Source organism: Vigna umbellata, chromosome 1 (assembly GCF_029865625.1).
Source record: "Vigna umbellata cultivar VRB3 chromosome 1, Vumbellata_1.0, whole genome shotgun sequence".
Classification (NCBI taxonomy): Eukaryota; Viridiplantae; Streptophyta; class Magnoliopsida; order Fabales; family Fabaceae; genus Vigna; species Vigna umbellata.
This window is the reverse complement of record NC_142165.1, coordinates 87,663,917-87,785,812: the sequence shown is the minus strand read 5'-3', so window position 1 is coordinate 87,785,812 and position 121,896 is coordinate 87,663,917. Positions and strand designations below refer to the sequence as shown.

The 121,896-nt window shown below is 30.5% G+C and overlaps 5 protein-coding genes and 6 pseudogenes across 8 annotated transcripts; 4 read left to right on the top strand and 7 right to left on the bottom strand.

Annotated features, from left to right (window-relative positions):
- Positions 1 to 1,720: 1,720 nt before the first annotated feature.
- LOC124826500 (ethylene-responsive transcription factor ERF024 pseudogene) lies at positions 1,721 to 2,134 on the bottom strand (annotated as a pseudogene).
- Positions 2,135 to 8,361: 6,227 nt separating this feature from the next.
- LOC124826505 (uncharacterized) lies at positions 8,362 to 12,040 on the top strand. The gene is made up of 4 exons (XM_047299335.2): positions 8,362 to 9,397; positions 11,361 to 11,453; positions 11,534 to 11,601; positions 11,762 to 12,040. The coding sequence occupies exons 1-4, from the start codon at positions 8,744 to 8,746 to the stop codon at positions 11,889 to 11,891; spliced, it is 945 nt and encodes a 314-aa protein (XP_047155291.1). The 5' UTR covers positions 8,362 to 8,743; the 3' UTR covers positions 11,892 to 12,040.
- Positions 12,041 to 14,619: 2,579 nt separating this feature from the next.
- On the bottom strand, positions 14,620 to 24,022 carry LOC148206696 (sugar transporter ERD6-like 6). Its single transcript, XM_088104613.1, has 18 exons — positions 23,777 to 24,022; positions 23,628 to 23,690; positions 23,438 to 23,527; positions 21,007 to 21,066; positions 20,856 to 20,921; positions 17,496 to 17,561; positions 17,159 to 17,234; positions 16,662 to 16,726; positions 16,466 to 16,558; positions 16,295 to 16,375; positions 16,098 to 16,182; positions 15,947 to 15,993; positions 15,774 to 15,836; positions 15,639 to 15,698; positions 15,469 to 15,534; positions 15,320 to 15,379; positions 15,099 to 15,213; positions 14,620 to 15,021 (listed from the first exon to the last, which is right to left on the bottom strand). The coding sequence occupies exons 1-18, from the start codon at positions 23,909 to 23,911 to the stop codon at positions 14,906 to 14,908; spliced, it is 1,407 nt and encodes a 468-aa protein (XP_087960739.1). The 5' UTR covers positions 23,912 to 24,022; the 3' UTR covers positions 14,620 to 14,905.
- A 5,629-nt stretch (positions 24,023 to 29,651) lies between these two features.
- Positions 29,652 to 35,215, bottom strand: LOC124834183 (sugar transporter ERD6-like 6). Its single transcript, XM_047308825.2, has 18 exons — positions 34,725 to 35,215; positions 34,216 to 34,278; positions 34,031 to 34,120; positions 33,860 to 33,919; positions 33,710 to 33,775; positions 33,543 to 33,608; positions 33,367 to 33,442; positions 32,302 to 32,366; positions 32,041 to 32,133; positions 31,856 to 31,936; positions 31,666 to 31,750; positions 31,172 to 31,218; positions 31,019 to 31,081; positions 30,852 to 30,911; positions 30,704 to 30,769; positions 30,556 to 30,615; positions 30,215 to 30,329; positions 29,652 to 30,139 (listed from the first exon to the last, which is right to left on the bottom strand). Exons 1-18 carry the CDS (start codon positions 34,917 to 34,919, stop codon positions 30,027 to 30,029), a joined length of 1,464 nt encoding a protein of 487 aa, XP_047164781.1. The 5' UTR covers positions 34,920 to 35,215; the 3' UTR covers positions 29,652 to 30,026.
- A 1,965-nt stretch (positions 35,216 to 37,180) lies between these two features.
- Positions 37,181 to 43,611, top strand: LOC148206695 (peroxidase 5-like). The gene is made up of 3 exons (XM_088108631.1): positions 37,181 to 37,217; positions 43,207 to 43,332; positions 43,427 to 43,611. Exons 1-3 carry the CDS (start codon positions 37,181 to 37,183, stop codon positions 43,609 to 43,611), a joined length of 348 nt encoding a protein of 115 aa, XP_087964757.1.
- Positions 43,612 to 49,475: 5,864 nt separating this feature from the next.
- On the bottom strand, positions 49,476 to 56,808 carry LOC148206694 (tripeptidyl-peptidase 2-like; annotated as a pseudogene). The gene is made up of 17 exons (XR_015784755.1): positions 56,797 to 56,808; positions 55,665 to 55,807; positions 54,719 to 54,869; positions 54,518 to 54,640; positions 54,264 to 54,347; positions 53,975 to 54,162; positions 53,686 to 53,860; positions 53,467 to 53,588; positions 53,290 to 53,371; positions 52,782 to 52,840; positions 51,981 to 52,065; positions 51,204 to 51,276; positions 50,657 to 50,742; positions 50,534 to 50,585; positions 50,323 to 50,457; positions 50,106 to 50,177; positions 49,476 to 49,840 (listed from the first exon to the last, which is right to left on the bottom strand). The product of XR_015784755.1 is annotated as a tripeptidyl-peptidase 2-like (transcript).
- A 13,455-nt stretch (positions 56,809 to 70,263) lies between these two features.
- LOC124819505 (zinc-finger homeodomain protein 2 pseudogene) lies at positions 70,264 to 72,209 on the top strand (annotated as a pseudogene).
- Positions 72,210 to 78,475: 6,266 nt separating this feature from the next.
- Positions 78,476 to 79,387, bottom strand: LOC124819503 (uncharacterized). Its single transcript, XM_047291036.2, has 2 exons — positions 78,857 to 79,387; positions 78,476 to 78,780 (listed from the first exon to the last, which is right to left on the bottom strand). The coding sequence occupies exons 1-2, from the start codon at positions 79,135 to 79,137 to the stop codon at positions 78,714 to 78,716; spliced, it is 348 nt and encodes a 115-aa protein (XP_047146992.1). The 5' UTR covers positions 79,138 to 79,387; the 3' UTR covers positions 78,476 to 78,713.
- A 3,656-nt stretch (positions 79,388 to 83,043) lies between these two features.
- On the bottom strand, positions 83,044 to 84,387 carry LOC148206693 (protein RADIALIS-like 1 pseudogene; annotated as a pseudogene). The gene is made up of 2 exons (XR_015783712.1): positions 84,052 to 84,387; positions 83,044 to 83,275 (listed from the first exon to the last, which is right to left on the bottom strand). The product of XR_015783712.1 is annotated as a protein RADIALIS-like 1 pseudogene (transcript).
- A 25,679-nt stretch (positions 84,388 to 110,066) lies between these two features.
- On the bottom strand, positions 110,067 to 110,976 carry LOC148206692 (protein RADIALIS-like 1 pseudogene; annotated as a pseudogene). The gene is made up of 2 exons (XR_015783711.1): positions 110,621 to 110,976; positions 110,067 to 110,318 (listed from the first exon to the last, which is right to left on the bottom strand). The product of XR_015783711.1 is annotated as a protein RADIALIS-like 1 pseudogene (transcript).
- A 1,314-nt stretch (positions 110,977 to 112,290) lies between these two features.
- LOC124845781 (zinc finger protein CONSTANS-LIKE 5-like) lies at positions 112,291 to 114,762 on the top strand (annotated as a pseudogene).
- Positions 114,763 to 121,896: the final 7,134 nt, after the last annotated feature.

The following is a 121,896-nucleotide window of genomic DNA, read 5'->3' as shown; positions in this document are numbered from 1 at the left end:
GTGTTCATAAACTTTAAGAAAAACATATTTCAGTAAAAAAAAAAAAAAAAACTCAATCTATTAAGTTTCAACACTCAAATATATATGATTGATGGCCATGACAGAAGAAATAACTTTAAAATGATATATTTCATTTCGTAAAACACTGTAATTATCTAATTTATAAAAACGAATTTAGTTAATAATACTAATCCATGAAATAAAAATATATTTATCATCTCCTAATATATCTTTTTTTATGAGTTAAAAATATATATTATGTTATTATCGGATCGAATAACACCTCAATCTCAAGCTTTTTAGATTCTTAGACCAAGTTTTTCTTCTTGTTGTTGACTTATAATTTATCATTTTCTAAACCGTCTCTTCTCCAATTGATTGGTTCGTTTTGTAAAAGGTACTCCAACATTTAAGTAGATGATTAGTTTCGATTGACTTAAATAAATGACTTATGTGTGACAACAATAAACTGATTATATTCTAAACAACCGTAAAATGAACACTCCTATCTCATGTTGCCCAAACCAATGTTTAGATGGAGATAACATATTTTTGGATTCATCATTTTTTTTCCTCTTCTATAAAATGAAGTCTTTACACATAACTTTCAAAATTTTAAAAAATAATAATTGGGAAACACTACTTCTTCATTGAGAAGTTGTAGTCTAGTATATAACTCTCTCGTTATAATACACATAGTCTTACAATGTATTATCATTTTGTACTGTCTTTAAAAGTTCTAGTAAGTGATTTTTTTTACTTAATTCATATTTTGACTTCAAATTCACAAAAATATAAAACTAAGGTTTTGACTTCAAATTCACAAAAATATAAAACTAATGGCCACCATATGAATCTCTTGTACTTGAGACATTAAGACATTTTTTAATGACTCTCCAATCTATCATAAACAAAAACATGAACTTCATGAAATTCATAAATCATGTCTTTAAATTCAAGTTTTAAGAATATTAATTAGTTTACCGTGTCATGTTTGTGGTTTAATTAGTTATCACTCATAAATAAGATGTTTTATATGATGTTTATTAGCCCGTGTTCACTTGAATGTGATTTCCTATTTACGAGAAATAGCAAGCATAGATTTGCGAGAGTTTTATCGTTCGCTTGCATTGATTTACGAGGACAGAAAAGCGTCGATTTGCGAGATTTCATTGTTTTAAGCATCTTGCTATCTTGGTAAGATTTGCGCTGATTTAAACTTAAAAGTTATATATGTCCCTGTACTATTTGTAAAATTCCACGACAATTATCTCGCTATCTTGGTAATTTTTTTTTGTGGTTTTTATGTGGTTCTTGCATGTTGGAGCCATGTAGTTGAGATGAAGACAAAGAAAAGGGTTCTTGGATGATGAAGAAGGCGCTTGATGTTAAGGAGGTTGATGGATGAAGATAAAGAAAGCTTGAAGCAGAGGGGTTGAAGAAGAGTTCAATTGCTCTTCATGGCCGTGTATTCGATTCCAGAAATGGGCGTATCTGGTTGCAGTGGTTAGAAGAAATTCCAACGTTGTATTGGTTCCACAAATCGCGTATCCGATTCCAGAAATCGCGTATCGCATTCCCGTTTTTAGAAGGAATTCCACCCAACGTTGAGAAGCCGAAACTCTTGTGCCACTGAAACCGAAACATTCCCTCCTTGACTTCCTTCACTCAATGAATCATTAGCTGCTCCGACGACGGCTGCAGCAATGGCCACAACCATCTAAATGTCACAAGCAACGAATGAAGCAGGAACGGGAAAAGAAGAGGCGGAGTCAGGGAAGTTGAGTTCGACATCCTTCCCCTTAAGAGCAAGCGCTGCCACGTCATAGGCAATAACCACCATTTCAGGGGTGGCAAATGTCCCTAACCAAATCATGTTAGGTTTTCTGGGCTCACGGATTTCAGAAACCCATTTTCCACTGCTCCTACACCTCACTCCGTAGTACACACGGTGGCGCCTTCCGTTACCGTTAGAGGCTCGGGTGCTTGATGCAACACATATGGTACCGTTGCTGGAACGCATAGTGGTGATGTGAAGGAAAATGGTTGGAGAAATTGGTGTGTTGTAAGGGATATTTGAGGTGAGAAGGTGGAAGAACTTGGATGGTGGCAGTTGACAGTTGAGGTGAGCCATTTATTGGGGTTAGAATTGCGATGGCTGGAGAATGATATAATATTACAATTAAAAATAACTGTTACAATATTACAATTAAAAATATTACAAAATTCATTTTACTATAATAAAAATTTTGCACAATTAATTTTAATAATTAATGTTAATTTTTTAATCTTTATAAATATTTTTATAATTAAATATAACATTAACAATTATCATTTTATATTATTTTAATAACTAAGAACATTTTTGTAATCTTCATTTTTTACCCATTAAACAAATTTTGTTTATCTGTCATATCAATCAAATCCTACACAAATTCTCATAAACTTTACTTCGAAATTCATTCTCATTTACCTCCAAATCCATTGAAATAAACAACAATTAATTCACCCTCAAATCCATTTACTCACTCTCCCACAAATCTTCTCCCCCAAATAAACAAAACATTACTTCTACTTGCTCATTTATATAATTAATGTAGGGACAGTAATATCTTTTATTATTATCAGATGAGTCTTTTTTTTTTTTTTTTCTAAAAGAGAGTCCTGTAATCCCATTAAGAAACATCATTTCTGTGTTTAATTCATTTAGATTCCAAAAATCTCATTCATCATTTTCAGAAAATTTTGAGAACAAGCACACGATATAAAAATGATAAGGATAAATTCATAACAAGTGTGTTCCCATAAACAAACAAAATTTGCTTATACTGAAGTTTCATAAAAATTGATTAAGAGACTTTGACTATACATATTAGTACGATGAGTTTTTTTTTTTTTAAATTGTCCTACAAAACAGCTTAAGATTTAACAAAATAATTAATAATACAATAATTGTTTTATTGTACGTAAAATAGAAAGCTAAGATTCACTTATGAAATCACTACAAAGCAACAACAATGCTTAGTAAAGCATAATGAATATCTTAACCGATCGATTAAACAACACAAACTTTTAAAGGAAATTTGACATAATCTCCTTTATTTTTTGGTTTAAGCCAAACGTGACAATAGACTGAGACCCATAAAATAATTACAATTTTTCAGTAACTAAAGTGGTTATAAAAAAGTCTGAGATTACCTAAACTTGCACTTATTACTATAGTTGTAGGTTTTGTTAGAACAAAAACAATATTACCCATTGCTAGTTTTGACATGTTTCATTCTCAATAGCAGTAAATTAGTGATGTACTTGTTCTTCTGTTTTGTCCATAGAGGGAAGTCATGTTTAGAACAACATTGTTCAGCCTGGATTCTCACCTGGATGCAAGTAAAATGGGTTTGATGGAATTCATGATCTATCCATATTGCTCAATTCCATGAAAGAAAAACAGAGATAAAAGGAGGAATTCCAAAAGGAAAGAGAATCAAGCTACAAAAGAGAAGAAAAAGAAAGAAAAAAAAATCAAGAATAATTGGAGCTAAGTGGCAGAGCGGAATTAACCCGCTTTAGTATCATATCATATCTATGGTATGAATTGACATAAGGAAGAAGAAGGTACCACTGGGGGGAAAGTTATACATATATATATTTCCTATTTTTATGGAAGTGTTTTTACAAGTGATATAAAAGGTAAGAATGGATTTATATAGAAACCCAGGACTCTGAAAGAGAAAGAGGCCCAACAGCAAACAGCCAGCCCAAAAATATAACCTTAGAGAAAAGGAGCGGAGGGTTACTCTCTACACCACCCCACATTGTTCCCTATACCACCACGTTTTTTTAAATTTTAAAACTATCTTTTATATTTAAAATATCTTACACCCCCACCTCTTTTCTTCAACGGACGTCAACATCTACTGAAGAAAAAATTCTTCAACGGATGTACCACATCTGTTGAGTTTTTTTTCTTTTCTTTTTATTAATTTATTATATTTTTAAATTAATATATAAATATTATTTAATTTTTCTAAAAATTTATTATATAATTATATATAAATTAGTTTTATTCTATTTAATAAAATAATTAGGCTTAATAGCTTCTTTTGTCCCCAGTTATGGTGAGTTGTGTCAATTAAGTTCCTTCTTTTAAAAAACTATCAATTATATCCCCATTTGGTAAAATTTGCGTCAATCAAGTCCCTTCTGTTAAATACTTACAAACGGTGTTAAAAAAAATTTCTCTCTCTTCTACTTTTCTGTGCAAAGCTGTTTGTCAGTACTTTTTTCTCTGCACATCTGAATAAAGTGATACAAAATATTATATAATATAGGTTGGTGAATTATTTCATTACTTTGGAAAGTATGAATTCATTTACGTAAAAAAGTTACTTTTTCTTCATCATTTAGCATATGAATAAACAAGTAAAACATTCTATAATAAACATACGCCCCTGCATCCCTCTCCTATTCTCCTTCTTTCTTCTTAAATTTCTTTTTCGTTAACCCGCGGGTTCCACTGAAAGCTACTAACCATTCTAAAATTTTTCTTCCCATATATATATATATATATATACACACACACACACACACACGAAACCCTCTGCAAGTAAAATTCATAATTCCCTTCTTTATAAAAAAAAAATGAAGCATAAACATATATTCACGTACATACACTCCCTCACGTCCCTATCCCTCCATAAACTCCCTTTCACCTTTACCATTTACGTAAACTAAAAAAATACACTCCCTCACTCTCTCTTTTCTCACCCAACCGTCCCTGCACCCCAAATCTATATATATATATATATATATATATATAGACCACACACCCCATGGTTAACCCTCTGAATCTCACTCCACTTACAACCCGAAAGCCAACCCCTAAAACACTCTTCCTTCTTTCTTTCATTCTCACTAACTACACTCCTTCTTTCTCTCCCTTCCTTTTCTTACGCACAACATACACAAGAGCACACAATGTAGGTGCAACTATATATATAACATTTCCAAACTGTAAAAAAAACATAACACGTAGAGTACCACAAAAGAAACATTGGTACGTCCCAGTTATAGTGTGAAGAATCACTCCCCAACCACAAAACTCATGCATGCCGCTATTATCTTTCTACGTAATATGAAACGCATTCAATCAAACACATAATAGATTTTCTGCTTGCTCCCCTTACCTTGGTAATTCCAGAAAGTTTCAAGTGTTCCTAAGATTCCTACAAAACTCCGAAAAATGATTATGAAGTTGCTCATGGGGTTTGTCCTGATTCAGTTTATGAAGGGCATGAGGGGGTGGGTTTAGTAAACAATTCAATGTTGGTTTATGGGCATAGAAATCAAACCTGACAAATTAATTTTGTAGTGCATGCACATGTTGGAAATGTTGGAAATTCAATCGTGACGAAATTTAAATTTAGTTTTGGAGAATAAATTGGAAAAAAGGGTTGCAAGGGTAGTTCCTAATCCCATGGTAGAGTGTCTTTTTTACCTGAAAAGAAGCTTAAGGTTGGAAGAGTCAGAGACATGTCTTTGCTTCTTAAAAAGCTATAAATACCTTTGGCTTTGACATATTTAAGAAAACTAAGGGTTACTTTTGTCCTTTCACTCCACTCAACCTCAAGATATGCATCCACTGCTTCTAGTGAGAGAGGAAGAAAGATAAAACAAGATGAAAATGAGAAGGCTCAAGAGAGAGAATATCATAGTATAGTGTGTTGGTGTGGCTACTTTGGAGACAGGAAAACCAGACGAACTTATTTGGCTTTATGTTTGTGTTCTATAAATTCCTCTTCAGTCTTATTCTCTTTCACATAATTTCCAGAAAGCCAAAGAAAAAAAGACAAGAAAAAGTTTGATTTTTTCTGAGATTGTGATAGAAGAAAGAAACCCTTAGGTTTAGGCTTGGCCCAATCTGCGTTCCACTGTCCAGAAATCGTTCATTCCTTGTGTTCTTTTCATCTGCATGTGGGTTTTCTTCTCCATCCATTTCTTCTATGTACGAACACCGTCAAGGCAAGCTTCCTCTTGCCACCACCCCTCTATAACCGGCGATGTCGTTGACGTCGTGGCTCTTGCAGACCCTAGCACTACCATTCAACCATCTTTCTCCCAATCAATTTCTTGTTCCCATTTTTTTCTCTTTGATTTGTGTGTATTGTGTTAATTGATGGCAACGATGTTGAGAATAAAAGATATTGATGGATGAATTGATTGCTGAAAATGGAGGTGGAGAATGAGTGGGAGAGAATAGAAGAGTCTTTGGGATTGGATAATCAACGAATGGGATATAATGGAGGTGGAAAAATAGAGATTGTGCATTTTGCTTTGCATTGGAATTGGAAGTATTTTTGGATTGGAATTGGAAGTATCACTGCATAAAAGGACGAAAAGATAACAGTGACAGAAAGGTTTGCTGCGTTGCAGAGAAACAGAAGAGAGAGAATAAAAAGTTAACGCCGTTGGGAGTATTAACAGAAGGGACTTGATTGAGGCAAAATTTACCAAGTGAGGATGCAATTGACATTTTTTTAAAAGGAGGAACCTAATTGACACAACTCACCAAAACTAGGGACAAAATAAACTATTAAACCAAATAATTATTATTGATTTAAGGGTTAAATATGTTTTTAGTCCCTAAACTATTGGCCGTTTCTGGTTTTCGTCCCTCTTCCAAAGTAAGGTACAATTTGGTCCTCATTCTTTAGAAAAACGTTCGTTTTAGTCCTCAAAATTTTGTTTTTAGTCCTCGTTTTAGTCCTCAAAACGTTCGCTTTTTCGACTAAAACAAACGTTTTTTAAAGATTGAGGACTAAATTGTACCTTACTTTGGAAGAGGGACGAAAACCAGAAATGGTCAATAGTTTAGGGACTAAAAACATATTTAACCCTTGATTTAATTTATATATTATTATTTAATTAATTTTTATAATATCTTTTATATTATTAAGTAAATATGGTCACATCCGTAAGGTTTTTATTTTTTTATACTTTATTAATTTATTATATTTTAAATTAATATATAATTATTATTTAATTTTTTTAAAATTTATTATATTATTATATATAATCTAGTTTTATTTTATTTAGTAAACTAATTATTATTAATTTAATTCATATATTATTATTTAATTATTTATTATAAAAAAATTTACGTTATTATTAAGTAAACGGACGTGTCACATTCGTAAGTTTTTTTTTATTAATTTATTATATTTTAAATTAATATATAAATATTATTTAATTTTTTTAAAAAATTATTATATAATTATATATAAATTAGTTTTATTTTATTTAGTAAAATAATTATTATTAATTGAATTTATATATTATTATTTAATTAATTATTATAAAAAAATTTATGTTATTAAGTAAACAGATGTGTCACATCCGTTAATCCGTAAGTTTTTTTTAATTTATTTAATTTATTATATTTTAAATAATATATAGATATTATTTATTTTTTTTTAAATTTATTACATAATTATAAATAAATTATTTTTATTTAATAAAATAATTATTATTAATTTAATTTATATATTATTATTTAATTAATTATTATAATACTTTTATATTATTATTAGTTAAACGGATGTGTCACATTCATTAATGGATGTGGCCACATCCGTTATGTCTTTTTTTTTTTTTAGTTTTTAAGTTATGATGTGGTCATATTAGTTGACGGATATCAACATTCGTTGAAGGTGAAACAAATGTTGATATTCGTTGAAGGCGAAATTGGAAGGGCAAATTAAGTATGAAGTGATGCATAGAAGATTTGGTGGTGGTGGAGGGAAATAAGCGTGTTATAAGGTAGAGTCGAGAAAACAACTTCTTGCCAAAAGGTAGGTTGAATTGAAACATAAAATATGACATGGTAGTTGGGTGGATATAAGGATTATCTTATAATAATCATATTCAACAGTACCCATCACCATCCTTTCAAGTGTGAAAGTCAAATTCCAAGATGATGCTTTAAAGTCCCCAAATAATTTCTCACCAAAACGGATGGGCAAAACTATATTGGGCGATGGGGTGGTTCAGCAAAATTAAACAAAGTAGTTGTATTTTCTACAAGCACATCTTTGTTAAGCCAACATATTTATTCCAAAACGCAACCCCTCTATTAGAATAATCTATACACGATCAAGATTGCGTGTAAGAAAGCTGCACAAATCCTTCGCTTAGATTTTATTCATGTGAACGATCCTGTGTGGGATCATACTCATTTTTATCAAAAACCCCTTAGATAAAGCTAATCGATTGAACCAACAATTGCTTGCTTGAGATGTTATGTCAATTAAACACAACAGACTTATTTATACCTCTACTTACGGACAGACTTAATTCTTATCTTTACATGTATAAAAGAGGTATTATAAATTTTTGTCAGAGGTCATGTTAAAATGAATTTAGGTTTAATTCATCATAATCAACAAGACCTTTAACAATATTAGTGTACACACTCAATCAGAATTGAGTGTGGAACCACAGTGTATGGTTACATTTACAACTTTTGTACTTACAAAAACCTAAAAAAGCAGTTAGCGAGCGACAGTTAACTGCCAGCAATGTGTTGAAATTTGTCCTTCGTAAGAACCTCTCCTCTCTGTATGGCAAGTGATAACAACCCAGCACCAAACCTCACTAATCCAAGTTAACATTTCTCTTATATAAACCCTTCACCATTCTCGACAATTTCACAGCTTAACGAAGAGTGATCACACAGACAGAGAAAATGGTGAACCTGGTTGCAGCACAGAGGCCGTTGCTTCGTGGGCTAATGAAGATGGCGGGGATCAGGCCGTACACGGTGGAGATTGAGCCCGGGACCGTGATGAGTTTCTGGGTCCCTTCAGAGACCATAACGAAGCCCAAGAAAAAAGAGGAAAAGCCCAGAATCATAGCGAAGCCCAGCAAGCCCACGGTGGTTCTGGTGCACGGTTTCGCCGGCGAAGGAATCGTGACGTGGCAGTTCCAAGTGGGGGCGTTGACGAAGAAGTACGCTGTTTATGTTCCCGATCTTCTGTTCTTCGGAGGTTCCTCCACCGATAAAGCGGACAGGTCGCCAAGGTTTCAAGCGGAGTGTCTGGTGAGGGCCTTAAGGAAACTTGGGGTGGAGAAATGCATAGTGGTTGGGTTCAGTTACGGGGGAATGGTTTCGTTTAAGATGGCTGAGATGTACCCTGAAATGGTTGAAGGAATGGTTATTTCTGGGTCCATTGTCGCCATGTCGAACTCGCTAAGAGCCGCCTCGCTGCAACAGCTTGGTTTCTCTTCTTCTTCGGATCTCTTGATGCCTACCTCTGTTAAGGGTCTTAAGGCCCTCTTGTCCGTCGCTGCTCACAAAAAACTCTGGTTTCCTGATCGTTTGCACAAAGATTTTCTTGAGGTATGTCTCTCTGTTCTACAGGTTATTTTCCTCCCCTCTCTATCCCTAATGTGCTAATATCTTATTTTTAACCGAATATTTTTTAATTAGATGCCTTTCTGCTAAAAGTAAAAAATAATTTATATTATAAATATCATAAAACTGATACCACTTTTCAAAGCTCAATTTCATAAAAATTTATTAATTATTTTAAACATGGTAGTTCAATTGAGACAAAAGGCAAAGTATCATAAACACTATAGATTCATCACTTACTTAACCTCTCTTTTAGTAGCATTTGATTTATAATTTGCTCTTTCTAAACAAACTTTTTTGTTGTTGCTAATTTTAGTAGCAAATTGTGTGACAATATTAGTCTTGCTAATTTTCTTTTATTAAAGTGCTTTATTAAGAACTTATGTGTATCTGTACATATACAAGTAGTGATTTTCTTTTCAATGCCAATGGTATTGTAAAAATAACAATAGTTCTCTTGTATCCTCAATAACTATATCAAGTGAGTTACACAAGAAATCAAATCAATTTGGTTTTCATTAAGATTCTTTCAACTACCATAAGGTTAGAAGTCTAATTTGTAACTACATGGATAACTTATATTTTTCCATCTTTTATTACATGACTAGTATCATTAGATTTAAAAGAAAAAAAAAACCTCTCACTTTGGTATTGAACAAAGAAAATTAGTTTAATAATTTGAACTGTATTTCTGTTTCTTTCCTCTGTTTGTTTTAATTTTATGTTAGAACAAATATTTTATCTCTGAAATGTTTAAACTTTAGTTTATTAAAATGGAAGAAACAAAAAAAAAAGTTTTACGTAACCAAGATGGAACTTAATTTTTTTTAAAAGACTAAACATGTATGTTTTACTATATATTTTTAATATTTTGTTTTGTCCATGTTCATTTATAAAGTTGCTTTCCTTTAATATTGAAATATTTTATAATAATCATGTTAGTGATTAAATACATTATAAATTTTGTAAATATGATTAATTTTATTTTTCTTTTCTTTATTTTTATAAAATTTAAAAACGATCACTATCACTATTTAAGCTTATTTTTGTTGAAAGAGATATCATATACAACATTACGCTTAAGACTTTATTATAACTTTTATTTCAATAGAAAGTTTTATACGTAAAAGAAAATTTTATGAAAATCATACTCTAGATAATATTTTTATTTTGTTGCTAATATTCTACAAAGGTATCTTGTTTTATTTTTATAATTTAATATTTTAAATTCTTTTATATCATATAATTGCATTTTATAGTAGAAAAAAAAATCTTTGATAAGAAAGTGAACCTAAATTTTAAATTTATTATAATGATATTAGATGGTGTGACTTGATATCAAGGTGCATTCATTTATGTTCGTGATTATTTTAAGCTAATTAAATATGAGGCCACGTACTCTCCAATATGATATATCATCAATAAGTGATGAAAATGTACACCTCACCAAATCCGTAACAGACCGACATCGAGGACATAAGAACGTATCGCCATTAAAGAAGAGCTTCCTTGATTATAGAAATCCACAACATAAGTGAGTGGGGTCTGCCTCTTTATTAGTTCTTTTGATACAGAAAATAACAAAAGATACAATCGACAAATATGAAAAGAAGAACGTCTATTAGTTCAACCACCTTCACCTAATAGGCAATTAAATATACCAAAGTTTGAAAATAAGGATTTTGATGTTCTCCTTAACTCAATTTATTAGTTTGACCTCGACAATACTTTTAGAAGCTTCATACACAGAACATTCTAATCAACCATATTTGATATTTCAGATTGGTATTTCTCAATGATTTCTTTTGCATATGTGACCAAAATCTCAAACGGGACTTTGGTTTTCTTCCTTTTTCAACAATTTTGTTTATAACTAATATTTATTAGGCTATAGGTTAATTTTAAAGGCTTAAGATGGTTTAACTGTTTGTTGAGGGAATATTTGCAGGTGATGTTTACGAATAGAAAGGAACGGGCTGAACTATTGGAGGGCTTAGTAATTAGCAACAGAGATATGGTGGCCACCCCCAAATTTCCACAGGTAAAAATTATCAGTAATTTGCAGAGCTAGGTCTAGGTTTTAAATGTATACCATGCATGACCTTCATGCTTCCTTTGCAGAGAATACATCTTTTGTGGGGCCAGAACGATCAAATTTTCAAACTGGAGCTTGCACAAAATATGAAAGAGTAAGACTCTTGATAGATAAGAAAACAAAATCTATACCATATTGCACTTGCACGATGAATAAATAATATTATACAGAATGAAAGAACCCTAGTTATTGTTGTTTATTAGAGAGCAGTTGTAGTCATTTATTATTAACACGAGCGATGTTTAAAATGACAGAGAACTAGGGGATGGCACAACGTTTGAAAGCATAGAGAAAGCTGGTCACCTTGTTCAGCTGGAGCGACCCTGTGTCTACAATAGATGCCTCAAGAACTTTCTCTCTTCCTTCTTGACCAAAAATCATTAAGGTTTTCAAAATCTATTCTCTTCTCAATTCTTACATCTGTCCTTTAACCTAATGGAGATATATCTCATGCCTACGCTCTCTCTTATATATCCATTGTATTCTCAACAGCCAGAGACTACTTTTCGTATTTATGTTCCTTCCTTCCCTTCCTTTTCCAATTGTTTTACTTTAAACTTTGAGAAAAACAAAAAAGAAAAGAGTATTGCTTTCTTATATTTTTAAAATAATAAAAGACTCTGTTAAGCAATTAACCGGAGCAAAACTATTGCAACCTCTTATTTGAGAAATTCATATAATGGCATTTTTCTATTGTTGAAATATAATTGAAAACAACAAAATTCTTATATTTTCCTTCTTACTAATTCCTGTCATTTTAGTAGAATATATATATTAAAATGACAGATTATTTTGATAAAAAAATTCATTCATACTTTGAACCTATCCACATAAAAACTTATCAGCATTTTAAATATAAAATCATAAAAAATGAGTTCATAAGTCTTGACTTTTATATAATATTTATTATTTTCATTGAGATTTAAAGTCATATACTATTCAATTCTAATAGAAAAATATAGTGTGTTGGTAAAACTATTAACAATCATTACAAGAAAATCAATTGTTATCCACACAAATATACCAACGAATTTATATTGGTCCGAAATTTGTTTTGAATACTAGTTTTCTTCTTCTTTAATATTTAACAACTCAATTTATTTAGTTTTGATAAAGTGTATGGATTCCATAAATACTACTCTAAATTTATCTATATTAAGTCGAAACACGAATAAACATGATCTAAAATGTTTAATAATAATAATAATAACAACACCATTAATATTAGGATGACAAAAAAATCGCATCAGCAAATATCCGTGGATATCCACGACGGATTATCCGTGGAAATTTATAACTCGCAAGTTGCGGGTAGGAGGTATTTTAATATCCACTTATAAATAGGTCGGATGCATGTATTATATTATCTGTTTCTGCGAATATCCGTTACCCGCAAAAAATAAAAATTTAATTTATATTATATAAGGTTAAATTTAGGTTTAATCATTTTGAATGTCCCTATTTGTGCAGAATCGTCTCAACTAGGTCCTCGTATTCTTTTTGATCTCACTCAGGTCCCTATTTATGTAAAATTGAATCAATTGGAACCTTGCCGTTAATTTTAATGAACGACGTTAAAATTGTAGTAAAATAGGATGCTGACTTTGCAAGTGAGAGACATGTGGCAGAGTTACGTGGAATTTAATTATTTTAAATTTTAAAAAACTATCATCTTCCTCTTATGAGAAGAACCAAGAATCAGATTGCAAGCCAGAAACCCTCAGTTTGAGAGGCGAATATCAAACTGCAATCATCAACCTGCAATGGAACAACCAAATCTCAATAACATCCAAAACCGCAATAATCAAAACCCTCAAAATCTTCAACCGAACCCTTGCTGCAAAACGCAGAAGCCCTCACCGCCGATCTACAAGGAAGAAGAATCCCAACCAAATTTCGAATACAGAGGGAACCTAGGATTTCCCAAATCGATTTGAAGTGAAAACCCTAATCTCAGTTCGCAAAATTCAGGTATCGGCACAAAAACCTCTACGGAACCCAATCAAAAACAGAAGAAGAGGAGGAGAAGGAAGCTTCCTCTTGCCGCGAATCAGAACGGAGGGAAGAAGAATAACAACTGCCAACGTGCCTCCGACGCCTTTCCGTCGCGCCTCCGACGCCTTTCCGTCGCTCCTCCGTCGCGTCTTCGCGAGATCACCCCCTAAGCACGAGCCAAGGATGGTTTTTCCTAAGGTTGGGTGGTTCGCGAGATTAGAGAGAAGAAGAAGCTTGAAGCTTCTAGTGGCACTCATAAAAGAAAAAGAGGACGAACTGGAAAAAAAAAACAGGTTTATAAAGCTAGCCAAGGGTGGGTTTTCCAGATTCTAAAAATACAAAGTCTGGAAAATTAGAATCAGAAATCCAATTTTAATCTGATGAAGAAATTAATTAGGAATAGAAATTAATTTGGTTTTTGCTGCCATCCAGAACATGGCATTCATTATGCAGCATTTTTCGTTATTGGATTCCGCTTATACTGAATGGAGATGCGTGTGCTTACAGAAATTAATTTAGTTTTTTCTGGTTTTTAGGAATACATATACTAGCTATTGAAGAAGTTTTAGTCATTCATAAGAAGAAGAGGATAGTTTTTAAAAATTTAAAATAATTAAATTCCACGTAACTCTGCCACCTGTCTCACACATGCAAAGTCAGCATCCTATTTCACTACAATTTTAACGCCGTTCATTAAAATCAACGGCAAGGTTCCAATTGATTCAATTTTACATAAATAGGGACCTAAGTGAGATAAAAAAAATACGAGGACCTAGTTGAGACGATTCTACACAAATAAGGACATTCGAAATGATTAAACCTTAAATTTAATTAAAATTAAATTTTAATTTATATTATATTTTATATAATTTTTTAGTTTTATTTTAATAATTTATAAAAATATATTTTTTAAAATATTTGCAAGTATTCGTAAATATTCACAAATCTAAAAATACTCAAATATTTTTTAAACAAGTTCAGGAAGTAAGTTTTTTTTTTTTTTCAGGTCGGTTTTAAGGAGATATCATTGAAAATTTGAGAGGAAACCAAATCTCAAACTTAAGAAAATCGACATAATAATAGAGATGAATATAATCTCAAATTTTAATCGCTTTTTTATCTTATTTTTTCAATTTAATCTCATTATTTTAAAATGGCGTTTTGATTTAAAAAGCAGTGAATATAATAATTTGAGTTAGTTGAGTGTTACAAGGTGGCACTAAAACTTAATAATTACGTGTTACTTGACAATAAATAAATTTTGATGTAGATAGAAATCAAAAAGTGGTTGTTTTATATCCTCCCTCTCACCATCATCGTGAATGGCGGTTCCGGTTGCATGAGGTCTGCCCCCTCTTCAACTGCAATTCATGGTCGCTTAATGATCATGGATCAAGATAAATCTATCTAATAAACGATGCCTGAATTTCTTCCAATGTTCTGTCCTTGGTCTCCGGAACCAAAAGTATCGAAAAAACAACGGTGATGGCAGAAAAAATGGCGTAAATTGTGAATGTTCCTGTTCACAACCAGACACTACTCAGTCTTATCATAACTGCAATAGCATGCATGCAAAAAATAACGAAAGAAAGAGACCTGAAGTGCTCCAATTCAAGAGCAAATTTGCAGTCATGGTGATTACTGACGCAGTGAACCAGTTCAAAAACGTAGCTGTGCTTCCAGCAAGGCCTTTAATATTTGGTGGAAGTATCTGAAACCAACATCAGCATCATTGTAGCAGTTGCGGCTCAGTTTTAAGCAGAAAGATTCAACACCATTCTAACATTCTATAAGCGGAAAGAGGTGTTTCTGCATACCTCAGACATTATAATCCAAGGAATTGGTCCAACGCCGAGAGAAAATCCAATGACCAAAGCCTGAACAGAACACACTTGATCAAGTTCACAAAGTATAAAAGATACGAAGCATAAAATGAATGAACCGTGCTAAATCAATAAAATCATACCACAAGCCCCATAACAGAGAGCATTGCCAGTAATTGATGAAGGTCAGAATCATTTGACACCACTCTCTGGATTCAATAAAGGAAAGGTATTATTTAACAAAAATATTACCAATTAAGCTTTAATGTTGAATAGATCAGCTTCAAATTAGTGATTAATTAGTATTAATAACCTCCAAATAGAATGCGGTAGCTACAACGAGGAGGCTAAGTGTCATTATAGACGAGGATAACTGCAAAAGAATTAATTAATGTAAATTAAACTTTTAATTTTTCAGAGATAAATTGTTGGTTGTCTTGATACTCACTATTAGGAGCATCCTTCTCCCACTTCTGTCAACCAACGATGTCGCAATCCCAGTCATTGCGACCTATGAGTTGAAAGATTAAGAAAGTTAATTAACAATGAGAATTCATCAGCTTCACAATTTGACACTCACATGAACTCAATATCTATTATAGAGTATGTGCAGATTTTGACCTGCATAGCTCCAAGTCCAAATGTAGCAACATCACTCGATGATATTCCTGTTATACCACCACAATATATCTATTATATTGCTACTTATACAAAGCGTACATAACACCAAAAGTGATAAATAATCGATGAAAAAAAGTATTTAATTAATTACCTGCACTTGCAAATATGTTACTAGAATAGAAAAAAACACCGTTGATACCAGAAAGTTGCTGGAGCACAAGTAGTCCAATACCAATCTGCAAGGTGCATGCACATGCACCCAGATAGCAGAACAATGATATAGCAATAAAAAATATAGCAAAACAATGATAAATTCGAACAAGAACACCAAAGTGGAGTCATATAAACCATTAAAGGAAACCGATATCTTTTCCTCTTGAGATCTCCAAACTGTAAAGTATCTGTTCTGTTGTTCGACACCAGAGAACCCTAGCATGATAATTAAATATGTCTTATTAAAAGTGTGGTCCGAGTGAAGATGGAGTGGCTTTTGAGTTATGTATGCGTGTGATGAAGGACCTGGATTTCTTGTGCTTCCATAGTAATGTCAACGTTGGGTCCTCGTAAAGCTTTTAAGGAGGCTTCAAACTTTTCTACCATGCCCATTTCGGCCTACACATTAAGAAACAAAACTGAAATTCCAAAAGATTGCAAATAAGAATATAAATGATCCATTTGCTATATAATATATATATTAATTTTGTATGATCCATACCAACCATCTAGGAGATTCTGGAATGAAATATAGCCCGGGTATTAGGATTCCACAGGGAATAACTCCTGCAAAAAAGGAACAAAGAATGCCTCGTTATATAACAAATATTTGTCTTTATTTTTCTTCAGCTTTTAGTTGTAAAAATTGCATTTCTTTTAACTTCTGTACAAGAGATTTATATTGTATGGATAACTTTAAATAAACCAATCCCTATTTGAAGTAAATATGTAAAATATGGATCTGTAAATATAGTGGTTAGTATTGTTTACGTGGAGACTTGTTCTTTTCAGGCTTTGTTTTTGCCCTAATTCACCTTAATTGATCCATATAAGTGAAAAACAAATCATATTTTTTTAGAGATTACTGGTGCATGGTGTACTTTAATTTTGTATGAAAATTATTATTTATATAATATCTAATTCAACTCTTCTTGTCTCCATCATTTAACATTATTCATTAATTTGACAGTAGATATATATACAGAGTTAAATTTTCACCTAATATTGCTAGAATTCTCCAATTGACAAAAAGGCCCAACAAATAAGCCAGCATTATCCCAATAGTAACTGAAAGCTACAGAAAAAACAACATAAGTATATATATATATATATGTATGTATGTATATATATATATATGTATGTATGTATATATATATGTATGTATGTATATATATATGTATGTATGTATATATATATGTATGTATATATCTTTGTATGTATATATATATGTATGTATGTATATATATATATGTATGTATGTATATGTATGAATAATTAGTTGGATATGAAGTAATAACTAATTAATAGCAGATGGCTAATCATAACCATAGCTAACCTGGTTCACAGATCCAAGAGTACCTCTCATGGTTCTAGGTGCTATCTCTGCTATATAAATAGGTACCTAAACATACATATACCAGTTAGTTTCATGAGAAAGTCACAACCTGCACCAATTTGTAACACATTTTTACTCCTCATCTTGTTTACATGATTTAACTTTATTTTTAAATTATAATTAATATTAATGAAACATTTTACTTCTTAAAAATACTTTTTAAACTTTAATTCTTTCTCATAATTAATATATTTGATGTTTTGATGTAATTGTATTGTTTATGCACGTGAACTGTTTAAGTTAAGTTTCCGTGTTTTATACAAGTTATATTTTGTTCATATTTATTTCACTTAAATAAAGATTCGTAATCAAAGAATTTTTTTTTAAGAAAATTGGGGTAAGAATAATTTTTTTATAGAAAAACGTTAAGAATTTAATTTGGATATTATTGACAAAAGACTAGAAGGATATTATTATAAAAATTCTTACCTTTTCAAACTGTATATAAAAGTAAAAACGGTTTTCTGATATATGTTTTCACATCACATGACAAAGAAAGATAGGAACTTGAAGAAACGAAAGAAAGAGAAAGATAGGTGTATGTGAGTTGATGAATAAAAGAACATATAAATAAAACGAAAAAAACGTGTATATGTTAATTGTGTGGAAAAATTAAAATCTTGATTTTATCATTCAATAAATAGTTATATAATGATTCAACAAGACTAAACACTTTTATTTTATATAAATTGTACAAAAGATACTGAAAATGGGACGAAAGTCATATTTAAATTAAACTCAAACATATATTCAATTTATAAATGTGCATGATAGAAAATGAAACAGAAATGAGTCATATTTTCGCGATTTTTGTATTCTTCCTGGTTTTTAACAAGCATGTTTTACACTGGTGAAGTTCTCATATTGTTCAAACAATTTAGATGACTTTGGACTCAGATTGCTCATGTATTAGTTTATTTGTTCTTAATCTCCACCAAATTTTTTATGTATTGTTTGGACTTGGTCTTCACCTTGGGCTTGTACAATTATTTTTGGGCCGTTTCTTCTCGTACCGTCATAAATTTCTTTTTGCACCCATGAAAGAAACATTTTTGTCCTCTTTGGTTTGTATGATCCGAAAATAAAAAATGACTTTCGGATTCTGCAATTCGAAAGCTTTAAGCATTATACAATTCGAAAAAGTAAAAATATTTTTGAATTGCATATCCTAGAAGTTTATTGGAAGTTATTTTTAATTTATACAATGCATAATTTGAAAGTCAAAAAAATGGTTTTTAAACATGTAATCTAAAAACGACAAAATAGGAAACTTATTTATATGGGATGTAAGAAGAAAGTTTTGGATGTGCAAGAAAGATACTGCCTCTCAAATTTGTTGGTGACAAATTTATTATTCCTTATAGGTAAAGTGGTCATGGATTCGATTTTTCAAAATCAAATTAAGATCTAATCTAAATTCAACAAGATAGATTGGATCTATAACTACATCAGTTATATTTTTTTTTCAATTCAATTTAAATTAAATTAAATTTAGATTGAATTTACTTTGACGATTAGATTAAATCTATCAAAATTAATCTAATATATCTAATAATTAGATCCATTATATATAAGACTGGATGACTCGACTTGATTTTGACCCAAGTTGAATCATGTTAACTTAGATCTAGCCCACTTGGTTTTACTTGGGTTTGGATAGCCTGACCTCAATATTGACCAAAACTAAATTGAATCTACTTGGGTCCAGACTAACTTAACTTGATTTAAACTCGTGCCGACTCAACTTTACTTGGGTCTAGGCCAACCTAGCTTCATTTAAGTCTAAGTCGACTCAACTCAATTCAGGTCCAAGTCAATTCGGCTCGATCTAGACCCATACTGACTCGACTTCACTCTAGATTTAGGATGACTTATCTCGACCTTGGGCACAAGATGACTAGGTTCAACCCTAGTTTTGAGATGACTCAGTTTGACTCTTCAATTTGGACTAACTTGCCTCGACCTTTGACTTTGACTAACATATTTCAAACTTTAGCTTGGTCGAATTTGCTCGACCTCCACCTAAGACAACTCGACCTAACCTCTAACCCGAGACGTTTCAACTAAACCTCTAGCTTAGGATGACTCATCTCGACCTTTATTCTAGGCTAACTCAGCTTGATTTTTTGAACTGGGTTGACTCTACTCGACTTTAAATCTGAGTGAACTCGACATGAATTTCAACCTAGCCTAACTCGTCTTGATTCTTTGGCCAAGGCAAACTCTTCTTGACCTTCATACCAAGAAAAATCAACTCAACATTTTAGTGTGGGTGAACTTAACTAAATTTTTAGCCCATACCAACTCATCTCGATCTTCATATCGAGCCAACTTAGTTTGATTTTTCAGTTTAGATTGACTCGACTTGAATCTAGGCCTAAGCCGACTCATCTTAATTTTTTGCCCAGATGATTCATCTTGATCTTTATACTAGCCCAACTCAACTCAATCTCAGGTCCATAATGACTCCACTCTACCTTTTGGTCAAGATTGAGTTGCCTCAAACGTTGACCCGGGCCAACTTTTCTTGACCTTTAACCCATATTTACTCGCCTTGACTTTCGGTGACTCAACTCGACATTTGGTCTAAGCTTGACCTTCAAACCATATCGACTTGTTTTGACCTTTGGCTTAGGGCAACTTGGTTTATTCTTTGTCTTGGCCTTCGACCTGAACAAACTTGCATATACTTAGGTCAATTTTGTTCAACCTTCATCTTGGACGGACTCGACTTTTAATCTGAACTAATTTTGTTTGACCTTGAATTCATGTCAACTTAACTTAATCCAATATTTAGTCATCTTTCTCTACTTAGATGCATATTGATTTTGGATTTTTAAAATAAAAAAAAGTTGAATTTAAGTGTAACTCAAATCTAATTAAGTAGATTGTATTTAAAATTAAAAAATATAGATTTAAATTTAGAATAAATTCATATAGAATTAAGAGTAATATAAAGTTCATTTTTTTTATCCACCCTAATCTTAAAATCTAATTGATGCTACTTGGTACTCTCCATACGTTTATTTAACAACTTTTCATATCTAATGTTTAAAAGTTTAAAAAAACAATTTTATATGGTAAAATTCATAAATCCAGTCTGAACAAAATCGCAAAATATTAATTTTGTTCGATTTAAATTTGATTTAAAATTAAAATTTGAATTTGATTTTTATATATTTGATTGAAATAATGTTTAATAAAAATGTAAACCTAAATTCTAAATATCTCAAGCATGTGTAGCTACTCTATGATATTTATTAGTCAAGGAACCAATAAAGAGCTGTAAATCAGGATTACCACATAAGAGATTATTCCCACGCCAAAACCTTCCATTAATCTTCCCAAAAATAGAAGCGACGAATCCTAAAAGAATAGTAATAAATATGATTAGCAAGTCATTTAGGAAGTCATTTAATTATGGCAACAATTTTCAAATGTTAATACTTACCTTCGCTATAGAAATGACGAGCCATCCAAATATATTTGGAACTGCTGCGAATATTAGTGACTGCAATTCAACGTGCCAAAATAATAAATTTCAAAATTAGAAATTAATCTTTTTTATTAATTTTAAACATAATTAAGTTTTAAATCTCTCACAATTTTGGATATTTTTAATTGAATTTCTATTAATTTCTTTGCTATTGAGTAATACAATTTTTTATACTTTTCTATTGAGCATATGATAGTTAATTTTAGTTGTTATCTTACTTTGTTTGTTTAATTGTCTATCACATATTATTTTTGTTTTAATATTAAACCACGTAGTTTTGTGTTTATAAATGACTTTTATTGTTGGATGAAAGGTAAGTGAAATCGAAGAGGAAAACAAAATAAAAACCTAAATACAGTACTGGAAGACTGCAGTTGGTGTTGATTTTTCAGTGTATGATAATCCACAGTGGTGCAAACTCAGAACTCATTCAAGGGCTCCTTTAGGGCTGCAGATTGCAAAGAATAAAGCCACTGCATGGATTTCATAATAAAATAACATCCGGTGTTGGAAGTGAAGGGTCTTTTGATGATGGGATGTAGCCTAGAGGCCGAGCACAAACAAATGGAGAATTCGACAAGAAAATCGATTATCACAAGTTAGTCAAGTAGCATGGATAGCTCAATAAGACATATATATAATCCGGTTAGCTTGATGGGATGTTTGGATAATTTATAAAGCTTAGCAGAAAGTGTGGAGATCTCGAATAGTTTGAAAAGGGACATGGAGAGCTCAGTGGAACATGGGGTTAGGTCAGTTAATTCGGTGAAGTATCTACATAGCTTGATTAAGTCACTGAAACAAGTAAAGTGTTTAGATTTTTTGATGGAGCAAGTGAACATCTAGGAAAACTTAAAAGGAAGCTTAGCTAGCTTGGTAGATTATGTAAATAACTCAAATAAATAAGTGGAGTATGTGAGAAGCTCACATAACTCGGTGGTACATACGTACAACTTAGATAACTCTCGAACATGTACGAAGATAAACTTATTATTCAAAGGTTAGAGCTTGCAAGAGGCGATTTGCAATAGAGAATTGAAAAGGAAGTTAAAGGAAATTGAAAGTCATAAGCAAGCTTAGAGAGAAGAAAGTAGGTTTTTGCATAAGCGACGCCTGAAACTTGAACAATAAGTGAAACTTGAACAATAAGTGTTAAGTTTGTAAGAGTAATTGCAAGCCGAGAAGGATCTTAAAGTTGTACTGGAGGTGCAAGATGAGAAGTGATGACTTGAAATGGATAATGAGTTTGGAACATGAGAATTGTTTAATCTCTTTAAAAGAGCTCAACCTATTGAGATAAACTTGGTTAATGACAAGTCGACCACAAAAAGAATAAAGAATCCACTTAAGGATAAGTCGACCAAGGTTAAGAAGAAGTCAATCAAAACAAAGAACAAGTCAGTCACAATGAAAGATAAGTCATCGATGTAGAAAGTGAAGAACCTGACTATTAATGAATGGAATAAATTCGGTATGGAATGCACATGACAAAGTCGGTATGTAAGGAAGAAAGATGAAAGACAAAATAAAAATTTTAAGTTTATCAGATAATTTTGTTAAATAAACTTAAATTTGGATGGTTGCAAATTATTATATTAATTATCTTAAAATATTGAAAGGTTAAAAATATTTATAGTAAAGAATAAGACATCCAATAAAATTTATTAATTGTAGTAGTAATAATCATGTAGTCAAAAGACCATCTTAAAAGGTTTATAAATAATATATGTATTACTCAATATAAAATACAAATAAATCATAATACATAAAGTGTTTATCAAGAAAGACTTGTTGTCAAGAAAATCAACTTACACGTGTTCCTAGGATACTTCCCCGAGATGCCTCTACTTAGGTTTTTGGAAGAAAGCTTTAGCCCTTTTATAATATGATTTGAACAATTAAAACTGCTTTTAAACTGCGGAGGGTTACACAAATTGAAACACCTTTGACACCAGCTCCTGGTCTTCATTTTTGCATGAATATTTAGATTTCACGACCAGAAAAAGGAGAACGAAGAAAGTGCAAGAAAACTTCATTCTCTTAGCTTTACCATCTCACGAGAACAACCAGTAAAAGTGTCCCTATTATAATCTGATGATTCGTATGAAAGACAAAAAATGTAGAGAATATGCAGAGAGGACAGGATCACAGTTTGTTAACAAAATCACGTCAGGTCAAAACATATCATAGTAAAAACTACATTTCCATTAATATTTAAAAGAAATGTATAACTAAATCTAGATTTTTAAAAATGATAACACAAAATTAAAAAAAAAAACACTCAAAATAATAGGAGAACATAAGGTATTAAGTCTTAATTCTTTACAAATGGTTGAAATTGTAATATATCCAAAATGATCAAAACATATTGGTAATAGTAGAATACCTCTTTACGTCCGAAGTATTCCGCTATTTGGCCGCTGACTGTTGCTCCCACCATTGCTCCAACGTTAGATAAAGATCCGAACATTGAAAACTGTCTCAACAAGATATTCCAAAAATCAGTATAATCTGATTGCAAATATCTTTAAGATTGAAAGCCACACACCAAATCTAATAATTAACTAAATTAATACCCTTGATATTGAGAGATTAAGATCTCGAATCATATCAACTTGTGTTGGAGAAGAATAACCACACTGTATGAATAATATAAGAAAAATAAACAATAAAAAAAAAAGGAGCAAAGAGCGAAAGGGGGCATAGTGATGTATAATGTAAAGACCGTGAAACCGAATTGGATAGGACCCAATGCAACGACGAGAACGCATAGCACAACAAAGAGATTGCCACTTGCAGCGTTGGTGTTGACGAACGGTGTCCTAAGGTTCCTAGCATCCTCATGGTCCCCAAATGGCATTGCTACTGTTCTAATCAAATTTCTTAGATTATTAGTTCCAATTCCTAATGTGGGAGATTGTAACTGAAGAGGAACGAGATCTGAGAAGTGTAAAGTGGAGCTAGGTTTTATGTAAAATGACCGAGTCATTTGGATGTGAGAGAAATATGTGGCCAACAAAACATTAAATATCATCACTATATTTTAACAATTTTTTTAACAAAAACCATGCAGAAAAGGAAAATGCAAAATCTATTACTCATTTCATTACAAGCTCGGTTATGAATTAAATGTTTGAGTTATCCGGGACTGGATAAAATCTATAAATGTTCACCTGTAAATTTTGCTTCCAATATTAATAAAAGAGAGTTATGTATTAGTATCTTACATAAATACTTAAGGTGATTTCTTTTAAAAGAAGTTGAAAGAAGGAAAAATAATTTTTATTTTTTTAAAATAAATATTTATATTAGTGTTAATTTAATAAAAACTAATTAAAATAAAATAAATATTAAAAATAAATAATATTAGTATCAATACGAATTTATATAAATATTAAAAATAAATAAAGATAATGTCAGTTATTAAATTAATTTCTTTAAAGTTGAGAAAATATATTTTTTTAAATTTATTTATTAAATACATATTTGTGATAATCTAGATTTAATGAATATTAACTAAAACAAATATAAAAAATAAATATAATTAATGTCAATTTAGTTAACACTAACTGAAACAAATATTAAAAATAATACCGTTAGTGTTGGCTTAATAATTGATAACTAAAATAAACATTAAAACTAAATAAGTTAGTGTTTGATTAATGTACCTTAACCTATTTATCTTTAATATTTGTATTTCTTTAAGTTTATGTGGACTGAGTCGGGGTTATGTTATATATAATGAATTAGTACGCATTTTTGACTAACAATATGATACATTATTTTTAATTTAAATGTTCAAATTTAAAGATGACAAATATTTTCACTCACAATTTTCTTCTCTCACTTTATGTATAAATATTAACACATTAATTTTCTTCATTCACATTTAAAAATATTTTTACATTCATCTTTTCATCCATATTTATCTCCTTACACACTATAAGAAAAATTGATATTATTGACAATCAAAATCTATTAGTAATGCTTAAAACTACCGGTAATGCTTAAAATTTGTTGCTAAATCGAAATTACTGACAATTTATCAACACAAAGAATTCATCGATAAACTTTCCCGACAGACTTTTTGTTTCATCGGTAATTACTAACAAAAAATTCATTGGCAAAATCTATTAATAATTACCAACGAAAAAATTTATCGATAAACATCACGACTTGATTCATCTTCCTTGCTCTTTTTCCTTATTTCTATTTTTTTTTTCAAAATTTGCCACCAACAAAACACTGTCACCCCCAAACAACAACCACTACAACCAATTTATTTTTAAAAATGAAAATCACAGCAAACCATCAAACACGGGAGGAAGAAACCTCATCTTAATGATGTTCAGAGCTTTGTTCTCAATAGTGTGAGACTTTTCCGCGATTCTCATATTTAAGAGAGAAAGAGGAAAGGAATAAAGATGTTGTTGGTGTTGGTGATGTTCCTAGTTGCATTATTGCGTCAACATTGTAGAGGCTCGTCGGAAAAACTGAAATGCGAACATTATAGAAGAAAAAGAAGAAGATTTTGCCAGTGGTGTTGGTGACCAATCTGATCTTTGACGTGGTTAGTTCAGTCAACAGCAAGAAGCAGCGGCGACAGGACTCTATGTTGTAGTAGTGGCGGGTTGCATGGTGGCAAGGAGATTCTAAGAAGATGAAGAAAGCTTTGAATGTGAGTATTTGAGAATATGAAAAAGCTTTAAAGTAAATATATGTTGATATTAAACACAAGATTTGAGCAAGAAATTTGTCGCTCTTTTTACCAATGAATTACCGACAAATTATTTCATCAATAATACATATTTCATTTATCAATACACTTTACCGATAAATAAATCTGTCAATAAATAAATAATGCATTACCGACTAATTATTTCGTAGGTAATACATATTTTATTTATTGACAAAAAAATGTGGGTAAATAAAATATGTATTACTGATGGATTTATCGACGATTTTTTTGTAGGTAATGAATTTTTCGGTAAAATTTGTCAGTATTTAAAATTTCAAAATTTTTTAATAAAATCTTTTGATGACGAATTTATTTTTGTCAATAAAATTTTGTCAGTGATTCCATGAATTTTGGTAGTGACATATTGCTGATCTTTCTACAACACACATCTCTTTCATCTATATTTTTTCTCTCATCTCCTTCATCAATATTATTCTTCTCATCTTTTTCATTCATGTTCGTTTCCTTCCTCCATATTTATCTTCTTCATGCACATTCATTTATCCTTTATCCATTATAATTATTTTTTTATTTTTTCATTTATATTTATTGAACATGAAAATAATCTACAAGATTTTTATTAGAGATAGATTTTACTTAACATCTAAAAAATTTTTAAAATGAAGACATCTTGGCTAACTACTTTATTTTGAGAAATCAACTTAAAAATTAGGCTTTGATAGTCAACGTTAGTGTTAGCTTTTATGCGTTAGCCTTAGCTTTTATGCGTCTTGTTCGACCATTTTTAAAAAATTTGAATAACTATCTAAGCAAGTTCTGATATTAATCGTTAGAATCGCACAACCGAATAGTTATATTTGGAACAAAATCAAGAGGAGTCAATTGATTTCTTTAATAAAATTGTGTCTTTTAAAAAATTTCCTTTTTTATAAATTGACTTTTTGAATAAAATTAATTCCTTTTGAAATAATAACAAAAATAGTAAAGAGTATAGAAAAAGACAGATTTGCACAAACAAATTTATAGTTATTTAAATTAAAAGACATTATCTCCCATTGTTAATATCTCTGAAGAGTGATTAGCTAAAACCTTAAAAACAAACTAGAACTTACAATCACAGAAAAAATTAGAGTTGTCACAACAGGTAACCTGGCCCAACCCACCACGGGTTGGTTACTTAGTGAGTCAATCCAACCTGACTCACTTATTAGCGAACTAAAAAAATTTGAATCCCGGCCCAACCCCCCACGGGTTGGTGGGTTAAACGGATTGACTCACTAGCTCACTTAATTATAAGTTTTTCTTAAATAAAAAAATATAATTTTTTTAATTCAAATCTAAATAAATTTCACTCTAACTCCAAAGGCAATTCAAAAAAAAATCATACAATCCAAGCGTAATCCAAAACGAAGCACAAAAGGCGAACAAATAAGTTTTTAATATTGATAATTTTTGTATCACTTGTCCATGTATAATATTAGAGTTTTGAATAGATAAATCTATAATATTTTTCTCTCTTGAAACATCTTTTTTTATCTCATCTACAATATAATAAAAATGCTAACTAATAATATTGAAACACAAAATAATAAATAATTAAATTAAATTAGGTAGGTTGGTGAGTCAACCTGGCTCACCACGGGTTCAAACCAGATGACTCGGGTTCTAAGTGAGCTGAGATGAAAACTAAACCCGAAAAAAAATTACATTTTTTCAAACCCAACCTGACTCAAACACGTGATGAGCTGTGTTGGCTTGCGGATTATAACCCTTTTTGACAGCACTAAAAAAATAGTTCAAGTTTAGAAAATGCCTCTCTTGAATTACACAAGAGATGAAGAAATACATCATTTAAATCACATAAAGGATGAACCGTTTCTCCTAACAAAAACAACACACAATCACCTAAGAACCATTTGGTGAAAGTTATCACTCTACCCACATTAGGGTTTTTAAAACCCTTTTTCACAAACACTTCTCAAGTCGTCACAGCGTAAACCTATGAGTGAAAAGTTATTTTAGAAACTAGATTTAGTCAAAATATATAAGCTCTTACTTTTGAAAATTACGAAGCGATTGAAGAATCAGTTTTGCCGTTGTGATCATTGATTATCACAAAAGAAAAATTCAAAAATTATTTTTTCGCTATGATAATCGATTACTCGAATGTGATAATTAATTATCATAAAGACTTTTCTAAAATATTGCTTTCTATATGTAATAATAGATTGCCAAAAATAATAATAAATTATCAGAGAGATTTTTCTAAAAAAAACTAAACTCATTTAGATAATTAATTAGCATTATGATTAATCGATTATCAGATAATATATTTTTAAAACCTTTTAAAATAATATTGTGTATGGCTGCTTTGTAATTCTCTAAAAAAATTGCTTTCTATATGTAATAATAGATTACCAAAAATAATAATAAATTATTAGAGAGATTTTTCTAAAAAAGCTAAACTCATTTAGATAATTAATTACCATTATGATTAATCGATTATCAGATAATATATTTTTAAAACATTTTAAAATAATATTGTGTACGGCTGCTTTGTAATTCTCTAAACGCATAATTTGTTCAATAATAAGACTTATTACAAAAGTTTACCATATTAAACTACAAATCTTTCAATACATTTTGTATAATTGGGTTCTTAAACTTGTTTTTATCAACATGAAAATATCCTAATTTTTATCATTTTCTCTTTTGCCAGGAGAGTGATGGAAAAGTTGTTAAACTAGTTTTGGAAGAAGAGTATGATAAATTTTTATGGTTGAATGAAAAATTGAAAAATTATTTTTTAAACGTTTTAGATAAATTTTTTAAACTTGTTAGATTGGATTAAGTTCGGTTCTTTATTTGGTATAAATGTTCTAAATTAACTCAAAGAACAGATTTAGCTGAAAATTTTGAAATATTCAACCGGTTACTCAATTATGCAGAGCTCTGGAATAACTTTTCTAGTATTTTTCTTGTAACGGATTGTATCTCCTATGGGATTTTCTAAAAAAATAGAGGAAAAAATCACCTATAAATAAGTTACACAGCTAAAGGGAAAAGGGTGAACAAGACGAGAGTATAAACACCTACCCAAACATCCGTTCTAGGTTTATTCTTGAAGACTTTTTTAATTATAATATTATAAAAGTTAATAAAAATATTGATTTTCATAATTTTTTTCATAAATTAGTATAATTTTTAATATCTTCTATTTTAATAAATATTATAGTATCTTCCTTTTAGTTTTTTTTTTTATTATTATTATTATTATTATTATTATTATTATCAAGACGAATATGGGAATATGTTTCCACTAATATATATATATATATATATATATATATATATATATATATATATATATATATATATATATATATATATATATATATTAATATCATTGACTAAAAAATTGGCTTAGTATAATTTTTTTAATTCTATAATTTAATTATATATAATATTAAAACTAATATATTATGTGAATGAATTAGAGTGGCCAAAATTTTATTCCTACTATTATTGGGTACGGATTGAAATGGGTTCAAATTCAGTCCGTCATATTATAAAATTAAATAAATACACTCCGTAGAATCCAGGATAAAGCAGTCCCACGAAAGAGATATGAGAAATGATGATTGTTTTCGTAAGAAGGATGATTGTTAAATGTGATAGTGGCATATAGATAAATATGAAATAAACTCAGGAATTAAGGATTAACCTGTTTGAATTCTACCGTCTGCACCAGTATTTCCACATCATTGCTCCACAATAAATAAAAAATAGCCCAAAATTATCATACATACTTCTGGGGGCTGTTGCTGTTATTCTTGAATACAACCACAATCATTGTATTTTTTTAATTTGATTAGCCGCACATAGGAGAATCAGCCAAAACTAGGCAATAAGAATACTACTATTATTATTTGGCAGTAATTCAAGTCATCGAGGTGAATAACAAACAAAGTCACTGCTTTAATTTATGACCCCATGCCTTACAGTAGGACCCTATTCCCTGGCAAAAATACAATTCGTGATAGAAATACACTTTTACTGTACAAGGTTTCTTTCCCTCTTTCTTTTGCTACAATATTGTTTAAAAAAAATAATATCAGTAGCTTGTACAGTAAAAAGAACACTTGCATTGATTTTTCACCCACCTTCATTTGTTACAGAAAATTTGATACATGATAAATACAAAAGACCTAAAAAACACATGATATTGGACCCCTTTAAACAAGAAAGACTACCTGCGTGCTCTCCCAAAACATATCTACCTGAAGGAAAACTGAATTTCTTCCAATGTTCTTCCCTTGGTCTCAGGGACAAATTTCGCTATAAAAGCAATTGTTATGGCAGCTACTACTGCGTAGATTGTGAATGTCCCTGTAGACATTCAAGTCAGCATTGTATTGATATTGATATAAGCATACAAGACACGCACTGTAAACACACACTCACCTCCACTGCTCCAATTTAAAAGTAAGTTAGCTGTCATCGTGATCACCCACGCAATCAGCCAGTTTCCCATTGTCGCTATACTGCCAGCAAGTCCCTTTATATTCACAGGAAGTATCTGAGAAGCATAATTAAACAAGCCAGAAATTACCCCACATATTCAATTAACACAATTAACTCAAGACCTGCAATCATGATTCAATATCCAAAAGTGGCACGGTGCCTCCAGAACCAAAAAAAAAACAAAACCTATCAGAATTAACTAAATAGTAAATAATGTAACAATTACTAAATCCTTCCTCCTTATGATTATTTTTGTTTTGAATGCTGAAAGTGTTTCATACCTCAGACATTATCAGCCAAGGGATGGGTCCAAGGCCTAGAGAGAACCCAATCACCATAACCTACAACATTAGTGATCGATCAGACGAATGCTAAAAACTTAAATTGCAAATTGTACAAGGAAACTCCAACCAAATCCAAGAAACATACCACAAGTCCAACAACAGAAAGTATTCCCAAAATGCTGAATAGATGTGAATCCTCTGATACAACCCCCTGGTATCAATCAAATAAGATAGTTAAAAGCATAGCTAGTCTTATTAAATTGAATTAAGATAGTACCAGTACTATTACCAACCTCTAGATAGAATGCTGCTGAAACAATGACAAGGCTAATTGTCATTAGACATGAAGATATCTGCAGAAGTGATAAGAGATCAAATTTCATTTAACTTAATAACCATATTCTAGTATAGAACATAATAGAAAACGATGATAACAGAATGAATTTTGCTTCATACTCACCATTAAAAGCAGCCTCCGACCACTTTTGTCCACCAGCCACGTTGAAATTCCAGTTGCTATGACCTGAAAAGAGAAAGCTAATAATAAGAACAGAATTCAGAATCATTATACTCGCATTAAACATGATATGCAGTCTAGGCTTTACTACGCAACCTGAATGGCTCCAAGTCCAACTGTAGCAGTATCGCTTGATGAAATTCCTGTTACAACACATAAATCAGACACCATATCAAGAGCAACTCAAATCCGGGAGGCATTACAACTGTCATCTAAATCCAAAAACCAGTTTTTGTTACAAGTATGAAAACTCAACCAAAAAAAGATAACTGAAGTAAATCGGAATTGGCCATTTTTGCTTTCCTTTCAGTCAAACAAATCATTGAAATTAAAATCAGCTGAGCAGCGAAATGAACTAATGAAGTGGATTTTATGCTATTCAGTTACAATTTCCAACATATATCTAACATCTCAAACCATGTTATACATGTAAAGGAATTTTGAGTATTTGAAGGTTTAAAACTCCCTTCACCCTACAGATTATTGAACACCAATCACCCTCCTTTCAACTTCGACCACATCCTAACCCCCAACCAATAAAATTGTCAACGAAAATTAAATATAATTTAACAGTTGATAGGAGTCTAAACCTGCGTTTGCAAAGATGGTGGTTGCATAGAACAAAACTCCATTGATGCCAGATAATTGCTGAAGAACAAGTAATCCAATACCAACCTGCATGAGCTCAGTTAGCAAAGAATGCTTGACTTTTTGGATAAATGACAATAAATGCTGGGAAGAAAGGATTTAGAAAAGAACTTATACAACATCATATTATACCATTAAGGGGAACCAATATCTTTTCCTCTTTAGGTCTGCAAATCGGATTGCAGCTCTTTTTCCTGTTGAAGCCACAGATCTCTAGAAAAGCAAAATGATGAGCAGTGCATGTTTCAGAACACATTCCAAAATCTTAGTTGCACCTAGCAAAATTTAGCCACACAACAATGACCCAAAAAAAATACCTTAATTTCATAAACTTCAACAGATATGTCAGTGTCAAATCCTCTTAACACTTGCAAAGAAGTCTCAAACTCATCCGTCATCCCCATCTTGGCCTATACTTCCCCACCAATCGGTTAGAATCAATAACATGAAAGAAAAGCAGAAAGATAATCAGTGAGAGTATAAAATGCCATGCCGTCCTTTTTCTGAAAGGAACAAGTATTTTAGAAAAGATTAAAAGTACAGAAATTCGATCAGCACAATGCATGACTTATCCATACCAACCATCTGGGGGATTCCGGTATGAAAAATAACCCTGGTATTAATACTGTACAAGGCAAAATTCCTGCAGCAGAACATAAAATATCTTTGGTTAATATTTAGGTTGCAGAAACCACGTAAATATATCACAAATTAACGTTTAGAAAGAGAAAACCAGAATCTAATGAACCTTTCGTAACTTCATAAGAACATCATGTAGCAGACACTTCAAAACTGTAGTCATGTGTCATAAACATGTTGGACATGTTATGAGACACAGTTTGAATACTTACAACTTCATGTTATGCTTTGTTTACATTTACTTGTAGATGTATTCCACTGATATAAAATATTAATTAGAAAAATTATAGCATTTATGTCAATAATAACTCATGATCACTCTTAAAATAAAATTCCCTCTTTCGATTTAAAATTTGTATTTTATGCTAATTTTATGTTTAAAATTATTATGTCATATCTCTGCTCTGTATCCCCAATCCAATTTTACTCCCCTATCCCATGGTCAACCACATTTTATTTTTGGATTAAATATATTGAATATAGTAAAACTAGGTATAAAATTAATCTCCCTTGTGTCTAAAATACACCTAAGGTAATATATTTATAATGTAGAATGATACAAGTATATATGACAACCAAACATAAATATGGTAAATAGAAGATATTGTTAAAAAAACAATATCTACCAATATCAAAAGTCTATGTTTTCCTAATTAACATAAAACACAATATATCTAACAAAATATATTTTTAATCCTCAAACTGACACATAAATTAGAATTTGTCCTTATCCCAAACATTGATACAGTTTGGTCCCTAAACTTTAAAAATAAATAAATATAGTCCTCCTAATCCAACTACCTTGAATTTTTTTGACATAAGTTTAGGGACTACAAACATATTTAACCTTTTATTTTATAAATGTTGCTCATCTCCTACACACACAAATTCCTTATATTCATTTCTGTAAACACGTGATGAAACTATTTGGCAACCAAGGTATCTAAGAGTTTCATTCATCCATATCTTCAAACTCCGAGCCAAGTAAATAAGTAGAACTTTACCTAAAATAGCAAGCACTCTCCAGTTGACAAAAAGGCCCAACACATAAGCCAGTAGAATGCCAATTGTAACAGAGAGCTGAGCCAGAAAAATTACAAAAACCATGACTATTAAACTCCAAATACAACAAGAAAATAAATAAAACTATGACAATTGTTATGCTACAACAGATATCAACCTGGTTCACTGATCCAAGGCTACCTCTCATGTTTTCAGGGGAAATCTCAGCTATATATACAGGAACCTATCATAAACAAAAGAACCAGAAGACAGAACACTTTCACTCAGTATTCTAACCAATAAGCCAAACCAATAGAAATGAATAAGACAGTTGATCCAATTTACCACATAAGAGATTATCCCAACGCCAAAACCTTCCAGCAACCTCCCCATAAACAAAAACGAGGAATCCTACAAAAGCAACAAAACATAATTGGTTTACACAGCCATACACAGCCATAGCCACAGCATCAAAACCAAACCACTCGTACTTACTTTGGCAAAAGAAATAGCAAGCCACCCTATTATATTGGGAATTGCAGCAATCATCAACGACTGCAATGTTAAAAATTATGCCAAAAACCATCAATCACTCTTCATATTGATAGATTTTCCTTTAAAATGTTGACCTCAAAAACACAACAAATAAGTAAACCAATAAAATACCCCTTTGCGGCCTATGTATTCAGCTATCTGACCACTTGCTATAGCTCCCACCATCGCTCCCACATTCGACAAAGATCCAAACAGAGAGAACTACAAAAACACTCAACATATTAAGCACCAAAACTTTAAAGCTAAACCATGGGAAATATAATCCCTAGAAAACATATATACATATATAGTAGCACCTCCGAAACCGAGAGCTTTAGATCGCGTACTATAGCCCCTTGCGTTGGAGAAGAATAACCACACTGTACCAAAAAAAAAATGTCAAAATAATTAAAAAATAGACGTTTTTTCTGTCCAACTCCTTTACCAAGAATAACAAAACATTAACAATAATCATATCCAACAATAGATGAGGTGGACTGCATGAAACACGCGATTCGTGCTCAATTAAATCTAAATTCTTTATCCTACTTCTTTTACTGATAGATACACTAGAGGCAATCACAACGGCTGCGGGCTAAGTTCTACTTGCAAATAGTTTCCATAGTTGTATATCATGTTGAAACTCAAGAACTCTTGATAATTTCTCTAAGCTAAAAATTATCTAACACCTTTAAACTAAAGAGGAATGTCTTTTCCAAGAATAAGTACAGCAATAAATCTGACGATTGTGATAAAATCAAGCATGTGCACAATAAACTGTAAAAGTGAGAATCAAGCATATGCACAAGTCTCGGTCTTTTCTTACTGTGAAGCCGAATTGGATAGGACCCAAGGCAACGATGAGGACGCAGAAGAGGACGGAGACAGCGCCGTCACGGATGACCTGAGTAGAGGATCCCATGATACTGGACTGCCGCGAACCCATCTTGTACCAACTCCCCGTGTGGAGAAACGGTTTCTGAAGATCCCTCGCATCTCCAGTCTCTTCCCTGAAACTCATCCTCAGCCTCCAACCAACCAGTTCCAACCAGTGGCACTCGAAAACTGAAACAAATTATTCTCGGAGGCAGAAGATGTTCGCGAAAATGTCTCACAGGGGATTAGGATGTGGAACACTGCTTTGCCTGCTGTGCTGAGCTGTGACGAATGTTGTCGCTTGTGGCGTGAGTGAGAGACTCGAAGCGTCACGTTTCGGTGCTTGATTAAATTTGTCAATTCGGTCCACCAAACAGGGAATTATGTTGCTTTGGTTGCGTTAGTTTTGGCGTGGTGGTTTTAAAATATCTGGTGGATCTCACTCGCTGCTGTTTTGGATTTTTACACCCACTTACGGAACTCAATTATTCACTAATCTGTGCTGGAATGGAAATGGTAACAAATCTAAAAGCCTAAGCCTCGTGCCAACTCACTCACGCTCAAATCATTTAAACATGACTGGCAGCTGAAACGTTTAGTCCATTTTGCACGAGGGGAATGCCTAATTTTGTTTCAATAATTTGCTTTTTTAAAATACAGTTTTAGCCTTTTAAATTTCAAAATTAATTTTTTAAATTATATTTTTACCTTTTTATAATTTGAAAAATATTTTTTCAATCCATCAACTCAATTGAATATTTTAGTTGTGTTTTTAACAATTCTAAATTGTTTATACGATAACTTGTTTATTTTTCTTTCAATTTATTTGTTTTGAAGTATAAAGACGTTTAGAGAGAGATTAAAACAAACTTTCTTTTAAAATTACATGACTAAAATTATTTAATTTTAAATTTAAAGAACTATAAATAAAAGTAACTAAAAGTTAAGGAATTAAAAGCGTACTCAAATCCTGTTGTATAAAACAATTTCGATAAATTATTTTTTATATTAAGTATTTTTATAATATCTATTAAAATTTCTTTTACTTTTAAATAAAATTTAGGTGTTTCTTTTTCATCTCTACATTTTGAGCGCCATGAAACCTTCTTCTTAATAAACCATTGTTTAATATTTCGTATAGGTTATGTTTGACACATCATTTCATTTATTTTATATACTTTTTATTAGATGAAAACTTGTATTACTTTATCATCAATATTAAATAAACAAGTTTTGTATAGTAACTCTTTTTTGAAACCTACTGTAAGCTGCAATTTTCAAAATGTTGACATTTCATATTTATTTTTATCTTTTCTTTAAAATATTTATCAAGTTTACTTTTTCTCTATTTTTTTTAAATTCTCTTAGTATGAGACTGACTTTAATAAATTTTAAACTCTAATACTTACCACTTTGATACAAATATAACTCTGATGAGTAACATCCGATGCAAATTGATATTCAGAAGAAATACATTAACTATACTTATAATTAACTATTCGCATGCATTTAACGTTCTTAAAATGATTCATAAGATATACTTATAATAATTATTATTATTATTATTATTATTTGTGAAATAAGGACATTTCATACAAATAATGTGGTCCAAATAATAGATGGAGACTAATATTTTTAATATAAATTAAAATTTAGTTAGAGTCAAATGATATTTATTCTAACATGACCATCTTAAATCTGGCAATAAATATAATTAGAAAAATTATTTGTAAATAAAATATTATAAGAGTTTAATTGATAATTATCAATAAAAATATAAACTATCAATAAATATTATCAATAAAAATAGAAATTATACAGACGTAACTAATTCTGTCATTTATATTTGTCACTTACTTAACCGATAATTTCATTAAATATCAATTTAATAAGTTACTTTAACATCTTGAATTATTTATTATTGGCTTGGTTATCATATCCTTTATGAGTTTGAGGTGGAAGCCTTATCTAGTATGTATTGCTTAATCAAATGCTATAATTTATAATATAGACTATTTCCATTGTAGGAATTCTATACTTTAATGCTTAAGTTTTATAATAAATTATCCACATTATATAAAACTTAGAATTTTGAGTCTTAATCAAGACTCATATTATAAGAATAAAATAATATTTTTTATACTTTAAAATATATCTTTTTAAAATAATCAAATAAAAATTTAGTTAGAGGTTAAATTTTATAAAACCTAAGTTTATCTATATTTGCAATAAATCCAAATAAGCTAAATAAACATATTATTCACTTTGATTAAAGAAGCTTAGTTAAACATATGATTAACATTTGTTAATTTAATATGCGAAAGAATTAAAATTTCCAAGTCGGACGCTTTTTCGGACGCGTTAGTACTGCTATGCCAATTAATGAGATGTACTCCTCTTACTGACATGGGAAAGCATTGTGACAAGCAGTACCAAACCTCAGGTATGCAGATGCATTCACAGCAATTCAAGTACAAATATAACATCACATTATCATATGCTCATTTAAATTATCATATGCAATTTAATTATTATTTTAAATAATCAATTTACACCTTCTTTAATTTAATAGTATTTTTATCCTTATATATGTAAAATAATTTAATGTTTTTCATCTATTTATATTTTATGCCACGTGAGTCTGTATTTTTTAAAACGTACGGTAGCTAATATTATTATAATATGAAGTAAAAGAAGAAGAGAGAGGGAGTTAAACATTTAACTTTCATTTCCACATTTTATTTTTGAGTTCTTCCTCATGCATCTTACCGGTCCCATATACACATTTTAATTTTTCTATTATTCCAATTGTAGTCTCGTCAAAACTACATGACCATATAAAATCTTTTGACTACTGTTTGTATGTGTTGTTTGTATACGGTGGGATGTATTTCTGGATTGGATACATTTTTGGGTTAGACGGAACGAAGGTCGAGACCATAACTGTAGTGGTTGAGAGGACGATGGTGTTGGATTGGATGCATTTATAGGTTAGATGGGGCGAATGTCTGGATTAGATGCATTTCTAGGTTAGATAGGACGAAGGTCGAGTCGAGGCATAGTGGTTGAGAGCATGCCGGCGGAAGAACGATTGCAAAGGTTGCCACACTTGGAAGTACGATTGAGTGTCCACCGTAACCACAGTTAAAAGTGCGGTTCACATCGCGCTGCAATTGGAAGCACGGTTCATACCGCGGAGCAATTGAAATTGTGGTAACTACATGCGGCTCATTTAGCCCGCAATTCGAATTGCGGTCAAGGAATTTTCTAGTATCTTTCTTTTTGTTTTGATTTACTATTTTTAATTTGATTTGTTTTATATTTTTTATCTGTTTATTTAAATATTTAATATTTTGCGGATAATATTTTTTAATTTGTATTTTTTTATATTTGATATCTATTTAAATATTATTTTTAATGTAATTAATTTTTTTTAATTTCCAAATTTAAGTTTATTTGTTAATATTTTGAATCTATAATTATTTATTAATATTTTATTTTTCAATATGAATTATTATTTAATTATTTGTTGTATTTTTTTTAGTTTTTTAATAGTTTATTAATTTAAATTTAAATTTAATTTATTGTTGTGGTTTTTAATTAAACCATCATTTTTTAGATTTTATTAAATGAAAGACATAACTGTCAATTGAGAGATATAAGATGAAACAGGTGAGGTGTGGGAGCATCATTCTTTATTTTTTTCACAAAATTAATTATATTTCCTCCTTTCATCTCAAATTTACCTCCACAAATCAATTACGCAGTTGAGAAATTGAGGAATTAAACAGTGTTTTAAATATATCAAATTTCAAAACAAAGTAAATTTTTATTTATTTTATAAAATCATTGTTTTTTCTAATTTTCGTGTTGTTTTAATCATTAATGAGGATAGATGAGAAAATTGATCCTCTTGCACTAGATTTCTAGTTAGGAATAGCTCAAATTATTGAGTTACGGAGCTTTAGTTTTTGAGAAAGTAATATTAAGATAGTTTTGGGGAAAGTAGTATTAAGAAAAGGGAAGCTAATAAAATTTAAAAATACCACTATTTAATTAAATAGTGATAAAATTGTAATATTGAACTTTATTGTGTATTAAATTAATTATGTTATTGTTATATTGATCTTCTTTTTCTATTGTATATATTGCTTCAAATTTTGGAGTGATGAGAAAGAAAATGTTAGAATGGGTGAGATATTGAATTGAGTTTGTGAAAATGATTTGCTTATGTTGGTTTTTATTAAGTTGAAATGCATAATTTAAGTAAATTAATATATGTTATACATTTATTGATATTTGAATTGTCTAGGATGGTTTTACATTGAGTTAAATTTGTTTGGTTACATGAAAGGAGTAAAAGTACTCTAATAATCTAATTGAATAATCTATTATACATAAATCTATTGGGAAAAAAATAAGGATTTCGTTCCATTAAGCTCTTAGCATTTTTTATTTAGGTAAGCCATATAAAAATTTTGAAGTGTTGGTTGTCATTTATAAACCATTCGATGTCATCTCAAAAATAAATTTCAATGAGTTCTCGACTTTATTTTTATTGGGTAAACTCTGTTCTTGCTCAACAAAACTATTTTTATAAAAAAATTTAATGGTCATTTGTTAAGTGAGCAAAATTTTCACTAGACAAACTAAAATTCGCTTATTATGGTGAGGCCTATAGTTTAGTGAGCATAATTCTAGAACGAATTTTGATATGTGCTTAAATCAATGAGTGAGTCAAATTCTAACTAAGTAAGAGTATATTATGAACTCCAAAAATTTATGTTTTTAAATGTTAAAATGAATATATCTTTCACTATTTTGATATATTTGATTTAAATTTTGTAGTTGAATATCATATTAATGCAATGGAAAGTAAATGATGAATTGTTTGTCTTTAAATTGAAATGAAGAATATTTGGTTACTTTTAAATTGAAATGAATAATATTTGATTGATGATATATGTGATCTTGTGCTTGGCATGGATTTCGATGAATGTAGTGACTCCTAGGATTAGAGTACTACATTGATGTGATTCTTAGGTAGTGTATTGAGAGAAATTTCATATAGAGATTATCCTGACTCTACCAGTATCATACTCATGTAGGGGAAGATATCTAATTGTAAGTATCGTAGGAGATTCCTATTTGAAGCTTCGATATAAGATCGAATCTCACAAATAAGGAGTTTCAAATGTGAAATTTATAACTATAACTCTTGAGAGACATGAGTCGGTTATGAAAGGTCCAAAATATTTAGGTTTGCTTAATACATTAGTTTTTCGAAAGTATAGTCAAATGTCTTTGTTATGTTTAAGTCATGAGGAATTATCCTTGAGGACTGTGTTGTAATGATTGAGTCATGAGGGTTGTTTTATAGTATACATTTGACTTTTGTTGTTAGCTGTTGATTTTGAAGTTGATGAACCTTGTTTGGAAAGTAAATTTTTATTTTTGAATTAAATTTATGATAGAGACAAAGAGAGTATGATAAATGGGTGGGCTATTGAACTTTTGTTTGCACAATAGTTATGCTTATTTGAGTAAAATGTTAGTTTATATAAGATTGCTCGATTTTTACTATTTTATCTTTTTTTATATGATGTTGTAATATTCATTATTATTATTATTATTATATGTTATATGTGAGCCGATGATATTGTAGATAACGAAATTGAATAGTTTTAAGACTCCAAAACTTTTATTTAAAAGTATAAGAATATATATAATTCCTCCACGTATTGTAATATTTATATTATTTTTTAATTTTTGTTTGAAATATTTATTGGAGGACTGTAATTATTAATGTTTATGTATATTTCTGTTTTTTACTATTATTAATAATCATGTGACAAATAAATTGATGGAATGATATCTGTTAATATGAATTGTTATTTAAAAAGACTTTCTTAAGTTATATTAGTATAAACATTTGTTCTTGAGATTGAATAATAAATACGTAAAAAAAAGTGGATGATAATTGTATTAATAAATGACAATTTTTCATCCAAAAAAACACAATTAACGCTAATGTAACGTTAGGATCATATTAAAAATTTTAAATAATATAAAGACTACATTAAGTTAAAAATAAATAGACTTAAAAATAAAAAACTATAAAAATAGAAAATAGATTTAAGCCTTTTGTTTTCTATTTATTCTTTTGTATTATTCTCCCTCGTTTCTCGATGGTGAGAAAACAAACGTCAATTTTTTGAAAACGAGAAACTGATTTCATATTCATTTTTCTTTATTTAGTAGAAGTAGACAGCTGAGGAAATAAAATAGAAAAATGAATTGAAAATAGATCAAATTAATGTTAGTGCCGATAATAATGGAATTGCTTATTCTATATACAAAACAAATTGACAATAAATAGGGTGGGACCATGGCCATTTTGTTCGATCTCTGCATCTAATACCATTTTTCTCTTTACATTTTAATTATTATAAATAGAAAAATGCATACAAGTATGTCAAATGGGTACAATAATATCATTATCCTTTTCAATACTTAATATTTTAAATTTTAAAAATTTTGGATAATGAATTCGTTTAGATTCCCACTTTTATTCAGTGTTTGATTGTCTGTGAAAACATTGAATTCAAAACTTTTTTTTAGGGTTTAAGGGTTTATGATTAAAGTTTTATTTAGAAAAGATGAATATTATCTCCTTTTTCTTTTTTGAATATTCAGTGACGGTTAACATTTTCCATACAAAAAATTAATGAAAAAAGATTAACGGATACCTCTCTTAGAACAACACCTATTATAATGCTGAATGACTATGTTTCAAGGACAATTATACAACCAAATTGTACTTAGAAAAATTAGCTGAATATTATTTACAAGATGAGAGGTTTAAAATCAATTATAAGTGGTTAACGCTGAATTAGAATTGGCATCAGATACTAAAATGTCAATATTTATACAAATTGTTTTGCAAATAGGGTTGAAGAGAATGTTTGATCAACATTAAAAATAACAAGTAATTTTGATAAGGGAGATGGAGAGAAAAAGAAATAAAAAAATTGAGAGAAAATTAAATAAAAGAGGAGATGAGAGAAAACAAAAAACAGAAAGAGTTAAGAGAAAATAAAATAAAAGAAGCTGTGGAGACAGGAAATTCAAGAAAAAAAGATAGAAGAAAAGAGAAAATAAAAAATAAAATAAAACTAAGTGACAAACAAAAAGGAAGAAAAAAAAGTAATAAAGAAGATATTTTTTAATTATGCAAATATTATTGTTTTTTTCATCATACATGTCCAACAAGCCATTTGATATCAATTAATCGATAGTACTTGAAGGGATCTTGGAAGAGAATTTAATAAAAAGATTATATTTTATCTTGATACTGGCTTAATTGTTTCTATTGGAATAATTGTGCTAATGAAAATTGAGAACACATGCTCTTATGAAATAATGATAAAATATAGACATAATTAATATAATTTTGGGTTTTCTTTATAATTTTTATTATGTCTTTTAATTAGGTGGTCGAATTATTGCCTTTTAGCTTAAAATTATATTAATAGATTGTAATACACAAAGGCTTAAAGTTTAAATTTTATATTAAAGTTTAAAGTTTAAAGTTTAAAGTGCATCACATAATAGAAGCATAAGGTGAAGTTGGGAGAGATTGTAAAACACAAAGGCCTAAAGTTTACGCATAAAAAAAACTTATAAAGTTCCTTATTTAAAATAAAGTATTTTATCCATTTAAATGCATGGACCTTCTGCTATCTAGGCACACAGCACTTATAAATATAATTAAAATTTCAAAATCAGAATTATTGAAATAGAATATTTAAATTAAGATAAATAATTTTGACAAGCAGACAGATTAGCATTTAAATATTAAAGAGTAAGTTTAAAATTATATTTATAATAATTGAATTTTTTTATCTTATCCAAAAATGAAAATATATTTCAATAACAATTGAATCTTTTAATTAAATTAAAATAGAATAAAATCATTTCAGAGAAAAAATTAACATAATATTCTATTTTTTTTCTTTACTTGGAACCATATATTTTATAATAGCCGTACAACACATATGTTTCAAAATATATCCACTATATGATGAGGGATTTTTTTTTGCCTTCTTTTATTAGTCCCATGTTTTGGATCCACTGAATTTTCTTTTAGGAATTTTGGAAAGAGTTGCTCCCGCCACCACTCTTAAGTGTTTTTTACCCTTTTTTACTATTTTTTATTTCAAAAATATCCTACACTTCTTCATTATCTTTAACATAGCTATCACTCAAAATTGAAATATGAACAAAACCATATGTCAAAGCACCAAAATCAACAAAGACACCAAATGGCTCGACAAAATTCATTTTCCCATTAAAACTTGTCCCAGGAACCAAATATTCATTCTTTATCGGAGGTATCTCACTTTGATGTGCTAACATTTTGGCTTTTGCAGCACGAGACAATGATTCCAAAGTTGGTGGCATAAACTATGATGTCTTTATTGGTGATGAAATGCCACAGAATCTTCTTAGACCAGGTTTCAGTGCTGATCAACTCATCAAAAACTTTGGACAAAAGGGTATGTCTGTAGATGAAATGGTCACACTTTTAGGAGCGCATTCAATCGGTGTGGCTAATTGTGGTGCCTTATCGAATTGCTTATACACTTTCAGTGGCACAAAATCCCTCACTCGACCCTTTATATGTTAAAATGTTGAAAAACCAGTGTCCTCCACCACCCACTGTGATAGGCACCACAATTTCTCTGGAACCTTCCACTCCTATTCGTTTGGACAACAAATATTACGAGGGTTTGATCAAGTACCGTGACTTGCTGACATCAGATCAACACTCATGATTTTTAAACGGATGCCAACATCCATGGACGGATATCGACATCCATTTGTCCTTCAACGGAATGGATGTCGATATCTATTTAAGAATTCAATGCACATTCACATCAATTTAAATATTAATAAAGGACAAAAAAGGAATGGAGAGATGCACGGATACGGTGGTGGAGGAAGTAACTATCTTTTTTAAATTACAAGCGTTTTCACGAGAAATCCTGGGCTGGTTCTTAACTTGAACTAGATGGGCCTATGGTAATACTCATCACTGTTTGTTGTTGGACTTTTTCTTTTCGCCTCCATAAAATTCGTGGGTATCTTTCATCATTTTAGAATAGGTTTTCCAAAAGGTATTTTCACATTTCATACAGATTATCCCAAAATGAATGAGAGATGACATAGAATTTAATGGAATATAGAAAACAAACTTGTTGTAATAGAGTGAGTTTTTTTCGTAGGATAATAATACAAGTGTGAATTTGATTATTTTAATGACATGTTCAAGAATAAATATAAATTATTTTGTTTAATTTTAATATTTATTAGATAACAGGTATATCATATCGGCATCTACACCTCTCCTTTTCTATTTTAAAAATTAATTAAATATCTTTTTATAAAAAATAAAAACCATAACAAAGAACATATAATATTATTAAATATTTAATAAAAAATAACAATTTTAGTAAAATAAACTTTAAATGGTCTAATATCATCTTAAAAATTAAGATTTGCAGAATTTTAATTAAAATTTAAGTCAAACTCAAATTTAAAATTTACTTATATATATATATTCTAAATCTATATTATCTTCGAAACTATAGAATTAATATAAGAATTTCCTATTACAATCGGACAATGAGTTCATTTATTATCCTTGGGTTATGTTACGTGTGCTTGTCTACTGGGAAAAAGTTATTTTATATTGGTAGGGAGAAAAAAAAGTTAGGAATATTCCATCTTCATGTTGCTCATGAGCTCAAAACTTTCCTCCAATGGTTATTGTACTTTATGGCCGGACGCTAAAAATTCACCATGTGATTAATCTAGTCGGACGATTGACAATAAACACTCGATGAAAATTCATAATCAAGTATTCCTATAAAGATAATAATGATTAAAAGCATTATATTGAGATTGAGATATAATTAAGATTTCGTTAATTCCAAACCCACGTTAAAAATTATAAATACAGATAAAAGATAAGAGGTAAACAAGAATATTTTATTATAAATTTTAACTTTAACATCGAAAAACCTTTGACAGGTACACTTCCAAACGACTTATCAAAAAAGAAGTCGAGTGAAATAACATTAGTCTTATAACAAAAATTGTGCAAATATTAAAATTGTGCAAGTGTTAAAAGTAAATCGACCTTCCATCCGAAACAGTTATGCTACGTAGAACCAATAAACAAGGGGGTTAAAGGGTGATTATCATGTTCAGATTTTCTACAGGAAAAAAAAGTTTATTCCATTCTATCAAGGATCACATCACAACTCCGAAAGGAAAAATAAAAAAGAAAAAGAAAAGAACATCTATAGTACTTATTTGCTTTAGTTTACTTTTTCAGAAAGCTACAAAGAGGTTTTTTATTCTTTCAAGTACATAAATTCAAACATGTGTAAGTGTAAAGCATTTATAGCTTAATTTCTTCAAGTTGGTAAGAAAGTTTCAAGTGGATATGTATTTAATTCTTTTGTTTCAGTTGTATTATGATTTTTGAAAAAGTGTCTTTATTAATTTTTTTAAAAGAAATTACTAAAAGTGTTAAAAGCATACATATATGTTTTTTATTTAATTATTTTTGTAAAATTTTTTGTTGTTCATATTAGAGATTAGTGGTGTGAAATGTCAGTCTCTTTATTTTAATTTAATTTTTATATATATTTTATTGATTCAATTTAATCCTAAAATAAAAAAAGTAATATTAAAATCAAATTTATTATTTATATAAATATTATACTAATATTTTTTTATTAAAAATTATCTTTTAACATATTATATTACTATATATTACTAACTCGTTTTGTTAATATTTTTCTTAATAAACTTTAATATATTATTAACTCATATTTTTTTAATCATTTTTATTAATAAATTTTAATATAAATATTAATATAACATTTAAAAAATAATAAATTTGATTAAGATTAAATTTATTATTTGTATAAATATTATTAATTAATTAATTCTCATAAAAAATGAATTAATAACATATTAGTTTTAAATACTTATATTTTTTTTAAATTATACTTAATTAGTTTCAAATCTTATAAAAACATAAATTAACATAATATATATTAATAATATATAATAATATAATATGTTAAAAAATAATTTTTAATTAAAATATCAATATAACATTTGTAAAAATAATTAATTTGGTTACGAAGAAAAATAATATTATTTTATTTTAAGAAAATTAAAACTAAATTTAGTAAAAAAAATATATATGTAAAGAGCAAATTAAAATCAAAACACTTACACTTAAAAACTAATATGTGACACTATCTTATTATATGTTAGTGTCAGGTGACACAACAACAACATTCGATAATAAAACTTTTTGCAAATAAATTAATTAATTAATCAATTAATATATATATATATATATATATATATATATATATATTAACACATTTTATTAAAGTTTTTAATATTTAAAAAAATTGAGAACTTTTTTTTCAAAAATTGAAATACAATTAAAATAAAATTAAACTAATACCAACTTAAAACTTTTCTATCAAAATGAAAACAATCATACTAATTAAGCTTTATTTTTATTTTAATGTTTGTAGGATATAAACATGGTGCTTAACACGATGAATAGATTGATGGGAAAGTATTATGTGAAAGTATGACAACAATCTGATTTTGGTCTCTCGGCCATTCTCCTGCATCAATGAGAGTTGAAGCTTGCATAACAAGATGCTTGAATTGACTAGGAATCAAGTGCAATCTATAAATGTGTGATTGGAATCCGAAATTTTAAGTTAATGACATTTCAAATTAAATCTTTGTTTTGAAAAAAGTGAGATTATTAACTTCAAGGAAATATTCAAAATGCAAATAGATTAAAAAAAGACAAAATTGGGTAACTCATAATTATTATTTGCACGATTAAAATTAAAATACCACTTCAAATTTAAAACCTTAATGCTTTGTTATTTTGAGTGGATTTGAGAGGTTTTGAAGATAATTTTTTTTGTCATTTTCTTTAGCGAATTTGGAGGTAAATGAGAGTGAATTTGAAAATAAAATTTATGAGAATTAGTATAGAATTGTATTGACGTGACAAATTAAAAAAAATTATTTTCAAATTCACTTTCATTTACCTTCAAATTCGCTCAAAAAAACGACAAAAAAAATTATCTTTAAATCCTCTCTAATATCCTCAAATCCACTCCCTCAAATCCACTCAAAAGAACAAGTCCTAAGATATATTATATTTAGTTCATATTTACTATATTATTTGTTGGATTTTTATGAAAATGTTAGAAATACTTGTCACCAATAAACTATGGACATTATATATAAAATATTAACACCTCTAACCTAAAATCTAGATAATCAATTTATAAGTTTTTTTTATACATATTATTAATCTTATTCAATTTTACTAAATATGAAGTCAAACTACTCCCGTTAAAATCATATCAAATTTATTTAAATTTTTCTACTAATTAATTAACTTTATTAAGTTACATTGTTACGCAGGTGAAGTTTTACCTGCTCAGTAAAAATACATAAAAAAAAATCAAAATGACACTCTTCTACCCTTTATTCTTGTTAGGTTATGAGGGGTTAAAATGTAACTTACCATATTATTTATTATCTACTCACACAAAGTCATTGAAAATGCCTACAACTAACACATATATCTCCATTATTAAATACTTTTAACCATTTTAAATCAATCACAATCAATTATAATATTTACATTTTCCAATAAATCTTTAATTTAAATAATTTTATTTTCAATTTATTTTCACTATTGACTATATAATCAAAAATATTTCCTTTCACTATAGGCTCCCTATTGAAAAAAAACATAAGAGTTAGTAACTTATTTCTCACATTACTTTTATTGTGTATTTTATATAAAGTGGTATATGGATAAAAATGAAAAATAAAGTAATGAATTTTATGTACGAATGAAAAAAAAATGTAAAAAATATTTAAATATGAAACGATTATTATTGGAGGATATAATAGTCTCTTTCGTCTAGACTAGATAATTTATTTGTTCGTAGTTTTTCTTACATTATTTTTTTAAGAATATAGAAAAAAGATTGAAGAATAGTAAATATATAGTTGTTAAAATATAATAATCGATTATTTTATCATTAAAATGTTGAACTATAGATAATTTTTTAATAATTAACTTTCATTTTATAAAAATATTTTTTTTATAATTTCCTTTACCTTTTCTCTAAGTTTCTGATTAAAGTGTTCATCTTATTGATGATAAAAAACTACTAATGGAGTCACGATAAAAAACTCTCTATATCTATCCAATCACTGAATGAATGTAAGTTCGTTTTTGCTTTGTTTTTATATGAACATTAGTGTTTTGAGGTTCAACTGAATATGAGAACTATACATGTATCTCAAATCATATTAAAGTGAATCCATGTTGAATTATGATCTTTGCAATATGCTTAGTTATTTGATATGATTGTGTATATAGTTAAAATATCATGTGTGATACAAAGCTCTAAAAGCATCTCCAAAAGAAGGACAGCAGGTAAGGGAAACTACATTTAAATTGAAATATACCATGGTGTGATGAGATTAAATTTGTATGATGATGTGTTGTGATGAATTGTTGTGTTGAATTTGATTTGAAATTATGTCTCTGTATGAAGTGAGTTTTTTTTATTGATGTTTGATATGTGGTATGCATTGTTTGCAGTGAAAGTAACTCTGATTTTGGTTGTGTTGGGTATCCAAGTATAAGTTTAAGTCCCACATTATTGGATAAAAATAAGAAAGTAGAATAATATATAAAGATGAAAGACTCGTTAACCTATTGTCTTAAGGTTTTGGGTAAAAAGTGGTGTTAATCCCTTATACAGTTGGCTCAGATATTATTGGTGTTTGTGTAACCCACAAGGAAACCTCCTCTTCGAAAGACCCAACAGTGATATCATAGCCGATGGTTTATCAGACGAGTATAATGATCTCTATACCGAAAGTCTTCCTAATAAAGGATATTCAGGTAAGCGAGTTCCATTAATATACGACAATTAGAAAGGACTACTTGTGATTGTGGTTAGTTGGAAATACTTCTGATGAAAGGGAAATGTACCTATCTGAAAGAGACTCACACTTCTTTCTCGATAGACCCGTGAACTTGTCTAAGGTTGTGACAAGGATATTTTGATACGTTTTCAATTAAAAATGATTGAGAAAGCCTAATAATCACACCGTCTAACTATTAGAATATTCACTACAAGAAAAATCACAGTTACATACGGTCAAAATCCGTATATAACCTCCAAAATCCGTATATAAAATGATATTACATACGGATTATATACGGACAAAAATCCGTATATAAAAGAAGCGTAGCTAAGTTATATACGGATATATCCGTATATAATTTACATACGGAAAAATCCGTATATAATTTATATACGGAAAATCCGTATATAAAATCCGTATATAATTATATACGGAAAATCCGTATATAAAATCCGTAATATAATTATATAGGGAAAATCCGTATATAAAAGCTGTATATAATTATATACGGAAAAATCCGTATATAAAATCCGTATATAATTATATACGGAAAAATCCGTATATAATTTATGATTTTATAAAAAAAAAAATAGTTGATTCTGCATCTGCATTTAATAGTTATGAGTTTCTGATAAAAGTCAACATAACTAACAAATTGCCAAAAATCATCTAATATAGATAAACATTTACAACTATTTAATAAAAGATATAATTCACTGAAAACTTTCAACATTTATCAAAAATAAGACATAGGTTTCGAAAACTTATCTTAGCTTATATAACGTAATAAATGTAATATATATAACAATATATCAATCAAGACTAACATCACATACAATAAATATATATGCCCTGCATCCACACTATACAAATATATATTAAACAAGATTTTAACCAACTAATACAATAAAATATTTATGTAGCATTTGAATCAACACAACAAACAATTTTCTGCAGCATTTTTATATCCAAACATCAAATAATTTCCTGCAACATTTTTATCAAAACAGCAAAGAATTTTCAGCAGATTTTTTCTTATTTTCTTTTCTTAAGAGTTTTTATCTAAAATATTATGAAAAAGAAGTCAACTAATATTTCAAATGCTGAATTTTTATAAGGTGCAAATATCGAATAGAACACAATTTCCTTAAGAAAAGTTATGCAAAAATGAGCATGAATTGAACCTTAAGTAAAAACAGAAAATAAATAACCAAAGGAAGTTCTTCTGCTAATGTATGACTTTTCATAGTACCTCTTCATTTAAGCGTTCTGTAACATTCTTCTTGGAAGATAAGGAAGAACCTTTTCCCTTGTCCTCGTCAATCTTTCAAAAGAAAACATGTAATTAGACAATAGCCTTAGTTACATATGATATGATAGTTGATGCAACAACAGCACAGTTCAATGCTTGCTCAAATAGTAGTTATGAGTATGGGATGTGAAAGTAATTTTATAAGGCGGAGAGTGACCTTATTTGGGGGAACTTTATAAGAAATTGTATATGAAGCAGGGTGCTTTTCAGGATTTGTTTTTTCTCCCTGACCAGCAAATGATAGATTCCCATATGAAATTGTCCCTAGCAATACAGATCCGGGTGGAGAATTCTGCAGAAATTTTACAAACACCGTTATATACTGTCAGTAGCAATATCTGAAATGTTGACAGGGGATAACAATGTACCTTGGGAAGTTTTTCTTTTTGTGGTGGACCAATATACAGCCCTTCTTTTATACTGCCAATAAGCAAAAGTCAACACAATTACACGAAGAAATTTAAACCAAGGCTACAAACCTACTCACATACCCTGGAACTAGTGATGAGGACTTAAAGGAACCATTCCCCATCAGTGGGCCATCAGGTTGAGAGAAAAAGCTTAACCGAATTACATCCTAAAACAATCAAAACATAAAAAGAAAATCAGTCAACAGATAGAAAGAATACTTAATCTAAAGTCTAGTGGTCCACATGGAATTATTTACGGCTAGACAGCAGAAGCACTCTTTGATAAAGGCATCTACAAACAAATTATTTTCAAACACAAGTGTCAAACATTTGGAGAATTATAAAACTTCGAGAATCCAGGCAAAAGCTTCTTTAATTTGGGCACGTCTAACCCAACACATCATCTGATTTGTGAAAGACAGCTGCCACGTGATTTGATAAAATACCATTTAGTAATATTTTCAAAACTCTACCCTCGATAAGATTTATGGTGCCTCGACCCCAATTTTACCATGAGTTACATTCTCAAAGCTACTTCAAAATCCTTCAATCATAGTTGAAAAGCTCTTCTAGACTTCAGTAACAATTGTTCATTTGTGAAATACTTAAAATTGATATGATAAACTACCTTCTCTTCCAAATTTCGCTCAATGAATAACACCAAGTGCCTCATCTTTTCCAAAATCTGCACATTGTCATGCCTGAAACAAATAATTATGCACTATTATGAAGGCAAGTGACGGGAACCAATGAGAACAATCGTGAGAACTAATATTTTATTAGATACAAGTGTAATGATAACTCTCATTTTGGCAGTTAATGGTAGAAAATAGGAGTTAATTTATTATTAGATTAGGTTTAATCATAAGTATCATAGCAGCTATATATTGTTAGAATATGTTCAATATAACCGTTATGTTGACAATTTACGACAAAGTAAGGAGAAGTCCAATGCTATTAAAAGTATGTATAAGGGGGAATATAGATAAAAGTGGCTGTTTTGTCTCCTCATACTTCGCATAGTAAATACAGCTGTATTGTATGTATTTTGTGTGATTTAAGAATTCTGCTCAACTGGTATTCTATCAGTAAGGGACTAAGTTGAATGATCTTTTATGCATAAATATTTTATGAATCAAGAAACATTCAAATTGTGCTATGCTAGCTTTCTTATTAGAAGTATAATAAATAAATCAACCTTTCAAGTTATCTTAACAGTATTAGTTCATTACTAGAATTCATCTGCTACCAATGAATTGAAATATATTTCAGGACATTACTTGACTTTGTAAATTTTGAAATATATTTCAATTCATTAGTAGCGGATGAATGCTAGTAGTGAACTAATACTATTAAGAAGTATGTGCACTCTCATCCCAGGTTTATGGTAAGAAAAGGCATGTACCTCAAATATAACTATAAAGTATACTCTCCTTTGGGAAGATTAGAAGAACTTGGATAGACATCTCCACTCCACTTGAATATATACGCTACAAATCATAAACAGATAAAGCACGAGATATAAAATATATCATAAACAGACATGGTATATGTGATTTTAGAGAAATGGACATTTTATTTTTTTTTCCAGCTTTCTCTGGGAGCTAAAAGAAATATGCGATAATTTCCTTGGAGAAAAGTATTTCCAAACATGTGAAAGTGCTACCCAAATAGAAAAGATGTTGGAATACACCAAAAATATCAAATATCATCTGGCAAATCCCATTACAGGCTTACACTGGCATTCTCACCCAATAGATTATAAGTCCCACTACTTTACAACCTGACTATTAGTAAATTGTATTTAGTCCCAAAAAAATTGCAAAAATTAAAACTCATAATTTCTATGTAAGAACCCAAGCTAAATGCATCTTATTTTTCATAATAATGAGCAAAAGAATATCTAACCTAAACAATTTATACAATTCATCATCAACTTTTTACCAACAGACAAGCCACTGACCCTAATTTGTTATTTCATTTTCATCTTATCAAGGACGTTAACTAGTACAGTAGCATTGTTAACTCTTCAATTTCTCATCATTGGTACAATTCCTGTATCAGTTAACCAATATTGGATCGAAGTACAAATCATCGGTAATTGGTTTTCCCGTCTTTAATTTCACTTTACAACTTTCAAAAGATCTGACTCAATCATTGTAATCAACAATACAGTGATGCACTACAAATTTATCAATGATCTCACCTCGGTAGATTGCATGCAAGCACTAGCCTCCCTTAGGTAGATGCCCCTTGATGAAGGATCTGCCAACAGTAATCATACGAAAGTATCAGATATTTGTCTACCATCTAGCTTTTCCTCCAAAGCCAAGTTTCATGTAAACTTCTTAATTTCATTTCAATTTTTTATAATCCTAATAGTGCATCAATTTGTCTAAGTAATTAGATTATTTATCCATGGGCATGTTTAACACACCCCTCACATGAGAACCCTTAGTCACACATGGTAGGCTAGGCCCCATACTCTTATTAAAAGAATGACAATTGAACTCAGATTTGATATCATTTAATGTGCCACCCATTGGCCACATCACCTGCCTCAAGTCTTGGAACGAAGCTTATATATATCTTGTTAGGCTACTTCACTTAATGACATACTACACTTTCTACAGTCACAAATATAAGGGAAAGATAATATATTTCCCTTATCTGGTCAAATAAGGAGAAGGTAAAATGTAATGACAAAGACTCACTAGTTTTTCCAGATTGCTGGATTTGTATTTGATACCAAACACATGGAACATTTTGACACTTCTGTATATATATTCAAAAGCCCTGTCAAGGTGTATATGATTGAAGTCAATAAATGTCAAATAACTACCATTTTACTAAAATGGTCATTGAAGTAAAAACTGGGCAAATTACTTAACTTGTCAACTTGCATAAGCCCTTGTCCAGTGGATAATTTATCCTTAGGTGAATCACCTATGGGGACTGTAGTATTTTCAAGTGCTATCCTCACACTGTATGGACTCACAGGAATTCCCTCAGCCTGCGTGCAGATCGATTCACATTAGAAAAACTAGAGATACATGTGCAAATAAAGACAACTACATAAGAAAAGCTACAAAAGAACCACATGCAAGAACCTTCATTGCACTTATGACCAATGCAATTCCTCCACAGGCTGAAGGTGATGCCATTGATGTCCCATTCATGAGCATACGCTGTTGCAGAGTCCAAGTGGGAACAGAAGCAACAGCACCACCCGGAGCACTCACACAAACACCAAGGTCTCCATCAGCTGTTGGTCCTCTACTAGACCTGTATCCATCAAAAATATGCAATGATAATGACAGTAAATAATAAGTAACAGCAGTAAAGATGAAGGATATAAGAAGTCATCTAATTAGGAAGATTTCAGGGAAGCAAATATACCAAGTGTATTCAAGCCCATCAGAAGGAGGCTAAACAACACAATGAGCACCAGCAGCCATAGCAGGAGATACATACGCGCCAACACCTATGATACTTGAGGAAGTACCACCAGGTGCACCAACAGTGCTCAATCCTGGTCCACTGTTACCAGCACTGCTCACAAATATCAAACGATGCTTGTTCACAACCTACAAGTAAATCAACAAGAATATCAAATACTTAAGAAAATACGAAAGTGACATGCAAATGATATAAGTGCCCAACTAAAATCACAAGTCTAAGAAAATACTTCATTCATAAGGTCAACAAAGCGCCCATAGTCTGGTAGTAATGTTCCTTCACCATAACTCATGTTGATAAGGTCACACTTATGCTGAAAAGGAAATGTAGAACGCCCATCATTAAAACTCCTCTTTGTGCAAGATGTTATAACATCCAAAAAACAAACTCAGTTCATCAAACACACAAAAATCAAAGGCAAATCATATTTCTCTTGTCAGAATATCCAGGATAATCAGATAAAGAAGGAAACTTTTGAAGCACCTCCACAGCAGCTATCAGTGCGCGAGTTAAACCAGTTCCTGTTTCCATTGAACCTAAGCGAGAATCCCCAATTTTACAAGATATTATTTGTGCGCCCGGTGCAACTCCATTCAACAAGGGCTCCTGAAAGCAATATTGTATATCAAAAGGCTATTTTTCATAAGAATATTGCTCTATGTGGATATAATTATATATTTGTACCTTTGGGTGGAAGGCAGTAGCTATACCAGCAACATGGGTGGCATGTGGAGAACTGTCTGTTACGATACTCAAAACATTCCCATCATTATAGACATTAACAACAAAAGTACAAGCATCTAATTTGCTGAAGACACCATACTTCCTCTCTATCCTGAAAGAATGGGCGGTCACAATTAGCATTGGAACATATATGAATTCAATGTGTACCCTACTTAATAGAAACAAAAATGCAAATAATTGCTTCAATAGATAAACAACAAAAGTTTATTTTCTTTCATGACAGAGAAAATTAATTCAAGAACATCTTAATTATAGTCAAGGTGGAAACCAAGCTCTTCCAATTCACTTGTTAAGTTGCTCCTTTTTTAGTTTCTAGGAAAAATGTCTATTTGACATTTTTTTCTATAGGACGTAAACCAGTAAAACATCTATAAACCCCAAAAGAAGAACCAAATAGATTTAGAAGAACTGTTTGCAGAATGGAATCTAAACTGTTTCAATGTAAAAAAAAAAAAGTTTTAATATGATCACATAAAAGTCAAAAGGTCAAACTGTTTCAAAATAAATTTCCAAAAACACAACAGAACATGGAAACTTCAATCCCATTCATCAACTCATTTCACATTTTACTATATACTTAAAGGATGACATCATTTTTTCATATATACAACATTTGTAGTAGCACTTTGTTGTAGTAGAAATATATCAGGAAATCAAGGTTGGAATCAATAGAACAAGGTTCCCAAACCAAGGGCCGCATGTAGTGACAATCAAACTGAAGGTCCTTTATGGTAGGAAATTTGTTGCCAAAAAAAGTGTCTTCCAATTTCATGAGACATCTCCAGACAAAAGCTATCAACTAAGATTAAGATTTATATTATAATAAATATTAACACAACTAAGGTTAAGATTTATAATAAATATTAACACTGGGAACTATATGTACCTATAATTAGTTAAAGGCACAAAATCAACAAGCTTTCCACTATTTGGATCATCCTCCAGACTCTGTGTGTCAAGGGCAACCCTCCAAACCTCTCCATCATGCCAGACAACCGCATCTATGACAGGCCCTCTATCATCATAGCTCTAAAACATGAAACAGCATCACCTTTTCAAATCCAGGAATTTCAATTGACAAAAATCGTGATGGGAGCACAAATACAATACAAGTATAAACGTTTCTCTTAATTTTAGTAGACAAGCGAGATAGAGAACAACAAGAGTTTCATTATGTGTGAGCAGGGTGAAAAAGATTTATCCAAATGAAGATACTCCTTTAGCATCCAACTACGACACCCGACGAACAAGGAGATTGCTTGGTGAACGCCGGAACACGACGGACACTTCGACAGAGAGAGAGGAGACAGAAGCAGAGCACGACGGACAGGGACTGTGAAGAGGGCTGGAGAGAGGGTTAGGGAGAGCGAAGACGGCTCGAGAGAGGGACGGCGACAGCTTCAGGGTTCGAGAGAGAAAGGAATCGAGGGTTCGAGGAGAGAGATAGCTCGAGGTTTTCAGAGAGAGTAGCTCGACGGTTCGAGAGGGATAACAGTGAATGATACGTTTCAGCTTCTAATTAATAAAAATACATTTTTTTTAAAATTTTTTTTGAAATCCGTATATAATATACATCATTCTACTTAGATACGGTTAATGGAATTCCAGGGGATATATCCTTATGAAATTTTCCCGCCGCTACGCGCCAACTTTATGTATAGAATTTATATACGGAAAATCCGTATATAATATCTGTATATAATTTTTTTTAAAATCCGTATATAATATCCGTATAAAATATTTAAATTATATACGGATTTAAATCCGTATATAATAGTCCGTATATAATTTCAATATTTCTTGTAGTGATTTAATGCATGTTCGATGTTTATATATTTGTTTCTTGATTTTTGTATGTAAATTAATAAAGCAGAAAGATACTATGAGAATCACTATATCAAACAAACGGACGTTATGAAGGAAAAACAACATTCTATAAATGTTTCCCAAGTCTCGAGTTTTATCATATTGTAGAAACTTAATTTCGTTATGAAAAAAAGATTTAAGAAAAATGATACTTGAACAACCATTTTTGACAACATTTAGACACGCGCACACGTGTCAAAATCTGAGTGGTCCAGTTGGAAAAATTAAATGAAAATGGACCACTCAGATTTTGACACGTGTGCACGTGTCTAAATGTTGTCAGAAATGGTTGTTCAAGTGTCATTTTCCAAGATTTAAACCTTAGGCAGTAGAATAAAGTCTAACCATCTAAAACCTACATGCTCTTGAAGTCAAGAATAAGTTGTAAGAAGATGAAAAATAAAGAATAGGAAATAAGAAGGCATTGGTGGCATTTGAGAGTGTGATTGATGGATGGATGGATGGATGGGATAGGAATGGCAGAAGAGCAGGAAGAAATCGTGAGAATCCACGCCACAGTGCGTGAAGATTGAACAGTGCAAAGGTAAAATTCCACCACCATTCTTTTCTACTATTCCACTTTGCATTGCATTACGTAACCCGCGTGCGATACCTGATGTGACCCACCAACCCCTCACCCCTGCATCTTAGATTTTCCTGTCTTTCCTTTCCAACCTTCTTTTAATTAACCTAAATCTAATCTTACTTCATCAAACTTACCACTTCTTCAATACTATTAATTACTCTTAACTCCATTAATTATTATTTTATATCACATCCTTCATGGTTACAATTCCTTGTTGGATTTGGTGACCGAATAAATTCTGAGTCTCTCAGCAGGATTCTGATTTCTGCCTCTGTGGGGCAACCAATTGCAGCACCCAAAACAAGTCTCACTAGAGGACAAGAATAGGTGTACATATTTAAAATTGTCATTATCCCATGTTATTGAAGAGAAAACGAAACTATAAAATGAATATAAAAAAGAAGGGTAAGAGAAATTATTTCGCGGAGAAAGGGAAGAGGAGAAATAAATATGATTATTTATTATTATAATAAAAAAAATACTCATAATTAGTTATGAGTGATAACAGGTTGGATCGGATACAGATAGTCTATCCGCTGACCTACAAAATAAAAATTTGACCTGCAACTCGTACTCGTGCGCTATCTACGTAGGCATCCATTTAAAAAATACTCAAAATATTTTAAAATCCATAAGTAAAAAAAAAAAATACCCGAGATATCTTAAAATCCGTGAGTACCAAAATTTTTTATACAATTTAAAAATAAAATTACAAAAATATATATATATATATATATATATATATATAATATAAATTATATATAAATCAAAATTTAATTTTAAATAAATTTAACCTAATAAAATATAATTTTATTTTATTTTTAATTAAATTTAATTAAAATATATATAATTTTTTTTTGAAGATATCCAATAGTATATTTTCAGTATTCCACCCATTTAGAAATCGATATTAAAATACCCGCTATTAACAAATAGTAAATATTTGTAGATAATAACTACTTACAACATATTTTTCCTGCAGATACCGTTTCGTAATTATTTACAGTGAACAAAAAAAAGTGTAGGATCTCCTTTCATTTTAGCAACAAAATAAATAATGAGAAAAAAAATTGAAAAATGGCACGGAAAAATTGAGAAATGGTTACAAATAATAGAGATAACGTTCTTTTTTTCCTAAATCAAAAGTATATATTAAAATAAAATATGATTGCTAAAAATAATAGGAATGAGTTAGGCTTGATTTTCAAAATTTAAATCTTAAAATGTATAAGACGGGGAAGTCGGGGTTTGGAAGAAGAGTGACACCAAAGCTTGGTGAGAGCTGCCTCCTTCTCATCGTTGATGTGGGCGGCTGCGATGAACTTCCACTGTGACGAAGTCTAGTAATGGTGAAGAGGTTTGGAGAAGAAGAGGAGGAGGGAGAAGAAAATAAAAAAATGAAGCAAGATTAATAAAACTCAAAAAAAGAAAAAAATTAATATAATGGCACGTGATAATCTTTTAATATTATTAATGGAAGAGATCATATTTATTCTATTTAAAAATATAGAAAAAATATATATAAAGATAAAAACGAATTATAAGTTTCAGAGACCAAATAAATTATAAATAAGGGTTAAATCTTTTAATATTTTTATCCACACTTTCTCGTTTATGAAATTTGTGAGAAACTTTATGAAATAAGGTGGGTAGAATGAGACTGGAGCGAGCCTTAATAGATTCTTCGATGCTATGAGAATATTTTAAAAATAAATATAATAAAATAGTAAATAATGACATTTTATCATGTAAACTATTATTATTAGATCATCATGAACTTATGTAAATATTCGATATTGTTAGCCTAAACTTTATAAAATATGTTTTGTGGTGATATAAACTTTTGTAGGACTTATATTGTATCCGGTCAATTATGAATAGAGAGTGATTGATCATTCAGTAACAAAATGATGGGTAAATCGATCGGTCGAATCACAAATAAGATTGACTATTGAAAGTAATTAGGTTAATCCTAAGTTAGATTATTAGTAGATATGAATGTAATTGAATGAGTCCTAAGTCTATCACAAATACAAGTTTGATATTCAGGTAGTTAATATTTTTTATTTATTGTCAAATTGTTCAGACAAACACTGACTTGAACGTCATGATGCTTAATGTAGGTGACACCGGATCGAACCAAATTGATGCAAGGAGAGTTATCGACCAAACTGTAACCTAAGCTTGGAAGTCAAAAGGAAAATATTTAACTTCAATCCCACGAACCAAAACATGACTAAATTATGTTTTATATTTTGTGAAATAATTATAATTTATGTTTTATATTTTGTGAAATAATTATAATTTTAGGGTTTAACATTTATCATTAAGATAAATGTGAGAATTATTTGGATTAAAATAAATTCACAATAAATAATAACAATAATAATAATATTAATAATTTTAATAATAATAATAATAATAATAATAATAATAATAATAATAATTTTAACTTAAGATCTTTTTGTGTTCTGGGAGATGTAAGAAATAGTAACCTAACATTCCAGTTAAGGTTGATTATTTAAAAAGTTCAAGTAATGATGTGAAAATTAAGTACAAGAAAATCTTAATAATGTGAAAATTTAAATTATGTTTGATTATATGAAATATACAATGAGTAACATATTTATGTACATATTTCATTTATTTATTCACACTCACTCAAATAAGTGGATATAGAATATAAATTTTGATTGAGTAACATATTTATGTACATATTTCGTCTATTCATTCACACTCATTCAAATAGGTGGATATAGAATATAAGTTTTTGGTTGCTTCGATACATAATTTTATATTATATTAGTGAAGAATTTACAAATAAAATATGTCTTTAATTTGTTTAGAAGAGGAGCCATAGTTAAAAACTTAGAAGTTTAAATAATGAGAGCTCTTACATCCATCAATTCATTGTAAAGTTTCATGCAAGACATGATTTTTATTTATGGGCATCACAACAATATTCACTGTGATCCTATACTTTTGTCTAAGAAATAAAATAAAATAAACTTAAAAAATTGAGAAAACTTTGAAAATACAATATATATATATATATATATATATATATATATATATATATATATATATATAATTTCAAAATTAAAAATATCAACCAACTACAGTATCTCTTTTTATAATAAACAATTACGTCATTTTTTATTTTCTATTATAAAGAAGAATATATAAAAGTAAGGTTTTGTCATACATAAACATTCCAAAACAAATATCATTCTAACATCTTATTTCATAACACTGATTTTTTTATTCAAAATAGGAAGATATAAAACAGGTTAATTCTTGTCAGACTCAAATAAATAAAAATATTTTTTTTTATTTTAAAAAGTAAGTAAATGACTATAATAGTTTTGTTTGATGCTGATAAGAAACAAATATTTTAAAAATAACGTTTATTTTCCACACTTAATTAAAGAAAATGGTCTTTTAGATGAATATTATAGGTGTTAATATTTTCTTTACAATGTGTAACTTGCTCTCGATCTCAAACTTATATATGCATCTTATCCTTTTTCTACTTTTTTATAATTTTTCTAATAAATTATGGTAACGAATTTCTCTATTTTATTTTCAAAAAAAGTTTTCTCATGATCTCGTTGTGATCCTAATTATGATAACAATCATACTTTACCTAAATAACTATCTTTATTATATGGGCCATGATGAAAAGCATATATAATAATTAGAGTAGCTTGAGTGTTAGAATTTATTTAAACACTATAAGAATTTGCTTTCAAATTAATATTTTTCCATGCAAACGTTGATTACATGGTTCTCTAGTAATATTATAATGTCCATGAAATAGTACGATCTTTTCTAAATTTGAATAACCAGGATGAAAATTCATTACAAAGATGTTAATATTTGATAAGAATTAAACTTCTAATCCAAGAACCAAAAGATACAAATGCACATATTATGATTCAAAAGTGTTTATATATGTATTTGATGCCCCTATATATAGACACAAATGTTTAAAAAAACATAGAAATCCTAAAATAAAGCCCAAAGTCCAAAGCCCAAAACACATAAAAATAAAAATAAAAAACAAAAATTACATACTTAGACTCTCGCCTAGGGAAGCCCTCAACGAATTTAACATTTAAAATTAAAATAAAAGTAATATTTATTTAATATCCTAATTTTTTTTTCAATTGTATTCATGATCTTCATGTTCTTTAAAGTTTCTCTTCACAGAACATTATAAGATTTAATGAGACATGTTTTGATCTTTAACCTTAACATTGGTCATTTGAATTATGAATGTTCTTCTTCTTGAACTTCTCACACATGTTTAGAAGATAATTTTGTATCATATTCTTCTTCTTAAAGAAAATTTGTCTTCAAATTCCTATTTAAATTCTTTTTATCATATAGTTTCAATGTAAGGATTTATTGCATCTTAATTCTTTTCTTGTTTTCTTTTTATGCTTCTATCATAACTTTAAGCTTTTATGCTTTTAATGTGTCTATAATAAATTTTTCTAAGCCTTAAAAATATGTGTATTTTTTATCTTTTATTTACAGAATTGATTATTTATTAAGATAAATAGTAAGAATGTCACAAATGCTTATTTGATTTATGATTTTAGAGTGAAGTAAGATAATGTTTAAATCATTTGTATTTTTTATATTGTAATTTAAGATGTATCATCTTCCTTAAATACCTTGTGATTTACGCATGCTTATTTAATAACAAGTGGTGATGAAGCTCCTTCCCTAACTAGTACCTTTCATATATTTTTGGTGGGTTAAAAGAAAAACAAATCCTTGTAAAACATTTCTGTTAAGATGGATTTCTTGTACTATTCTTGATACACAACATCAACATGTATTCCAAGACAAACAAATATTTAAGTTCCATATCTTTTTTTATGAAAAAAATTTCAGTCAATTATTTAACATATTTTTAGATTAGTTGCAAGATATATATTTAAAGTATGTTTTTATTTATTTATACTCTTTTATCAAGCAAATCATGTTTTTGAATCTTTAATTGCAGAAGGGAATTTCCGAATGAAAAACCTAATTGGTGAATGTAAAATATGTATGTGATAGGTTTTAAGTTTTTAAAAACAATGAAGGGCAGAACTTTGAAAAAAATTAAAAATATTTTCGAAAGTCAAAATACATTTTGTAATGAACAAAATCTGATAATTGGATAAAAATGCCTAAAAAATCACTGGTACAAAATATTGTATAATGTCGTTGTTTTTTGGTCTTTCACGTCAAATTCGAGGTCGACGTCATATCGGGAGAGACGTTAAATTGACGTCAAATTTAAAAAATTCGACGTTAATCAAATTGACATCGAATTTTGTTAATATTCGACGTTAAATAATTTTTTTGTTTTTTCTAATTAATTGTGATTGTTTTTTACAACTCTCCGAGACCTGAAAAGCAGAAAAACAATAAATTTCAGTTTTTCGTATTTTATAAAGCATGAATTATGTTCAATAAGTTTAACCAAATAACAACAACAAACAAGTTTAACAAAAAACAAGTTCAACAAATAAGTTCTTCAAAACTAAAACGAAAACAAAAACTAACCTTCAAAAGGTGGGTTCGTCGGAATAAAGTGTTTCCACCAGTGAGAGAGAAAACAAAATGCGCCTATAAATGACAAGAACACGAAAATAATCCGTCAAAACAAACGAAAATTATACATAAAGTAGTTAAAAGTTTGAGAAGAGAAGAGGGTCTCGCGCACTAAGATAAAGTGAATGAATTTTTAATCTCCCACTCAAATTAAAAAGGGAAAACTTTTGGCTGACAAATAATACGTCGAAGCTCCTACAAAATTCGACGTATTATATGTGGTTTAAAAGAAAAAAAAAGGAATTAAAAAGGTGTTACTTTTTGGCTTCTGGCGGACAAATAATACATTGAAACCCTTACATAATTCGACATATTATTTGTTGTTTAAAAGAAAAAAGAAAAAAGAAATAAAAATATTACGTCAAACCCCTAAAAGATTAGACGTACTATTGGTGATTTAAAAGAAAGAAGAAAGAGAATGACGCGTTGGTTTAAATAATTATCATCATAGAACGTCGAATTGAATGGGGCTTCAACGTTCTACAATTGCATTTATTTACAAAAATGTCACTGGTCATTTTTAAGGTTGGCTATTCAGTGGTTGGATGTTGAACGCATGACGTTATACACTGTTTTGGCACTAGTGAATATAACATCAAATGTTACTTTCTGAATCGAGTTATTAGTATAAAATAATATTATAACTTATAGTGTTACAACGAATAACCTAATTGTTAGGTATAGTCTTAGTCAATATCATATAATCTAATTTAGCACATTTTTTTAGCCTAATCCACTTACACACACCATACACAAATATTCAAAAACAAAAGAAGACTATGTGAGAAGGTTGTCAATTTCAATAATACTTGTTCTAATATTGATCTCCAATGTATTGCACTAGTTGTTGTTTTCTTTAGATGACAATGCTTTATTTCATTAGTTGATTTCCACCATATTGAATACAACTATAAACATATAATTGTTGTGATTGAGTTTTCGTGGTAATTGAATTTAATGGGAAAAATTAGTTAGTTGTTCATTCAAATTTGCAATTGATTTATTGAAAAGCTTTTTTTAAGCATTAAAAATTTAGATGATCCTTTGAAAAATCTAGGGATAAAAATTAAGGTTGTGAAGTATGTTTTCAGAAAGAACTTGATCAAATAATGAAGCCAATATGTATTTTTTCTCTTAAGAGAGAAGGACAATAAAATCATTTTCACCACCTGATATATCACTTGGTTACTCTTCACTCTATTCAAACCCTTAACAAATCTGATTAAGGTCTTCATGGTCTAGTTCCATGAAGTGATGTTGCGTTAAATGTCACAATAGAGCAAGATTAACAAGTGTTTTCATAAGTTTATGCCTCATTACATCTAAAGGAATATTAACCATTCATATTTTAAAATATAAGTGTTTTTATGAGTTTATGCCTCATTACATCTAAAGAAAAATTAACCATTCATGTTTTAAACACAAGTGTTTTCGTGAGTTTATGTCTCATTACATCTAAAGAAAAATTGATCATTCATGTTTTACTAAAGAGCAACTTTTAATAGTCATTGTTTTTAGAAAAATAATAATAAATAAATAATAACAATAAGAAGAAAGAGATATGAATAAATGAAGATTGATAAAGTCAAACAATTTTTATAACAAAGAATAATAGTATATGATAAAATTATAAATAAAGGAAGGATTAGAAAGAGTATAGTTTGAGACACACGTAGTGTTGTCTTTAAAGAGAAAACACTCCCATTGCATACGAGAAAACAAAAATTATATGCTTTACTTTCTCAAACAATTTCTACATTCTTGATGGAACTAAGGAAATTCATGATCAATGTTTGTATTGAATCTCAAACAGAAAACTAAGGCTCACTCAAACTAAAACCAAGGGTCACTCCGACAACAATTTCATACAAGCTAAAAAATAATACAAATAAAAAACAATCATATAAATTTTTCAAAGCCAATAGTCACCAAAGAGGAACTTGGGAGCATAACAATGTAAGAGTGCAACAATGTAGAGGCTATGAGTCACTTGATCAATGTTGCAAAACAGAAAACACAAAAGCTCAAAATGCAACAATGGCAGGACCCAAAATGAAAAATGTGCCACTAGTCAATGACACAAACCTCCAAAATGTAAAAGCTTAAAAGAAATAATGGGAGAACTTCAATGGAGACACTTTAAAATGCATATTGTATCAGTAGTTTGCATTTACTTAGAGGCTAAAACAAGTAGAGATCGAAGAAAAATGATAAGGAAGAGAGAAACTAAACGCAATTACTTGTGGAGGAAATAAGGAGGACAAAACCTCTCTTTCATGTCGGAGGAGAAGAACAACAAGTTAGTAGCGACACGAGATGCAATAAAACCTTTCGTGAACGAGTGAAAAATTCACAAACTACCCATATTCAATGGGATATGTGTATATACTACTTTGGATGCTTGAGTATAAACTATAACTTTATTTGAACCATAGCCTATATTTTTCTAGTAATTTAAAAAATATCATGTGTTCCTACCTGACCCAATAGACATATTAAAGAGCACAAATCAATAATATCCCTTAAGCCTCTTCATTATGGAACAACCATACATTCAACATGTATTTATAGTTTTTTCTATGAGATTTTGATTAGGGGGGCCTAATCACAATCTAATTTTGTTAAACTTATTACTAATATGCTAAATTAACTATATGATTAGCTGATTCTGATCGTAACTGATTGGTCTCCTCTTGGCTTGGACGATCTATTAGAGAATTTGGTCGGTATGTATTGGTCAACGACACATACAATATAATGTTCGAGGAATATTTTTGATTAAATATATCTTTACTTCTTAAACTTAAACATAAAATTAGAATCTGCCTATATCCTAAATTTTGATATGTGTTGCTTTTAAACTTAAAATACGAATAGATATAGCCAAAGTATGTTAAATTTTTTCATGTGTTAAATGACATTCACGAATAACCTTTGAACTTAAATGTATTAAACATAACCAACAATTCAACCCTAAATTTAAAATGTGTTTATTGGGAAAAAAATCATTAAATTAAGAAGAATATATTTATTTATTTTCAAAGTTTAAGATGATACTCTGTTAAAGTTTAAAAGAGTAATGAATTCTAATTTTAAGTAAAAATTTAAAAAATAAAAAACAAATTTAAGTGATCATTGTCCATAAATTAGAGGAAGAAAGAGTCAAACATGGCAGCAGTAATGAGGCGTATCGCATTGAGTAGTGGAGTTTGAGAAATAGAACATAACCCAAAGAGCACAAACACAAGTTGAAGCGTGAAAGCGAAATGAAAACCAAATTCCACAAATTGTTTGTAGCGTGAAAAAAGTGAGGTGGTAAAGTAAAATCCCTTGTCCAACCAAAAGAGTTTGTTGCAGATATTGCTGCACACGCACAAACCCACCAACATAAACACAAACAGCCTCGAGTAGAGAGAGATACTCAGATTCTGACATACCCTAAAACACGACAAAACTCTGCAATACTCCAACAATTCTTCATTCACTTTGTCACTTTAGTTGCATCACTCAAAACAAATTACCTTTTATTTCTATATATTTATGTAAAATTCATTTAATTTCTTCACTCCTCTCAGGTTAGGTGGAGCCTCTTTATTTTATTAATGAAAAATTCATCTTAAATATCATTATATATTTTAGGGTTAAATATGTTTTTAGTCCCTAAATTATTGGTCGTTTCTGGTTTTCGTTCCTCTTTCAAAGTAAGGTATAATTTGGTCCTCATTCTTTTTGAAAACGTTTGTTTCAGTCCTCGAAAACTAACACCGTTTAAAAATTTGGTTCTCATTTAGTAACAAAATGAAGACTGAAACCAAAGTTTCGAGGACTAAAACGAACGTTTAGAAAAGAATGAGAACCAAATTGTACCTTATTTTACCAGCGGTCAATAATTTAGGAACTAAAAACATATTTAACTCTATATTTTAAGATCTTAACTATATATTTATCATTTATCATCACTTAATCCGATAAATTTGAAAATTGCAATCTAAATTAAATTAACTATTTAACCGAATTTTATGTTGTGTATTGAATAAAGAAATATGTACTGTGTCTGACCGACCTTTCATCATCCCTGAATAAAACATTGGATTTTGTTATTATTAATTTTGTGAATAGATCTTTATAGTTCGATGTCCCCAGCACCCCAGGTGTCTGTCATGTACTTGTTAAAGTGTCTTACGCATGAACCGAATACGAGAAAACATGAGCAAAAGAACAAATCACTTTTTTAAATTTCAGACGAAAATATTGTTTTATCAAATTATATTTGCACATGTAATCTTAAAACAAAATTTGTGGAATATTATAAAACTTAAAGACTGTATGAGAAAAGGACAATGTAATATTTTTAAAATAAATAAAAGATTTGTATGCAATTTTATTTTAATATCATAAATAAATTTGTTATTTATACTTATAATTTGTTTTTTTTTCATTTTTAATATTCTCTTCTATACGTCCCAACAAAAATTTAATGATATAATTTTTTTAATTCTCTTTATATATTTTCTAAACGAAAACTATGGTAAATTCATTTAAAGTATATACCGATTTACAACAAGTAGAATTTCAATTTATTATCTTTCATAATTTTTCTAAAATTCTTAGTGTCTGTTGGAATTTATGGTAACCATGAAACAAACTTATGAGATTTAAATGTTCAATTTTATTTCACAACAGTAAAATAACATATTTTTATTTTATGACATTTAGGCTGATAGATTAACTTATTACATTATTTTATTACATTTGTAAATGTAAAATACATGATTATGCAAGTTTTACTATATAAACCAGTGAAAATGCATAAAATTAAATATAAATAAGTATAGAATTTTATTATAATATGTGTTACTTATTCTATAGGTAATTTTTTAATTAAAAAATAATTAAGTTTAAAAATACGGTTAAATTAAAAAAATATTCAAAAAGTAAAAATAGTAAAAGAATTATTTTAATTTTTTTTAAATTATATAAAGAATAAAATTGGAAAATAAATATGGATAAAAAAGAGGAATCCTTTTTATATATACTAACGAAAACCCAAGTCTATCACGTTTTTGTGTTTGCATTTTTTAAATATTTACTATAAATAAAGTGCAATATTCATTTATATACATATATGTTTTTAAAAATATATATTAATTTTCTTGAAAAGTATAATATACTTTTCAATGAATTTTCTAAATTCCGGAAAAAACACATTAGACACAATTTTTAAAATTTTAAAAAACAGAAAACAAAAGTAATGTAATTAATATATAATTATATATATAATGTATATAAAAGACTCAATAAATAATCATAATTTTCAATAAGTACGATAGTAAAATATTTACTCCTTAAATTATTTTATTTATTATTATTATGACAAATATCAATTTTACTAATAATAAAATTGTGTCATATTTTTATAGAATTATCTCTATTTTATTATGTTTTATATTTTCTCAGCATTAAATCGCTATTTTATAGTGACTTTACCAATGTAAATTATATTTCAAGATTTTATTAATAAAATTGTGTCATATTTTTATAGAATCATCTCTATTTTATTATGTTTTTATATTTTCTCAGCATTCAATCTCTATTTTATAGTTACCAATGTAAATTATATTTCAAGATTTTATTAATAAAATTTTATTATGGTTTTGTTAGTTTCTTTCAAGAAATTAAAAATAAAAAATTGGTTTCAGAGCTATACTTCCTTTGGAGCATGTATTTTAACAACCTTTTAATGTTTACTCCTCTATTATTAACATCAGAGTAAACTTTCAAAATATTGTAAAAACAAATTATTATTATTATACTTTTAAATTAAAAAACATATTTTTTATTAAATTTATTAATATTTCTATTCATTTTATTTTAAAAATATGTTTTTTCTAAATTATTTAAACTAGATAACTGAAAAACTATTTAAGTTTAATATTTATCATTTTTAAAATTTTATTTACTTTTAATTTTATATATAAATTAGTTTGATATTGAGTTTTATTTTTTAGTTTTAATTGTGTATAGCTTTTACTCTATCTTACAGTGAAACTCTGGTTAGTTTAATATAATGTTAAATTTTTTCAATTCGAACATATTAAAAGTTTAAAAAAATATAATGATTCTAAAAAATAATACAATAATAAAAATAAGTATGCAATGTTTTTAATTAAAAATATAAGATGTAAAATAAATTAAACATAAAACTATTAAAATAATAATAATAATAATAATAATAAGCAATTAAATAATTTAATTAAAATAAATTGTAACTTATAAGTTATAAATTAAAATAAATTAAAAAAACTAAAAGAAAGTATTTAAAATATTTGCTAAATATTTTTATAAAAGTTAAATTAATCAAATAATTTGATATCTACCTAATTAAACTCAGGAACTCATCAAACAAATTTCAGATATTTAAGTGTTAAATTTTATTTCATAAAATTGAAGAAAAGGGATATTAATTATAATGTAATTTCTAAAACACTATCTTATTTCCTTTTGAAATATGGATGAAAAAATTTATCTTTGAAGAGACTAGTATTTTTTAAAAAAATTCTAGAACACAAACACTATTATAATTTAACGCGTGTCATGGTACATAAAAAAAATGAAAGCAACCAATGTTAAAGTATTACTCATTAAACAATTTAAAAGTGTATTTTTTTCCCACAGAAAGAAAAAGCTAATTTACAACAAGAATTTACAATTTTGACAAAAAACTTTGTTTTAAAATATTTTAAATGGGCAGAATTAGTGTCCTTTAATTAACACACCAAAATGAAAGAGAGTGTGGCTTAATTGATGGAACAGAGGGAATGTATGGTTGTAAATTCTCACATTTATTTAATTCCTACCATAAAAGAATACACCAAATCACTCTTTTTTATCATAACACGCAACATTTATGTGATGGAATCTATATAATGTTTTATTTAGAAAAACTAAACCAAATAGATACTTTAACATAACATACAGAATCTAAAAAAAGTCAAATAAAACATACTAATTTATATCTATAGTATAACATTGTACACATTCATCTATCGTAATATGATATTTTAATATTTTTTTTTGACATGTTATTATTTTATTTATACGTATATTTAAAACAGATCAATTACAAATTACTTGATGTATTATTATAAAAAAAAGGTTGCTAAAGAGATTATCTGTACGTAGTTAACATAGTGGGAAAAAAAGTTTTGGTGTTTTACCTGTAATTTGCAAGTAACATGGTTAATCCTAATGCGAGACTTTGGTGAGACCAAAATTGGTGGTAAAAAAGGTGTATCTCTCTGGCATTCCCCACACATTGAAAATGTTATTATTTGAAGGGTTTTAGTTTGGGTTTAGGTTTAGGTTTAGGGTTTGAAAGAGTGGCTGAGAAAGGCAATAATTAGGAGCTGGACCAGCGTGCAGGGTGTGGGAGAGATAGAGAACCAACATGACCTCTTGTCGGTTGTTCTGCAAGACAAAACTTGCAGTGTAGTCATCACTCTCCGTGAGTGCAAAACAACCCCACTGTTCCTTTTTTTTAGCTCATTTTTCTGCTGCTTGATGGATGCTAGGAAACAACACCTTCTTCTATGCCCTCTTATTCCCCATCTCATCAATTAACATTCACTTCACAATTCTCTCTCTCTTGTTCTATGTCAAAACCTGTTCTAGTCTTTAATTTCCAGGTTCTCTCTCTCTCTTTTGCTGGTGCAATTAAGCTTCCTGCATTTCTTATTTTCCTGAGGGCTCCCTAGGGACCCAGTTGATAGGCTCATCTAGCTTCCTTCAATTTCCAACAGTATATCAGTTTATTTTGTCCTCTCTCTCTCTCTCTCTCTTTCTTTCTGTCTTTTAAGAATTTTCTCTTTCACAAAAATTGTACTCTTACTACTTTGTTTACACTTTTTCCGTGCTGGTGCTGCTACTATATACGGTTAATAGTGTTATTAATACTGACCACTGAAATTTAATGGGTAGGTTTACCACACACAACGTCAATATCAAGATGAGCACAGGAAAGAACATTGTTATTGGTGTGCAAGTCACCTTTCTTTGATTAAGTCTGTTCTTAATTAGAGGGGATGAATTAGGGTTGAACACACTACAGGATGATCCACAATCACAGTTAAGGAAAATTCACTTGCCAGATTGTGATCATTTCTACAGGAAAAAGCTTAGACTAGATTATTATTAAAATAAGAAAAAAAAAAATAGAGGGGAATGAGATTAAGTTTAGATCTTGGCCTTCTTTATTGATGGACATGAGAGACCAAGATAAGGTAATAGAGATGCCTAGCACTTTGGGTTATAACCTCTCCAATAGAAATTCGTCTTCCTCCAAGTTATCATCACCAATAGGGGAAAGAAGTGACCAACCTCCTCAATCTCACACGTTGATTTTCAGTGATCCACCCCAAACAACTTCACATCATCACCATCCCCTCAACCCCCCTAATTCTCTTCCACCAAACCCTCTTCAACTTCCACATCCTCACAGACCCAGAAGAGATCCAGATCCAACTCCTATTTCTCCTCCTGTCATAACCACCCCAAGAACACAACCACACTCAACACCAACTTTCACGACAACATTCAGATACCGAGAATGTCTGAAGAATCATGCTGCCACCATGGGGGGTCATGTCACAGATGGGTGTGGGGAGTTTATGCCAAACGGAGAAGAAGGCACCCCAGAATCCTTCAAGTGTGCAGCTTGTGAGTGCCACCGCAATTTCCACAGAAAAGAACCTGAAGGCGAATCATCACAACATGTTCTCAACTACCACCTCACTTACCCCAACAAAAACAACAGAAACATTGTCATTCATTCTCCGCAATCTCATCTTCAGTTACCTACACCCCACCTTCACGGGGTGGTGGCTACCCCTTCAGGTGGGCCGGTTCAGCCCGCGATGTTGGGCTTTGGGGGGACCCCAGCTGAGTCCTCAAGCGAAGATCTCAACATGTTTCAGACCGATGATGCAGGGCAATTGTTATCAGTGCCACCACTGTCATCATCCAAGAAGAGGTTCAGGACAAAGTTCTCACAGCAACAAAAGGATAAGATGATGGAGTTTGCTGAGAAAGTGGGGTGGAAGATCCAGAAACAAGATGAACAGGAACTGCATCAGTTTTGCTCTCAGGTCGGTGTAAAAAGACAGGTTTTCAAGGTTTGGATGCACAACAGCAAGCAAGCCATGAAGAAGAAGCAAATGTAAGCCTAGATTAATCAATTCCATCTCTTTCAAATTAATTGTTGATTTTTTTTTAAATTTGTGTTTAATAAAAACACTCAGACTTTAAAATCTTAGATGTGAATACTATCACGTATAAGAAAATAGGTCGCTGAGCTAGCTAGAGACGTTAGTTGAAAGCTGCCATGCTATTGTGTATTCTCATCTGTATGTTATTAATCAAATTAACCATTCAATTTCCATCAGCAATCATCTAGGCTGTGTCCTTGATCTATATAAACGTGCGAATAAAAAGGATGAAAAAATAGGTAAGAAAAACGATGCATGAAACTGGGATATATGGATAGATTAGGTTGTAAGCATTTATAAGTTAAACTGGGTGAAGAGAATGAGCATTTCATGCATTATCCTTAGAGGTACTTAGTTGTTTGATAATCATGGAAGGCAAGCCTGGGTTCGTGAACCCATTAACTTTTCTTGAAAATCAAAGATGAGGGCTTTGGAGAAAATAGGATCCCACCACCACATCCACCCAACCACACAATTTTGTCAAATTTGTCCTGTAATAGGACACCGACAGCTGAATGAGGAGACAATACCCGTTCTTTTCTCAAAATGCCTTTCTGAGGTATTCAATGTGTGGGTGTGTGGTCTACACGAATAAAATCATGGCATAACCAAAGTAAAAAAAAAAAAAAAGAATAAAAAAGAAACAGGGAGAGAAGAAGGACAGAGATTTCATGCCTTTTAGATATGTATATACTATGTATGTATAAAGTGCAATACGATTTTTCTCCCTGACAAGGTATTGTTGCAGCAAGCAGGAACATAAAGCCAACTCTAACACAAACAGCCAAGAGTAGAGAGAGAAACTAATAAGAGATTCTCACGTACAGTAGTAGTAAGATTTTTCTTTTTTCTGTAAAGAACCCATTTATCCAAAAATTTACAAAAAGGCAAACACTTTTAGAATTAATAACTATTCTCAACCTGTTTTTTCTTTAACAAATAAGAATTCGGTTGGTCAACGTGGTTGTAATTTTTTTTAATACAAGATTTAAATCTAAACATTAAATCCTAGTTATATATTATTCTATAAATATAAGTAAATGTTATATATATAAATAGTACTTACAAATAACATTATAAAAAGCTATTTTATTAATACAAAATTATAACAATGGTAAATATACAAATATGACATTATTAAAAGGTAGAAATAAATTATATACGCATATATTTATAGTTATATTTCACTTAAATAGTTTGTAAAAATATAATAGTTTATACGAAAATTCAATTTTATATTATAATTATTTATGAATTTAAGTATTTAATAATTTATTACTTTTATTATAGTTAACTTAGTACTACATTTAAATATAAAAACTTATTATTGTGGGTGTCTGGGATTGATGTTACACTTAAAGTCATTTTTATCAATTTTTAGCTTTCTTCTTTTCTCTACAACACTATAATAAATTCAATTTACTCGTTAAAATACTCTAAGTCAATTTGAGTTTAATAAGTTAAGTGATCAATGTTATAATAAATGCATCCTAAAAATGTTATAATAAATAATGTTATAATAAATGTTATTCTAAATGCATCCCAATAAATTCAATTTACTCGTTAAAGATACTCTAAGAGCTTAATAAGTTAAGCAGTTAATATTATAATAAATGCATCTTAAAAAGTTTTAAGAGTCATACATTTGACCTTTATTTATAGTTTTTATGGGCTTTTGATTAAGGTTGACTTAATCATGGTCCAATTCCATTAAACCTCGTTACTAACCTATTTAGATTAAATGGATCATTAGTTGATTCTAATTATCATTGACAGTCTCCTCCAAGCTGAGATGATTCGTTGGGATAACTCAATTAATGTGTATCGATTAATACATGTACAATACATAGCCCCCTTAAACCTTGAGCTTGAACGAAGGCCATAAGCGAAAAAGGTTTTTTGTCGCTTGAGTTATCCTAAAAAATGTGATCATTAGTGATGAGAGATTATGTTGCTCTACTAATCATGTTGATGCTTCATGAATTGTTACATCCGCTCGACTCGTCTTTAAAAACATGATTGTTGGCGATGAAGGGTTGCGCTACCTCATTAAGTGTGTTGTCAATTTTAACGTCGAATGCGAAGCGTCACATGCCCCTTGCCATTAGATGATGCCAGATCTAATGGTTGTGAGTGGATGTCCTTGAGAACTTCAATAAATAAGGACCAGGTGGTCTTGTCATTTTTACCGTTTTTGCTTTGACATCCACTTATGCCCCATTCTACAGCAAATGTGGGACAATAAAAAGATATAAAGCTAGATTGGTGGCAAAAGGCTATACCCAAACTTATGGGATTGACTATGAGGAGACATTTGTCCTAGTGAAAAAGATGAACAAAGTTCGAGTAGTTCTCGCTTTGGCTCCTAATTTTGGTTGAGACTTACACCAATTGGATGTGAAAAATACCTTTCTTCATAGAAATCTAGAAGAGGAAGTGTACATGGAGATTCCCCCAGGTTTTGAATTGAAAAATGAAAGGAACAAAGTAGGCTTCCTAAAGAAAACATTGTATGGTCTTAAGCAATCTCCTAGAGCATGGTTTGGAAGATTTACAAAAGTTATGGTTTCCTTAGGATACAAACAAAACCAAAGAAATCATACTCTATTTATAAAACATTATTCTACAACTAAACTCACTTTATTACTTCTCTATGTCGATGATATGATTATTGCAGGAGATGACACATGCAAACAATTGACAAAATTCTTCAGTACTTGAAGTCAAGTCTAGGAAATGGACTATTATTCAAAAGGGAAGATACATTGACTATGAAAATATATACTGATGTTGATTATGCAGGCGATAGAAAGTCTACTTCTGGGTATTGTGTGTTTCTTGAAAATAGTCGGGTAACGTGGAAGAACAAAAAGCAAGATAAAGTATCTCATTCTATTGTAGAAGTTGAATGTCAAGAAGAATGTGTGAAGAACTCTGGATGAAAATAATTTTAGATGACTTTCAAGTCAAGATGGACAATCATGTGCAACTAGACTGTGACAATAAGTCTACCATGAACATTGCTTATAATCCATTACATGACAGGACTAAACATATTGAGATTGACAAAATTTTAAGATCTTGTAAGTACATTGAGAATGATTGATTTTCATTCACTAAATTAAAGGAATGGTTGTAATTAAAGGAAAATATTTCTAATTAGAAAAAATATTTATATAATCTTCTAATTTATTTTTCAGTATATTATTTTTTTATTTCTCGTTTTTGGAAGATTAGATTGTTATATATATATATATATAGACACACAGACGTATATGTGTCTAAGGAGAATGTAACAGATAGATAAATAAAAATTCATTTTCTTTTCAAGTTGATCGCTCCCAAAGAATGAATGTCTCTAATAAATAATAACGATAAAAAATAATTAATTTTAATTATATTAAATTAATTAATTATTTTATTATAATAGATAAAAATGTAAATATAAATAAAAATATATGATATAATCGGTTATGTCTTCGTGTATGTGTTATATGTAAAGACATAATTTATTGACAAGTATGCGTATCAAACATAATAATATCAATTATGGTTACAATTCACACATTTCTTTTTTCTATATCATGTCCAAATTACATTTATGGAATTATGTATGACACTGATTGTGATATTAACCCTCATATGAAAAACTTAATTTTACGTCGGTTTAGGTTTGTTATAATTGAAAATATTGGGTTTAATTAGATTTCAGTTACAATATAATTTGTTTGTTTCAAATTTGAATGTTAGCGTATTAATTTATTTTTCACTCAGTTATTTTTCCAATAATGTTATGCTTTATTTGGATTCATATTACACTTTCATTATGGAATACAGTGTGCAAAATGATAAAAGCACAACCGAAAAAGATTTTCTTGTGTGTGGAGATTTAGTATACAATGGATTGTGTTATGATTTGCACAACAATCTTTTTCTGGTGCGTTGTGAAATTCCTTAAGACAGAAAACTTATTTTCATTGTGTATTTGAACTCGTAATACACTAGGGTTGTTTCAATAGATAGTATAAACATGTTTTCTCCGTGTTGTTTTTTTCTAAAGTCAAAACTCGGGATGTCAATAGCAAAATTGTAGGTGCCAATAGCAGGACCCACTTTGTATTCTACAGACACATGTTACGACCTAAGGTAGTGGGCTGCATAGTCCACAAACAAATATTGTTCTAACTTATTTTGATTGATTAAAAGGTTCATAAATTATATTCAGTATATAGAAATTATTTATTTTTTTAATTTACAAAAATAATAGGGCTATTTACATTAGATAAAATAATTCAGATGTAATAAAACATCTTCTACTTTAATAAGAAAAATTCACGTTATATTGAATTGATATAAGTGAAAATGTTTAAAGAAATAAATTACTCTCGAATTAGCTATAATAACAATGTTATTATTATTATTTTATAATATAAGAAAATATATATACTATACAATAATACAATATAATGAATTAAATTATCTTTAGGAACAAGCTCAGTTCGAACCAAACTACCTTTTAAAATAAAATTTTTAAACATAGAATAATATACTTATACTTGAAACACTTTTTGTTCACTTTGAACATTCAACAATAAAACTTGCCCTTTTACATTACTTTCATTTTCATTTTTCAACACCACGATGCCAATAATTCATAGTTCCATATTTAAATGGCTTATTATATTAATATTAAGTTTGCAACAACTGCATTTGCCTTTATGTAATCGATCGACTAGAAAACTAATATGCTCCCCTGTATCGATCTTAGATTCAACACCAAACTGAACTAACTAAAAATAGTACCCTACTCTTTTACAAAAATTAAAGAACCTATTCTAACAAGAATAATAATATTTTAATAATATTTTTTTATAACATTTTAATATCATCTTTATGTTATTTTATGATTAATTTAAGTTAGTGTTTATAATTATTATTATTAATTATAAAATAATTTTAGACCAATCACGTAAATAATGTTAAAATATTATAAAAAAATATTGTCTATCCTTTCAAGAGAATGTTCCCTTTTTCTCTCACTTTGATGCAATAGATTTTGACGTGAGTTTCACCTGCTCTTTTTTTTCTGCACTTTTTTAAAAAGATGATTTAACCTCTTTTTTATCATCTCTCAATCATTTATTCCAAAGGATCCTGATATTTTAACAACAAATTTTAATAATTTTTTGACAATGGGCCACATGTCATTGCTTTATTGGTCTGTTTGAATTTGTTTTCAGTAAAATATTTAAAACCAACCCATCATAAGCTACCATGGTCAAAAAAATTGTTAAAAAAGAGTTGTTAAAAAAGACATTTCCTATTCCAAATATCCCAGAACAACGCAACTCTTTATTATGAGAAAATGCACTCTTTTACGTTTTGTCACAAAATTGTTACCTTATTACTATTATAAATGTGTCATGATTTTAAATATTTGTATAGGAAATATTTAAAACAATTTTTTTTTCATCTGTAATTCTTGCATATAAATTTTCTAAACCAGAATTCAAGGTAAAAATAAGATGATAGTTTGTTATATTTAAAAGTAAAAATCATGAGCTCAATGCAAAATCCATAAAAGCAAACCGTAAACTTCACTCAAAAACTAAAATAGTCACATAATGAAGCCATAAAGCTAAATCTCTCAACAATACCGATTTGACGTTTGTTCTCACGCTTGAGCAACATAAATCAGCATAAGAGGATTGAGAAACTATTCAACAGGTGATAAGTGCTACAACAATAAAATTACATACTAACTCAGAAAATATTTTTAATAAATTGATATCTTCACCACTTTTCACTATGACTTATAATATAAGAATATGACTTATAATATAATAATATAAAAAATGAATTTTAAATCTAATTAATTTTGTTTCACTGACTTGGAAAATCTAATTTTTAACATAATATTAAAAATGTAACCTCGTATATATATAATCCAACCTTTTGTGAGATCGAGTTAGACAAAGTTTACTATAACCTATATTTTCCTTTTATTTTCTTAAAAAGTATTTCTTTCATCAATTATTTTTTTCATATTTGAATTTGTAAATATGAAGTAATACTTAAAAAATTTATTTAATAATTATCAATTTTATTTTTTAGTATTTTTATCATGTTTATTTATTTTATATTTATAATAACGATTAATGCTTATATGTGCTAAATACTGATAGTCCTCTTTTAGGAAAGGAACTATTAGTAAAGGAATTATCTCAAAGGATTGGTTAATAATGGTTATAAAATTTTAATAACTAGTATTAATTGTCTTCATTAATTAATTTAATAATAGCAACTTAGTAGGGTGAAGTGTGGAAGTATGATGAGATGATGAAAGATAAAGATGAGATAAGAAATATAAGAGCATAAAAAAGTATATTTATTATTAGAGTTGTGGCAGCCCAACATGGGATCTAAGGTAAGGGCACAGTTGCTGAAACAAAAGGAACCAACCACCCTTTCCTATGCCAAGAAAAAGAAAAAAAAAATAGAAAAACTACTCGTTACACTGATTCTGATGTAACGGTAGAACTTCTCATTAACAACATAATTGAAGTTCTTCATAATCTATTACTAAGTGGCCTTCGCATCCTCTTCCTTAGAATTGTAACTTCTCCTTTTCAACCACTTTTGACTTGTCGTCGTCAGATTTCATCCCAAAACCACTGTCACAAAATATTATCAGTAACCAAATAAACAAACATCAATCTCCAAACTATAAATCACCAGAGAGAACATTACCCGGAAATTTTATCGTAAGCCCATTGAGCAAAAGACTCAGACTTTTGTGCTGCACCTTCCACAGAGGGAGCAGCGGCATCAACGGCGGGTGCGGTGGCTTCCTTGGCAGATTCCGCAGCTGACGCGGCGGAGTCCTTGGCAGCTTTGACCGTTGGGGCGGCGGCGTCCTTGGCATCCTCTGCAGTGGCTTTGGCGCTTTTGAGCACATCGCCCCAGGTGGTTCCAATGAAGAAGGCAAGGCACACGACCACGACAACGAACTTCATGTTTAGGGTGTTCATGATTTTATTCTTGAAATTTATTGAAAAGCTTGTGTTTTATTCCTTGTATTTTGTTTGCTTTTGTTGCTCTGATAATTGATTTGCTGAAGGGTGTATTTATATGTGTGTAGTGAGAAATAGGTTGAGATGTTTCCGACTAATGGTGCTTGTTCATCGCTTTAACGGTTGGTTTCCTGGCGCAGCTGGGTCATCGGCCACGCAAATAGCCCAAAGAAAACGCACCACGTTCAGGATGAACACTTTGTTCTTATGGAGGAGAATGTTTAACGGAAGGTGCCTTTTACATTCACGTACAAATATCTTTACTCCTTCAAACATAATTTTACCGTTCGAAACTTCCGTTATTTATTCCAAATTTAATTTATAATACTCGTAAATTAGTTCACTTCAACATGAGCTATAAAAGTAATCTCAGAATTTTAAATGAAATATTAAGTTTATTATGTAATAAGAAATATAAGAAAGTTATTGTCATAATAATAGTATGTTTATATTTACTAACATAGTTTTTTTAATTTAAAGAGTTAAAAGGCTATGTATTTTAATTTTAACATTTTATACTTTTTATATTATTATTATATGGATATAACGTACTGATTAGATAATAAAATAAAACCAAATAATTAGATAATGACTAATTAAAAATGATTCAATTTAATTCAGGTTACATTACACTGTTGGTTTTTGAACTATTTGACAATTTTTAACTAATTCTTTAAACTATTTTTTTCTTTAATTGATGCTTAAACATGTATTTATTTGTAATTATATCATTTTGTCCAACTACTGTTGTATAAAATGAACTGCCTAATTCACCTACTAAGTTAGCAGCAAGATTATTGTAGGTAGGTTTGGAAATGTTCGTGAAAGAGTTGTATGAACGAGTGAAAATGTAGATGTAAAAATAAGAGTCTTATTGATTGATATTTTTTAAAATGTTTATTAAGTCTCTAAATATATTAATTATAATTATCAATATAATAATAATAATAATAATAATGATAAATTATCATTATTATTATTTTTGTTGATGTTATTACTATATTAACAAAAGAAGTTGTAAATGGTTAATTACTCTTTGAAAGAGAACTTTCAAATATATTATTTCTAACAATAATGAATTCAAAACCTTTAAAGGTGAGAGCACGGTCCTAAAGATAGAAGTATTCATCAATATTGATTAAACTAATAACTCAAACAAAATTAATTCAATTAGTTTAATTAGATTTTTATTAGATAAATTGAATCAGAGATTGATTGGCTAAATTTACGATTTACTAATCTAATTGAGCCAATATATATGTGTGTCTGATTTTGCAATAAATAATTATTAAATTTTTATGGTATAAAACTATATATTTTTAATTATTATTTAATTGATGCAATTACAATAAAAGAATACGGGATTGATTCATTTGATTGATTTAGATTATGTAAAAACAAATAACTCGACCATTTAATTTATAATCGTAAGTAATAATCAAGATATGTCACGTCCTCTGTGTAACATCTGTTTGTCATTCTTTGTACTCAACGATAATATATTCACTTATTTTTTTAGTTTCCATTTTGAACTTGGGATTCTTCTTCGTTTTTTTTTTGTCTGTTTTGGGATGACTCTTTATAAAAACAAATTGAGGAATATTTGTTTTAAAACTAAAATTACTGTTATGGCTAAACATTTTTCCAATATTATATAATGAAAACAAAATTTTGCACTAATATTTATCAAGCACTCCTATAGTATGCCAATACTGAAGAAAAATAGAAACAAAACTATCTTATAATATTAAATAATATTAGAAACAAATATTGAAAAATGGAACAAAAATATGAAAATAGGAAAACAATTCTTTATCGTCGTATTGCATTATATATACCACCACTATTATTAGAAAACAAACATAATAGAAATTACGATAGCAAATATGTAATTATTTATAAATTTGATACGCTAAATTGCTTACGAAGGGTTTGAAACAATTACAAGAAACTACCTCTCGTAACATACACCAATTCAACTAAAAATATCTACGAACCGACCCCAAATACGAAGGCAAAAGAAAATGGCTTTTTGCGTTTACATTTATCATTGTCGTCTTTATGTAATGGGCAATAAATTTTAAGTTTATAAAATTTTTTAATTTGAAAGTTTCCAAATGAATATGCAAAAGCTACTGGTGAGACACTCGTATTTAAGAAATATTTTTCTTAAGAAAGAGACATTAATGTAAAAGGATTCTATAGGGGAAGATTATAGTTGTTCAAGTGATTTGGAATTCCACCTTTTGTAGAAATAAGAAAGTGAGTAAGATATAAAAGTGAAAGACGAATAAACTCATTTCCTTGAAATTTGAAGTTGAAAGTGATGTGAAATTTCTTTTATGTGTTAACATGTTACCCATTGGTGGAGGTATCCTCCATATTTCTCTTTCCTTATTGATAAATTAATAAGTCTAATAAGTAACTTATTTGAACAAAATTCAAATTTTATTTGGTTAATAACGTGAAAATTGAAATTACTTTATCAATTAAGAAATCTAAGCAGATACTTAAGCATGTCAAAGTCCAAGTTAGCTTAGTCAAATGAGATATATTACAAGTAGCGCATTTGTTATTGTAATTTGTACCTTGCTCATCTTTTTTTTCTTGAGGATAGATGTGATTCTTTAAATGAGGGTTTTTATGGTCTTTTACCTCAGTCTTGAGGGTTTTATAGAATGGGACATTTTGTCAACAAATAGTATGAGGGCCACCATGCTTTATTAGCCCATGTATGCATGCATCTCCAATTTTTCATTCGGGCATAACCATTGCATTTTATGTTTTTCTTTATTCTAAAAATTTTATTGGAAGTGAGATTGTTCTGATTTAAGAACATTCATTTATTTATTATTGTTATTAGTAATTTGGGGGGTAACAAATTTATTCTATTTCTACAAATTCAAATATACTTATGAGCGTAAATAGTGTTTGTTCACTTCATTTTATTGTAAATAATTACATATTATCTATGGATACAATGAGGGTGTAAGTTTTATATCCATCCAACACAAAATTAAAATCCAATTTTTCTCAATTGATTTTTTTTTTGTGTAGTACTAAAGTTTAATTATCTTCATGATATTTATTATGTCATTTATTTTTTTTAAGTTCTATCATATATATTTAATCTTATGTTGGGTGGATAAGCTCAGCTCAATATGAGTAGTATATGAGAAATCTTAAATCAATTAAAGTATAATACACAAGTTAATGTAACATGTAATACAATTTTATTATATCTTTAATAGATATTTGTTATGTCGATTTTGATTCTTAGGAATAAGAATTCATTATTTAAGTCAAGTTGTACCATTAAAGGGTTCTTAGAAGTTAATTTAGTGGAAGAATTGTTCTGTTGTTGCAAGAACCTATTCCCAAGATAATATTGATTACATAATTTATTAAAAAAGAAAAATTACCGAATGAAACATAATTATCAACCCGAAACAAACCATAAAGCAATTAGGAAAAACTAAACCAAGAAATTAGCAATCTGAAGTTAGTAGATGATGGGGCATTCTTTAATGTAATGCCATTGTAGGAAATCCAAAGATGATCTATTGAAGTCTATTATGAGAATGAAGATTTTCAATTTTTTATTAGCTCATATCGAGAAGATTTATACGTATAATCTAGTGTAATTCTTTTTCTCTACACTTATATTTTTTCCATTCTTAAGCATTTTCTGAAATACATCTAGAATTTTTATTTTATTTTTGCATACTCAAGAATACTAGAGTGTGGTGCATTACTCCACGATCACGAATCCAATTCCCTGATTTCAGTCGTACTAACTCATGTTGGCATTTAAATAAAGTTGCACTTATTCATATATTAAGAGTTAGACCGACATCGTTAACATGCGATAAATAAATTTCCTTAAATACAATATTATTAATTTGACAATACAGCATGGATAAACGAAGCTCAGTATACAAAGAAGGAGGAAAACAGGAAAGAAGACTGCTGCAATCACATGGTAAGGAGCAATTAGATTATTTCACAGCTTGCTGCTGGAAATACACTATTCACTATTTATTCAAGAGAATGCTAATGGCTGTTCATGCTTTGTGGTCTCTGGATCTTCAAGAACCTGCAAATGGTGGAAAAGAGAGATATTATTAGTCAACAGAAAAAGGGTTACATACAAAGCACCTACAGAATGTAGCCAAAATTTATAAATAATGTAGAAAAACACAAGGGTCCAAGCTTGGAAAACAAAGGTGAAAGTTTATTAGCGTTGATTGTGCACACACAAGAAGCCATGCTAGATACTCTTTTGAGATTTCAGACAGAAAACCGGAGCTTTCTATGTCAAATCACATGGCTGTTGTTGTTCTTCATTATGGCTTGTCTTTTTATGTTGCCCTTTGGTTCAAAGCACATGGCAGTTGTTTGAACTAGCATACGTAGGGCCGTTCAAATTTATGTACCAAGCAATGGAAGCGATAAGTTAGAAGATTCCACAGAGCTTAGATAATCAAAGATTTATTATTAAGTGCAGGCGAGCAGGCATTATTGAAGTAGCTGCCGGGTGTTGAAGATAATTTGGCCATTAGCCGATGCAAAACGAAATGGACCACATAAAACTAGCATTTTCACTTTCAGGGCTTTCCATATAAAAAATTCCTATCTCTTTGAATGGAGCCCGCAACATGCAGTACTGGTACACGACAAGAATAGTGCAAATACAAGTAGGACTGTATTATGATAAACTTGAATCAGAGATAGTCACATCACATGACATGTTGTTGAAGTATGCTGTATTACTTTCTATACAACGTTAAAGGTAAACTGCATTAGGGTGGTTATGAATAAGTTTTGTGCAGATAAAAATATAGTAAAGGTCTGAGTCAGTGAGTGACTTACCAATGGGTTAGTTGGTGGTGGTGTTGGTTTTGTAACGAGGAAACGGAACTTGGCCATGTTCAATGCGTTTGACATCTTCTTTGAGGATCTCGTAGTGCTTTTTGACGTCTTCGACTGATCTTCCAACCACATTGGCAACATTCTGCCATCTGTCAGGGGTTTCCCTGTCGTATAAAGCCAGGGCTTGTTCGAACAATTTGTTCTGCCTCTGAGTCCAAGATGATGCCATTTTGTTGAGAAGGGTAAGAAAAGAATGTTGTGGTGAAGAAAAGGTGAAGGGAAGGCAGGGGAAAGAGGTGTTGAACGTTGGTCCTTATAAGTAGGAGAAAAGGTGGTGGTGGTGGAGGAATATATCTCCCAAAAGGACACTGAAGATAACGTGACCCGTCCCCTTAAGAGCCACAAGTGAAGAGGGAGAATGGACAAACAAGTGGAGGAGGAGAATCACGACTAAAAGACAATCCTTTAAACGTTTTACACAAAGATGCTTCTTACCATTTGCTTCTTCATCTCCTCACCAAGTGGACTTTTCTTTCCACATTTACCACTTCCTCTGTTACTCTTACCTTCTACTGCCACAATCTAACCACCAACACAAACAACTCACAAATATCACCTCCTACACATTCATGTCAGATACGTGCATGCTTTCTTATACACCACACAACACATATCTTCTCACTTTAACTTACAAATATTATATATAAATCGTGAAAATTGAAAGTATTCTAAACACCCACATCATTTAATATTAACTGCTAACTTATGAGTTCAACATAGGCATATGTTTTTCTTTTCACACGTTGCTCCTTCCAACCGTATATGTATTTGTTGTAAAATTCGAAACACTTTATAATCTTTCAACATTGGTTGTGAAACAACATAACTCGTCCGAAAATTTATATTTCTTTTTCATTGTTGAAAAATCGAGTGTGATTTTTATGTTAAATAGAAATGAGAAAATAAAATACATTATAAAGAAGAAATACTCATTAATCATTATACTAAGGTTTTTTATAGTTAGGTTTTAAATAAAGACTAATATCAATAGTTTATATGATTGAACTTATTGATATTATATCTTTAGTCTCTCAATAGATTCAATAACGGTAACATAGTCTGTAACTAAAATCTAAAATAAAAAGAATAAATTTGTACCGGATATTTGTAAAAGAAAAATTCCATGCGAACACAATTTCTCTTTCACGTTATCACAGTGTACCTGTGATTACTCTTTTTGGACTAAAATACAAAGCATTGTTGTACTGCATTTATGTTTATATATACCATTCCTGTGTACTGAAAAGTAACACGATTGAGGTGAGTTATGCACATATGCTAATCAATGCAATATCTTTGGTTCAATTCGAATTAGAAGCGAATAAATACAACTTTGAGTGGATGTGTACAATTGGCCCACTTTACATCTTTAAATATTTCGAGACCAATAATTGAATTTGTCGTCTTATGCTTCCTTTCACATAAAAACTTTCATTAATCTTCTTATTTACGAGTATATACTAAATTCTTCACCTTAGCTTGATTCGTCCACTATGTTATTTTCCTACTACAATTTTTTTCTTCTTATTCTATACTAAAAATATATATGCATATAATGGATGGTTATAACAAAGTTGATTATTTTTTCAGTCTCTTTCCGCCTACCAATGCAACTCCTTTTGTCAAACAAAAATACTCCAGTCAAAAATACCTAGATAGTATTTACCTTAAATTTTATCTTTTTTTTTTAAGATTTAAAGGTATATTTTATAGATATTATCACAAAAATGATTTTTGATATCTGTTATATTTTACTTTTAATAGAATTTCAAATATTTTATTTGATGGCGTTAACTTTACATCGAAATAGAAAATTGATATTCTAATTGGTGTCATTTGAAACTAAAATTGAATAACAAAATGTCAAATGTTGTCTTTTATTTTTTAAAGTTATGTGTATATTTACAATTTACCTAAATCTGAAAATTTTAAAATATTTCAGCACAAATTATATATTAAAAAAAACTAAAGTTATTAATACAAAATGTAACTACAAACACTAAAACTATCAAAACTAAAACTTTCATAATAAAAAATTAAAAGAAAAAATTCCACTAAATCCTACTAAAATAAGTTGGTGAAATAAACTTATTTAAAGAAAGTTTCTCAAATTCTTAAAAGAATTTGTTGAAGCTAAAAAAAAGAATGGAAAATGCAACAAATTAACCAACTTATTTAGGTTAATAATACAATGAATATATTAACACTTTAAAATCTTATAATAAAATAGGTATTTAAATAGGGTTATAGGCGAGAACAATCTTTTAAGTAGATGCGATTCTATATAGGACTTTTAAATAAATGTCAAATTTTTTTTAAAAGAAAGTTAAACTCAAACCTATCAGAGTTTCTTACATGGTTTGAGTTAAATTATGCATTCCTTCTCTTAAAGGGGGCGTTGTTATAAATGTTTTAAAGAAAAACGTGTGCAATGTCAAGAAATTAATCTTAAGAAGATTAAGTGTAATTTATTCTTAAAAGAATAATAATTGAGCTGTTGTAAAAGGAAAAGGCTAACTTCCTTGGGCACATAATATTGTATAATTGAAGTAAGATAATGAAAGGAGAATAAAAATAATTAAATTATTGAGTTGACCAGAAGCATAAAATTATGATCTTTAATTTTTGGCAAATTGGGTGTCTTTATATTGTGAAGTATATGCTGTCTGAAAATTCACAGCTATGATTGGAGAAAGTAATTTTGTTTTATGAAAGAAGATTGGTATTGGATTTTGGTTGATAGAATAGGAGCGACGCAAGAAGAATCTCCATTCATCTTAGTGGGCCTTCTCTCATGCATTCGCCAGCTGCCAATTTATTTTCACTTAGTATTAGGACAATTTTAATGGATAAATTTCAGAGAATTTCAAATTCTGTATGAAAAGTATATTACAGGGATAAAGAATTTTCAAAAATTCAAAATTTATAACAGTAATTTGATTATTTATAATTATATAACTTTTAAGTTTTATTTTAAAAATAAAAAAATTAATTTTTTTAAATTCTCTCCTCTTTCAAATTTATATATATTTTTCTTTATTTTTTTACTTTCCGATATTTGTTCATCTAATGTTCTTTTTCTTTTTACAGATATAATTAATGCTATTTAACTTAGGATTATTTCTCGACCACTTGACAACGAAGTGAGTGCGGATTTTTTTTGTATATATTATTAAGTAAAAGTTTATACTACTGAGTATTATACATGTGCGTATACCTCCCTTGCACTATTTTAATACTTGATGTAAAATGACACATTTTTTTTTTCTTTATGTAGGTATAACAATGTAGGACTGGTGTGAGTTTGATATTTTTTTTCATCTCAACTTCATTTGAAAGTAAAAATTCATTCTCAGACGCTCACATGTCTAATAGGTATAAAATTTTTTGTTTCATTTTTTGTGAATACTTGTATTCATCCTTTTACTATTATGATCTTAAATAGCTAAATATCTTTATAAAGACTTCAACTTTAAGTACTTTAAATTCCAATTCAAAGGTATTTACACTTTTATAGACAAATAGAGAATTGTGTTTATATAAGAAATTTGTGTTGAAGTCAGTCAAGTATATCAGATGATAATATAATAACTGTACTATATATGAAGTATATTAATCGGAATTGATTGTTATTAAGCAGGTATTAATAGGTATTAATATGTCAGATTGTGTTACTCTATAAATATACGACATTAATCATTAATTATTGGGTTTGATTACCTAACATATATTGCACTAATGGTTAATCAATGGACTTGGCTGTGACAAGCCTTATAAGTAGACAACTGATGTCCAGGTACAATCATCCTGTTCTATCCTAATAAAATATATATCTCTTTATGAAAAAAAAAAAGAGTATACCAAAAAAGGACAACTGACCGTCGGACAAATTCAACTGAAATATTTTGGCGTCCACTGTGGGGCCGAGCGACATCCCCATGAAGCCACAAAGAACCAGACACGTGCTCGGTCTCGACATCGCTACTTCGGATCAACACCAGGTTTTGCAACCAGAGTAAAAAATTCCGTAATAATTTCTAAAGACATGTCTTTTGTTTTGAGAACTTTCAGGAACCTTCAGTCCTACATCCAACCTTGACAGGTTCTAGTTTTGATTATAATTTCCAAATTATAATATATTTGTTTAACTCATTGTTGTGAGTAAAAATATTATGTAAAGGATCGTTCAGAGTTGCGTTCAACCTTGTCAGGTTTTATCAACTCTTAATTTTAAATTATAAAATATTATGCACAGATGGTTCATAGCTGCGTTCAACGTTGTCGAGTTCTAACGACTCTTAAATTTAAATTCTAAATTATTATGCAAAGGATGATTTAGAGCTGCGTTCAACCTTGTGAGGTTCTAACGATTCTTAATTTTAAATTATAAAATATTATGCACAGTATGTTTAGAACTGCGTTCAACCTTGTCAGATTCTACCAACTCTTAATTTTAAACTATAAAATATTATGCACAGCATGCTTCTGCTTTCAACCTTGTCAGGTTCTAACCACTCTTAATTTTAAATTATAAAATATTATGCACAAGATGATTCATCATAGATGCGTTCAAGCTTGTCAGGTTCTACCAACTCTTAATTTTAAATTATAAAATATTATGCACAGGATGGTTCAGAGATGCGTTCAACCTTGTTAGGTTCTACCGACTCTTAATTTTAAATTATAAAATATTATGCACATGATGGTTCAGAGTTGCGTTCAACCTTGTCAGGTTCTAATGACTCTTAATTTTCAATTCTAAATTATTATGCACAGGATGATTTAGAGCTCCGTTCAACCTTGTCAGGTTCTAACGATTCTTAATTTTAAATTATAAAATATTATGCACAGTATGTTTAGAACTGCGTTCAACCTTGTCAGATTCTACCAACTCTTAATTTTAAATTATAAAATATTATGCACAGGATGATTCATCAGAGATGCGTTCAAGCTTGTCAAGTTCTACCAGCTCTTAATTTTAAATTATAAAATATTATGCACTGCAGAGCTGCGTTCAACCTTGTCAGGTTCTAACCACTCTTAATTTTAAATTATAAAATATTATGCACAATATGATTCATCATAGATGCGTTCAAGCTTGTCACGTTCTACCAACTCTTAATTTTAAATTATAAAATATTATGAACAGGATGGTTCAGAGATGCGTTCAACCTTGTTAGGTTCTACCGACTCTTAATTTTAAATTATAAAATATTATGCACAGGATGGTTCAGAGCTGCGTTCAACCTTTTCAGGTTCTAACGACTCTTAATTTTAAATTATAAAAATATTATGCACAAACCTCAACTTGGTCAGGTTATAATGGCCGCTCGGGGAAAGTCAGAAAAATGACTTCAGAAATCCCCGCTCAACGCAGGAAATATGAAAAATGACTCATGTCGCAAGATCACTCGGGGAGAAGTCATAAAAATGACTTCAGGAATCCCCGCTCAACGCAGGAAGTCAGAAAAATGACTTGTGCCTCAGGACCGCATGGCTTCAGAAGTCCCCGCTCAATGCAGGAAGTCAGAAAAATGACTCATGCTTCAAGCCGCTTGGGCGAAGTCAGAAAAATGACTCTTTATGAAACATATCTGACTTGAGCGTCAGAGTGTCTTCTGCAGGTCAACAACCCATTGGAATGGATCGCGTTCTCGGGGAGGATTGAAGATCAAAAGAGAGTAGAGCAAAGAAGGGCGACCGACCCTCAGACCAATTCAACTGAAACAATAAATAATGTATTTCATAGAACGTTTTATTTATAATACTAATAATGCACTCTTACATAAGCTTTACCTAGATAAGCTTGAACCTAGTGACCTAATTACATATTAATCTTGAATTAACATTTTTTCTTTAACTTAATTGTGAATTATCATAATTGGTTATCTGGTTAGTATGATCCTGCCTTGATAAAATACATGTGGGTCGGATACATGTCAACTCAGTTAATCGATATGTATTTGGCCAGGATCATCGTTATACTGACATGATCGAGATACAATACATATTCTAATTATTTATTTACAAAAATAAACAAAATTTGCACGGAACACATGATATTATTAAAGATTAAGTGTAAAAAGATTCATATTTTCTTTCCTCTAATGTCATATATCAAAGAATCAAAAGAGGAAATTATAATTGCATAAACCTAAAAAGAGACCGTCAAATAAAAACTGGATAAAGATCAAATAATTATATAGAAATGTTAAAATAATAAAATGTGTGGCCTATAAATAAATTATAAAACTAAGGACTAAAAAACGTTAATTAAAGTTCTTTTAGATTAATAAACTAAAGGTACTTTAATAATAAAAAATAGGGGAATAGAAGAATGTATGTTAATGAGGCAAGAAAAATCCTCTAAATTAGTAGTTAATGTAGATATTTCTCTTTACAATCGAGACAGTGTTAACAATACTACAAGGAGTTCATTATGATTTAATAACTATGACTAATAAATATGTTAAATAATAAATAGTAATAAATTTTAAATAATTATACTATCATATTAAAAAATATACTTTAAGTTTAATTTAATTTTATAAAATCAGTTTATAAAATAAAACTTATAAGATAAATTTATTTTATTTTTAACATTGTATAAATATGTAAAATTCAACTAACACATATAATAATAATAATAATATTTTTTAGAGTACATAAGTGGTATGACCTATTTATATGTCACTAGTGCAGCGAAGGGCTTTTACCGCGGTTCATTTTCACTATACGTCGCGGTTCTTGAACCGCGGCATATTCAGCCGCGGTAGTAAGTCAGACACTTTATACCGCGGTTCGAACCGCGGTATATAGGCTGCGGAATATGCCGCGGTTGTCTAGGGAACCGCTGCCTAAACCCTAAAAAAAATTTAAAAAAAAAATTAAAAAATGCACTATATGCCGCGGTTCAACCGCGGCATATAGGCCGACGAATATGCCGCGGTTAGTGTCAAAACCGCGGCCATATGTCTCGTTTGTAAAAAAAACGAAGCACTATATGCCGCGGTTGTGGTTAGAACCGCGGCATATTCCCCTGCAGTTTTTTAAAATTGCAGGTCTGTTTTTGTGATATCCATTACCACAAAAACAGACCTGCATATAAAAACATTTACAGAAATTCAATTTCAACATAACAAACACATGTTCAAATGTATTTCAACATCAAATAAAGTAGAGAGTCTAAGAAAATTCTATCTAATCAAATGCATTGTTTAAATCTAAATCTAAGAGCTATTGTATAATCTAACTATATACTTCGCAGCAGCGTTCCTAATGAATAGTAGTGACTTCTCAGGAACTGGTGTAGTAGTCTTGAATCTCTGCAAAAGACAATTCATTTTAATTAGTGTATATGAATTCAACATTTGTTAAAAAATCAAAATTTGTTAAAGTTAAATATTACCGTTTCCCAGCTTCTTGTGATGTGAGAACGAACAATATGGGTCATCCAATACATTACATAGTATCCACACTCATATGACCCATTTTGTCTGTTACACTACAATATATCATCACAGTTGATAATAGTTAGTGAATAACATTTGTTATAAAACAATTATAACAAAGTCAGACTTTAGCATATGTCAAACCTTGAGAGAAATCCAAGCAATCTTTCTACTCTTAGCAATTGATCTCCCGTCCATCATCATACTTGCTGGAATAGAACTGTATATAAAAAAATGTTTTAGCATTCAGTTATATAACAAAGAAAGTCCAAACATTGAGGTTCTTACCAATCAATTGCTTGTCTGAGTTGTGTGGGAGGAGGCCTGTGCAATGAGCAGAACCACAAAGCATAGTTGTCTTGCACAGACATAACAAGAAGTTGCCAATGGCGCCTGAAATTCATAATAACGTAACTATTAAATATTAAAATCACATATGGAACATTATTATGTTAACAAAGTTCACTTACCCGGATATATAAGGCAAAAAGTATATTTTCTTGCCCCTTCCAAAACTTCTTATCAGACTCATGTTGATATGGTCAAAATCATTTGATTCATGAATTTCTTGGGGATCAATGAATCCATAATCATCAGAACGCCCCAACTTATTAGCGACCCCAAACATATACCTGAAATCAAAAATTAACTTTGATATAAGGATACTTGATATATAAATCAATTTTATATATAAATAATTGGTCATAGACTTACATCGTCCATAGTTGAATAATTGAAATATTCAACTCTTGTGTTCCCGACGCAAGCTCACGGACATCTTGGCTATTAAGGTATATTGGGACCTCAGAGCCATGCCCAAATACATTAGCATCATACTGAACCTCCAAAGGCTTATCATCAAGGATGTCAGCAAGTAGATGCAATGAAGAAAGAGGGTCATCCTCAGATAGAGGAATCTTCTGTTGTTCCTGCGTCTGTTGTTACATGAAAAGATAAGATAAGTTTTGACATCAAAAACCTTTAAAATTGAGAAGTGTAAAGAAGAATTTCATACCAAGGGGTCAGAAACTGGTTTAACCAAAAATTTAGGCCAAGTGATAAACGACTTATATGCTTGTTCCACAGTGAAAATCTCTTCCGTGGACAGTGGAACCGAGGCATCTGGCATGATCATTTCATCCACTGAGACCTTCACCTCATCCTCTAATAGTTGCATACCATGACATACAGTCGCTGACCTAAACTCTGTTCCACGAGCTACCAGCACCATCTCATCTTCTTCTAAAATGTATAGCAGACATGGACTACCATCGTCCATGTCATCCTCTGGGATGGCTGATGCGGAACAACTTCCTTTGCCGCTTCTCCCTGTCAGAGTAAATGTTAGATTATACAAGAGATAGAAATAATTGCACATAAATGTTTATTAAGTTTACCTGTGGGAGGGGGAGGGACCACATGTTCCTCTATAGGAGACTGCATCGGGCGCATGCTCTGAAACTGCTCCTGGTAGAGCATCTGGAATTCAGCCCTCACCTCGGCCCTGATCTCCTGCATAAGGTCTTGTCGGACCTTTTTTGTGATCTCTTCTGTCATCCTTTGTGTATCGCTGTACGAATATGAAGACTGACGAGAAGAGCTCCCAAAATAATCCGTAATGCCTACTCCAGGACCTGCAGCACGTACACGTCCAGGGTGCTCAGGTCGTCCAATTGCAGCAGCAAGAATATCCTGGCGACCCTCTGGAGTGAATTGGCCTTGGGAGCTCTGCTCAACCAAGGCGTCCTGTAACATTACAAAACACCATTATTCTTTAAATAGTTTAATGTAGTATGTATAATGACAATATTTATTATTTTAGGAACAGTGATAACTTACAATTTTTTCAGAAATCTCTTGTGCAGTGTCGGAAGAGTAGGTGCCCGATGGTCGCATACGGGCCAACTTCCATTTCTCATGTCTAGACGGTGGAGAAGGAGGCTGAGGAGGGCTACCACTCTGAGATGGTGGTATAGCATCTGCCTTTTGCTTGAGGATTTTCTCCTCAAGCTTCCTATACCCACCACGAGATAATAGGTGGGGGTTTTTGTTCTTAGCACTTGTTCCTTGTGCTTTGCTTCTAATTGCCTGTCACATACACATTAATTAATGAGTTCATATGATATATATTTGTTAATGAGGAATTGAATAATATGAACTACACTAACCTGCCATTCCTCTGACATCCGACTCTCTTTAAAAACCCGCCAAGTCTCCTCATCAATGGACTTATATGCATTACATGGAGTTTTATGTTTAAGGTGTCCAAAGATGTACCTTGATGTCAACTTGCTTTTAAAGTTTCTGAAATTTTCTGCAACAGTTGACAAACACTTATTTCTAAGTGTTGGGACATTTGGAATGTCAAATGTCATCTGAAAAAAACATAATAAAGTTGTATTAGTACAAAATTATCAATATAAACAAATTATAATTCAAATGCTATTAACTAACTTACCAATATATCTTGCCAAATAATGTTCCGATCACCCTCGGACACATGATCAAAAGATGGAATGAGAATGCTAATCTTATCACGTGCCACTACTCCAAGGTATGATCGGAAGTCATCTGCATAGGGGCCAGTTGCCACACCCGTGGTGACATTCACATTCACCGGAGTTCTTTCACCACTATTTTTCCTGATTAATAGTTGTTTCATCCTAGTGGGTCCTCTAGTGGATCTGGGTGGGGGAGCCTCATCCCCTGAAGAATGTGGATGATCAGCCATATATCTGTCAAAATAAATAACAACATTAAATTTTCTTTCAAGACTTATGTAATATCATATAAATTAACAAAACATGTAATAGTATCCAAATTGAAAATTCATACATAAAGATATGGATTCATCATATGTATATTCCCTCATCATGATCTGACCGAATTGCATGTACATCATCGTCAACTACAGATTGGTCATCCAACTTTGTTGTAGTTTGAAATGAATGGTTGTCAGCAATATCAATATTAATTAGATTGTCTTCGTTAACTTCAATTTGTTTTTTGCCTTGAAGAGCAACATACCAATGGTCAGACGAAGGATCTTTGACATAAAAAACTTGAGATGGTTGATGTACCATGATAAACGGTTCGTCTCGATAACCCACCTTGCGAAAATCAACCAGTGTCATACCCGAGTCATCTATTTTCACACCACTCTTATTGTCAAACCACTTACACTTGAACAATGGAACGGAGAACTTGGTGTAATCAACCTCCCATATCTCTTCTATTATACCATAATATCTCATTGATCCAAGTACAGGAGATTGATCTTTTGATGTGGAAAATTGAAGTGACTCAGCTTCTAAACTGACTCCACTATTTTGTACTGTGCTTTTATCATCCAAAGTCTTCGTATAGAATGTGCAATTATTGACTTCATAACCTGTACAACACACGACATCAAACTTCAAACCATTTGCAAGTCACAATAAAGTTTCAGAAGAATGTGGCTCTTTGTCAATTTCAGATTTGAACCAAGACATAAATGTTTTGTTATGCTCCATCAATTGCCATTTCTCTGATTGTCTTGGATTTTTATTCTTAACAATGGCTTTGTGTGCTTCCAAAAAAGGGATCACCTCATCTGTGTTGTTCAATATATAAAGATGCGCTTGCAACAATTCTTCGCGATCTTTTGTCACCACATTGACACCTCGGATGCTTTTACTTGTAGAAAATTTATTCAACCATGCTGTGCGAGGAACTCCTATTGGATTCGTTGATGTCATGTAATCTGAACAAAACTCGATACTTTCTTCAGCAATATACCTTTCAATCATCGAACCTTCAGGATGATATGGATTTTTAACGTACCCTTTCAAAATCTTCATATAACGCTCAATAGGATACATCCATCTTAAGTATACCGGTCCGCACAACTTGATTTCTCTAACCAAATGAACAAGTAAATGTACCATGATGTCAAAAAAAGATGGAGGGAAAAACATCTCTAGTTGACACAAGATGATAACAATCTCGCCTTGAAGTTCATCTAACTTTGTAGGATGGATGGCTTTACTACATATTGACGAGAAAAATGAACACAACCTGTTTATGGTGTGCCTAACATTTTTGGGCAAAATTCCACGAATAGCCACCGGTAACAACTGTTGCATTAAGACGTGACAATCGTGAGACTTCATGCCAACAAGCTTTAAGTCCTGCATTGACACTAAACTCTTCATATTTGAAGAGTATCCTTGTGGTACTTTGATACTCTTTAAACATACACAAAAACTTATCTTCTCTTGTCTAGACATTGTGTAACATGCAGGGGGCAAATAAGTACGTTTACCAATCTCCTTCGGTGCCAACTCTTCTCGGATATTCATGTCAACCAAATCCAAACGAGCATTCACTCCATCTTTTGTCTTTCCCTGAATGTTGAGTAATGTACCAATCAAGCTATCACACACATTCTTTTCTACATGCATCACATCTATGCAATGTCGAACATCTAACTTTGACCAATATGGAAGATCAAAGAATATTGATTTCTTCTTCCAAGGGGTCGTTACAGATGACTTCTTCGATGTTTTCCCAAATACATGATGTATTTTATTAACTTTTTGAAGAACTTCAAGGCCAGTAAGTGGATTTGGTGCTTCGTCCCTCTCTTGATCTCCATTGAATGCTTTTTTTAACCTTCGATATGGATGATTACGTTTTAGAAATCTCCGATGACGCAGATACACCGTCTTTCTTCCATGTTTCAATTGATGAGCTGCAGTGTTTTCTTCACATATAGGACACGCTTTATGACCCTTGACACTGTATCCTGACAAATTACCATAAGCAGGAAAGTCATTAATGGTGCAAAATAACATTGCACGCATCATAAAAGTCTCTGAAGCGAATGCATCAAATATTTCAACCCCGTCAACCCACAAAACCTTCAAGTCTTCAACTAGTGGGCTTAGATAAACATCTATGTCATTTCTAGGCTGCTTTGGACCAGATATCATCATAGATAACATCATGTACTTCCTCTTCATGCACAATGCAGGAGATAAGTTGTAAATTATCAATATAACTGGCCAACAACTGTGATTGGTACTCAGATTACCAAATGGGTTCATTCCATCAGTGGCTAAACCAAGCCTAAGATTTCTACACTCTTTACCAAATTCGGGGAATTGTCGATCAATATTTTTCCATTGCTTTGAATCAGCTGGATGACGAAGCAGCCCGTCAATTTTTCTCTCATCTGCATGCCATCTAAGATTTTTAGCATCTTTGGGATTCGCAAACAAACGCTTAAGTCTGGGCACTATTGGAAGGTACCAAACTACTTTCAAAGCAGATCCATTTTTTTCTATCTGACCATTATCTTCACTATTGTTTTTTGACTTGTATCGTGATAAGCCACATTTTGGACACTTTGTCAAAAATTCAAACTCTTTCCTATACAAAATGCAGTCATTGGGACAAGCATGTATCCTTTTATACTCCATACCCATTGGACAAAGAATTTTCTTCGCATCATAATTACGAGTGGGCAGTGTATTTCCATCTGGCAACATTTCATTCAACAACGTCAACAGTTCTGTAAAACTCTTATCAGTCCATCCATTGCTCGCCTTCAAATTCATGAGCCTTAACACCGCTGATAAACGTGTGAACTTAGTTGAACCGACATACAAAGGTGTTTCCGCATCAGTCGACATCGTCTCATACACATGAGCTTTGGCAAAATTTTCTGCTCCAACATCGCGGATCATGTCCTCCAATTTGTCTTCATCCGGTCGATCTTCTTCCATGGTGGAATCAGTAACATTTACACTTTGAGAGTCAGTGGGAAAATCCATTTCTTCGCCGTGCCAGATCCATGTTGTATAACATCTTAGAAAACCATCACATATAAGATGTTCTCTAATTTGAGTTGCGTTCAACTTTCTCCCATTCAAACAGTTCACACAAGGACATCTAAACTTCACTTCATCATCAGTTCTCCCCTCATTACGTTGCGCAAATTGTATAAATTCCTCTACACCTCTCTCGTACTCAGCACTAATACGTGGTAAATTAATCCAATTTCGATCCATATTCCTAAATATTACATAAAAAGATAAGCTACTAAAAATCAAACTTGCAATTTCATACATATCATTGAAACTTAGTGAATAATATTTTAAGGTTTATAAATAATACAAGAACTACAACACACATTACCAAAACTATAGCAAAAACCATACCATACATTACCAAAACTATAACAATTTCATGCATTATCAAAATTAAACCAAAAATTATACCATACACTACCAAAACTATAGAAACTTCATACATTACCAAAACTATAGCATTATCCAAAAACTAATGAAGAAATCACGTTAAGAATGCAAAAGGGCATAAATACCTGGAAGAGGAACGGCGGAAACGCTTGGTGCAAAGTCGCAGCGGAGAGGGAATGACGAGTTTCAAACCCTTTTGATCGGCTAAAACTGTTTCAAACGCGACACAAATGAGAAAGGACCGAATAATTTCAAGTTTAAACGGTGCAAAAACGCGTACCTGAGATGATGGCTGTCGGAGGAGAAGAAAAACGCGAAAACAGTGTGCTGCGCGCGATGAAGAAGACGACACTGTTCCAACGTTTTGTTTTTTAACTCTGACTGGGGAATCTACCGCGGTTCACTACTTAACCGCGGTATAAAAGGGTTATATGCCGCGGTTTAACCCCCAACCGCGGCATATACTAATTTAAAAAATTATCAGAAATGGCATTTTTGAAATTATTTTCAAACTATATGCCGCGGTTCAGCGGGCAACCGCGGCATATACCTCGAAATATTTCAAATAAACATTAAATTAATTTCATATAGGAGCATATGCCGCGGTTGCTCGTAGAACCGCGGCATATACCCCTGAAACGTGTTCAACACAACTGTCTCCCCAACTGCCTTTCAGAGAATTTCAGAAGTTACAGGGGGTATATGCCGTGGTTCCCCAGAGAACCGCGGCAGATACCCCCTGTAACTTCTGAAATTCTCTGACTGGCAGAGAAGTTGAGACGTTACAGGGGTATATGCCGCGGTTCTCTGGGGAACCGCGGCATATACCCCCTGTAACTTCTGAAATTCTCTGACCCAGTCAGCACCTGCAATAAATTGGCTGGGTATATGCCGCGGTTGTGCAGAGAACCGCGGCATATACTCTGTTATTTAATTTTTTATTCATACGTGGCGTCAAAGGCAATGGTTGACTGGGGTATATGCCGCGGTTCCCAGTAGAACCGCGGCATATATGTTCGTTTTATTTACAAAACTGCCACCGCGCACCATTATGCTGCGGTTTTCGTTGAACCGTGGCATAATGTGCGCTGTAAAAACCCGATTTTTTACTAGTGTGTGAACATATGATCCTTTGTTTTCTTTAAATACCTTATAGCCTTTTTCGTTGCTTAATATATGCTATATCTAGATGCATACACATTTGTGTAAGGAGGGACAACACACACATACACATAGATTTCCACATTAGTAAGATATTGTCCGCTTTTGGCCAAACCTTCACGGATTTGTTTTTGGTACCACTCCAAAAGGTCTCTTACCAATAGAGGTATTTTAACAATACTATTTATAAATATTTTAACATATTTAAATAATATATGTGACCCAAAATTTTTAACAATACTATTTATAAATATCCTAGTTGTTGTTGTTGTTAGCAAGATAACCATGATCATGTTCACAATATATCACTTTATATGGAAATGAGATCATAGTTGAGACGGAGGTGATGAAAGATTTTATAGTTAAATGAGAGGAAATAGTGTATGTATAATTTCAAAACTTTTATTTTTAATGTGAAGGATTTTAAATTTCACAATTTTAAATAATCAAATTATTCAAATAATTTATAAAGTTTCAATTTTAAAGTTATTTTTTTTATTCAAGTAATATATTTTATCATAAAAAAGTTTAAATACCCTATTATTCTCTACAATCATTCAAACCAAATAGAGATTTGTTATTGTGTTAAGACCCTTCCGGAAGATGATAGAGGGGTTGATAATGGAAAGTCGAGTAGCAAAAATCATGGGACTGGTAATGGTTTAGTCTGAATGCAAGTTGGTGAGAATATCTAACACTAGAAGTTGTTCGGAAGTAATCACATCGCTTACAAATCAACTCAATCTCAATTATTTAATTAGATTGAGTAACGTATGTTATGAAAGAAAAATAATTTAATGGATATGAATAATGTGCTTCAATAGACTATATACTTAGAGAGAATAAAACTAATAGGTTTATATTATATGATGTGATAAAAAGAAAAAGATAGGAAGAAAAAAAAAAACAAAGATGTTGAAAAAATGAAAGTGTATGTGTATAAAAATAATTTGGAGAAAACAATCAAATGAGAAAGTGTACTATTATGTAAAATAACCTCACTCACTTTATATGCGTGCGTATTAAATATTTTTTTAATGAGATAATACAAAATAGAAAATATAAAAGATAAAAATATGTCTTAGTTATTTCAAATTTTGGTAAAAGTTATTGTAAAAGCATTTTAAGTTACATTATATCAGTTCCTAAACGTAAAATTAGAAAATAAAAATAAAAAAGTAATCATTTGATCAAGGAGAAAATATTTAATTTTTAAGAATTATAAATATGTGATCATTATTCACTTTTATTAAATAAATATTAAAATTTAAATGAGTTTGAATCTTACATTAAATAAAATAAAAAAATTAAATAATATAAAATAGTCATAAAACACTACTATTTAAGATAATATCATAATATCTCTTAAATAAATTGATTGATAAAAGCCTAATTAATTATTTTGATAATTTTCTTTTAAAAAACTCAATAGTGCGAGGAAACCCATAAAATATATAAAATGAGTACAAATTAAATTAAAACGACGAATATCAATCATATATTTAAAATATTTTTAATAATGATAAATTTTATTCTGTAAATATAAATTTGATTCAAATGAAATGCATAATTTTTAATAAGATAAATTGAAATGCATAATTTATTGCATATAGAAAATAAATTTTAAGTCGTAATATATTCACTTTAAACATTAATTATGATCTAATAACTATGAGTAATAAATATGTTAAGCAATAAATCTTAATATAATAAAATTTGAATAATTATAATATCATATTAAAAAATATACTTAAAGTTTAATTTAATTTTATAAAATCAGTTTATAAAGTAAAATTTATAAAATAAATTTATTTTATTTCTAACATTGTATAAATATGTAAAATTCAACTAACACATATAATAATAATAATAATAATAATAATAATAATAATAATAATAATATTAATAATAATAATATTTTTTAGAGTACATTTTATCTCAATTTTTAATTTTTTTTTTCTGGATTCAGGTATGGGATTACTAATCCTCTTGGAATATCAAGATTGTCTTTCCTTACTTGAACCCCAACATTGGAAAAGTTCCACATTTGTTTACGTTTCCTTACAAGCTCATCTTTCTTAAGTTCGTTTAATTGCACTTTTAACTGTCTTTGTCTTTTTCCATTATCGAACATCTGTGCAATATATGTTCGATGTACTAAATAATAAAGATGATTTGATACGTCATACATTTGCTGGAAATGGTATGTGAGAAATATGGAGGACGAGTGGATATGGTTAAAGCATACTACAAAGCTCTCACAGCTTCAGTAAGAAAAAATTTCAAAGTAAACTGTGTCTTTGCCAGTATGGAGCATTGTAACGTGTTGCTGGAAACTGAAGCAATATCCCCTGGTCGTGTTGGGGATGATTTCTGGGGCACTCACCCTTATGGTGATCCAAATGGTACATATGGGCTACAATCCAGCGTGTCATACTGTGCATTGTACATACAACAGTTATGGAGATTTTAGTAAACAGAATCTTTTTATAATGTTAAAAAAGAGTTTTTTATATTAGTTCTAAACCATAATATAAAAAGTAAGAGAATAAAAAGTATTACCTTTTTATATTGCTTATAGAATCGATATAGAAAATATTACCTTTTTATATTGCCTTCAATGAAGATGTGTGATGGTTCTGGTTGCTCACACAAAGACACTCCGATCTACATTTTAGAGCTCACAGTGGCCATTCGTAGTAGGTATTACTTACTATGATGCTTGGTGGTATACAATGGTTGTGTGGTGGTTAGTAGTGATAGTGAGAGTCTTAGAATTTTATAGTAAGAATTTCAAAAGTTGAAAGATTTGACTATAAGTTTTGAATTATAAATAAAAATCTACTTTATATACATGTTATAGTTAGAACATGTATAAAATTTTCTTATTTTATAATATAAATCAATTTTTTGTAAAACTAAATTTATTTAATGTATTATTCTTTCAACAGACTATTAATATATATATATATATATATTGATATAAAATTATATTAAAAGATATATAAATAAGTTTAAACTTCGTTCCCAAGCTAAAAAGAAAGAAATTCAAGTTACAGTAGGATTTGCTACACGGATATTATATTTGAAAAAGTTGAAACCTTTTATAGAAAAAGCAATTGTGAGTGGCTGCAATGGTTCAGAAGATCTAGACATATGCTAAAAGATTGGATAAACAATAGACCAATTAAATACAAATTTTCTAATTTACAAAGATATAACCTGGTTTTTATATCATATTAGTATTTGAAAATTATTAAAACTAGAGGTGAAAGATTGTAATACTTAAAATAAAAAATATTTGTTGATTAATTCAACGATTTTATAATAAAAAACTTAATAATATAAAACTAAGTAGAAAAAAATTGAACAGTCAGAAAATTAACAGAATAAAAAAACAATTTAATTATAACTTATTAGACAAATATTTCGGATTAGCAATTAGCACGGTCCAGGGAAACAGGAATTAGAATAATATTGGAGAACATCACATCTTGATTTTCCGTTTATTTTAATTTTTCAGGGTTAAGAGAAAATGATGGCAGCATCTAATAATATTTTAATATTAAAATAATTTAGATATGATATTTATAAATAATTTATATGTCATTTTTTTAGTTTATTTTAAAACTTTTAATTTAACAAAAAAAATTTCTCTTTACATTTTTTTAATTGAACATGTATCTTTTACTTATATATATATATATATATATATATATATATATATATATATATATATATATATATTCATGGTGTAGTATAGATTAGGTTTGATCGATTTACTTTATAACACCACTAGAATTTTTTTTTATATTTTATGAGATTTGTAACATCCCAAAATATAGTAATAACCATAAATTAGAATTTATCACATTACATAATTAAACAATGCAGTCTTAAATTATCGTCAGCGATCAAAAGCCGAACGACATTAAATACAAAGTTAATAAGTTAATACAGAAGTAACAAGAGATCAGGACGAACGATTTTACAAAACCAATAACCGAACGTCATATAATTCTAATAACGCCTAATCCTATTGGACGATCTAAGTCTCGGCTTTCACTTCGACGTCCACCAGATTCTCTTCTTCCACCACTTCTTCCAAAAGAGTGTCTCCTTCTACTCACATCCACACGGATGATCATTGCATTGACAGGACGGACGTACAGATACAAAACAACACAAGGAAAGAACACAGGGTAAGCTTATGTAATTTAATTCATGCATCAACATCCAATTTAAACATACCAACAATACAAGAATATATCAACACAGAAATAACCATCCAAAACTCTCATAAGACAGACCGTCCAGACTGTATGAATCTATGTATCTACAGGCGTTCGTGCACCCGGGTGATGTAGTAACTGGGAAACACTCAACAGCTGCCACCTGAGGTTAGCCCTATCAGTCCAAAGTACTCCTAGGGACTAGGACCTCCTGCCATTCCCACACATGACCTACCCTCCTCTACGTGAGGACGAGCACTCACGGAACATCAGGATGAACTGTCATCAGTAGCTTTACCACGTTCATACTATACAACTTTCCATATTCAAAGCATAGAGTCGTTCCTCCTTGGAACGCTCGTTCAAAATCCACCATCATTTATTTCATCTCATAAACCGTTCATTATTTATAATATTTCACTTTATTTTCATTTTCGTATTCCATTCCAAGTTCATAAAATAACGAACGTTTAGTCCTCTTCACAACGAGGACGAATGTGAGGAAAGATAACGATATCCTTAGTTCCAGAACCGAATAAGTTTGACTACCAATACGCACCACTTCTGACGAACGTTATTTACCATTTGAATCAGTTGAATGAACTGACTCTCGGAAGATTAGATCAATACTCAAAGAATAATTTAATTACAGGACTCTAGGCCGGATCCAATGGATAAAACCACCACAAGACGATTTCAGAACCATAACGAAATAATTCTATTATAGAGACCGACTGCCAGTCTATGACCGAACGCGGTAAGAAGATTCTACTGAAGTTGAACGTACGCTATTTCCACACGTATAATATTTAAAGACGAATCCGAACGTTCGGTATAAGACCGAACACTACTTATGACGTACGCTGGGTGTAAGACCGAGCGTTACTTATTACGAACGCTAGGTGTAAGACCGAGCGCTACAAATCTTAACGTACAAGATATTTATCTATATTACTTTATCTCGAAGATTAAGGTACGACTATTATGAGCCGAACGCTCCAAGATAGAATTTTCACATGAGGACGCTCGTTCTCGATCAGAATTCCTTCCAAATGAAAGAACTCCATTTTAACCAGTTTACTAGAAAACCGAACGGTAGAGGACCGTTCGATAACGAATGTACATAATCATAGTAAGAAGTTCATATTCAAATTTATAACAATTTTCAACCTAAGTTTTCCATATACCTGTTCATACTTTATACTTTACATTAATTATAAATTTTCATACTTTATAGCATCCATATCAATAATTCATACTTCAGATTAATAACTCATTTTCACATTCATATACTTCATACTCATCATCCATCATGCATCATACTCATACTGAATACATACATTAACTTGTTCAACAACATGCATTCATTTCCAGTAAGCATACAACAACATATGAATTAAATTAATAAGCTTCCCTTACCTCTAATGTGAACGTTCGTCCTAAGTTTGCAACTTGACTTGCCAACTACAATTTCCTTCTACCCGCAACGCTTACTACTCTATGAATCAACATCAAAGACAGATGGAAAAGGGTTCAGTATTTAACTTAAGAACTCATGCACCCATAGTTGGGCGTGCATGTTCACAAGAACGAACAGTTGAAGGAAAATGGACTTACCGGTTTCAAAACTCTAAACTGTTCGGTTCAGGTGAAAGCTCAAGACGACGGGAATACTTCTACGGTGTCTGAACAGTGATCGGAGCAGAGAAGAGTGAGTTGCAGTAGAGAGAAGGGAAAGGTTTTCTAGAGAGAATGAGGAGAAAAATGGAGGTCAGAGTTTGGAAGGTGAAGGTGCATGCAGAAGTGTTATGAGAAAAGAAAGGATAGGAATTGTATTTCTTATTCCATGAGAAGAGAGTACAATTTTACATATATATAATTGTTTGAAACAATATATAAACGGAATATAAATATAAAAATAGAATATAAATATATGAAGATAAATGCACAGATATGAACGGAAAATAAATTAAATCCAATATCCCCCCTCAAGCTGCAGCATATATATCCTTAATGCTCAGCTTGGACAACAAAGATTGAAATTGTGCTGGATGCAAAGCTTTAGTATGAATGTCTGCAAGTTGTGCTGAAGTAGGAATGGACAAGAGCTTAATTACACCAGCTTGAACTTTATCTCTTATGAGATGACAATCAATTTCAATATGCTTTGTTCTTTCATGCATGGCTGGATTTTGTGCAATTTGTATAGCAGATTGATAGTTCCTGCAGATAAGATGGTGTATGTTTTGGCCTAATTGATTTCCTTTGTGGAGTAGCAGTGACAGGTTCAACAGCAACAGGCTGAGAAGAGAAAATAACATGGTATCAGAAGAAAATTAATTTTTTTTATCACGTTCTTCCGCAACCAATTCTTTTCCTGTCCAGATCTTCTTTTTCTACCTTCAATGGCAGAGGTAAACCCTCTCCTGCCAATGATTATGGCCGGGGAAGATCTTCATATCAAGGTTCTCAGGCTCGTTATCAAGGTTCTCAGGCTCGTTCCTCAGGGGGAAGGTTTGGTGCACCTCGACAATGCACTCACTGTGGCAGGACAAACCACACCATTGATACTTGCTTTCTAATACATGGATTACCACCTGATCTCAAATCCAAAAGAGTCCACAATGTTACAACAGATTCTTCTACAGTAGTTCCTTCTTATAATAATTCTCCGGCACAGTCACATTCCGCAATTTTGGGACTTTCTCAAGAGCAAATTCATGGTTTATTGGCACTTCTTCCTCAATCTAATCCCACAATCCCACATTCTACTAATCTAGTGAGCTCTCATAATGCTTCCACTTCTTCCCAGGCTCAAGGTAATATCTATTCCAAATGGATTCTAGACACAGGTGCTACTGATCATATATCTAATTCTTTGTCTCATTTTATTTCTTATCATAGAATCTCACCAATTACAGTATCACTACCCAACAAGAACTCTTCATTTGCTCATTTTTCTGGCACTGTTTCACTTAGCCCACACCTTACTTTACATAATGTCTTGTTTATTCCTAATTTTTCTGTCAATCTTATTTCGGTCACAAAGTTAACTAAATCTCTATCTTGTAAACTTAACATTTCTGAATTTTCCTGTGAAATACAGGACAAGTCAACCCTGCAGATGATTGGCAAAGCTGAAGAAAGAGATGGCTTGTATGTCATGATAGTTCCTGCACCCACACCCCTTGGTTCACCAGCTGCTATTACTTCTGAGAATTCTATTGCTTGTTCTACAATAAGACATAACTCTATAGATATTTGGCACTATAGACTAGGGCATCCTTCTTTTTCTTGTTATACCAAATTACGCAACATGTATGCCACTTTACCCAATACAAAATACACGCATTGTGATGCTTGTCATTATTCTAAGCAAAGAAAATTACCTTTTCAATTAAGTACTACTGTTTCAAAAGCTCCTTTTGATTTAATTCATGTTGATATTTGGGGGCCCTATAGTACTTCTTCTGTTGATGGTTTCAAATATTTCTTAACTATAGTGGATGATATGTCTAGATACACATGGATTAAATTAATGACAAGTAAATCAGATACAAGATCACAACTTATTGGCTTTGTTTCTTATATAAAAACACAATTTGGCATTGATGTAAAAGCTGTTAGATCAGATAATGGTAATGAGTTTGCAATGACAGATTTTTATAGACAAAAAGGGATACAACATCAATTATCATGTGTTGAAACACCTCAACAAAATGGAGTCGTTGAGAGAAAACATCAACACATTCTCAATGTTGCTAGATCTTTAATGTTTCAATCTCATTTGCCCATAATTTTCTGGTCTTTTGCTGTTCGTTATGCTGTGCAACTCATTAATATTTTACCTTCCAAAGTTTTGACATATTTTTCTCCATCTCAACTGTTACACAATGTTAAACCTGACATTACTTACTTACGAGTTTTTGGCTCTGATACCATGTTATGAGAAAAGAAAGGATAGGAATTGTATTTCTTATTCCATGAGAAGAGAGTACAATTTTACATATATATAATTGTTTGAAACAATATATAAACGGAATATAAATATAAAAATAGAATATAAATATATGAAGATAAATGCACAGATATGAACGGAAAATAAATTAAATCCAATAAAGTCCCACATCGACTAGAGATAAGGCCAAATTATAATATATAAGTGAGGTGCAAACCTCACCTTACAAGCCGGTTTTGTGGGGTTGAGTTAGGCTTTAAACCCACTTTCTAATATGGTATCAGAGCCATGGTTAGTGCCTATCCTAGCGAGTTCTAAGTGGGCATTCTATTCTTCTATTCCACCCGCAATCGGGCCGCTATTGGACCACCCAATTTCTACTATCACGCACGAGATGTCTATACCTCGGCGTGAAGGGGGTGTGTTGGAAGTCCCACATCGACTAGAGATAAGGCCAAATTATAATATATAAGTGAGGTGCAAACCTCACCTTACAAGCCGGTTTTGTGGGGTTGAGTTAGGCTTTAAACCCACTTTCTAATAAGAAGAGTGTGGCAGGTTTTTCAGAAATTAATTTTGTTTGCCCCACGTCCAAACGGTCGTGCGTTCTTCTGCTGACACCTGCACTCCACTAACTGACTTCCGAACCTTCCATTGTGACACTTGGCGAGAATGCAGAGAGTATGGAAGTGCGTTTTTAATGCACTGCAGAAGGGTTTTTGGGTGTAATAATGAAAGTACACAAGTGGGGTAGTTCACATTTTCCGAGGTCTGACAAGATTCTTGTAAATATGTTATAAATTTTTGTTTTACTATTTTTTCTAAGAATTTTAAATAATAGATAAATTTTTCATGGATAATTATTTCCTACAAAATTATAAAATTTTACAAATATGTCTTATAAAATTTTTGTAAAAAATATTTTGTGCAGAATATTTTACAAAACAAAATTGATAACAATTTTTTGCAAAATATTATCCATAACAAAATTTATAAGTATTTTCTAACAAAAAAATTTCAAAAGAAAATTGACATGAAATGAAATGTGTGTTTTTATGGAGTTTTACTTCTTTGAATGGAATGAATGCGAAGGAATGTTGTTGTTTAGTTTGGGTTTAATTTGTTCTTGGATTTGGTATCACCTGAACTATTGTAGTTGTTTATATGAGGAAAGTGATTTGCATTATAATTGTCTTACATGACTCAAATTATGGGTTAGTTTACTAAAAGAAAGAAATTTAAAAACGGATAAAATCTTTCGATAATTACAGAAATTTGTTGGTAAATTTTATCGATGAATTATGTGTTGAGATGTAATTGTAATACATTGATATATCAGAAAGAGCAAATGTAATTTATTTTTAATATATTGATATTGGATGGTGTGCTACAAGATGTATTATTTGTTGTTTGCAACATTAAGTGTTATTTTTTTATCAATAAATTGATTTTAAAAGTGATAAAGTGACATTTATTGCTCGTTTAAAGTAACTATTTATTACTCTTGTGCTATAAGAAAACTGAATTAATTTATTTAAAAAATGATTACATTAAATCTTTACAATAATAAACAAAATTGAAAACAATATACTTTAACATAAAAATTTAATATATATTGCGATCCGGAACAATTTAGTCCTTCAAAGTACATAACAAAAATTGGCAATGTAATAGACCGAAACATATTATATTAACTTAGATATCCTATTAAGAGCAAGTGTGTTGTAAGAGAGGCATCAAAGTTAGAAATTAATTATTTTTTAATACACTCTTTTTCATATTCTTTATTGTTCAATAAGCTTATTAAATACAAATGAAGACTGGTAGCAACACTTATTGAGGACTAGGAAGCTTTTCATTTTATTCTAACAAAGTCTCTCCACCAACCTCCTTTCCCATCTTCACCAATCTTTGATTATCTCATTTTAACCCATCCATAACCTCTACATTTCTTTTGGAACCTTTCCAATTGCAGGATCAAGAACACCTTTAGCAACCAAACTTTGAATGAGTATATGTAAAATTAAGAATTGTAGCATTATCATACGCATAACTTCTCCAACTTTGCTGATTCTCATTTTCTAAACAAATAATACCGATTTAAAGATTAAAATTATGAAATACATTAATAATGTCTTAAATTAGATAACTAGAAATATATCTACGTCCGAAACAAGTTATTTAGAAATTACATAAAATAGATAATATTGTCACCAATTTTATTAGAATATGCTAATGTGGTAAAATGGAATATTAAACTTGAGAGTTCTATACAAGATTTTTAGTGTTAACAATAAAAAAGAAAAAAATAATTTTTGGACACACCTAAATTTTTTATATTATTTTTTTTATTTTTTATTCTCTTTTTTATTGAAAAAATATAAAAATTTATATTTTTATGACTATTTTATTTTTGTATTATATATGAAATGAACCTAAAAGTGTGTAAAATAATGGTTGCTTTAAAAAAAATAATAATAACATGCAAAGTTGGAGGCACTATTTCGATTAGTGTCTTCCTTCGTTTAAGGCTGTATTACTGTATTGTTGCCTTATAAACTTATTTATACAGTAAACTGTAAAATGTTGCTTTTTCTTTCTCTCTTTCTATATTTCCTTCTTATTTTAACGAAAAGTAAGCATGATAGTCCACCAATAGCATTCTACGTAAGCTTCAGTTGTCGTTCACATCTATTCTTGTTTTGTTTTACACCTTGCATGGACGCAGTCTCAAGAACCCTAAGTCCAGGCCAAACTTCTAGCAGGTACGGGATTGTTTATTGTGATTCTTTTAGAGAAATAAACTAAATCGTTCGATAAAGCATGGTTATCCATTAGCTTTATTATTCACTGCATTCTGCTGTTGAAACTTGCTTTCTTTACTTTTGTAACCACAAGTTCACAGGAGTAGTTAGACAAATTATATACTTAATTATTTATTAATAATCAGTAGTACCGGTTTACAAACGTGATTAATTCGTATATGCATCTACTTCATACATTTTTTTTACGTTCGACACAGTACTAGAAAACTACAGCAATCACACACGGTTGCTTACAGTTAGATTTCTACAGTTCACTGAGACTTTCATTTATTTAGCTACTGCGGATACGTTTATAATCGTCACCGGTCTTCGATTCTGTTGGGCCCTGGATCAATGACCTGCCAATAGTAGAGGAAGGGATATTAGGAGTGAACTGTGATTTTGAGTATATCACAAAAAATGTTTAAGAATTTGATTAGACTGTGAGTGCTGAAAAGAGGTTCAGTTAGAACAAAATGTAAAGAAATGAAGAATTAGTGAAAGGGTTAATGAGGATAGAACAGAGTAAATAAGCTTTAGTGGGATAGATTGTAGAATCCTGATCAGAGTTTTAGAAGCATAAAACAAAGAACTCTTGAAACGAAAATGATTTTTGGAATATCTGTAACACTGAGATACGAAGAAAAAGGTGGTGCAGTACCTGTGTTGTTTGACAGCAATGCCTTAATTAGTGTTAGAATTGTTTGTTCTGTAGGGGAATGGAACTTGACCACGTTCAATGCGTCGAACATCTTCTTTGAGGATCTCAAATTGCCTTTTAACCTCCTCCACAGATTTTCCCACCTCGTTGGCAATATTCTGCCACCTATCTGGGGTTTCTATATCATATTTAGCAAGGGCTTTTTCAAATTCTTTGTTTTGCCTTTGGGTCCAAGATGATTCCATCTGAAAGTATGGAATGAAGTTAGAACCTAAAGGCAATGGAAGTGGCGCGGAGGAAGAAGGGAAAGGAAGATTTTTGGTTGAGGCAAGCAATGGTATGGTATGGGAAAAGAAGAAGGAAGCTAGCCCTTTATAAGTTGGAGGAAAAGCGGTGGAAGGGTTACTGGTTAGGCCTGTTGGATGAGTATATTTTGTAAAATGACAGAAGATAAAGAGACTTGTTCTTCGTTCCCTCCAAACCACTTTATGAATCACGATAGTGGACAACAAGAATCAAGATCAAAGGACATTCGTTTACTCTTTTATTCTTTCAACCAAAGATACTCCTTTAGTTTCTCATTTGCAAGTTGGACCTCTCTTTATAGATTCCGGTCAGTGGCTTTCAGTGTCAAAATTCACCATGCATCTCTCTATTGAAGATGGCAGAAGGATAATATTGTTCGTAGAATGCCAATTGTACTATATCCAATTTCAACCTCCAAACATAGAAGAATTGGCGATATAAATTTTATAATGGAAAGCAGGCATTAGTGGGAATTTATCATGGACAGATTTAATGGTATCTATGTACTATTTTTGGAGATTATGGTCATCACTGAGCCACCCCTTAAAATTGCAGGATCTTGGCATTAATAAATTTGTGATATTGCGGCATATATGTGTGGGGATATTCCCAGGATTTGATGATACAGGAATATATATATATGATTATATTTTGGGGTTTGATTCTTCCACTACTAGATGATACTTCTTCAACGTAAACATATACTCACTTTTCTTTAAAAAGTACTTATTATTGGACGGCAAAGTTGATGTTGGTGATATTATGATGATAACCACACGCAGTTGGGCTCATGCAACTTGGTTGCGTTATTTTGCATAACGAATATTTATGTTCTGTCCAACGGAATTTATTGGCGATAAAGAAACACACTTGCTTGCATGGACTAATTCCTAAATTTTCTTTTTAAATTATAGTTTTAAAATACAGTTGCCAATTCATTTATTCATATCTGCATAATTCACCGACATTTGGCAAACTCTGATAAATAACTAGTAAATGAATATAGTTTATTTACGGTAACCAATAATTAGTAAAAACAGAAAGTCGAGTATACTTATATAAGAGATTATATTTTTTTATTGGTTTAATTACGTAGAACATCCCTATTTCTGCATGGTTTTCTCACTTAGGTTCTCGTATTGTAAAATTTCTCGACTAGGTCCTTGAATGTGAAAAATTGAATCAATTTAGGGCTTGCCGTTATCTTGGGTGGACGGCGTTTAAAAATGTAAAGGGTGACATTAGAAGGTTTTACTGACGTGGCAGATTATGGTGATCTCAGTTTGATTTGTTTTATTTAGAAATTAAATTTTATTGAAATAAAATGATTAAAAACGCAACATTTAAATAAAATACAATTAATAATTGAAAACACATCCATCGTCAAGGCCTTCGTCGCCGCCTCCTTCGGCTTCATCGTCCTCTCCGACGACGCCACCATGCCTTCGCACCCGACGACCTCGTCGTCGCCGCCTGGCTCATCCCTAACCCCAATTTCGGGTCGAAATTCATTGACGCCCCTGACATCAAGTCCAAGGAGATATTCTCACTAGTAAAGAAAAGTCTTTTTAACGTATAAAAGCGCGGTAACATTTTCGTAGTTTTAAGGAAGTTATATGCCTCGATTCAAAAGGAACCGAAGCGTAATAGGTGTACTGTCTCGGTTAAGTCAACAACCGAAGCATAAAACACTAATAAAAAAGGTTATATGACTCATTCAGGAGAACTAAAGCATAAGGTGTATATTGCCTCGGTTAAGTAAACAACCGAGACATATAACCCTGCTGAGAGCACATGTCTTTTTTCTGTAAAGTCAGACTGTGCACCTGACGCAATGGCTTACTACCTCGGTTGATCGAGGCATAAAAGTCTGTCCTACCAAGAAATTCTTCTCACGCCACGGGAATAGGGTTTTTTCTTCCTCCTCGAGCATCGATAACTTTCTTCTTCCTTCTCCACGGCACTGGCCTCACTTTTTGTCTAGCAGAGGAACACGATCAGCGGGTTTTTGGTGCTGGGTGGTGTTCTGGTGCAGCCGTCGCCGAAGCTGCAGCCGGTGGTTTTTTGTTTGATTGAGTTTGGTGGGGTCGGTGACAACGTTACTCTCAACACTGAGGCATTTGAGAAAGGTGTTAGGGCCATTTCCAAGTTGGGCAATAAGGGTGGCGGCCAACACACTGTGTGTTTCTTCCTCCTTCTCCACGAGCTTTCTTCATCCTCCACAGCTTCCTTCTCCACGACCTTTCTTCATCCTCCACAACACAAACAGGTTTTAATTTTTTTTTTATTTTTTGATTTTTGTATAAGATAACCCAAATTAAGGGGGCGTTTGTATCAGCACAAAGAGGGATTTCTCTTTCGCGTCATCGAGAGGGAGGCGCGTCGGAGACGCAGCGGGGGCAAAAGGCACGGTGGTCGTTCTTGTTCTTGCGGCGGAGGCGCAAGGGCGCAAGGGCTCCTCCTCGGGTACTCGGGTGGTTCTCAGGTGGTTCCCCCTCAACCCAAAATGCCACCTTTCGCTTCTCACAAGACCCTCTTCGCGTTCTTATGGGTGGCAGTGCTGGCCTCGCTTTTCGTCTGGCAGAGGAACACGATCAGCGACTTTCTGGTGCTGGGTGGTGTTCCGGTCTAGCCGCCACCGAAGCTGCGGCCGGTGGTTTTCTGTTTGACTGAGTTTGGTGGGGTCGGTGACGACGTTACTCTCAACACTGGCATTTGAGAAAGGTGTTAGGGCCATTTCTAAGTTGGGGAATAAGGGTGGCGGCCAACTCACTGTGCGGCCAACATTGATGCTTGAAGCTTTTTCATTACTGCCTCTGTTTATATTTTCCCTTCATCTTTCTTGTGAATTTGCCCAATTTGATAAATGGGTATGATGATTCCAGTGCTTTGTCGTTTCTTCTTTGAAGAAGAATTTTCAGTTTTTGAGTTCGGATTCTTACGTACCTGCACGACTGAAACGGTTGCTGTTATTTTAGTTAATTGTGTGTTCTTGTGACTTATGTTCGAATTTTTGTATTTTGCAGTGAAAGAGCTTGAAGGGGGAAAGGACAATTGGTATGAGAGGATGAATAATGTTCTTGTTCTTGTTCAGAGGATGACCCAATATGAAAGGATACCCAATCTGAAACCAATCTAAAGGCTCTTGGAAGAACTGATACTGACTCGGTTCAAAGAGTACCGAGTCGAATCTTAGATATTGCTTCTGTTAAAGAAAACCGAGGCGAATCCGTAATGACTTTTTACCTCGTCTACATATGTCTCGGTTCCCAAACCGAGGTCTATGGCAAAAAATAATCGGTGTCAATTCGTTTAACTGCACTAGTGTCTACTCAGAAATGGACCCCTTCATTGACTTCAATTACTCAAACTCCTTCCACAACAACTCCAACAAACGATAGTGTTGTTCCAGTTCAAACCAAACATTCCCTCGCTCCTTCCCTCATCAATAACCACCAAGAATCAGAAAGTTGTTTCGACATCGATTTTTGCCGCACCAAACTTTCCTCCTTTAATTACCCATCCCAGTCTCTCAGCCAAAGCTTGAGTACTACCACCCAGTAACAAATTTGAAATATTATGTATAAATTTTTGGTCTTCCAGTGAATTGACTAGAGAATTGAATTTTGTAACAGGTTTCGTCGTCATCGCTTGATGTGGGAGTGGTGCCGGACGGGAACATGGTGTCGGAGATGTCGTACTCGTTTGGTAGAAATAGTTCAGAGTCGAGTGGGATTGGTTTGTCAGGAGTAAGTGGAGGGCAATGGGCGACGTAGTTGTGTGGGATGGATCGTGAAGCGATGGTGCTGCGATACAGAGAGAAGAGGAAGAATTAGAATCTGTGTTGTAAACTCTTTTCACTCCTTACCTTCCCTACTGTCTTTTTTTTAGTATAAAAAAGTCTCTTTTCTCTATCACCCTTATCACGGATCTCTTTCTCTATCACCTCGAACACTTTCGCCAATGCCTTCCATGTGATTCATCGCCAATAGCTTCCTGATTTCATCAATTTCACACCAAGCCTACTTTCTCACAAAGGTTACCAAATTTCGCACCCACTCAACAATTTTTTGCCTAGATAAAACCCTGTTCTCCCAAAAATCCCCAATTTCGCACCAAGTGAAGAATAAAAATAAAATTTCCTTTCTTCTAATCAGTTATCACTCAATTAAAACGTTGTGTTTTCAATTATTAATTGTATTTTATCTAAAAGTTGTGTTTTCAATCATTTTATTTCAATAAAATTTAATTTCTAAATAAAACAAATCCAACTCAGATCATATAATCTACCACGTCAATAAAACCTTCTAATGTCACCGTGCTACGCACAATATTTTTTAACGTCGTCTACCCAAGATAACGACAAGCCTTAAATTGATCCAATTTTTCACATTCAATGACTTAATTGAGAGATTTTTTACAATACGATGACCTGATTAAGAAAACCCTACAGAAATAGGAATGTTCTACTTGATTAAACTTTTTTTATTTATCAAGTATTTATTATAAGTCATTAAATATAAAAAAAAATGTAGTATTGGTGTGTCACGGGACATGGATATTTTGTTGTCATATTATTATGTGTATTTATGATCTTATGACATTTGAAGACTCGGTGTTTGGTCTCATTTTAATGTGCTATATGACATAAATTTGAGAAATGTCAATAGAGACCCGAATTTAATTTGGTGCTATATAAAAAAAGGTGATGTAAAAGTTCTTTAATGATTTGGAATAAGGTGAAGAATTATAATATTTTACTCTAAATTACAATCTGTTTACGAATAGAGGAGATCATTAAAAAATATCCATTAAAGTCAAATTTTGTTAAACTATTAATTGCTTTTATAGATATGTTATCTTAACAATTGTAATTTTATGTTATTCATTGATTTTGTATAAAAAGACATCTTAGAACTTTTAAAAAAATTGATTTAAAATATATTTGTATATATAGACAATATTAGTCTATAATTTATCTCTAGCTAAGTACATATTATACTACTATGTCGATAAAGATACTCGACTCGTCTCTGTTCGACAAGCATAACATCACACAATAATTAATCACAATGGTCAATAATTCACTACGACAATTCAAAACCGAACAAGTAAGGCTCATTCAGGTAAAACAAATCTATAAACAGTACAATCCTTTGAACAAATAAAAAAAATAAATACTCTAAAAGTTAAAAATAATTGAAGAATCTTTGAAAATCTTTACATGATACAAACTCAATTATGTATAAGAACAATATTTTTTATATATAAAATATTCTATTACATAATAGTTCATTTATATTTTCTTAGTGTTGGACTCAACCGTTTCAAAAAGTAAATATAAAAGGCTAAAATATAAAAACAACTATAAAATCCCTATTACGCCTTATAAAATAATAAATTCAGTCATTCTAATATAATTATTAGAGCGTTCCTCCCTACCCTCACATGTTTCATCCTACACTTCTCGTAATAATGGTTTAAAAAATTTTCAACGACCACCCATCCTTAATCCTGTGCTATTGTTTCCCGAAATCGTGCACCTCCTAATTTTCTATTTATTTAGAATTTAGTTTAGAATATTTTTGTTTTCTTCATTTATGGTGGTGCATTTTGTTATGTGTTAATTTTTTAAATTTTTTTAATGATGTTTATGTTTGGTAATTTTTAATTTAATTTTAAAATTTTTCCTTCATTTTTTATTTGTTATTTGTTAAATTTTAATTTGTTAAATTTTTAATTTTAAGAAAATAAATAAGTCATAAATATTATTTAAATAAATAAATAATTTCAAAAACATTAAAAATTAAAAAAATATATAAATTTCAAATTATTACATTATTACTAATATTGAAATCAATATCAAATATAATAAAAAAATATAAATTAAAAAATGATAAAAATTAAAAATCACAAAAAGACAAAAAATTAAATTTAAATTAATAAAGGAATCAAAAACTAAAAAAAAAATACAACAAATAATTAAATAATAATTCATATTGAAAAATAAAATATTAATAAATAATCATAGATTCAAAAAATTAACAAACAAATTTAATTTTAGAAATTAGGAAAAATTAATTAGATTAAAAATACTATTTAAATAAATATCAAATATATAAAAGAATACAAATTAAAAATATTAATCACAAAATATGAAGTATTTAAATAAACTAATAAAAAAATAAAATACAAATCAAATTAAAAACAATTAAATATACTAAATCAAAGTAAAAAGAAAGGAAGGGCAATACAAAATCTCTTCACCGCAATTTTTCACCTGCGGCTTAAATGAGCCGCACTTCCAAGTGCTGCTACCACAGTTCCAAATGCGAACGCTGTATGAATCACGTTTTCAATTGTATGAACCGCACTTCTAACTGCAGTTACCACATTTCAGGCAACGAGTTCAATCGCACTTCAAGTGTGACAACCTTTGCAACTACTCTTCCCACCAGCGTGTTCTCAATTACTATGTCTCAACCTTCGTCTCATTCGATCAAAAAATGTATCCAATCCAGTCCAGCGCCGACATCCTCTCAACCACTACGATTAAGACCTGAACATTCATCTGTAATTCTAATAGGAACACAGTTGGAATAATAGAAAAATATGGAGGTGCCGGTGCCCGCGAGAAGCACTCTAGTTATTATAATAACTCAGAAACAATTGCACGATCACACATATGTGTGCCAATATTTCTATAATGTTATTATAATAAAGATAAAATGCTACAAAGGTTTTCGACACAAAATAACAATTAAAAGTAGTTCTACCTTTATTTCTTAGTAAAGATTACCTTTATTTCTTAGTAAAGATAACGGACTTTAAAATTGAATCATTTAAATAATATTATATAAAAATTTAATCTTTTAAATTATTTCAAATTTAAAAGAAAAAAGAAAACAAGTTGGTTTCCGAGTTCGTCCTACACCACTTATAAGTCGTGAATTTGATAAGTTAGACAAAATAAAAACAAGTTAAAAACACCAAATAGATCTTTTAAATTTTGGCAAACGAATGAACTTGTCCTTGAGCTCAGCTCACTTTCGTATCTTTAAAAGAATCATGAGTGAATAAAGAAAAATGATACCACAACACACTTTTACATTCATTTGACACATAATACAAGGATAACATGATTTAAAAAGTGTAAAATTTTGTGTTTTTTCAAGAAAGAACAGAATAAAAAATAAGTAAAAATAATGTCAGATGAATGTAAAAAATTTAGGTGTGTCAAAGAATCATTTTTCGCAAATAAATGATTGATTTGTCCTTATTGTGCTCTTGAAAAAGAAGAAATTTGTAAGGCTAATATATAGTGTCTTATATTATTAGTATATGAATAATTTATATAGCTTTTTTTTAACTTATTAAAATATAAAATATGTACATAATCTTCATTATATATATATAGTGTATAGACCGCTAGATATACTTAATTGAATTCAGTTTTAGCTCCATTTTAACTAATTTTTAGGCTTTGTTCACTTGAATGAATTTGGGGAAAAATGATTGAGAGGATTTGAAGGTAAATTTTGTTATTTATTTGAATGAATTTGGAGGTAAATGAGAGTGGATTTGGAAGTAAATTTTTTTAATATGACACGTCAATCAAATCCTACACAAATTTTACTTCCAAATTCATTCTCACTTACCACAAAATCCACTCAAATAAACAATAAAAAAAATTTCTTTCAAATCCCCTCAATAACTCCTCCCAAATCTATTCAAGTATTGTTAAAGTGTTATTGTATATCATGAAACAAAGTAATAGATATACTGACGTAATTGTTTTGGATAATAGATCTGTAACCTATCCTGATGAAAAGAAAACGTCCTAAAGATATTATATTAAGAGTTAATATTGACAATTATAATTAATGGTATGAATATACACATTTTTTAATATTGACCTCTGGAGCACCAGAAGGACGGCAAAAATTGATTGGAGTCTGGTAATTTGTTCAAAGTTAAATGAAAGAAGAAAGATAAAAAAATAAAAAAAAGAGAGAGATTGTTAATTGTTTTTGTTTTGGAGAGTGGGGTAGGAGAAGCCGGCAGAAAGAAAAGAGGGTGTGGAAAAATTGCAGCATATTTTGGTTTTGATTTTGAGAGCCAATAAAAGAACGTACACGGTTTGTTCTCTGTTTGAAAATTTTATGTAGTGATAGATATTCCACGTATTCCGTAGGAAGGAAAGGACATGGACGTTGACTCCTGTGAAAGATGGTGCTTCCTTTTCCCTTTATAAAACTTTATCTTCTACATCATTCTTCCCTCCTTATTCCTCTTGTTACCACTAAACACACAGAATATAAATCTCTTTTCGACCCCTAAATCCATACACTTCATTAGGTGCTATATGTTCTTGCTCCACACGTTTCGGATCCATCTTTCTACAAAAACACAAGATTGCTTCAACTAAATATTCCACTCTTCATATTTCATTCGTATAGTTCAACATCAAAAATAATTTATAAATATCTTTCTTCTTCCTTGGATTCAGTCTTTTAAATTCTCATCTAGCAAATTCATTTAAGTATTTCAAAAGAACCATGTCTTGAATGCGATGACTTTAGCCTTGAATGAAACTTAGATTGATTCTCAAAGGAAACATTTATATTGTATTCAATCTTTATTATTTTCAGTACAAATAATTAAAATTCAAAGTTTAGAGACTGAATCATATATAAAACACAAATTGAATCAAAATTAAAACATAAACAAATCCAAAACAAAAATCAAGAGAAGATAAAAGGTCAACATAATCAAGAACTATTAAATATTTCAATTAATCAATTAAACTAGTTGTACAAATCAAATTCAAATATTATTCAATCTAATTAGTATATAGTTATCAAATTAAGATTCAACTCATTTTTTATTGTAATCACAAACTGCAAAACTGAAATTAGGGAAGAGAATAACAAACTTGGAGTATTAAACTTTATGAACAAAACTCAATTTGAATCTTTTTATCTTGATTGAGTGATTTGATTTTCAACATTTAGTTTTCCATGTTTGAAGAACACAAAACAAAGTCAAAAGAAGAAAAGAAAGACTCAAAACGAAAATCAAGATAAAAAAGAGAAAAATAGAAGAAGAGAAAATTTCTATAACTAGAAAACTAAAACTCTTTACATATTTAAAATAGATTTAGGCTATATAAATACTTTTACATATGAAGTAAACATGAGTCGTGATACCGTGGTACCGTGTGTTACTTAATCAAAGCTTAAGTCAAATTATTATGATAATTTTTATGTTGTGTATAGATTTTCTATTATTAAGAATCTAAAAGCTTCTATTAGTGATAGTGTGTTAATGGATTCTGATTCACTGGTTGATATGTCTTCTTCAGAGTATGTCATTCTCTTTGTCGATAGTTTGCAGAGTTTATAATACTTAGTGTTTCTGCTGAATGAGACCGGGAAAAGTTCTTGCTACCTCCGTCCGGAAACACTCCTCCTTCACGGATCGGTCCTTCTCCCTTCGCTCTCCTCACACCTCTTCGTCACACAAATGGGTTGACCTGCAGCAAACACTCCGACGCTCTAAGTCAGAATGGGTTTTTGCAAGTCTATATAATTATCAAAGAACAGAGAGTTTACCTTCTCCTTTTGACTACTATTTATATGATTTCAGAGAATATTACCCATTAATTCACCTCTTAATGGCTTTCAATGCACACTTTAAATACTCGACAATGACCGTTACCTCATTAACTACACACTCATGAGCATTCAACTACTGTCTCCAGTCCACAATTTTATACACTTGCCCGATCAGACATGTTGTGCTTAAGGGATCCCATCGGACATATTAGGCTGGGACACCCGATCGGACATATCAGCCTTGCTTCCACCAGCTCGGCCTTGTCCAAACCTTCCCGGTCGGTTGCCCGCCCTCGATAGTAACACTTAGATTCATCTTATTATAGTTCTGAAACAATTTATAATTTTTTAGTATTTAAGGAAGCTCATTTTATGAAAGAATTGAAAATAGCCTCTAAATAAGTAAATATGTTTTGAGAAAATATTCTAATTCTAAAGAGGATGACGAATCAGTTCAAATTACAAGAAAACATGGTTTAGGTAGGTTAAAGAAAGTTAATATTAAATCTTTCAAAACAAGGATTTTTAAAAAGAATAATGAGTTTTAAAGACGTTTTTGTAGATTGTGAGTGAGTTAGTTAATGATAAGTCTCTTCATATGCTGAAGAATTTGATTATAGGACTTTTGTTTCCTACTGGTGTTGCATTGATTTACTTTTTTTTCATTTATGTATTTATTTAGTTTTTTAGTCATGAATCTAATTTTTCTATTGTTTTTATTTTTAATTTTTTTAATAAAATATTGAATTAATGGCAATGATGCTTAATATGAACTTAATTACGTGGAAGTAAACAGAGTCTAATTGTAGATTGTAATTAGGTTCATAATCTCAACTACAAAAAATTAAACTAAAATTAGGAAAATTAAATCCACATGATTTTTATGTTAAAAAAAATGGTAAATTTGCCTCACCTTATAAAAGTCTTAGAATAACAATCAACTTCAAATCTAGCCAATCATATGTTTACACGTGATATCGCCATGCATGGACTTTCTGTTATATCAGTGTTTTATATAAATATTTGTAATATAAACAAATAATCTCTTCATTCATAATAATAATTCCTTTCTTCAATCTCTTCTCTTTTCATCACTCGTACATGGTATCAAAAAGCTTTTTCCTTTGCTCCAATATTCATCATGACTTCCTAATGCATCTTCACAGCATCGGAAAAACGTTTTTAATAAGCCATTGCAACACCATTTTGAATGTCACATTGTTAGCTACGAACCTTAAACCAAAACGCAACAAATTAGTATCGTGTCATCGTTAGTCCTCATCAGAGAAGACATGAACATCATCGTTAACCACCTCAAACTATTAATATAAGAAATATGCCAACGATACAAGT

Bases quoted from the DNA above. Each gene is read 5' to 3' on its own strand.
- LOC148206695 (XM_088108631.1), top strand. From the start codon at position 37,181: ATGGGAAAGCATTGTGACAAGCAGTACCAAACCTCAG. The intron at 37,218-43,206 runs GTATGCAGATGC...TGGCTTTTGCAG, and splicing joins CAAGCAGTACCAAACCTCAG to CACGAGACAATGATTCCAAA. The intron at 43,333-43,426 runs GTATGTCTGTAG...ATACACTTTCAG, and splicing joins CAAAAACTTTGGACAAAAGG to TGGCACAAAATCCCTCACTC.
- LOC148206696 (XM_088104613.1), bottom strand. From the start codon at position 23,911: ATGCCATTTGGGGACCATGAGGATGCTAGGAACCTTAGGACACCGTTC. The intron at 16,183-16,294 runs GTTTATATGACT...TGCACCTTGCAG, and splicing joins GATATCGGTTTCCTTTAATG to ATTGGTATTGGACTACTTGT. The intron at 15,535-15,638 runs GTTATTAATACT...TATTGAATCCAG, and splicing joins CTACCGCATTCTATTTGGAG to AGAGTGGTGTCAAATGATTC.
- LOC124834183 (XM_047308825.2), bottom strand. From the start codon at position 34,919: ATGAGTTTCAGGGAAGAGACTGGAGATGCGAGGGATCTTCAGAAACCG. The intron at 33,776-33,859 runs GTAAGTACGAGT...TTGCTTTTGTAG, and splicing joins TTGCTATTTCTTTTGCCAAA to GATTCCTCGTTTTTGTTTAT. The intron at 33,609-33,709 runs GTAAATTGGATC...TGTTTATGATAG, and splicing joins TTGGGATAATCTCTTATGTG to GTTCCTGTATATATAGCTGA.
- LOC124819503 (XM_047291036.2), bottom strand. From the start codon at position 79,137: ATGAACACCCTAAACATGAAGTTCGTTGTCGTGGTCGTGTGCCTTGCC. The intron at 78,781-78,856 runs GTAATGTTCTCT...ATTTTGTGACAG, and splicing joins GCTTACGATAAAATTTCCGG to TGGTTTTGGGATGAAATCTG.
- LOC124826505 (XM_047299335.2), top strand. From the start codon at position 8,744: ATGGTGAACCTGGTTGCAGCACAGAGGCCGTTGCTTCGTGGGCTAATG. The intron at 11,454-11,533 runs GTAAAAATTATC...CTTCCTTTGCAG, and splicing joins CCACCCCCAAATTTCCACAG to AGAATACATCTTTTGTGGGG. The intron at 11,602-11,761 runs GTAAGACTCTTG...TTAAAATGACAG, and splicing joins CTTGCACAAAATATGAAAGA to AGAACTAGGGGATGGCACAA.